Source organism: the organism of the source record quoted next, unplaced genomic scaffold (genome assembly GCF_019419815.1).
Source record: "Pyrus x bretschneideri cultivar Hongxiangsu unplaced genomic scaffold, Pyrus_bretschneideri_v1 Contig84, whole genome shotgun sequence".
Lineage (NCBI taxonomy): Eukaryota > Viridiplantae > Streptophyta > Magnoliopsida > Rosales > Rosaceae > Pyrus > Pyrus x bretschneideri.
In genome coordinates, this window is record NW_025999825.1 from 624773 (window position 1) to 768951 (window position 144179).

The window sequence follows — 144179 nt, forward strand, 5'->3', positions numbered from 1 at the left end:
TATTGAAGATGAAGGCTTTTCCATTCTCTTTGATGGATAAAGCCAAAGATTGGTTATATGAGTTAGCTCCCGGCACTATCACTTCTTGGGAGAGCATGAAGAGGGCTTTTCTGGAGAAGTTCTTCCCAACTTCTCGAATCATCCTTTTACGAAAAAGGATAAGTGGTATACAGCAAGAAGATGGTGAGTCTTTTCCTACGTATTACGAACGTTTTAAATCTCTTGTTGCTTCTTGTCCACAGCACCAGATGAAGGAGGAGTTGCTTCTGCAATACTTCTACGAGGGGCTCCTGCCAATTGAACGACAAATGCTTGACGCATCGGCGGGTGGAGCATTGGTGGACAAGACACCCATGGCGGCCAAGGTCTTGATTGCGAACCGAGCATTGAATGCTCAACAGTATGAGGGAGTAGGCCAAAGAGGACCCCCACGGCACCAAGTACATGAGGTAAGTTCAACGTCCGATCTTCATTCACAATTGGCTAATCTTACTTCTATTGTTTCACAGATGGCTGAGGGAATGAAGATGCAAGGACCTGTGGTATGTGGCGTATGTTCTATCCAAGGACATGCCTCTGAAAAGTGTCCTCAACTCATTGAGAATGGCGGATGGGAGAGTGCGAATGCCATTGGTTTTCAAAGCCAAAATCAGTCAAGACATGATCCGTACTCCAACACGTATAATCTGGTGTGGCGAGACCACCCAAATTTCAAGTGGAGGGATTCCCAGCAACCTCAGAACCAAGGAGGCTTTAGGCAACAACCCCCGGGGTTCTTTCCCAAACCCTACGGCCCACCCCAAAATCAAGCCCAATCCGGCCCAAGTGCCTCAGGTACGTCTCTTGACAATGATGCACTTCTTAAGATACTAACTAAGTTGTCTAATGGGCAGGAAGATCAAGCGAAGGCTATGCAAAATCAAGATAAGAGGGTGGATCAACTTGAGAAACAAATTGGGCAGATTGCCGAGTTTGTAGGTAAGTTTCGAGATCCCGGACAACTCCCTAGTTCCACCATTCCAAATCCGAAAGGAGGTTTCGAAAGCGCAAAGGCCATACTCTTGAGAAGTGGAAAAGAAGTCGGGGCAGGTCCTACACCATCACCATCAAGCCCCGAAGAGGATGAAAAACGAAGAATTGAAGAGGAGGAATTAAGGCAACCCACGGCAAAGGTGGACATACCTTTGCCGCAAGTCCCTATGGTCCCAAATCTGCCCAATTCGGCCAATAAAGGTAAAAATGTGTTAAATTCAGTTCCTACTAATGTTTTCCCTTCAAATGTTCCTTTTCCTAGTAGGTTCAGGCAAACGAAGAAAGAAGAAGCCGAAAAGGACATCCTTGAGACGTTTCGGAAAGTGCAAGTAAACATACCCCTTTTGGATGCAATAAAGCAAGTCCCGAGGTATGCTAAGTTCTTGAAGTAGTTGTGTACCACTAGGAAGAGGATGTCGAGTAAGGAAGTGGTAAAGGTAGGTGAGAATGTGTCTGCCATCTTGCAACGCAAACTACCTCCCAAATGCAAGGATCCAGGTAGCTTTACCATTCCTTGTGTCATTGGGAATACTAGATTTGAAACTGCCATGCTTGATTTAGGTGCTTCTATAAATGTTATGCCGTATTCCATTTATGCATCTATGAACTTAGGAGCATTGAAAAATGATGGGGTAATAATACAATTGGCCGATAGATCTAACGCCTATCCAAAGGGCGTTTTGGAAGATGTTCTTGTGTAGGTTAATCATTTGGTCTTCCCGGCGGATTTCTATGTCCTCGAAATGGATGAATCGGACCATGCTCCTTCGTTGCCCATTCTACTTGGAAGGCCATTCATGAAGACGGCCCGGACGAAGATTGATGTGTATAGTGGAACTTTGTCCATGGAATTCGATGGGGAAGTTGTTAATTTTAATCTTTCTGATTCCATTAAATACCCTAGTGAGGACCATTCATGCTTTTCTATTGATATAATTGATTCTTTGGCGCAGGGATATCTCGACGATTTGAATGACGATGCGCTTGAAAACGTCATTACAAGAAGCATGGAACTCAAAACCAATGGAGGGGGATTGTTGAAAACCCACGGCACACACTCTTTACTCCATGCCGTGCATCCTAGTGAGGAATGCATGGAGTTGGTTGCTGCCCTAGAGTCACTTCCTAGGAACGAGGGTAAGTTTTCTAAATTTGAGTCAATTCCCATTTCGACTAATAAATTGCTTCCATCCATAGTTCAGGCACCTACCCTTGATCTCAAACCATTACCGGGACATTTGAAGTACATTTTCTTGGGGGAAGAGGAGACATTACCGGCCATCATTTCTTCATCACTCACGGCACAAGAAGAGGAGAAACTAGTGCGTGTTTTGAAGGAGTTCAAATCTGCCTTAGGTTGGACGTTGGCCGATATTAAAGGTATTAGTCCCGCCACATGCATGCATCATATATTTCTTGAGGAGGGGGCCAGACCAACTAGAGAGGCTCAACGCCGTCTTAACCCTCCGATGATGGAAGTTGTGAAGAAGGAAATAATCAAGCTGTTAGATTGTGGAGTTATCTATCCTATCTCGGATAGTAAGTGGGTTTCGCCTATCCAATGCGTGCCGAAGAAATCTGGAGTGACGGTTGTGGAGAACGCAGAGAATGAACTAGTGCCCACTCGAGTCCAAACCGGTTGGCGTGTATGCACGGATTATAGGAAGATAAATGCCACCACGAGGAAAGACCACTTCCCATTGCTGTTCCTAGATCAAATGTTGGAAAGGTTAGCGGGTCATTCATTTTATTGTTTTCTTGATGGATATTCTGGGTATAATCAAATTGTTATTGCACCGGATGATCAAGAAAAGACTACCTTTACATGTCCCTTTGGTACATTTGCTTATCGTCGCATGCCATTTGGTTTATGTAATGCACCTGCTACATTTCAAAGATGCATGATGAGCATATTTTCAGATTATGTAGAGAAAATTATTGAGGTTTTTATGGATGATTTCAGTGTGTTTGGTAATTCATTTGATGGTTGTTTGAGTAACCTTAGTTTGATTTTGAATCGTTGTGTTGAAACAAATCTTGTGCTTAATTGGGAAAAATGTCACTTCATGGTTAAACAAGGTATTGTTTTAGGACATATTATTTCTGAAAAAGGCATTGAAGTAGATAAATCTAAGGTAGACCTTGTTCGTCACTTACCCTCTCCAACTTCGGTTAGAGAGGTTCGTTCGTTTCTTGGTTATGCAGGTTTTTATAGGCGGTTCATAAAGGAGTTCTCAAAGATTGCATAGCCACTATGCCGATTGCTGCAAAAAGAGGTGGCGTTTGAGTTTGATGATGCATGCTCCACGGCATTCAAGCACCTCAAGGAGGCTCTCACTTCGGCTCCCATTATCACACCTCTAGATTGGAGCCTTCCATTCGAGTTGATGTGCGATGCTTCGGACTATGCTATTGGTGCTGTTTTGGGGCAGCGAAAGGACAAACAACCTCATGTTATTTATTATGCGTCTAGAACATTAAATGATGCTCAATTAAATTACTCAACTACTGAAAAAGAATTACTTGCTGTGGTATTTGCATTAGATAAGTTTCGGTCATACTTACTTGGGACTAAAGTTATTATTTTTACTGATCATGCAGCTCTCAAGTATTTGGTCACGAAGAAGGAGGCCAAGCCTAGACTAATTCGATGGCTTTTGCTCTTACAAGAGTTTGACATTGAGATTCGGGATAAGAAGGGCGTGGAGAATGTGGTGGCTGACCACCTAAGTCGAATGGTACATGAGGAAGTAGCGCCAATTTCTGAAACCTTTCCCGATGAGCAATTAATGTCTATCCAGGTAAGTGAGCCTTGGTATGCTGATTTGGTTAATTTTCTGGTGTCTAAGCAAGTTCCTAACACTTTAAGCAAGGCTCAACGTGATAAATTAAAAAAGGATGCACGTTTTTATGTTTGGGACGACCCTTATTTGTGGAAAATATGCCCTGATCAGGTTGTGCGTCGTTGTGTCCATGAATCTGAATTTAATTCCATTTTGAGTTTTTGCCATACATATGCATGTGGTGGACACTTTGGCACACAACGCACAGCGTTTAAGGTTCTTGAGAGTGGTTTTTATTGGCCTACATTGTTTAGAGATGCTAGGGCTTTTTGCTTAACATGTGATAGATGTCAAAAGACCGGAAGTATAGGCCAAAGAAACCAAATGCCGTAAACCCCAATCCTTGTTGTTGAAATCTTTGATGTATGGGGTATTGATTTTATGGGTCCGTTCCCTATGTCTTTTGGTTTTACGTACATTTTACTTGCTGTTGATTATGTGTCGAAGTGGGTGGAAGCTAAAGCCACCCGAACTAACGATTCTAGAGTTGTTGCAGATTTCGTAAAATCTAACATTTTCTCTAGATTTGGGATGCCTCGAGTGCTCATAAGCGATGGTGGGTCACATTTTTGCAACCGCACCATTGCGACGTTGCTGAAGAAGTACAACGTGTTGCATAAGGTCTCCACACCTTATCACCCCCAAACCAGTGGCCAAGCAGAAGTTTCAAATCGAGAAATCAAGCAAATTCTGGAAAAGACCGTTGGGCCGAATAGAAAAGATTGGAGTTTGCGTTTGGAGGATGCACTGTGGGCCTATCGAACGGCTTACAAAACGCCCATTGGTATGTCCCCGTTTCGGTTAGTCTATGGCAAGCCGTGCCATCTACCTGTGGAGCTTGAGCATAAGGCACATTGGGCGGTCAAGACCTTCAATATGGATGTGGATGCGGCTGGAAATCATAGGAAGCTACAATTGAGCGAGCTTGAAGAGATTAGGCATGAGTCGTATGAGAATGCCCGGATTTACAAGGAGAAGACTAAGGCCGTTCATGACAAGATGATTAGAGGCAAAACCTTCTCAATCGGGCAGAAAGTGTTGCTATTCAATTCCCGTCTTCGATTATTCCCCGGTAAGTTACGTTCTAAGTGGGTTGGTCCATTTGTTATCACTAATGTTTTTGTGCATGGTGCAGTCCAAATACAAAGTTTGAAAACTGGACAAGAATTCAAGGTGAATGGCCATAGGTTGAAACCCTACTACAAGAACTTTGTCGAGCATGTTGTGGAGGAGATCCCATTGAATGCCGTGGGCTCCAATGGGGAATGAGCAGAACGTCGTCCGGCTGGAAGACGTTAAAGCAAGCGCTTCGTGGGAGGCAACCCATGCAATCAACAAAGGAAGAACTTGGGAATCGCTCCACACTCAGATTTGCGTCCCTAAACCCTTTCCTTTGTTGTTTACTTTATGTTTTGTGTAATGTTTTTTTTTATTGTGTCTAAAACAGTGAGGACAATGTTTAGTTTAAGTGTGGGGGGGTAACATTCTGTTTTGAGATATTTGTGCATGAAATTCGTAGGGAATTACCACCTAACATGTCTAAACTTGTTTCCCACTGTTTTTAAGTGTTTTTAAGCTATTTTAGAGTGTTTTAGAGTTTGTTGACTTAAAAATCCGAAAATATCATAAAAATTTGAAAAATTGCTTTGAAAAACCCAAAAAGAGTTGTTTTTGTGTGTTTGTTTGTGTCGTAGTTCACCTTCCAACGCAATGATGAGGATTTGGTTTTTAATTGCGTGATGGTTAAAGAAAGTTACAAACATGGTTGGACGTTTGATATACTTTTTGGTTTATGCTTGGTTGTAGTTATAGTTTACGAATTCACATGTAATCACAAAAGAAAAAAAATTAGTTTTTGTAACATTCTTGAAGGAAGGAACTTAAACAAACGCTACATCCCTGTGAGACTTGAGCCTAAACGTTATTTGGAGAGTTATAATTTATGCATCATTGCTTTCTAAGTCGTTGCATGATCTCATTATTCTTTGCTTGGTTACTACTTAGAAGGCGTTTCATCACTTAGTTCCAAATGCTAGAACTCATGCCCATTTCATTCAAAGCATGTCATTGATTTGCATACCACATATTCAAGATGAAGTTGTGTAGTGACCACCATCAAAGCCAAACAGCCATGTGCCCTTCACTCATTTTGTGTTTAAGTTTCACCCCATTGAGCCGTGTTAGCCCATATTCTTCGTTAACCCGCATTATCCTCACCTAGCCTAGATTAGGACCATCCTTACCCTTGTTCTTGAAGCATAGTAAGCAATGAATTCCTTTTGATTAATGTGTTGCAGAAAATAAGTCTGGGGGAAGGATTATGGATGTGAGTTTTTGTGCCATAGGCACGGTTAGAAAAAAAAAAAAAAAAAAAAAGAAAGAAAGAAAAGAAAAGAAAAAAAAAATGAAAGAAAAAAAAAAAAAATTTGAAAAGTATTGGTTGTTGAAGTAAGGGCCCAAAACAATGAATTAGGCCCTAAGAGTTGTTTGTGTTTCCCCTATTTGTCTAAAAGTTGATTTTTGCATTCTAAGGGAATTCTAGGTCTTAATTTCATTACTTTACTTTGCTTAAAGAACTTTTGTTTATCCCTACCTTTCCTTGTGAACCAAAACCCCAAGCCCCGTTACAACCCTTGACTTCTATCTTGAGTGTTGTGCATTTCAATTGTGGAGTTTGAATTTGGTATGAGCATATGGTGTCACTGGTTCTCGCATCTAAGTAGTAGCATTCCATTCATGAGATCATATCTAAACACGTTTAATTACTCCAGAAATTGCGTTCTTTGTTATAACCTATGTGAGTACTAGTCTTTCATGTTTACATCAATCTTCTCACATATAACTAGTGTAGGGTGTGTAGTCAGAAAATCTGAGTGAAAATTGAGTGCATAACTAGTGAGGAATTGAGGGAACTCTCTAAGGCATGTTACTACATTCAAAATGCGTTTTAATTGATTAAATGCGAACTAGTGAATGGTGACTATGATTAAGTATGTGCTTGAGGGAAAGGAAGACTAAAAGCTATGTGAGTAATGATCTTTGACATGTCATGTTTCATTGGAAATCCCTGAGGCAAACGTTGGAAGGTTTAGGTTATGTTTTGTTTGTTTTGTCGCGTTTTGTTTACTTTAGTTGTTTTGTTTTGCTCGAGGACTAGCAAAGGTTAAGTGTGGGGGAATTTGATAGGAGCATATTCATGCGACTTAATTAGCTTGTTCTCGTGCATTTACGTTGTGTTTACTTAGTTGTTTTAGTGTTTAAGGCCATTTTTGTGTATTTTCAGATTATAAGGCCAAAGTGTGCAAGAAGATGCAAATTGGAGCTTTTTGGGGCAAAAGAGGAATGAATGAGTTGAAGACGTGAAGAAACGACGAATTCCTACTCCAACGATGAATTCTTACCAAAACGAGGAATCCTACTCAAACAAGGTTTCCTATTTTAGGAAAGTTAACCCTAAGTTTCCCGTTTTGGTAACCTTTCCTAATCTTAAACGTCCGTATTTTCTAGCCACTTTGAAGTCCTTGTAGGCACTTTAGGACACAAAACGAAGGCCCTAGCCCAAATTCTAGCCTAAGCCGTGCCTTTCCCTTTCTTTCCTTCCCTTGCCGTGCAAGGGGGGGTACTTTGGTCTCATTTCATGCATTAAACCCTAAACCCTAATCACCCTAATTTCCTTGCAGCCACTTTCCCTTCTATTTCTGAGACTTAAACCTATTTCCCTCTCAAATCAACCCTAGCCGCACCTTTTAGTGAATTCCCTTTTTAATGTCTGTTTTAATTTTAGAATTTTGTGAGCCTTTGATTTAATTTTAAATAAGCTAGGGTTAGTTTTCTGAAATCATACATTGTCCTAACCCTAGCCGCACCCTTCCACAATTTCCCTTGAATCCGTGGCCTTTGATTCATCAAAAATCCATCTCAGCCATTCACCCAAATAAACCCTAGTTATACAACCTTGCAGCCGCACCTCTCCTTCAAAATTCATTCAAGCCGTGCATTCCATAACCTTAATTTCATTCAGCCATCATTCATTTTGCTCCATAACCCGTGCATCACACATCTTCCATACATTCAAGCCGCAGCCACCCACCCATTCTCAACCCTTCAATCCGTGACCCCCATTGATTCACCTAATTTTCCATTCATCTTAATTCCAATCAGCCACCTTCACACCCTAATCCCCTCTAATCCGTGCACTACCCTAACCCTAACACAGAATTTCATACAACAACCAGCCACCATTCCCTCCATTCTCTCCCATTCTATTCCAAAGCTGCAGCCACCTTCTCAGATTCTTTCCATTCCAGCCGCCTTCTCCACCATAGCACCACCATAAAACCCTTCCTCCATCACTCCACCACCTGGCCGCACCACCAAACAGCCCTAAACCTATCTATAACCCAGAAATTCACCCAAAATCATCCTAAAACCAATCTGCCGCAAAAGGAGAAGAGGAAAGAGGAGCTTCGACGCGCACCAATTCACGTGGATTCGTTGGGCGTTCTAGGTGTAATCATTCCTTTGTGCTTTATGTTTAAATTCAATTGTAATTCTCTTTTTGTGACCATGAGAGGCTAAATCCCCCTAGTTAGCTTGGGGGTGATTCGAAACCATGTTTATGCTTGCAATATGAATTGATTACTTTTGGTTGGAATTTCATGAATGATTGATTCAATTCGTTTAACTGTGTGATTGATAACTTGTTTGTGTATGTTTATTGAGAGTGCACGCTTAATGTTCATGCATGAATTTGACGCTAGAATATAAGTGAGTTTCACCTAATAGTTATGAACTTATATTCACAAGTAGTGGAGGTTGCTTATAAACAATCGCGTTAAATGAATTCTTGGCACTAGTTTCATGCTCATCATAGTAACGAATGCCTCGTCAACACTTATAGTTTTCATGATGTTTAATGATCTTTGATTGTATCTTTATTGTGCTTTTCACGTAAAGGACTCTTGGAGAATGTTTTGAATTGCGTTGCGCTAACCCATCCAATTCATTAACTTAAGGAGAACTTGACGGTTAATTTAAGCGGACCTAATTAACCCGGAGTGTTGAGTTTCATAATTTATCGAAAGACCAACTGAAAATCAAAGTGTATGCAAGTGTGACATGTGTGGAGAGAAGAACCTTCTAGCTAGCATTCATCCATAATTTCATCCAATTCATATTTAGAATCTGCCTAATTTACAATCTGTGCATTTTAATTATTTTCGTCAAAAACTCAATCCCCCTTTACTTTAGTGTCCAATTTAGTTAGAAAGTGTCTTAGTTTGTGTTTTTAAGCATTTTGATTCATTCTATTACCCAATTTCGTCCAAAGTTGTCAAAGTGCTCAAAACTGCCCAGAAAGTGATTTTAAGGCAGTTTTGAGTGTTTTGGGGCTGTTTTGAGTCTTTTGATTTGTTTGAGTGTTTTTATTGTTAGTTTTGCATACTTTGAGTCTAGTTTAGTGTTTCAAACTTCATTTTACATTTTTGAGTCAGTATTCAAGTGATTTTGCAATCCCTCCTAATCCCCGGTTAAGAACGATCCCTACTTATTCATATACTACAATTGTCACAAGAGGGTTTTAATTTGTGTGCTTACTTAGTTAGCATCAGAATTCCCTTAGAATGCAGAAATCAACTTTTAAACAATAGTGGAGATTCAAACAACTCTTAGGGCCTAATTCATTGTTTTGGGCCCTTACTTCAACAACCAATACATTTCAATTCTTATTTTTTTTTTTTATTGTTTTATCAATCGTGCCTATGGCACATAAACTCACATCCAACATTCTTCCCCCACACTTATTTCCTGCAACACATTAATCCAAAGGAATTCATTGCTTACTATGCTTCAAGAACAAGGGTAAGGATGGTCCTAATCTAGGCTAGGTGAGGATAATGCGGGTTAACAAAGAATATGGGCTAGCACGGCTCAATGGGGTTAAACTTAAACACAAAATGAGTGAAGGGCGCACGGCTATTTGGCTTTTGTGGTGGTCACTACACAACTTCATCTTGAATATGTGTTATGCAAATCAATAACATGCTTTGAATGAAATGGGCATGAGTTCTAGCATGTGGAACTAAGTGATGAAACGCCTTCTAAGTAGTAACCAGGCAAAGAGTAATGAGATCATGCAACGACTTTAGAAAACAATAATGCACAGATTTTAACTCTCCAAATAACGTTTAGGCTCAAGTCTCACCGGGATGTAGCGTTTGTTTAAGTTCCTTCCTTCAAGCATGTTACAAAAACTGATTTTTATCATTTGTGATTACATGTGAATTCGTAAACTATAACTACAATCAAGCATAAACCAAAGAGTATATCCAACGTCCATCCATGTTTGTAACTTTCTTTAACCATCATGCAATTAAAAACCAAATCCTCATCATTGCGTTGGAAGGTGACCTACGACACAAACAAACACACAAAAACAACTCTTTTTGGGTTTTTCAAAACAATTTTTCAAATTTTTATGGTATTTTCGGATTTTTAAGTCAACACACACTAAAACACTCTAAAATAGCTTAAAAACAATTAAAAACAGCGAAGAACAAGTTTAAACATGTTAGGTGGTAATACCCTACGAATTTCATGCACACAGTCTCAAAACAGAATGTTACCCCCCCACACTTAAACTAAACATTGTCCTCAATGTTTTAGACACAATTAAAAACATTACACAAAACATAAAGTAAGCAACAAAGGGAAGGGTTTAGGGACGCAAATCTGAGTGTGGAGCGATTCCCAAGTTCTTCCTTTGTTGATTGCATGGGTTGCCTCCCAAGTAGCGCTTGCTTTAACGTCTTCCAGGCGGACGAGATTCAGCTCATTCCCCATTGGAGCCCACGGCATGCAATGGGATCTCCTCCACAACATGCTCGACAAAGTTCTCGTAGTAGGGTTTCAACCTATGGCCATTCACCTTGAATTCTTGTCCAGTTTTCAAACTTTGTATTTGGACTGCACCATGCACAAAAACATTAGTGATAACAAATGGACCAACCCACTTAGAACGTAACTTATCGGGGAATAATCGAAGACGGGAATTGAATAGCAACACTTTCTGCCCGATTGAGAAGGTTTTGCCTCTAATCATCTTGTCATGAACGGCCTTAGTCTTCTCCTTGTAAATCCAAGCATTCTCATACGCCTCATGCCTAATCTCTTCAAGCTCGCTCAATTGTAGCTTCCTATGATTTCCAGCCGCGTCCACATCCATATTGAAAGTCTTGACCGCCCAATGTGCCTTATGCTCAAGCTCTACGGGTAAATGGCACGGCTTGCCATAGACTAACCGAAACGGGGACATACCAATGGGCGTTTTGTAAGCCGTTCGATAAGCCCACAGTGCATCTTCCAAACGCAAGCTCCAATCTTTTCTATTTGGCCCAACGGTCTTTTCCAGAATTTGCTTGATTTCTCGATTTAACACTTCGGCTTGGCCACTGGTTTGAGGGTGATAAGGTGTGGAAACCTTATGCAACACGTTGTACTTCTTCAGCAACGCCGCAATGGTGCGGTTGCAAAAATGTGACCCACCATCGCTTATGAGCACTCGAGGCATCCCAAATCTCGAGAAAATGTTAGATTTTACAAAATCTGCAACAACTCTAGAATCGTTAGTTCGGGTGGCTTTAGCTTCCACCCACTTCGACACATAATCAACGGCAAGTAAAATGTACGTAAAACCAAAAGACATAGGGAACGGACCCATAAAATCAATACCCCATACATCAAAGATTTCAACAACAAGGATTGGGGTTTGCGGCATTTGGTCTCTTTGGCCTATACTTCTGGTCTTTTGACATCTATCACATGTTAAGCAAAAAGCCCTAGCATCTCTAAACAACGTAGGCCAATAAAAACCACTCTCAAGAACCTTAAACGCTGTGCGTTGTGTGCCAAAGTGTCCACCACATGCATATGTATGGCAAAAACTCAAAATGGAATTAAATTCAGATTCATGAACACAACGACGCACAACTTGATCCGGGCATATTTTCCACAAATAAGGGTCGTCCCAAACATAAAAACGTGCATCCTTTTTTAATTTATCACGTTGAGCCTTGCTTAAGGTGTTAGGAACTTGCTTAGACACCAGAAAATTAACCAAATCAGCATACCAAGGCTCACTTACCTGGATAGACATTAATTGCTCATCGGGAAAGGTTTCAGAAATTGGCGTTGCTTCCTCATGTATCATCCGACTTAGGTGGTCAGCCACCACATTCTCCACGCCCTTCTTGTCCCGAATCTCAATGTCAAACTCTTGTAAGAGCAAAAGCCATCGAATTAGTCTAGGCTTGGCCTCCTTTTTCGTGAGCAAATACTTGAGAGCTGCATGATCAATAAAAATAATAACTTTAGTCCCAAGTAAGTATGACCGAAACTTATCTAATGCAAATACCACAGCAAGTAATTCTTTTTCAGTGGTTGAGTAATTTAATTGAGCATCATTTAATGTTCTAGATGCATAATAAATAACATGAGGTTGTTTGTCCTTTCGCTGCCCCAAAACAGCACCAATCGCATAGTCCGAAGCTTCGCACATCAACTCGAATGGAAGGCTACAATCTGGAGGTGTAATAATGGGAGCCGAAGTAAGAGCCTCCTTGAGGTGCTTGAATGCCGTGGAGCATGCATCATCAAACTCAAACGCCACCTCTTTTTGCAGCAATCGGCATAGTGGCTGTGCAATCTTTGAGAAATCCTTTATGAACCGCCTATAAAAACCTGCATGACCAAGAAACGAACGAACCTCTCTAACCGAAGTTGGAGAGGGTAAGTGACGAACAAGGTCTACCTTAGATTTATCTACTTCAATGCCTTTTTCAGAAATAATATGTCCTAGAACAATACCTTGTTTAACCATGAAGTGACATTTTTCCCAATTAAGCACAAGATTTGTTTCAACACAACGGTTCAAAATCAAACTAAGATTACTCAAACAACCATCAAATGAATTACCAAAAACACTGAAATCATCCATAAAAACCTCAATAATTTTCTCAACATAATCTGAAAATATGCTCATCATGCATCTTTGAAATGTAGTAGGTGCATTACATAAACCAAATGGCATGCGACGATAAGCAAATGTACCAAAGGGGCATGTAAAAGTAGTCTTTTCTTGATCATCCGGTGCAATAACAATTTGATTATACCCAGAGTATCCATCAAGAAAACAATAAAATGAATGACCCGCTAACCTTTCCAACATTTGATCTAGGAACGGCAATGGGAAGTTGATAGGAGCATATTCATGCGACTTAATTAGCTTGTTCTCATGCATTTATGTTGTGTTTACTTAGTTGTTTTAGTGTTTAAGGCCACTTTTGTGTATTTTCAGATTATAAGGCCAAAGTGTGCAAGAAGATGCAAATTGGAGTCTTTTGGAGCGAAAGAGGAATGAATGAGTTGAAGACTTGAAGAAACGACGAATTCCTACTCCAACGATGAATTCTTACCAAAACGAGGAATCCTACTCAAACAAGGTTTCCTATTTTAGGAAAGTTAACCCTAAGTTTCCTGTTTTGGTAACCTTTCCTAATCTTAAACGTCCATATTTTCTAGCCACTTTGAAGTCCTTGTAGGCACTTTAGGACACAAAATGAAGGCCCTAGCCCAAATTCTAGCCCTAAGCCGTGGGCCTTAGCCCAATTCCCTATCCTTGCCGTGCAAGGGGGGGCATTTAGGCCCAAATCCATGTTTCTAAACCCTAGCCCTCTAACCTTGCAGCCACCTTGCCCTTTCATTTCACCCTAGCCGTCACTTATCATTCTCCCATTCAGATTCTCATCCTAATTCTCTCCTAAACTAAACCTAGCCGCACCCTAGTGGTTCCAATTATTCAGCCACACAATTTCAGCCGCAAATCCCATCTAAAAAACCATTCACCCTAATTCATTCTTCCATCCGCAAGCTTCCCATTGATTTTCACACTAATAACCCAAGAATCCATCTCAGCCGTACCTTGTTCTTAACCCTAGAGCCTACACCATTCATTCATATTCTCATCAGCCACCTTAACACCCCAATTTCATTCATATTTTTCATCAGCCACCATTCTCTCCCATTACTCCCCAATCCGTGCATCATAGACCCCATTCCTCCTTAAGCCGTGACCCCCATTCATTCACCCTAATTCTCTCCCATTCATACATTAATCAGCCACCATAACCCTAAAATTCTCTCCAAAACCGTAGCCACCATCACAGAATCTCGCCCATTCAACCCAAAAACCCGTGCATCTCTCCCTCCATTCCAGCCACTTCCAAGCTTTGCCGCAGCCTCTCCACCACTCTCCACCACCTTACACACCTCCCTACATCTTCCACCACCATTGCCGCACCACAAAACCTCCCTAAATCCATTCCCAAACCAGAAACACATCCAAAAACCACCCACAACCAATCTGCCGCAGCAAGGAGAAGAGGAAAGAGGAGCTTCGACGCACACCAATTCACGTGGATTCGTTGGGCGTTCTAGGTGTAATCAATCCTTTGTGCTTTATGTTTAAATTCATTTGTAATTCTCTTTTTGTGAACATGAGAGGCTAAATCCCCCTAGTTAGCTAGGGGGTGATTCGAAACCATGTTTATGCTTGCAATATGAATTGATTACTTTTGGTTGGAATTCCATGAATATTGGATTCAATTCGTTTAACTGTTTGATTGATAACTTGTTTGTGTATGTTTATTGAGAGTGCACGCTTAATGTCCATGCATGAATTTGACGCTAGAATATAAGTGAGTTTCACCTAATAGTTATGAACTTATATTCACAAGTAGTGGAGGTTGCTTATAAACAATCGCGTTAAATGAATTCTTGGCACTAGTTTCATGCTCATCATAGTAACGAATGCCTCGTCAACACTTATAGTTTTCATGATGCTTAATGATCTTTGATTGTATCTTTATTGTGCTTTTCACGTAAAGGACTTTTGGAGAATGGTTTGAATTGCGTTGCGCTAACCCATCCAATTCATTAACTTAAGGAGAACTTGACGGTTAATTTAAGCGGACCTAATTAACCCGGAGTGTTGAGTTTCATAATTCATCGAAAGACCAACTGAAAATCAAAGTGTATGCAAGTGTGACATGTGTGGAGAAGAACCTTCTAGCTAGCATTCATCCATATTTTCATCACATTCATATTTAGAATCTGCCCTAATTTACAATCTGTGCATTTTAATTAATTTCGTCAAAAACTCAATCCCCCTTTACTTTAGTGTCCAATTTAGTTAGAAAGTATCTTAGTTTGTGTTTTTAAGCATTTTGATTCATTCTATCACCCAATTTCGTCCAAAGTTACCAAAGTGCTCAAAACTGCCCAGAAAGTGATTTTAAGGCAGTTTTGAGTGTTTTGGGGCTGTTTTGAGTCTTTTGATTTGTTTTAGTGTTTTATTGTTTAGTTTTGCATTCTTTGAGTCTAGTTTAGTGTGTTAAACTTTATTTTACGTTTTTGAGTCAGTTTCCAAGTGATTTTGCAATCCCTCCTAATCCCCGGTTAAGAACGATCCCTACTTATTCATATACTACAATTGTGACAAGAGGGTTTTAATTTGTGTGCTTACTTAGTTCGCATCAAATTTTTGGTGCCGTTGCCGGGGATTAGACTTTGCTAATCCCTTGGATTGTTTACTTTCTGTTTATTTAGTTATTTTGTTAAAGAATCTGACCTTGTTTTGTTTTTCTTGTTTTAGGTACTAGTGCATGACTCGGAGTTCTCAATCGATTCGTGAAGATATTTTGGACTTTGACAGCGATTTTGAGAGAACTTTGAGACGAAGGAAGAAGCATCACGAATCAAATCCGCCAAGCCCGGAACCTGAGATTGAAGAACAAGTCCTAGAAGAGGAGGAGGAACCCACGGCAGGGATATTTGAAGAACCACAAGTTATGGCCGTAGACAACCGGACACTTAAGGAACTTTCCGCTTCGGGATTGGCTAATGCAGCACCCTTGTGCATCCAATATCCCCCACCTGCTGAAGGGAAGACCGAGGAGTTCGAGTTGAAGTCAAGCTTGCTCCACCATATTCCGAAGTACCATGGGTTGTCCATGGAGGATCCGAACAAGCATCTAAAGGAATTTGAGGTGGTGTGCTCAAGCATGACTCCCGTCAACGTTGACGGAAGTATATTGAAGATGAAGGCTTTTCCATTTTCTTTGATGGACAAAGCCAAGGATTGGTTGTACGATTTAGCTCCCGGAACCGTCACATCGTGGGAGAGCATGAAGAGGGCCTTTCTGGAGAAGTTTTTCCCAACTTCTCGAATCATCCTTTTACGAAAAAGGATAAGTGGAATCCAGCAAGAAGATGGTGAGTCTTTTCCTACGTACTATGAACGTTTTAAATCTCTTGTTGCTTCTTGTCCACAGCATCAGATGAAGGAGGAGTTGCTTTTGCAATACTTCTACGAGGGGCTCCTACCAATTGAACGACAAATGCTCGACGCATCGGCGGGTGGAGCACTGGTGGACAAGACGCCCATGGCGGCCAAGGTCTTGATCGCGAACCGAGCGTTGAACGCTCAACAATATGAAGGAGTGGGACAAAGAGGACCCCCACGGCAGCAGGTTCATGAGGTAAGTTCCGCACCTGATATTCATTCACAGTTAGATAATCTTACCTCCATTGTGTCTCAGATGGCCGAAGGCATGAGGATGCAAGGACCGATTGTATGCGGGGTGTGTTCGATCCAAGGACATGCTTCTGAGAAGTGCCCACAGCTCATAGAAAATGGTGGATGGGAAAGCGCCAACGCCATTGGATTTCAGGGCCAGAACCAACCAAGGAACGACCCGTACTCGAACACTTACAATCCGGGTTGGAGAGACCACCCAAACTTCAAATGGAGAGAGCCCCAACAACCACCACAACAAGGGGGCTTTAGGCAACAACCTCCGGGCTTCTTCACCAAGCCATTCGCACCCACACAAGCATCTCCACAATCTGCCCAAACAAATTCAGGTAACACCTTAGATAATGATACACTTCTGAAGTTACTAACGAATTTGTCTCAGGGGCAAGAAAATCAAGCCAAAGCGATGCAGAATCAAGAAAAGAGGGTGGATCAATTGGAAAAACAAATTGGCCAAATTGCGAAGTTTGTAGGGCAATTTCGAGACCAAGGCAAGCTCCCTAGCTCAACCATTCCAAATCCAAAGGGAGGCTTTGAAACCGCCAACGCAATTACCTTGAGAAGTGGCAAGGAAGTTGGAACCACCCCACAACCACCAAAATCAAGCGAAGAAGAGGATGAAAAGCTGAAAAATGAAGAGGAGGATGCAAGCAAGCCCACGGCAAGGGTACAAACACCCTTGCCGCAACTATCTAGGGACATTAATGCACCCAACTCATCCCACTCGGCCACCAAAGGTAAGTTGGGGTCAAGATTGATTAATTCTAACTTTGTTCCACCCAATGTTCCTTTTCCTAGCAGATTTTTGCAAACAAAGAAGGAGGAGGATGAAAAAGACATCTTGGAGACGTTTAGGAAGGTGCATGTCAATATTCCGCTCCTTGATGCAATAAAACAAATTCCGAAGTATGCGAAGTTTTTGAAGAAGATTTGTACAACAAGGAAACGGATTCGGGAAAAAGAGGTGGTTCATGTAAGTGAGAATGTCTCTGCCATCTTGCAACGCAAACTACCTCCCAAATGCAAAGATCCAGGTAGTTTCACTATCCCTTGTGTAACTGGAAATACAAAGTTCGAACATGCTATGCTAGATTTAGGTGCATCAATTAATGTCATGCCATACTCTGTTTATGCATCTATGAATCTAGGAGAGCTTAAAAATGATGGTGTTGTTATACAATTAGCTGATTGATCTAATGCATACCCGAGAGGAGTCTTGGAAGATGTTTTGGTGCAGGTAGAACACTTGATTTTTCCTGCAGATTTCTATGTGCTTGACATGGAGGATTCAACCCACTCTCCACCATCGCCACTCTTACTTGGACGACCTTTCATGAAAACAGCCCACACCAAGATTGATGTGGCCAAGGGAGCCTTAACTATGGAGTTTGGTGGTGATACGATTAACTTTAAAGTTTCTGAATCCATTAAGAATACTAATGATGTTCATTCTTGTTGTGTTATAGATGTGCATAAGGACATAGAGCCGAAAGGATCCGCACCAATCAAGAAGGATGCATCTAGAAACACCACCATCGAGGAAGGAATTGGAGGGGAGCACAAGGAGCACGCCACTACCCTAAAAACACCCAATATGGCCGAAAGTAGCCATAGAAACATTGTTGATAAGGCTGCCACTTTTGAGCCCTCACCACACTATTTTTGTAAGTCTTCAATTCCAATCTCAATTCCTATTTCAACTAATAGGTTGTTACCTTCGTTGGTGCAGGAGCCCAATCGATATAAAGGTGGTGGGAGCATGTACATGGAGTGTCGGAACCGAAACACCACCATCAGGGAGGATCATTATCCCCTCCCATTCTTTGAGCCATACTACGAGAAATTTCAAGGAGTATACCGTGGAGGACATACCCTTCCATTCCGTGAGCCAGAGTGAAGAGTAAAAGAAGGTCTCGTCCGGCTGGAAGACGTTAAAACAAGCGCTTCGTGGGAGGCAACCCATGCAATCAACAAAGGAAGAACTTGGGAATCGTTCCACACTCAGATTTGCGTCCCTAAACCCTTCCCTTTGTTGCTTACTTTATGTTTTCTGTAATGTTCTTAATTGTGTCTAAAACATTGAGGACAATGTTTAGTTTAAGTGTGGGGGGGTAACATTCTGTTTTGAGATTGTGTGCATGAAATTCGTAGGGTATTACCACCTAACATGTTTTAACTTGTTCTTTGCTGTTTTTAAGTGTTTTTAAGCTATTTTAGAGTGTTTTAGTGTGTGTTGACTTAAAAATCCGAAAATCCCATAAAAATTTGAAAAATTGTTTTGAAAAACCCAAAAAGAGTTGTTTTTGTGTGTTTGTTTGTGTCGTAGGTCACCTTCCAAGGCAATGATGAGGATTTGGTTTTTAATTGCATGATGGTTAAAGAAAGTTACGAACATGGATGGACGTTTGATATACTCTTTGGTTTATGCTTGGTTGTAGTTATAGTTTACGAATTCACATGTAATCACAAATGATAAAAATCAGTTTTTGTAACATGCTTGAAGGAAGGAACTCAAACAAACGCTACATCCCTGTGACACTTGAGCCTAAATGTTATTTGGAGAGTTAAAATCTATGCATTAATGTTTTCTAAAGTCGTTGCATGATCTCATTATTCTTTGCTTGGTTACTACTTAGAAGGCGTTTCATCACTTAGTTCCAAATGCTAGAACTCAGGCCCATTTCATTCAAAGCATGTTATTGATTTGCATAACACATATTCAAGATGAAGTTGTGTAGTGAACACCATAGCCAAATTGCCATATTTCCCTTTTCATTTGTTTTGTAGGATTTAACCCCGTTGAGCCTTGTGTAGCCTATGTTCTTTGTTAACCCACATTATCCTCCCCTAGCCTAGAATAGGACCATCCTTACCCTTGTTCTTGAAGCATAGTAAGCAATGAATTCCTTTTGATTAATGTGTCGCAGAAAATAAGTGTGGGGGAAAGAGTATTTATGTGAGTTGTGATAGGAGCATATTCATGCGACTTAAATGGCTTGTTCTCGTGCATTTACGTTATGTTTCTTTAGTTATTTTAGTCCTTTATGCTTCTTTTGTGTGTTTTCAGGTTCTAAGGGCAAAGTATGTAAAATGGTGCATTTTGGAGTAGTTTGGGGCGTTAAATGGATTGCATATACTTGAAGCCAAGTAGATGGACGAAATTGAAGACCAAAGGAGGCCCTTTGTACCAGAAATTCACACCAACACATCCCATTTCAGATTGCATTCCAATCATTCCAGCCAAGCCACATGCACTCCCTTTAATTTATTCAACCTAGCTGTCAAAGCACATGCACATTCACCCTAATCATTCACATACACAATCTGCCATCATTCACACATTCATTCCACATGCATTCCCTTCACAAATCAGCCACATGCACCCATAATCATTCAACCAACTTTGCACATGCATTCATCATCATAACCTAGCTGTCATTACCCTTTAATCACATGCATAAATCAGCCACATGCATCTCCCATCACCATTCCAGATTTCCACCAAGTTCCTAGCTGTCATATTCCCTCCTTTTCACCTATAAATAAGCATCCATTGCAGCCACAATTCATTCACCATTCACGCCAGAAATTCATTCCCTCTCTATAACACATCCATACTTCACCATTCTTCATATTTTCTGCCCAAAAAGAAGCCTTGAGGTCCCCTACATCCATCCCTATCCTAAACACATCATTCTACACCATCCATAACTCCCCATCCCTCCAAACCTATCCTTAGACCTTGTGCTACAACGAAGAGGAGGAGAAGAGTGCCTAAACGTTCATACAATTCAAGTTTGAGTTGTTGGAATGTTTAGGTGTTTCTTTTCCTCGATTCCAATGTTTAATTTCAATTCTCTTTGTTTTGTACGTATGAGGAACTAAACCCCCCCTTGGCTAGGGGGGGATTCGAAATATATGTTTATGCTTGCATTTTGATTTGATTACTTCTAATTGCGTTTCATAAGTTGTGGATTCAATTTGTTTAACTGTTTGATTGATAACTTATTTATGTATGTTTATTGAGAGTACACGCTTAATTTTCATGCATGAATATGACGCTAGAATATAAGTGAGTTTCACCTAATAGTTACGAACTTATATTCACAAGTAGTGGAGGTTGCTTATAAACAATCGCGTTAAACGAATTCTTGGCATAAGTTTCATGCAATCATAGTAACGAATGCCTCGTCAACACTTATAATTTTCATAGAGCGTAATGATTCTTGCTTGTATCTCTATTATGCAATCATGTAGGGGACTTGTGGGGAATGTTTTGGGTTGTCGTATGCAATCATCCAATTCAATAACGTTAGGAAGATTTGAAGGTTAATTAGTGCATCACGGTTAACTTGGGGTGTTGAGAATTCATGGTTTATTGAAATGCAATTGGAAATCTTTTTATTATGCAAGTGTAACATGTGTGGAGATGAACCCCTTAGCTAGCCATCCCATCCATTCAATTCCATCACATTCATCTTTACAATCTGTTTTTAAATACAATCTGTGCATTTTAGTTAATTTCGTCAAAAACTCAATCCCCCTTTACTTTAATGTCCAAATTAGTTAGAAATCAATTTAGTTTGTGTTTTTAAGAGTCTTGAGTCAAGTTACAACTTAATTTCGTCCAAATTTGGGTTTAAGGTCAGAAACTGCCTAGTTAGTGTTTTTAGGCAGTTTTGAGTCTTTTGAACTTGTTTTGAGTCCTTTGAGTCTTTGTATTGTTCAAATTAGTTAGAAAGTGTTTTGGTTTGTGTTTATAAGTGTTTTGATTCAATTTGTTACCCAAATTCGTCCAAAGTACTCAAAGTGCTCAAAACTGCCCAGAAAGTGTTTTTAAGGCAGTTTGGAGTGTTTTGGTGCTGTTTTGAGTGTTTTGGTTTGTTTTAGTGTTTTAAAGTTTAGTTTTGCATTCTTTGAGTCTAGTAGAGTGTTTTATATTGTGTTTTCACGTTTTTGAGTGAAATCCAAGTGATTAACAATCCCTCCTAATCCCCGGTCCTGAACGATCCCTACTTACATTCTATACTACAATTGTCAAAAAGAGGGTTTAATTTGTGTGCGTATAATTTCTCGCATCAAATTTTGGCGCCGTTGCCGGGGATTAGCAACTTTGCTAATCTCTTGGATTGTTTTATTTTCGTTTGTGTGTATATATTTTTAGTTTTATTTTGTTGATTTTAGAAGCAAGACATGGCACTTGATAGTGCTTCTCTTTTGTCACAGCTTATGGAAGAGTACCAAACGCAGAGAGTTGGTACATTTGATCATAATCAATCAAGGAACGACGTGTTTTCCAATACTTACAATTCGGATTGGAGTGATCATTCAAACTCTATGTGGTGGGAACCTCAACATATTCAACAAGAAGGATATTGGCAGCCTTATGAGGAGTTCTATTCAACGTCTATGCATCCACCACAACCTGCCCAAACAAATTCAAGTTCGTCAATAGATTATAATCAGAAGCTTAATGAATTACTTTGTTTGGTGCAGGGCTCACAAAATCAAGACAATGAGGCTCAACAAGAAGGTTATTGGCAGCCATATGAGGAGTTCTATACAACACCTATGCAGCCACCACAACCTGCCCAAACAAATTCAAGTGAGTCTTTATATAATGATACGGTTAGTACGTTACTCACCAATTTGTCTCAGGGGCAAGAAGATCAAAACAAAGCAAGGCAAAATCAAGACAAAAGGTTGGACAACTTGGAGGAGCAAATTGGGCAGATTATGGAGTTCATGAAACAAATTCAAGAGCAAAGTGAACTCTCCAACTCAACTATTGAAAACTCGAAGGAAGATTTTGAAATCCATAATGCTATCACTTTGGGAAGTGCTATGGAGGTTGGAGCTGACCTAAAAATGTCCAAACATAGCCTAGAAGTGGATGAGGAGCTGCTAATTGAGGAAGAGGAAACACCTTTGCCGCAGGCACCTATTGCTCCTACGCCATCCAATTTAGGTAAGGTTGTTCCAAAGTTAATTATTTCTAACCCCGTTCCACTGAATGTCCCTATTCCTTGCAGGAGCATGCAATCCAAGGAAGAAGAGGGTGAGAAAGGCATCTTCGAATCCTTTCCAAAGAATCAAGAGCAAGATGTGACGGGGGAATATCAAGAATTCGTCAAAGAGGACATATTTGAAACCACAAAACCCAAAGAAGTTGAATTTGATGACATTGGACAAGTCATAACCATCACATGCAATCTGGCCAAGTCCAATATCCCTGAAACTTTCAAGGGAGTGGTGTTTGTCATTGAGTTCTTGTCGGAGCACACAGGTAAGCCACCTCCCCGAATTTCAATTTTGATTTATACTAATATGTTGTTAATGATTCAGGCACCCACTTTAGAATTTAAACCATTACCGGATCATTTCAAGTATCACCTTCCATTCAAAGATCAAGTCCATGCCGTTTGATTTAAACAAAAAAAAAATAAATAAATAAAAATAAAAATAAATAAAAGAATGTAGCCTTCACAAAGGTTGTGTACGTGAAGACCCACTACGTGGCGAAACTCTCGGAGCGGAAGGCATCGGAGCAGGAGGCATCGGAGCGGGAGGCATCGGAGCTAGAGCATTCCAGGCCTCAATACTGGGTGGAACGCTGGATGACCCAGGAAAAAGGTGCCTCTGGAAGAAAGACGCAAGCCTTTGACGGTCACTTTGCATTCGACCTTGAGATTCTTGCAGCTCATCAAGCTTCCTCTTCATGCCCGACGAAGAGTTATTTGCAAGCACGTGCAAACTTCTATTCTCGTACTTAAGCTGGTTGATCTCCTGCTTAAGATTTTCCACCTCTGCCATCAACGATTCCACTTGGCGGGACCGAGCAAGCAGGCGTTGGCCCATGTTGGACACAGAGCCCGCACACTGAACACTGAGAGCGAGGGACTCTTCAACGGCCAACTCATCGGACCGTCCTGAAAGCAGCTGACTATCTTTGGGAGTGAGGAGGTTCCTAGCTACTATTGTAGCTGTTGTTGCATCCTGCATCACTGAGTCTTCACTTGTAAGAGGACCGTTAGAAGATAAGAAAGAAGGGCGCCATACGTTACCTTGACGCGGCGCGCCCGTATCACTGCTGAGACTCAATTCTAAGCTAAGGTTCGATGGGTTTGCCATTTTTCAAAAGTGTTCAAAGAGAAGGGCTGGATGGAGTTAAATTTCAAAGGGCGGAGACAATTTTCGCAGATGGGCAGTCTTCAGAATGTGTATGTTGGTGGTGATCGATAGCTCTATAAAAAGCCAAGGCGACGCGTCCACCGAGTCAAAAAGCCGGAATTTCCTGCGTAAATTTGGGCGACGCTCTCTCGGCTTTTCAGAAAACGCGTTCAACTTTGTCAAAAGATCTCTGACAAAGTTGAAGACACGTGGAGGCCATCATCGCAACTACACATCTTTAGCCGACAAGCGCAAAGTTCGGCGACGCTTTCTCTGCTTTTCAGAAAACGCGTGCAGCTTTGTCAAAAGAGCCGCATCCGCACTACTACGTGTCGTTCAGAAAGCGAAGGGGCATCGTTCAGAAATCGAAGGGGCGCCTGCTCAGAAATCGAAGAGGCGTCGTTCAGAAAGCAAATAGGCGTATTCAAAGATCGAAGAGTCGTCACTATTTCAAAAAGACGGATTTGCGGGATCAAAACGTTTGTCGACAAGGGTAAAAGAACAACACTTGCTATTGGGAAATCCCTATATATGTCGACCTTCATCTTTTATGGCAAGGCAGACCTGAAGAAAATGCCCAACTCTTCCTCACCTCTGAGGGCGCACTCCCAGCAAAGCCTTTCGAAATACTCAATTTTTTCTTCTTCCCCAAAGATGATACCAGATGCCTGGAGTACAGATGACCCAGGAGGAAACGGTAGATGGAAGCATGTGCTGATTCATTCACCGCTTCTTCAAAAGCAAAGGTATCTCATATCATCAAGGTCAAAAGCAAAAGTATCTCATATCATGCTCTTTCCTTGTCCTTTTCTTTGTCCTTGTTCTTACTCGCATGGCAAAGTGAAAGAAGCAATCAGCCGGCACTTGGAGTCAATCTTCCGATCTGGAACCAACTGCCTGGAATCCCTTCCCTGATTGCTTACCTAGCGTTGCTCTCGAGTAGTCATCTTCAACGGTTGATACACTTCCAGAGAAGGGACCACTTCTGCAAAGGGGAGCAAGTAAGGCAAGTGAAAATGATACATTGAAGCATGTGGAGACAAGCTACAACTGCATATGCTGAGCTATCCTCTAACCCTCTTCAATACGAATTGGAGAGATTGAACAAAGAAACAGATAAAAGGAGGAAGCTCAGACCTTCGGGGGAGACCAAAAGAATCCTGCAGCTCAGTTCAAGAGTAGCACAAAGGAAAATCAACGAGTGGAGGAGACCAAAAAGAATCCTCCAGCCCAGTTCAAGAGTAAGCCTGTGGAATCACCAAGATCAACCCATGCATTCAACAAAGGAAGACCGAGAAAGCACTCCAATTCCAGATTTGCGTCCCTAAACTCTTCTCTTTGTTAGTTACATTCTGCCATGTTTAGTATGTATAAATGCTGTTTGTGTTTTTACTTATGTTTTATGTAAATCTATGCTTAAAACATTGAGGACAATGTGTGATTTAAGTGTGGAGGGGTAACTAAGTATATTTGATGCAAATTCGTGGGATTTTATCACCCATAACTTCAAATGTTGTTCCTTGCTGTTTTAAGGTATTTTTAAGTTGTTTTAGAGTGTTTTAGTATGTTTTGTTTTGATAACTCTGAAAATCACATAAAAATTTGAAAAACATGTTTTGAAAAGCCTAAAAAGAGTGTTTTGAGTCATTTTTGTGTGTTTGTGTCGTAGGTCACCTTCCAACACAATGATAAGGATTTGGTTTTTAATTGCATGACTGTTAAAAAGAGTTATAAACATGCTTGAAGGAAGGAACTCAAACAAACGCTACAACCCTGAGAGACTTGAGCCTATAACATTCTTTGGAGAGTATAATCTGTGATTTCTTGTTTTCTAAAGTTGTTGCATGATCTCATTATTCTTTGCTTGGTTACTACTTAGAAGGCGTTTCATCATATAGTTCCAAATGCTAGAACTCATGCCCATTTCATTCAAAGCATGTTATTGATTTGCATAACACATATTCAAGAAGAAGTTGTGTAGTGACCACCACCATAGCCAAATAGCCTTACTTCCCATATTTCGTATATGTTGTAAGTTATAACCCCGTTGAGCCTTGTTTAGCCTTTATTCTTTGTTTACCCACATTTTCCTCACCTAGCCTAGTTTAGGACAATCCCCACCCTTGTTCTTAAAAGATAGTGAGCATGACTTAATTGAATTCCTTTTGAGTTACATTATGAAAGAAAATAAGTGTGGGGGAGAGAATGTTTAAGTGTTTATGTATGTTTTGAGATTCAAAAGAAAAGAAAAAAAAAAAAAAAGAGTTTGAAAAAAATGAAAGAATGAGTGATTGAAGAAAGGGTCCAAAACACCAATTCTGGCCGTAAATTGTCTAAATTCTCCCTTTCTGTTCAAAAGTTGAGTTTTCATTCAAAAGTGAATTCTTAGTTGATTCAAGTAATTTGCTCACTATTTCTTTAAGAACCTTTGTTTTCCATATCCCTTCTTTGTTATCCATACGCCCCGAACCTCATTACAACCCGTGACTTCAATCTTGAGTGTTATGTGTTTCAATTTGTGGAGTTTGAACTTGGTATGAGCATATGGTGTCACTGGTTCTCGCGTCTAAGTAGTAGCATTCCATTCATGAGATCATATCTAAACATGCTTATTAACTCCAGAAATTGCTCTCTTTGTGATATATATATGTGAGTGTTCGTTTTCATTAATCTTCTCACAAGTGACTAGATTAGGGTGTGTAGTTAGAAAATCTGAATGAAAATCGAGTGCATATCTTGTAAGGAATTGAGCAAATTCTCTAAGGCATGTTACTACATTCAAAACATGGTTTTAAATGCTTAATTGTGAAATAGTATGTGGTGACTATGATTAAGAATGTACTTAAGTGTGAAGATGACTAAAATCTGTGAGAATGATGATTTTTAACATGTCATGTGCATTCGAAATCCCTAAGACGATTGTTGGAAGGTTTAGGTTGTGTTTTACTTGTTTTGTTTCGTTTCGTTTTGTTTTGTTTTTCTTTCTGTTTTGCTCGAGGACTAGCAAAAGATAAGTGTGGGGGTATTTGATAGGAGCATATTCATGCGACTTAAATGGCTTGTTCTCGTGCATTTACGTTATGTTTCTTTAGTTATTTTAGTCCTTTATGCTTCTTTTGTGTGTTTTCAGGTTCTAAGGGCAAAGTATGCAAAATGGTGCGTTTTGGTGCATTTTGGAGTAGTTTGGGGCGTTAAATGGATTGCATATACTTGAAGCCAAGTAGATGGACGAAATTGAAGACCAAAGGAGGCCCTTTGTACCAGAAATTCACACCAACACATCCCATTTCAGATTGCATTCCAATCATTCCAGCCAAGCCACATGCACTCCCTTTAATTTATTCAACCTAGCTGTCAAAGCACATGCACATTCACCCTAATCATTCACATACACAATCTGCCATCATTCACACATTCATTCCACATGCATTCCCTTCACAAATCAGCCACATGCACCCATAATCATTCAACCAACTTTGCACATGCATTCATCATCATAAACTAGCTGTCATTACCCTTTAATCACATGCATAAATCAGCCACATGCATCTCCCATCACCATTCCAGATTTCCACCAAGTTCCTAGCTGTCATATTCCCTCCTTTTCACCTATAAATAAGCATCCATTGCAGCCACAATTCATTCATTCCCATTCATACACAATTCATTCACCATTCACGCCAGAAATTCATCCCCTCTCTATAACACATCCATACTTCACCATTCTTCATATTTTCTGCCCAAAAAGAAGCCTTGAGGTCCCCTACATCCATCCCTATCCTAAACACATCATTCTACACCATCCATAACTCCCCATCCCTCCAAACCTATCCTTAGACCTTGTGCTACAACGAAGAGGAGGAGAAGAGTGCCTAAACGTTCATACAATTCAAGTTTGAGTTGTTGGAATGTTTAGGTGTTTCTTTTCCTCGATTCCAATGTTTAATTTCAATTCTCTTTGTTTTGTACGTATGAGGAACTAAACCCCCCCTTGGCTAGGGGGGGATTCGAAATATATGTTTATGCTTGCATTTTGATTTGATTACTTCTAATTGCGTTTCATAAGTTGTGGATTCAATTTGTTTAACTGTTTGATTGATAACTTATTTATGTATGTTTATTGAGAGTACACGCTTAATTTTCATGCATGAATATGACGCTAGAATATAAGTGAGTTTCACCTAATAGTTACGAACTTATATTCACAAGTAGTGGAGGTTGCTTATAAACAATCGCGTTAAACGAATTCTTGGCATAAGTTTCATGCAATCATAGTAACGAATGCCTCGTCAACACTTATAATTTTCATAGAGCGTAATAATTCTTGCTTGTATCTCTATTATGCAATCATGTAGGGGACTTGTGGGGAATGTTTTGGGTTGTCGTATGCAATCATCCAATTCAATAACGTTAGGAAGATTTGAAGGTTAATTAGTGCATCACGGTTAACTTGGGGTGTTGAGAATTCATGGTTTATTGAAATGCAATTGGAAATCTTTTTATTATGCAAGTGTAACATGTGTGGAGATGAACCCCTTAGCTAGCCATCCCATCCATTCAATTCCATCACATTCATCTTTACAATCTGTTTTTAATTACAATCTGTGCATTTTAGTTAATTTCGTCAAAAACTCAATCCCCCTTTACTTTATTGTCAAATTAGTTAGAAATCAATTTAGTTTGTGTTTTTAAGAGTCTTGAGTCAAGTTACAACTTAAATTCGTCCAAAATTGGGTTTAAGGTCAGAAACTGCCTAGTTAGTGTTTCTAGGCAGTTTTGAGTCCTTTGAGTCTTTGTATTGTCCAAATTAGTTAGAAAGTGTCTTAGTTTGTGTTTATAAGTGTTTTGATTCAATTTGTTACCCAAATTCGTCCAAAGTACTCAAAGTGCTCAAAACTGCCCAGAAAGTGTTTTTAAGGCAGTTTTGAGTGTTTTGGGTGCTGTTTGAGTCTTTTGGTTTGTTTTAGTGTTTTAAGTGTTTAGTTTTGCATTCTTTGAGTCTAGTTTAGTGTTAAAGTGTCTTAATTTGTGTTTTAAAGTGTTTTGAATCAACCTATAATCTTAAATTCGTCCAAATTTGTGTTTAAGGTCAGAAACTGCCTAGTTAGTGTTTTTAGGCAGTTTTGAGTCTTTTGAACCTGTTTTGAGTCCTTTGAGTCTTTGTGAACGTTTTTAACTTTGTTTTTACGTTTTTGAGTCAATTTAGAGGTTTTAGCAAGCCCTCCTAATCCCCGGTCTAGAACGATCCCTACTTGCATCCTTACTACAATTTGACAACAAGAGGGTTAATTTGTGTGCTTAACTATTTTCGCATCAAATTTTGGCGTTGTGTGCTTAACTATTTTCGCATCAAATTTTGGCGCCGTTGCCGGGGATTAGCAAATTTGCTAATCCCTTGGATTGTTCGTTTCTGTTATGTATTTTAGTTTTAGTTTTTAATTTGTGTTTTGTTTGTTGATTTCAAGTACTAGAGAAACACAACATGGCACTTGATAATGCTTCTCTTTTGTCACAGCTCATGGAAAGGTCCCAAATGCAAAGCGTTGATATATTCGATCTTCAATCAAGGAATAACGTGTTTTCCAATACTTACAATTCGGATTGGAGTGATCATTCAACTTCTATGTGGTGGGAACCTCAAAATGTTCAACAAGAAGGATATTGGCAGCCACCTCATATTCAATATGCCCAACCAAACTCAAGTTCGTCAATAGATTATAATGAAAAGCTTAATGAATTAATTTGTTTGGTGCAGGGCTCACAAAATCAACTCGAGGAGGCTCAACAAGGAGAATATTGGCAACCATATGAGGAGTTCTATACAACACCTATGCAGCCACCACAACCTACCCAAACAAATTCAAGTGAGTCTTTGTATAATGATACGGTTAGTAAGTTACTCACCAATTTGTCTCAGGGGCAAGAAGATCAAAACAAAGCAAGGCAAAATCAAGACAAAAGGTTGGACCACTTGGAAAAGCAAATTGGGCAGATAGCAGAGTTCATAGGACAATTTCAAGACCAAGGCAAACTCCCTATTTCAACCATGGCAAATCCGAAGGAGGATGAAGGACTGCAATTTCAGGAAGAGGAACACACCCAAGCCACAGCAAGGGAGGAAACACCTTTACCGCAGGCACCTATTGCACCTACGCCATCCAATTCAGGTATGGTTGTTCCAAAGTTAATTATTTCGAACCCCGTTCCACTGAATGTCCCTATTCCTTGCAGGCTCATGCAATCCAAGGAAGAAGAGGGTGAGAAAGGCATCTTCGAATCCTTTCCAAAGAATCAAGAGCAAGATGTGACTGGGGAATATCTAGAATTCATCAAAGAGGATATACTTGAGACAACAATTCGCAAGGAAATTGGATTTCATGACACAGGACAAGTCATAACGCTCAAAACACCAAATCTAGCTGAAATTGCTAGTCTTACAACTTTCGAAAGGGTGTTTATTCTGGAGTTTATGTCGGAGCACACAGGTAAGCCACCTCCCCGAATTTCAATTTTGATTTATACTAATATGTTGTTAATGATTCAGGCACCCACTTTAGAATTTAAACCATTACCGGATCATTTCAAGTATCACCTTCCATTCAAAGATCAAGTCCATGCCGTTTGATTTAAAAATAAAAATAAAAATAAAAATAAAAGAATGTAGCCTTCACAAAGGTTGTGTACGTGAAGACCCACTACGTGGCGAAACTCTCGGAGCGGAAGGCATCGGAGCAGGAGGCATCGGAGCGGGAGGCATCGGAGCTAGAGCATTCCAGGCCTCAATACTGGGTGGAACGCTGGATGACCCAGGAAAAAGGTGCCTCTGGAAGAAAGACGCAAGCCTTTGACGGTCACTTTGCATTCGACCTTGAGATTCTTGCAGCTCATCAAGCTTCCTCTTCATGCCCGACGAATAGTTATTTGCAAGCACGTGCAAACTTCTATTCTCGTACTTAAGCTGGTTGATCTCCTGCTTAAGATTTTCCACCTCTGCCATCAACGATTCCACTTGGCGGGACCGAGCAAGCAGGCGTTGGCCCATGTTGGACACAGAGCCCGCACACTGAACACTGAGAGCGAGGGACTCTTCAACGGCCAACTCATCGGACCGTCCTGAAAGCAGCTGACTATCTTTGGGAGTGAGGAGGTTCCTAGCTACTATTGTAGCTGTTGTTGCATCCTGCATCACTGAGTCTTCACCTGTAAGAGGACCGTTAGAAGATAAGAAAGAAGGGCGCCATACGTTACCTTGACGCGGCGCGCCCGTATCACTGCTGAGACTCAATTCTAAGCTAAGGTTCGATGGGTTTGCCATTTTTCAAAAGTGTTCAAAGAGAAGGGCTGGATGGAGTTAAATTTCAAAGGGCGGAGACAATTTTCGCAGATGGGCAGTCTTCAGAATGTGTATGTTGGTGGTGATCGATAGCTCTATAAAAAGCCAAGGCGACGCGTCCACCGAGTCAAAAAGCCGAAATTTCCTGCGTAAATTTCGGCGACGCTCTCTCGGCTTTTCAGAAAACGCGTTCAACTTTGTCAAAAGATCTCTGACAAAGTTGAAGACACGTGGAGGCCATCATCGCAACTACACATCTTTAGCCGACAAGCGCAAAGTTCGGCGACGCTTTCTCTGCTTTTCAGAAAACGCGTGCAGCTTTGTCAAAAGAGCCGCATCCGCACTACTACGTGTCGTTCAGAAAGCGAAGGGGCGTCGTTCAGAAATCGAAGGGGCGCCTGCTCAGAAATCGAAGAGGCGTCGTTCAGAAAGCAAATAGGCGTATTCAAAGATCGAATAGTCGTCACTATTTCAAAAAGCCGGATTTGCGGGATCAAAACGTTTGTCGACAAGGGTAAAAGAACAACACTTGCTATTGGGAAATCCCTATATATGTCGACCTTCATCTTTTATGGCAAGGCAGACCTGAAGAAAATGCCCAACTCTTCCTCACCTCTGAGGGCGCACTCCCAGCAAAGCCTTTCGAAATACTCAATTTTTTCTTCTTCCCCAAAGATGATACCAGATGCCTGGAGTACAGATGACCCAGGAGGAAACGGTAGATGGAAGCATGTGCTGATTCATTCACCGCTTCTTCAAAAGCAAAGGTATCTCATATCATCAAGGTCAAAAGCAAAAGTATCTCATATCATGCTCTTTCCCTGTCCTTTTCTTTGTCCTTGTTCTTACTCGCATGGCAAAGTGAAAGAAGCAATCAGCCGGCACTTGGAGTCAGTCTTCCGATCTGGAACCAACTGCCTGGAATCCCTTCCCTGATTGCTTACCTAGCGTTGCTCTCGAGTAGTCATCTTCAACAGTTGATACACTTCCAGAGAAGGGACCACTTCTGCAAAGGGGAGCAAGTAAGGCAAGTGAAAATGATACATTGAAGCATGTGGAGACAAGCTACAACTGCATATGCTGAGCTATCCTCTAACCCTCTTCAATACGAATTGGAGAGATTGAACAAAGAAACAGATAAAAGGAGGAAGCTCAGACCTTCGGGGGAGACCAAAAGAATCCTGCTGCTCAGTTCAAGAGTAGCACAAAGGAAAATCAACGAGTGGAGGAGACCAAAAAGAATCCTCCAGCCCAGTTCAAGAGTAAGCCTGTGGAATCACCAAGATCAATCCATGCATTCAACAAAGGAAGACCGAGAAAGCACTCCAATTCCAGATTTGCGTCCCTAAACTCTTCTCTTTGTTAGTTACATTCTGCCATGTTTAGTATATATAAATGTTGTTTGTGTTTTCACTTATGTTTTATGTAAATCTATGCTTAAAACATTGAGGACAATGTGTGATTTAAGTGTGGGGGGGTAACTAAGTATATTTGATGCAAATTCGTGGGATTTTATCACCCATAACTTCAAATGTTGTTCCTTGCTGTTTTAAGGTATTTTTAAGTTGTTTTAGAGTGTTTTAGTATGTTTTGTTTTGATAACTCTGAAAATCACATAAAAATTTGAAAAACATGTTTTGAAAAGCCTAAAAAGAGTGTTTTGAGTCATTTTTGTGTGTTTGTGTCGTAAGTCACCTTCCAACACAATGATAAGGATTTGGTTTTTAATTGCATGACTGTTAAAAAGAGTTAGAAACATGGAGAAAAGTTTGATTTACTCTTGGTATATGCTTGGTTATGGTTATAATGTATGACTTCACATGCAATCATAAAAGAAAAAATTAGTTATGTAACATGCTTGAAGGAAGGAACTCAAACAAACGCTACAACCCTGAGAGAGTTGAGCCTATAACGTTCTTTGGAGAGTATAATCTGTGATTTCTTGTTTTCTAAAGTCGTTGCATGATCTCATTATTCTTTGCTTGGTTACTACTTAGAAGGCGTTTCATCATATAGTTCCAAATGCTAGAACTCATGCCCATTTCATTCAAAGCATGTTATTGATTTGCATAACACATATTCAAGAAGAAGTTGTGTAGTGACCACCACCATAGCCAAATAGCCTTACTTCCCATATTTCGTATATGTTGTAAGTTTTAACCCCGTTGAGCCTTGTTTAGCCTTTATTCTGTGTTTACCCACATTTTCCTCACCTAGCCTAGTTTAGGACAATCCCCACCCTTGTTCTTAAAAGATAGTGAGCATGACTTAATTGAATTCCTTTTGAGTTACATTATGAAAGAAAATAAGTGTGGGGGAGAGAATGTTTAAGTGTTTATGTATGTTTTGAGATTCCAAAAAAAAAGAAAAAGAAAAAAAAAAAAAGAAAAGAAAAGAAAGAAAGAAAGAAAAAAAAAGAGTTTGAAAAAAATGAAAGAATGAGTGATTGAGGAAAGGGTCCAAAACACCAATTCTGGCCGTAAATTGTCTAAATTCTCCCTTTCTGTTCAAAAGTTGAGTTTTCATTCAAAAGTGAATTCTTAGTTGATTCAAGTGCTTTGCTCACTATTTCTTTAAGAACCTTTGTTTTCCATATCCCTTCTTTGTTATCCACACGCCCCGAACCCCATTACAACCCGTGACTTCAATCTTGAGTGTTATGTGTTTCAATTTGTGGAGTTTGAACTTGGTATGAGCATATGGTGTCACTGGTTCTCGCGTCTAAGTAGTAGCATTCCATTCATGAGATCATATCTAAACATGCTTATTAACTCCAGAAATTGCTCTCTTTGTGATATATATATGTGAGTGTTCGTTTTCATTAATCTTCTCACATATGACTAGATTAGGGTGTGTAGTTAGAAAATCTGAGTGAAAATCGAGTGCATATCTTGTAAGGAATTGAGCAAATTCTCTAAGGCATGTTACTACATTCAAAACATGGTTTTAAATGCTTAATTGTGAAATAGTATGTGGTGACTATGATTAAGAATGTACTTAAGTGTGAAGATGACTAAAATCTGTGAGAATGATGATTTTTAACATGTCATGTGCATTGGAAATCCCTAAGACGGTTGTTGGAAGGTTTAGGTTGTGTTTTACGTGTTTAGTGTCGTTTTGTTTATTTGTTTTTATTCTGTTTTGCTCGAGGACTAGCAAAAGATAAGTGTGGGGGTATTTGATAGGAGCATATTCATGCGACTTAAATGGCTTGTTCTCGTACATTTACGTTATGTTTCTTTAGTTATTTTAGTCTTTTATGCTTCTTTTGTGTGTTTTCAGGTTCTAAGGGCAAAGTATGCAAAAGGGTGCATTTTGGTGCGTTTTGGAGTAGTTTGGGGCGTTAAATGGATTGCATATACTTGAAGCCAAGTAGATGGACAAAATTGAAGACCAAAGGAGGCCCTTTGTACCAGAAATTCACATCAACACATCCCATTTCAGATTGCATTCCAATCATTCCAGCCAAGCCACATGCACTCCCTTTAATTTATTCAACCTAGCTGTCAAAGCACATGCACATTCACCCTAATCATTCACATACACAATCTGCCATCATTCACACATTCATTCCACATGCATTCCCTTCATATAAATCAGCCACATGCACCCATAATCATTCAACCAACTTTGCACATGCATTCATCATCATAACCTAGCTGTCATTCCACTTTAATCCACATGCATTCCCTTCACAAATCAGCCACATGCATCTCCCATCACCATTCCAGATTTCCACCAGTTCCTAGCTGTCATATTCCCTCCTTTTCACCTATAAATGAGCATCCATTGCAGCCACAATGGATTCATTCCCATTCATACACAATTCATTCACCATTCACGCCAGAAATTCATCCCCTCTCTATAACACATCCATACTTCACCATTCTTCATATTTTCTGCCCAAAAAGAAGCCTTGAGGTCCCCTACATCCATCCCTATCCTAAACACATCATTCTACACCATCCATAACTCCCCATCCCTCCAAACCTATCCTTAGACCTTGTGCTACAACGAAGAGGAGGAGAAGAGTGCCTAAACATTCATACAATTCAAGTTTGAGTTGTTGGAATGTTTAGGTGTTTCTTTTCCTCGATTCCAATGTTTAATTTCAATTCTCTTTGTTTTGTACGTATGAGGAACTAAACCCCCCCTTGGCTAGGGGGGGATTCGAAATATATGTTTATGCTTGCATTTTGATTTGATTACTTCAAATTGCGTTTCATAAGTTGTGGATTCAATTTGTTTAACTGTTTGATTGATAACTTATTTATGTATGTTTATTGAGAGTACACGCTTAATTTTCATGCATGAATATGACGCTAGAATATAAGTGAGTTTCACCTAATAGTTACGAACTTATATTCACAAGTAGTGGAGGTTGCTTATAAACAATCGCGTTAAACGAATTCTTGGCATAAGTTTCATGCAATCATAGTAACGAATGCCTCGTCAACACTTATAATTTTCATAGAGCGTAATGATTCTTGCTTGTATCTCTATTATGCAATCATGTAGGGGACTTGTGGGGAATGTTTTGGGTTGTCGTATGCAATCATCCAATTCAATAACGTTAGGAAGATTTGAAGGTTAATTAGTGCATCACGGTTAACTTGGGGTGTTGAGAATTCATGGTTTATTGAAATGCAATTGGAAATCTTTTTATTATGCAAGTGTAACATGTGTGGAGATGAACCCCTTAGCTAGCCATCCCATCCATTCAATTCCATCACATTCATCTTTACAATCTGTTTTTAATTACAATCTGTGCATTTTAGTTAATTTTGTCAAAAACTCAATCCCCCTTTACTTTATTGTCCAATTAGTTAGAAATCAATTTAGTTTGTGTTTTTAAGAGTCTTGAGTCAAGTTACAGCTTAAATTCGTCCAAAATTGGGTTTAAGGTCAGAAACTGCCTAGTTAGTGTTTTTAGGCAGTTTTGAGTCTTTTGAACTTGTTTTGAGTCCTTTGAGTCTTTGTATTGTCCAAATTAGTTAGAAAGTGCCTTAGTTTGTGTTTATAAGTGTTTTGATTCAATTTGTTACCCAAATTCGTCCAAAGTACTCAAAGTGCTCAAAACTGCCCAGAAAGTGTTTTTAAGGCAGTTTTGAGTGTTTTGGGTGCTGTTTGAGTCTTTTGGTTTGTTTTAGTGTTTTAAGTGTTTAGTTTTGCAGTCTTTGAGTCTAGTTTAGTGTTAAAGTGTCTTAATTTGTGTTTTAAAGTGTTTTGAATCAACCTATAATCTTAAATTCGTCCAAATTTGTGTTTAAGGTCAGAAACTGCCTAGTAAGTGTTTTTAGGCAGTTTTGAGTCTTTTGAACCTGTTTTGAGTCCTTTGAGTCTTTGTGAACGTTTTTAACTTTGTTTTTACGTTTTTGAGTCAATTTAGAGGTTTTAGCAAGCCCTCCTAATCCCCGGTCTAGAACGATCCCTACTTGCATCCTTACTACAATTTGACAACAAGAGGGTTAATTTGTGTGCTTAACTATTTTCGCATCAAATTTTGGCGTTGTGTGCTTAACTATTTTCGCATCAAAAGTGGTCCTTCCTCGTGGTGGCGTTTATCTTCCTATAATCCGTGCACACGCGCCAACCGGTTTGGATTCGGGTGGGCACTAGCTCATTCTCTGCGTTCTCCACAACCGTCACTCCCGATTTCTTCGGCACGCATTGGATAGGCGAAACCCACTTACTATCCGAGATAGGATAGATAACTCCGCAATCTAAAAGCTTGATTATCTCCTTCTTCACAACTTCCATCATCGGAGGGTTAAGACGGCGTTGAGCCTCTCTAGTTGGTTTGGCCCCCTCCTCAAGAAATATGTGATGCATGCATGTAGCGGGACTAATACCCTTGATATCGGCCAACGTCCAACCTATGGCAGATTTGAACTCCTTCAAAACACGCACTAGTTTCCCCTCTTCTTGTGCCGTGAGTGATGAAGAAATGATGGCCGGTAAAGTCTCCTCTTCTCCAAAGAAAATGTACTTCAAATAACCCGGTAGTGGTTTGAGATCAAGGGTGGGTGCCTGAACTATGGATGGCAACAACTTGTTAGTCGAAATGGGAATTGACTCAAATTTCGAAAACTTACCCTCGTGCCTAGGCAGTGACTCTAGGGCAGCAACCAACTCCATACATTCCTCACTAGGGTGCACGGCATGGAGTAGAGAGTGTGTGCCATGGGTTTTCAACAATCCCCCTCCATTGGTTTTGAGTTCCATGCTTCTTGTAATGACGTTTTCAAGTGCATCGTCGTTCAAATCTTCAAGGTATCCCTGCGCCAAAGAGTCAATTACATCAATGGAAAAACATGAGTGATCCTCACTAGGATACTTAATAGAATCTGAAAGACTAAAATTAACAACTTCCCCATCAAATTCCATGGACAAAGTTCCATTAAACACGTCAATCTTCGTCCGTGCCTGATAGGAGCATATTTAGGCGACTTAGTTGGCTTGTTCTTGTGCATTTACGTTGTTATTTCTTAGTTCTTTAAGTCTTTTAAGTCATTTTCGTGTGTTTTCAGGTTCTAAGGGCTAAAGGAGCAAAGAAGTGCATTTTGGAGCCTTTTGGAGCATTTTTGGGCTAGAGATGGATAGCTTATGCTTGGAGTCAAAGTGTTGGACGAAATTGAAGACCAAGTGAGCCTAGAATCGAAGGAAGAAGGGGGAATCAAGAATTGGAAACTAGTTTCCATTATTGGGAGTTTCCATTTGTGAAGGTTTCCAATTGTGCAAGTTTCCAAATAATGTGGTTGCCTAAATCACATGTTCTAGAAGTCCTAGACATGTCCTAAATTGTGCCTTGAGTTACCTTCCTTTTCTCTCCTAAAATCTGACCTAAAAACCTTTCCCCTTCTCCTTGCCGTGGGTTTAATGCTTTCTCACCCAAAATCTGCAAGTTTTGTATTTCCCCTTTCTTGTTTCCCTTGTGCCGCAAGACTTAGCCTTTTTCTCCCTAATTCCTGATTTCAATTACCTATTCTAGAGGGATTTAACTTAATTCCTGATTCTTAGAATTGATTTAGGAAATTAAACACTTACCTATTTCTGAAATTCCTTGCCGTGCACTCCCTTGGACCATTCCTCTTCCTTGCCGTGCAAGGGGGAGGATTCTTTCCTATTTTCTTGAGTCTTTGACTTAATTTCTGTTTACCTAAATAGTCTAGGGTTTTAATTCCTGAAATCATATTAATAAACCTCCTTGTTGCAGCCACAATTCATCCATTCATTCACCATTCACGCCAGAAATTCATCCTCTCCCTCTAAGACCTCCATACTTCACCATTCTTGGGATTTTCTGCCCAAAAACATCCCTTGCCGTCCCCTACATCCATTCCAACCTTAAACCTACCATTCAACACCATCCATATCCCCAAAAACTCACAAAAACCCTTGTGCCGCAGCACTTAGGAGAGGAAGGAAGCCTAGAACGGTTCATGCTTGCAGATTGGAGCGTTTTAGGTGTACTTCGTTCTTGTTTTCAATGTTTATTTTGTTATTGTCTTCTAAGGTTGCTGTAATCATGAGTGGCTAAACCCCTAATTAGTTAGGGGAAAGTTTGAAGCCATGAACATGTTTGAAATATAAATTGATTTCTTCCAATTGTGATTTGTTAAGTTGTGATTGCAATTCAATTATCTGTTTTATTCATAACTTGTTCTTGTATGTTGATTAAGGATGCATACTTAGTTTTCATGCATGAACTTGATGCTAGTTTATAAACGAGTTTCACCTAATCGTCACAAGTTTATAAACATGAGTAGTGAAGGTTGTTAGTCACAACCAAGTTAATTGAATTCTTGGCAAGAGTATCATGCATTCATAGTTACAATTGCCTCGTCAACACTTATAATTTTCATAGAGCATAATGATCTCTCACTGTATCTCTTCTATGCATTCATGTTGAGGACCGTTGGAGAATACTTTGAATTGTCGCATGCATCATCCAATTCATTAACATAAGGGAAATTTGAAGGTTAATTAGTGCATCACGGTTAACTTGGGGTGTTGAGCATCATAGTTAGTGAAAAGCAATTGGAGAATCGATTCATATATAAATGTGTCATGTGTGGAGAATGGACCTCTAACTAATCCATCCATCATCTTGTTTTTAACTCGTTTTACAATCTGCCTAGTTTGATTACTTGCTTTGTTATTTCAATTTTCGTCAAAACAAAACCCCCCCTTTACTTTCTTGTTCTAAAGTGTTTAGAATCTGTTTAGTTTGTGTTTTAAAGTGTTTTGAATCAATCTATAACCTTAAATTCGTCCAAAAGTGTGTTAAGGTCAGAAACTGCCTAGTTAGTGTTTTTAGGCAGTTTTGAGTCTTTTGAGTCTGTTTTGAGTCTTTTGAATCTGTTTTGAGTCTTTTGAGTATTTGTGAACGTTTTGAACTTTGTTTTTATGTTTTTGAGTTAGTTTAGAGGTTTTAGCAAGCCCTCCTAATCCCCGGTCTAGAACGATCCCTACTTGCATCCTTACTACAATTTGACAACAAGAGGGTTAATTTGTGTGCTTAACTATTTTCGCATCAAATTTTGGCGCCGTTGCCGGGGATTAGCAACTTTGCTAATCCCTCGTTATTTCTTTTTATTTATTTTCTTTTCCATATAATTTTGTTTTGGTTACTGACCCTATTCGTGTTCTTGTTTCTAGGGGTCCTAGTTTATGACTAGGAGTTCAAAACCTGTTCGTGAGCACATCCTTGACTTTGACGACGATTTTGAGCGGACGTTGAGGAAACAAAAGAATCAACAAAACCCTACCCCACCATCTTCTAGCTCTACATCCGAGTTTGTGGAGGAAGGAGGGGACACGGCAGAGTTTGTGGAGGAAAGAGAGCCCACGGCACAATTTGTGGAAGAAGTACCAACCATGGCCGTCGATAATCGAACCATCAAAGAGCTCTCTGCCTCAGGTATGGGCAATGCCGTTCCTTTATGCATACAATACCCTACGGCAGCTGAAGGTAAGACGGAAGAATTTGAACTTAAGTCTAGTTTATTACATCATATTCCTAAATTCCATGGGTTGTCCATGGAAGATCCTAACAAACATCTTAAGGAATTTGAAGTAGTTTGCTCAAGTATGACACCCATCAACGTGGATGGGAGTATTTTGAAGATGAAGGCCTTTCCATTCTCGCTCATGGACAAGGCCAAAGATTGGTTGTTTGAATTGTCCCCTGGAACTGTCAATTCTTGGGAAAGTATGAAACGTGCATTCTTAGAGAAATTCTTTCCCACTGCCAAGATCATTCTCTTGAGGAAACGAATTAGTGGCATCCAACAAAATCAAGGTGAGTCGTTTCCATCTTATTATGAACGTTTTAAATCACTTGTTGCTTCATGTCCACAGCACCAAATGAAGGAGGAGCTGCTCATTCAATATTTCTACGAGGGACTCCTTCCCATGGAACGTCAAATGCTAGATGCTTCGGCGGGTGGTGCATTAGTGGACAAGACTCTAGTGGATGCCAAAGCTCTAATTGCCAACCGAGCACACAATGCTCAACAATATGAAGGTGTTGGACAAAGAGAGGGGCCACGGCAACAAAGTGTGAATGAGGTAAGTGCAATTTCTGATATTCAATCACAATTGGCTAATCTTACTTCTCTTGTGTCTCAGGTTGTTAAGGGGTCAAAACCACAAGAAAACCAAGTGTGTGGCGTGTGTTCAATGCAAGGACATCCATCCGAAACATGTCCTCAGTTGATAGAGAATGGAGGATGGGAATCTGCCAACGCCATTGGTTTCCAAGGCCAAAACCAACCCAAACATGATCCATACTCTAACACCTACAACCCCGGATGGAGAGATCACCCCAATTTCAAGTGGAGGGAGTCCCAACAATCTGCACCACAAAGGGGATTTCAACAAAACCCCCCTGGGTTCCCACGGCCATACCAAGCAAACCCACCACCATCGTCCCAAAACAACTCAGGTTCGTCCTTTGATAATTCTCAAGTTATTCAATTACTAACTACATTGGCGCAGGGGCAAGAAAAACAAGCCAAAGATATGCAAAATTACGCCAATGAGGTACAAAATCAAGCTCGAGAGGTGACGGATTTGAAGAGACAAGTGGGACAAATGGCGGAATTCATGGGGCAATTTAGTAGAGAACAAGGTAAGTTACCAAGTTCAACGCAAGTGAATCCGAAAGGTGGGTTCGAATCTGCCAAAGCCATAGTGTTAAGAAGCGGAAAAGAAGTTGGGGCAGGTTCTTCATCAAAAACAGGTCATAAAGAGGATGAAAAACTACATTTTGAAGAGGGGGAAGCAACCAAACCCACGGCAAGGGTGGAACTCCCTTTGCCGCAAGCTCCTAATGACTCTAAACCACCCAATCTGTCCAATAAAGGTAAAAACGTGTTAAGTTCAGTTCCTACTAATATTTTTCCTTCGAATGTGCCTTTTCCTAGTAGGTTCATGCAAACAAAGAGAGAGGAAGCCGAAAAAGACATTCTCGAAACGTTTCGGAAAGTTCAAGTCAATATCCCTCTTTTGGATGCAATCAAGCAAGTCCCGAGGTACGCCAAGTTTTTGAAGGAGCTTTGCACGAATAAGAGGAAGATTTCGACCAAGGAGGTTGTCAAAGTGGGTGAAAATGTCTCCGCCATCTTACAAAGAAAACTGCCCCCTAAATGCAAGGATCCGGGTAGTTTTACAATTCCATGTGTCATTGGTAATACTCGTTTTGAATCTGCCATGTTAGATTTAGGTGCATCAATAAACGTCATGCCATATTCAATTTATGCATCTATGAATCTAGGAGCATTGAAAAATGATGGTGTTATTATACAATTGGCCGATAGATCTAACGCATATCCAAAGGGAGTGTTGGAAGATGTCTTAGTGCAGGTCAATCATTTAATCTTTCCGGCGGATTTCTATGTGCTTGAAATGGATGAATCCGACCATGCCCCTTCATTGCCCATCCTCCTTGGAAGGCCATTCATGAAAACTGCTCGTACAAAGATTGACGTATATAATGGCAATTTGACAATGGAATTTGATGGGGAAGTTATTAAGTTCAATCTTTCTGATTCTATGAAGTACCCTAGTGAGAATCATTCGTGTTTTGCTATTGATATAATTGATTCTCTGGCGCAGGACCATTTGGACAATTTGAAGGACGATGCACTTGAATTGGTCATTGCACAAGGAAGGGACGTGCAGAACATTGAGACAACCACCAAGGAACCCCACGGCATGCATGAGGAGTCCTTGGCCGTGCCCCCTAGTGAGGATATGATGGAGATGGTGGCTGCACTCGAGTCATTGCCATCCCATTCAGGTAAGTTTTTGGACCCTATTTTAAGTTCTGTTTCGACTAATAAAATGCTTCCTTCAGTTGTGCAGCCACCTATACTTGAACTTAAGCCGTTGCCGAGTCACTTGAAGTACGTGTTCTTGGGAGAGGAGGAGACATTACCCGTCATTATTTCATCCTCACTCACGGCACAAGAGGAGAGCAAGTTAGTGCGAGTGCTTAAAGAGTACAAGACGGCAATTGGATGGACTTTGGCCGACATAAAGGGAATTAGCCCTACTATGTGCATGCATCGTATTCTTCTAGAGGAGGGGTCCAAAACATCTCGGGAGGCTCAACGCCGTCTTAACCCTCCGATGATGGAAGTAGTGAAGAAAGAGGTAATCAAATTGCTTGATTGTGGAGTGATTTATCCTATTTCTGATAGCAGGTGGGTTTCGCCCGTGCAATGCGTTCCAAAGAAATCTGGAGTGACTGTGGTTGAAAACGCTGAGAATGAGCTTGTTCCTACGCGCATTCAAACTGGGTGGAGGGTGTGCATCAATTATAGGAAGCTAAACGCCACCACAAGGAAAGACCACTTTCCATTGCCATTCATTGACCAAATGCTCGAAAGGTTAGCGGGATATGCTTTCTATTGTTTTCTTGATGGGTACTCTGGTTATAATCAAATTGTCATAGCACCCGAGGACCAAGAAAAAACCACTTTCACATGCCCTTTTGGTACATTTGCATATCGTCGCATGCCTTTTGGTTTATGTAATGCACCTGCTACGTTTCAAAGATGCATGATGAGTATATTTTCTGATTATGTTGAGAAAATCATTGAAGTTTTTATGGATGATTTTAGCGTCTTTGGTAATTCTTTTGATGGTTGCTTGCATAATTTGAGTTTGATTCTAAAACGTTGTGTTGAAACTAACCTTGTTCTTAATTGGGAAAAGTGTCATTTCATGGTTAAACAAGGCATAGTTTTAGGGCACATCATCTCTGAAAACGGTATTGAAGTAGACAAATCTAAAATAGATCTTGTACGTCACTTACCCTCTCCAACTTCGGTTAGAGAGGTTCGTTCTTTTCTTGGCCATGCAGAATTCTATCGTAGGTTTATCAAGGACTTCTCAAAAGTTGCACAACCTCTTTGCCGTCTTCTACAAAAAGATGTGGCGTTTGAATTCACCAAGGAGTGCACGGCTTCATTCAATCAACTCAAGGAGTTGTTGACCACGGCACCAATCATTGCTCCCCCCAATTGGAGTCTCCCTTTTGAGTTGATGTGTGACGCCTCTGATTATGCTCTAGGGGCTGTTTTAGGGCAAAGGAAAGACAAGAGGCCGCATGTCATCTACTACGCCTCACGGACGTTGAATGATGCACAACTAAATTATTCTACAACCGAAAAAGAACTCTTGGCTATTGTATTTGCATTAGATAAGTTTAGATCATATCTTCTTGGTACTAAAGTCATTGTTTTCACTGACCATGCAGCTTTGAGGTATCTTTTCACCAAAAAGGAAGCCAAGCCAAGACTCATTCGTTGGATGCTCCTACTCCAAGAGTTCGATCTGGAAATTCGAGACAAGAAAGGATGTGAAAACGTGGTGGCTGACCACCTTAGCCGAATGGTAGGCAAAGAAGAGTCCATTCCCATCTTAGAAACATTTCCGGATGAGCAACTTCTGTCCATTGAGGTAAGAACCCCTTGGTATGCCGATTTGGTCAATTTCTTGGTATCTAAGCAAGTTCCTAGTACCCTAAACAAATTCCAACGTGATAAACTTGTTCATGATGCACGTTTTTATGTTTGGGATGATCCATATTTATGGAAATTCTGCCCAGATCAGATTGTGCGTAGATGTGTGCCCGAATCTGATTTTAATTCCATTCTTACATTCTGCCATACTTATGCATGTGGGGCACATTTTGGCACCCAAAGAACAGCCCTAAAGGTGTTACAATCTGGATTTTATTGGCCTAATCTCTTTAAAGATGCTAAAAGGTTTTGTTTAACATGTGATAAGTGTCAAAGAACGGGTAACATAGGGCCTAAAGACCAAATGCCGCAGCAATCTCTCTCATTTGTGGAAATTTTTGATGTTTGGGGTATTGATTTCATGGGTCCCTTTCCTCCCTCTTTTGGTTTCACTTACATCTTACTAGCTGTTGATTATGTTTCCAAATGGGTGGAAGCCAAAGCCACCCGTACTAACGATTCTAAGGTTGTTGCAGATTTTGTGAAATCTAATATTTTTGCTAGGTTTGGGATGCCACGAGTTTTAATAAGTGATGGGGGTTCTCACTTTTGTAACCGCACCATTGAAGCTTTGCTCAAGAAATACAACGTTACGCATAAGGTTTCAACACCTTATCACCCTCAAACCAATGGGCAAGCTGAGGTTTCAAATAGAGAGATCAAACAAGTCCTAGAGAAAACCGTGGGACCTTCAAGAAGAGATTGGAGTTTACGCTTGGACGATGCATTGTGGGCCTATCGCACGGCTTACAAAACACCCCTTGGAATGTCACCTTTTCGGCTTATATATGGTAAGCCATGTCATTTGCCCGTTGAGTTAGAGCACAAGGCACATTGGGCGGTGAAAACCTTCAATATGGACATCGACGCTGCTGGAGTTCATAGGAAGCTCCAATTAGATGAACTTGAGGAGATTAGGAACGAGGCTTACGAGAATGCTCGAATCTACAAGGACAAGACGAAGGCTTATCATGATAAGATGCTTCGTACCAAAACATTCTCCAAGGGGCAGAAAGTGTTGCTTTTTGATTCAAGACTTCGGTTATTCCCTGGTAAGTTACGTTCTAAGTGGATTGGACCTCTTGTTGTTACTAATGTTTTTCCTCATGGTGCAGTCCAAGTCCAAAGCTTAAAGAGTGGCCACGAGTTCAAGGTCAATGGGCATAGGTTGAAGCCGTATTACACTTTGTTTGAGGAGCATGTTGTGGAGGAAACACCCCTCCATGCCGTGGCCTCCCCTGAAGCTTGATGGAGGTGTTCGTCCAGCTGCACGACGTTAAAGCAAGCGCTATATGGGAGGCAACCCATCCATTCAACAAAGGAAGCTCAAGGAATCCCCCAAATTCCAGATTTGCGTTTCTAAAACCCTTCTCTTTGTTATTGTTCTAATCTGCCCTATTATGTTGTTTAGTTGCTGTTTGGGTGTTTAATTGTGTTTTGTGTGAATTTATGCGTAAAACATTGAGGACAATGTTTGATTTAAGTGTGGGGGGGTACCTAAGTATATTTGATGCAAATTCGTGGGATTTTATCACCCATAACTTCAAGTGTTGTTCCTTGCTGTTTTAAAGTGTTTTTAAGCTGTTTTAGAGTGTTTTAGAGTGTTTTGTTTCATAACTCCGAAAATCACATAAAAATTTGAAAAAGATGTTTTGAAAAGCCTAAAAAGAGTGTTTTGAGTCAGTTTTGTGTGTTTGTGTCTTAGGGTACCTTCCAACACAATGATGAGGATTTGGTTTGTAATTGCATGACTGTTAAAAAGAGTTATAAACATGGAGAAAAGTTTGAATTACTCTTGGTATATGCTTAGTTATGGTTATAATGTATGAATTCACATGCAATCAGAAAAGAAAAATTCGTTTTTGTAACATGCTTGAAGGAAGGAACTCAAACAAACGCTACAACCTTGTGAGACTTGAGCCTAAACGTTATTTGGAGAGTTAAAATCTGTGCATTATTGTTTTCTAAAGTCGTTGCATGATCTCATTATTCTTTGTTTGGTTACTACTTAGAAGGCGTTTCATCATATAGTTCCAAATGCTAGAACTCATGCCCATTTCATTCAAAGCATGTTATTGATTTGCATAACACATGTTCAAGAAGAAGTTATGTAGTGACCACCACCAAAGCCAAATTGCCGTGTATCCTACCTCATTTTGTGTTTAAGTTTAACCCCATTGAGCCATGTTAGCCTTTGTTCTTTGTTAACCCATATCATCCTCACCTAGCCTAGTTTAGGACAGTCCACACCCTTGTTCTTAAAAGATAGTGAGCATGACTTAAATGAATTCCTTTTGAGTTACATTATGCAAGAAAATGAGTGTGGGGGAAGGAATCTTTGTTCTTAAGTGTATATGTATGTTTTGAGATTCAAAAGAAAAGAAAAAAGTGTGAAAAACGTATGAAAAAGAAAAACAGAAAAGAAAAGAAAGAAAGAAAGGCAAAAGAGCTTGAAAAGATGAAAGAATAAGTGATTAAGTGTTGAATGTTGAAGAAATGGTCCAAAACACCAAATCTGGCCCTAAAATGTCTAAATTCTTCCCTTTTGTTCAAAAGTTGAGTTTGCATTCAAAAGTGAATTCTAAGTTGATTTAAATGCTTTGCTCACTATTTCTTTAAGAACCTTTGTTTTCCATATCTCTTCTTTGTTAGCCAAACACCCCAAGCCCCGTTACAACCCGTGACTTCAATCTTGAGTGTTATGTGTTTCAATTTGTGGAGTTTGAACTTGGTATGAGCATATGGTGTCACTGGTTCTCGCATCTAAGTAGTAGCATTCCATTCATGAGATCATATCTAAACATGCTTATTAACTCCAGAAATTGCTTTCTTTGTGATACATATATGTGAGTGTTCGTTTCCATGTTTACATCAATCTTCTCACATATAACTAGATAAGGGTGTGTAGTTAGAAAGTCTGAGTGAAAATTGAGTGCATATCTTGTAAGGAATTGGGCAAATTCTCTAAGGCATGTTACTACATTCAAAACATGATTTTAAATGCGTAATTGTGAACTAGTATGTGGTGACTATGATTAAGATTGTACTTAAGTGTAAGGATGACTAAAATCTATGGGAATGATGATTTTTAACATGTCATGTGCATTGGAAATCCCTGAGGCAAATGTTGGAAGGTGTAGGTTGTGTTTTGTTCATTTTGTCTCGTTTCGTGTTCTTTTGTTGTTTTGTTTTGCTCGAGGACTAGCAAAAGCTAAGTGTGGGGGAATTTGATAGGAGCATATTTAGGCGACTTAGTTGGCTTGTTCTTGTGCATTTACGTTGTTATTTCTTAGTTCTTTAAGTCTTTTAAGTCATTTTCGTGTGTTTTCAGGTTCTAAGGGCTAAAGGAGCAAAGAAGTGCATTTTGGAGCCTTTTGGAGCATTTTTGGGCTAGAGATGGATAGCTTATGCTTGGAGTCAAAGTGTTGGACGAAATTGAAGACCAAGTGAGCCTAGAATCGAAGGAAGAAGGAGGAATCAAGAATTGGAAACTAGTTTCCATTATTGGGAGTTTCCATTTGTGAAGGTTTCCAATTGTGCAAGTTTCCAAATAATGTGGTTGCCTAAATCACATGTTCTAGAAGTCCTAGACATGTCCTAAATTGTGCCTTGAGTTACCTTCCTTTTCTCTCCTAAAATCTGACCTAAAAACCTTTCCCCTTCTCCTTGCCGTGGGTTTAATGCTTTCTCACCCAAAATGTGCAAGTTTTGTATTTCCCCTTTCTTGTTTCCCTTGTGCCGCAAGACTTAGCCTTTTTCTCCCTAATTCCTGATTTCAATTACCTATTCTAGAGGGATTTAACTTAATTCCTGATTCTTAGAATTGATTTAGGAAATTAAACACTTACCTATTTCTGAAATTCCTTGCCGTGCACTCCCTTGGACCATTCCTCTTCCTTGCCGTGCAAGGGGGAGGATTCTTTCCTATTTTCTTGAGTCTTTGACTTAATTTCTGTTTACCTAAATAGTCTAGGGTTTTAATTCCTGAAATCATATTAATAAACCTCCTTGTTGCAGCCACAATTCATCCATTCATTCACCATTCACGCCAGAAATTCATCCTCTCCCTCTAAGACCTCCATACTTCACCATTCTTGGGATTTTCTGCCCAAAAACATCCCTTGCCGTCCCCTACATCCATTCCAACCTTAAACCTACCATTCAACACCATCCATATCCCCAAAAACTCACAAAAACCCTTGTGCCGCAGCACTTAGGAGAGGAAGGAAGCCTAGAACGGTTCATGCTTGCAGATTGGAGCGTTTTAGGTGTACTTCGTTCTTGTTTTCAATGTTTATTTTGTTATTGTCTTCTAAGGTTGCTGTAATCATGAGTGGCTAAACCCCTAATTAGTTAGGGGAAAGTTTGAAGCCATGAACATGTTTGAAATATAAATTGATTTCTTCCAATTGTGATTTGTTAAGTTGTGATTGCAATTCAATTATCTGTTTTATTCATAACTTGTTCTTGTATGTTGATTAAGGATGCATACTTAGTTTTCATGCATGAACTTGATGCTAGTTTATAAACGAGTTTCACCTAATCGTCACAAGTTTATAAACATGAGTAGTGAAGGTTGTTAGTCACAACCAAGTTAATTGAATTCTTGGCAAGAGTATCATGCATTCATAGTTACAATTGCCTCGTCAACACTTATAATTTTCATAGAGCATAATGATCTCTCACTGTATCTCTTCTATGCATTCATGTTGAGGACCGTTGGAGAATACTTTGAATTGTCGCATGCATCATCCAATTCATTAACATAAGGGAAATTTGAAGGTTAATTAGTGCATCACGGTTAACTTGGGGTGTTGAGCATCATAGTTAGTGAAAAGCAATTGGAGAATCGATTCATATATAAATGTGTCATGTGTGGAGAATGGACCTCTAACTAATCCATCCATCATCTTGTTTTTAACTCGTTTTACAATCTGCCTAGTTTGATTACTTGCTTTGTTATTTCAATTTTCGTCAAAACAAAACCCCCCCTTTACTTTCTTGTTCTAAAGTGTTTAGAATCTGTTTAGTTTGTGTTTTAAAGTGTTTTGAATCAATCTATAACCTTAAATTCGTCCAAAAGTGTGTTAAGGTCAGAAACTGCCTAGTTAGTGTTTTTAGGCAGTTTTGAGTCTTTTGAGTCTGTTTTGAGTCTTTTGAATCTGTTTTGAGTCTTTTGAGTATTTGTGAACGTTTTGAACTTTGTTTTTATGTTTTTGAGTTAGTTTAGAGGTTTTAGCAAGCCCTCCTAATCCCCGGTCTAGAACGATCCCTACTTGCATCCTTACTACAATTTGACAACAAGAGGGTTAATTTGTGTGCTTAACTATTTTCGCATCAGTGCCGTCTTCATGAATGGCCGGCCAAGTAGGATTGGCAACGAAGGGGCATGGTCAGATTCATCCATCTCGAGCACATAGAAGTCCGCTGGAAAGATTAAACCTTTTACCTGCACTAACACATCTTCCAAAACTCCCTTTGGATAAGCGTTAGATCTATCGGCCAATTGTATTATTACACCATCATTTTTCAATGCTCCTAAGTTCATAGATGCATAAATTGAATATGGCATAACATTTATAGAAGCACCTAAGTGCATCATTGTCAAGAGACGTACCTGAGGCACTTGGGCCGGATTGGGCTTGATTTTGGGGTGGGCCGTAGGTTTTGGGAAAGAACCCCGGGGGTTGTTGCCTAAAGCCTCCTTGGTTCTGAGGTTGCTGGGAATCCCTCCACTTGAAATTTGGGTGGTCTCGCCACCCCGGATTATACGTGTTGGAGTATGGATCATGTCTTGACTGATTTTGGCTTTGAAACCCAATGGCATTCGCACTCTCCCATCCGCCATTCTCGATGAGTTGAGGACACTTTTCGGAGGCATGTCCTTGGATAGAACATACGCCACATACCACAGGTCCTTGCATCCTCATTCCCTCGGCCATCTGTGAAACAATAGAAGTAAGATTAGCCAATTGTGAATGAAGATCGGACGTTGAACTTACCTCATGTACTTGGTGCCGTGGAGGTCCTCTTTGGCCTACTCCCTCATACTGTTGAGCGTTCAATGCTCGGTTAGCGATCAAGACCTTGGCATCCCTTGGCATTTTGTCCACCAATGCTCCACCCGCCGATGCGTCAAGCATTTGACGTTCTAGAGGTAGGAGACCCTCGTAGAAATATTGCAAGAGCAACTCCTCCTTCATCTGGTGCTGTGGACAAGAAGCAACAAGAGATTTAAAACGTTCATAGTACGTAGGAAAAGACTCACCATCTTCTTGTTGGATTCCACTTATCCTTTTTCGTAAAAGGATGATTCGAGAAGTTGGGAAAAACTTCTCCAGAAAGGCCCTCTTCATGCTCTCCCACGATGTAACGGTTCCGGGAGCTAAGTCGTATAACCAATCCTTGGCTTTGTCCATTAAAGAGAATGGAAAAGCCTTCATCTTCAATATACTTCCGTCGACATTTACGGGAGTCATACTTGAGCACACCACCTCAAATTCCTTCAGATGCTTGTTCGGATCCTCCATGGACAACCCATGGTACTTCGGAATGTGGTGAAGCAAGCTTGACTTCAACTCAAACTCCTCGGTCTTCCCTTTGGCCGGTGGGGGATATTGGATGCACAAGGGTGCTGCATTCGCCAATCCCGAAGGGGAAAGCTCCTTAAGTGTCCGGTTGTCTACGGCCATAACTTGTGGTTCTTCAACTACTCTTGCCGTGGGTTCCTCCTCCTCCTCTAGGACTTGTTCTTCGAGGTCAGATTCCGGGCTTGGTGGATTTGGTTCGTGTTGCTTCCTCGTTCGTCTCAAAGTCCTCTCAAAATCGCTGTCAAAGTCCGAGATATGCTCACGAATCGGTTGAGAACTCCGAGTCATACACTAGTACCTAAAACAAGGCAAACAAAACAAGGTCAGAATCTTTAACAAAAACTAAATTAAACAGAAAATAACAATCCAAGGGATTAGCAAAGTTGCTAATCCCCGGCAACGGCGCCAAAAATTTGATGCAAACTAAGTAAGCACACAAATTAAAACCCTCTTGTGACAATTGTAGTATATGAATAAGTAGGGATCGTTCTTAACCGGGGATTAGGAGGGATTGCAAAATCACTTGGAAACTGACTCAAAAACGTAAAATAAAGTTTAACACACTAAACTAGACTCAAAGAATGCAAAACTAAACAATAAAACACTAAAACAAATCAAAAGACTCAAAACTGCCTTAAAATCACTTTCTGGGCAGTTTTGAGCACTTTGGTAACTTTGGACGAAATTGGGTAATAGAATGAATCAAAATGCTTAAAAACACAAACTAAGATACTTTCTAACTAAATTGGACACTAAAGTAAAGGGGGATTGAGTTTTTGACGAAATTAATTAAAATGCACAAATTGTAAATTAGGGCAGATTCTAAATATGAATGTGATGAAAATATGGATGAATGCTAGCTAGAAGGTTCTTCTCCACACATGTCACACTTGCATACACTTTGATTTTCAGTTGGTCTTTCGATGAATTATGAAACTCAACACTCCGGGTTAATTAGGTCCGCTTAAATTAACCGTCAAGTTTTCCTTAAGTTAATGAATTGGATGGGTTAGCGCAACGCAATTCAAAACATTCTCCAAAAGTCCTTTACGTGAAAAGCACAATAAAGATACAATCACAGATCATTAAGCATCATGAAAACTATAAGTGTTGACGAGGCATTCGTTACTATGATGAGCATGAAACTAGTGCCAAGAATTCATTTAACGTGATTGTTTATAAGCAACCTCCACTACTTATGAATATAAGTTCATAACTATTAGGTGAAACTCACTTATATTCTAGCGTCAAATTCATGCATGAACATTAAGCGTGCACTCTCAATAAACATACACAAACAAGTTATCAATCAAACAGTTAAACGAATTGAATCCAACATTCATGAAATTCCAACCAAAAGTAATCAATTCATATTGCAAGCATAAACATGGTTTCGAATCACCCCCTAGCTAACTAGGGGGATTTAGCCTCTCATGTTCACAAAAAGAGAATTACAAATGAATTTAAACATAAAGCATAAAGGATTGATTACACCTAGAACGCCCAACGAATCCATGTGAATTGGTGCGCGTCGACGCTCCTCTTTCCTCTTCTCCTTGCTGCGGCAGTGAGGTTAAATGGTGTTTTTGGGTGATTTTCTGGTTTAGGGTTGGAGTTATGGTGATAAGGTGGTGCGGCAAGGTGGTAGAGTGATGGAGGAAGGTTTGTATGGTGGCTGGAATGGTGGAGATGGCTGCGGCAAGGCTTGGAAGTGGCTGGAATGGAAGGTGAAGATGGAGAGGTGGCTGCGGATTAGAGAGGATTTGTGATGGTGGCTGATTAGTGTTAAGGTGAATGTGTAGAATGATGAAGGGTGACGGCTAGAGAGGAATATGTGTGAGAATGGCTGAATTAGAATTAGGGTTAATGGAATGCACGGCTTAGGGTTGAATGAATGGGGGTCACGGCTTAAGGATGAATGGGGTGTGAAGGTGGCTGCGGATTAGTGTATGGAATGAGAGGTGTGTGATGCACGGGTTAGGGGATTAGGGTGTGTAAAATGGCTGAATCAATTAGGGTGCATGGTATGCACGGCTTAGGGGAAGGAATTGAGTGATGTGTGGCTGATTTAATTAGGGTGTGACGGCTAGTGAATAGAATAGGCTCTAGGGTTAAAAACAAGGTACGGCTGAGATTGGTTTTGGTTGAATCAAAGGCTATGGATTCAAGGGAGAGGGACGGCTGCATGAATTAGGATATTAGGGTTTAGGGTTAGAGTTTAATGGATTTGGGCCTAAAATGCCCCCCCCCTTGCATGGCAAGGGAAAGGACTTGGGCTAAAGCCCACGACATAGGGTGTTAAGGGCCCTAGGGCCTTCGTTTTGTGTCCTAAAGCGCCTACAAGGGCTTCAAAGTGGCTAGAAAATGCAGACGTTTAAGATTAGGAAAGGTTACCAAAACGGGAAACTTAGGGTCAACTTTCCTAAAATAGGAAGCCTTGTTTGAGTAGGATTCATCGTTTTGGTAAGAATTCATCGTTGGCGTAGGAATTCGTCGTTTCTTCAAGTCTTCAACTCATTCATTCCTCTTTCGCTCCAAAAGACTCCAATTTGCATCTTCTTACACACTTTGGCCTTATAATCTGAAAATACACAAAAATGGCCTTAAACACTAAAACAACTAAGTAAACACAACATAAATGCACGAGAACAAGCTAATTAAGTCGCATGAGTATGCTCCTATCATAGCATTATGGATTTCAAAATCTTCCTTCGAGTTTTCAATAGTTGAGTTAGAGAGTTCACTTTGCTCTTGAATTTGTTTCATGAACTCCATAATCTGCCCAATTTGCTCCTCCAATTTACCCAACTTCTTTTCTTGATTTTGTTCGTCCTTGTTTTGAGTTTGGACTTCCTGCGTCAAAGTAGTAAGTAATTGAAAAATCGTATCATTATCACTTGAATTACTTACATTGCTTTGGGCAGGTTGTGGTGGCTGCATAGGTGCTGTATAGAACTCCTCATATGGTTGCCAATATTCTCCTTGTTGAGCCTCCTCGACTTGGTTTTGTGAGCCCTGCACCGAAGAAATTAATTCATTAAGAGCTTGATTATAATCTATTGACAAACCTTGGTTTGGTTGGGCATATTGTTTATGAGGTTGCGGTGGATGCATAGACGTTGAATAGAACTCCTCATAGGGCTGCCAATATCCTTCTTGTTGAATATGTTGGGGTTCCCACCACGTAGAGTTTGCATGATCACTCCAATCCGAATTGTAATTATTGGAAAACACGTCGTTCCTTGATTGATTATGATCAAATGTACCAGCTCTTTGCAATTGGTACTCTTCCATAAGCTGTGACAAAAGGGAAGCATTATCAAGTGCCATGTCTTGCGTCTAAAATCAACAAAATAAAACTAAAAATATATACACACAAACGAAAATAAAACAATCCAAGAGATTAGCAAAGTTGCTAATCCCCGGCAACGGCGCCAAAATTTGATGCGAGAATTATACGCACACAAATTAAACCCTCTTTTTATCAATTGTAGTAAGTACGTAAGTAGGGATCGTTCTGGACCGGGGATTAGGAGGGATTGTTAATCACTTGGATTTGACTCAAAAACGTAATAACACAATATAAAACACTATACTAGACTCAAAGAATGCAAAACTAAACTTTAAAACACCAAAACAAACCAAAAGACTCAAAACAGCACCAAAACACTCAAAACTGCCTTAAAAACACTTTCTGGGCAGTTTTGAGCACTTTGAGTACTTTGGACGAATTTGGGTAATAACTTGAATCAAAACACTTAAAAACACAAACTAAGACACTTTCTAACTTATTTGGACAATACAAAGACTCAAAGGACTCGAAACAGGTTCAAAAGACTCAAAGGACTCAAAACAAGTTCAAAAGACTCAAAACTGCCTAAAAACACTAACTAGGCAGTTTCTGACCTTAAACCCAAATTTGGACGAAATTAAGTTGTAACTTGACTCAAGACTCTTAAAAACACAAACTAAATTGATTTCTAACTAATTTGACAATAAAGTAAAGGGGGATTTAGGGTTTGACGAACTTAAACTAAATGAACAAATTGCAATTAAAACAGAATGTAAATATGAAATTGATGAAATGGAATGTATGGATGCTAGCCAAGGGGTTCATCTCCACATATGTTACACTTGCATAATAAAAAGATTTCCAATTGCATTTCAATAAACCATGATGCTCAACGCCCCGGGTTAATTAGGTCCGCTTAAATTAACCGTCAAATTTTCCTTATGTTATTGAATTGGATGATGCATGCGACAATTCAAATCATTCTCCAATGGTTCTCAACATGAATGCATAGAAGAGATACAATGAGAGATCATTAGGTTCTATGAAAATTATAAGTGTTGACGAGGCAATTGTAACTATGAATGCATGATACTCTTGCCAAGAATTCATTTAACGCGATTGTTTATAAGCAACCTCCACTACTTGTGAATATAAGTTCGTAACTATTAGGTGAAACTTACTTATATTCTAGCGTCATATTCATGCATGAAAATTAAGTGTGCACTCTCAATAAACATACATAAATAAGTTATCAATCAAACAGTTAAACAAATTGAATCCACAACTTATGAAACGCAATTAGAAGTAATCAAATCAAAATGCAAGCATAAACATATATTTCGAATCCCCCCCTAGCCAAGGGGGGGTTTAGTTCCTCATGATACAAAACAAAGAGAATCAAAGAAACACCTAAACATTCCAACAACTCAAACTTGAATTGTATGAACGTTTAGGCCCTCTTCTCTTCCATTCCTCATTCGTACAAAACAAAGAGTATTGAAATTAAACATTGAAATCAAAGAAACACCTAAACATTCCAACAACTCAAACTTGAATTGTATGAACGTTTAGGCCCTCTTATCTTCCTCTTCGTTGTAGCACAAGGTCTAAGGATAGTTTGATGGTGTGAATGGTTTGGGGAGTGGTGAAAATGGAAGGATGGTGTTTGGATTAGTAGGGAATGCACGGCAATAAGGAAATGGTTGGTGTTTGTGGATGATTTTCTGAAAATGGAAGAGTGAATTGTGTATGAATGGGAATGTAGGTGTAATGGATGCTTATTTATAGGCGAAATGGGGGGAACATGACAGCTAGGAGGGAATGTGGCTGCATGTTTGAATGATTAAAGGATGCATGTGGGTTGGAAATGCATGTGCAATGGCTGGAAATGCAATGAGTAATGCACGGCAAGGATGGGCTGTTTTGTGTTGTTGGTGTGTGAATGGGAATGTAATCTGAAATGGGAGAGCATGTGGGTGGAAATGCATGTGGGTTAAAGTGGAATGATGATGGGAGATGCATGTGGCTGATTTATGCATGTGATTAAAGGGAGTGCATGTTTGAATGATTAAAGGGACATGTGGGGGTGGAAATGATGAATGAAATGCATGTGAATGACAACTAGATATGTTGATGAATGCATGTGACTTGTTTGTGGTGAGTGATTGTGCACGGCAAAGGGGGAGATTGAATGTGTGAATGATGGCAGATTGTGTGGGTGAGTGTGTGGTTGGAAATGCATGTGGAATGAATGATTTTGTTGGTTGAATTAAAGAATGGGAATGCAATCTGAAATGCATGTGAATTATGTTGGAAAGAAAGGGAAGTCACGGCACAAGGTAAGGGGGAGTGAATGTGGCTGAAATGCAAGGGGGAATGATGATGAATGCATGTGCAATGACAGCTAGGTTGGTTGTGGAAAGCTGGAATTGCACAAAGGGAATGCATGTGCACGGTTTTGGTGTGGAGAAAGGAATAATCTGGAAATGCAAGGTGAATGATTAAATGGCTGAATTGGATTAAAGAATGGGAGTGATGGGTTGGAAATGATGGTGGGTTATGCACGGCAATGATGAATGGGATGGGTGGATTTGTTGATGATTGTGTTGGTGATGAATGCATGTGGAATTGCAAGGAGGAAGGTATGGTTATGGTTATGATAAGTGATAAGTGAATGTTGATGATAAGTGATAAGTGAATGGTTTGATAAGTGATAAGTGGTGATGATAAGTAATGATATGTGATTATGATAAGTGATAAGTGGTGATGATAAGTAATGATATGTGATTATGATAAGTGATAAGTGGTGATGATAAGTAATGATATGTGGGAGTGTGGCTGAAATGAAGGAGTGGAATGTTGGAATGTTATGCACGGCTAAGGATATAGGAAAGGTTTAAATGTCCTAAAACTAAAGGGAACAAGGTTCCAACACTTTGGTCTTCAATTAGGTCTTCAATTTCGTCCAACACTTTGGCTCCAAGCATAAGCTATCCATCCTTAGCCCAAAAGTGCTCCAAAAGTCTCCAAAATGCATCTTTTTGCTCCTTTAGCCCTTTGGACCTACAAACACACGAAAATAGCTTAAAGTACTAAAATAACTAAAGAAACATAACGTAAATGCACGAGAACAAGCCATTTAAGTCGCATGAATATGCTCCTATCAACGACAACCCAAAACATTCCCTACAAGTTCCCTACATGAATTGCATAATAGAGATACAAGCAAGAATCATTAAGTTCTATGAAAAACATAAGCATTGACGAAGCATTCGTTACTATGAATTGCATGAAACTTATGCTAACAATTCATTCAACGCGATCGTTTTCAAGCGACCTTCACTACTTGTGATTATAAGATTGTAACTATTAGGTGAAACTCCCTCATAATCTAGCATCATATTCATGCATGAAAACTAAGCGTGCACTCTCAATCAACATACACAAATAAGTTATCAATCAAATAGATGAACGAATTGAATCCACAACTTATGAAATAACAACTGAATGTAATCTAATCATATTGCAAGCATGTACATGGTTTCGAAATCCCCCCTAACCAAGGGGGTTTAGTTCCTCATACTCACAACACAAAGAATATCAAAATTAAACATGGAATTCAACGGAAAGACAACACCTAAAACGTTCCAGCAATCCTCAATTGAATGGCATGAACGTCCCAAGCTTTTTCTCCTCCTCTTGTCTGCGGCACAAGAACTAGGACAGGTTCTAGGGGTTATTTAGATGGATGAGTATGTAAGGAATGATATGGTAGTGTTTAGGGGACATGGGGGTTGCGGCAAAGTGTGAAAATATGGCAGATTGGTGGAGGAAGGCTGCGGCAAGGGGGCTGAATATATTTTGACGAATTTCTGATTTGTGGAGAGGGTGATCTCTGCGGCATGGTGGTAAAACACATATATATAGGCAGCCAAACCCTAAAGAAATCAGGTTAGACAAATGGGCTAGGGTTTGGGTGCGGCAAGGGGTTGGAAATCGACCAGAAAATAGGGTTTCTAGAACATTAGGTGCGGCATGGGCTTAGGGTAGATGGATTAGGGTTTAACTTGGCAAAAATTAAATGATTAGGCCCTAGGGTGCGGCTGATTAAGTGGGCTAGGATTAGGGTTTAGGTGCGGCATAGGCTTAGGGTCCACAAGGAGTTAGGGTTTAGGTCATCTAAAAGCCCAAAGCCAAGAATAGAAACTCACGACAATGGAAACCTCCAAGAATAGAAACTTCCAACTTTAGAAACTTTGGTTGCCAATTCCGACTTCTTTGCTCTTCACTTTCATTTCTTCATTTCTTAAGCTCCTTTGACGTTCAACCTCGTCCATTCCTCGTGCTCCATTTGCATACACCACATTCCAGCTCAGTTTTGCTCCAAAAGCTCCAAATTGCATCATTTCATGTAATATGTCCTTTAAACCTGAAAACACATGAAAGTAGCTTAAAAGACTACTTTAACGAAGAAAACATAACAAAAATGCATAAGAACTAGCTAACTAAGGCGCATAAATATGCTCCTATCAAATTCCCCCACACTTGGCTTTTGCTAGTCCTCGAGCAAAACAAACAAAAGAAAGAAAACAAAACGAAACAAACTAACCAAAACAAAACCTAAACCTTCCAACGTTTGCCTCAGGGATTTCCAATGCACATGACATGTTAAAGATCGTTATCCCCACATATTTGAGTCCTCTTTACATAAGCACATACTTAATTAAAGCCACTACTCACTTGTTCACAAGTAATCAATTAAAACAATGCTTTGAATGTAGTAACATGCCTTAGAGAATTCCCTCAATTCCTTACAAGATATACACTCTATTTTCACTCAGATTTTCTAACTCCACACCCTATACTAGTCATATGTGAGAAGATTGATGTAGATATGAAAACGAATGCTCACATATATGTTTCACAACGAATGCAATTTCTAGAGTTAAGAAGCATGTTTAGATATGATCTCATGAATGGAATGTTACTACTTAGATGCGAGAACCAGTGACACCATATGCTCATACCAAATTCAAACTCCACAAATTGAAACACATAACACTCAAGATAGAAGTTAAGGGTTGTAATGGGGCTTGGGGTGTTGGTTAACAAGGAAATGATAGGGAAAACAAACGTTCTTCAAGCAATAGTAAGCAAAGCAATGAAATTGAGACTTAGAATTCACTTAGATTGCAGAAATTAACTTTAAAACACAAGGGAAAGATTTAGACAACTCCTTAGGGCCGAATTCATTGTTTTGGACCCTTACTTCAACAAACAATACTTTGGAACTCTTTTTCTCAACTTTTCAACTTTTTCTTCATTTTTTTTCTTTTTCCACGAATTTTTTTTTTCTTTTTTTTTTTTTTTTTTTTCTTTCTCCTTTTTTTTTTTTTTTTTTTTTTTTCTTGTGCCTATAGCACACAATTCCTCATGAAAAACACTTCCCCCACACTTATTTTCTGCCAACATAAATCAAAAGGACTTCAATTTGAATCATGCTTTGCTATGCTTCAAGAACAAGGGTATGGATAGTCCTAATCTAGGCTAGGTGAGGAAAACATGAGTTAACAAATAATGAAGGCTAACAAGGCTCAATGGTGTTAAAAACCTACAAAACATAATGACATAGGGCACACGGCTTTTTGGCTAAGGTGGTGGTCACTACACAACTTCATCTTGAATGTGTGTTATGCAAATCAATAACATGCTTTAAATGAAATGGGCATGAGTTCTAGCATTTGGAACTAAATGATGAAACGCCTTCTAAGTAGCAACCAAGCAAAGAATAATGAGATCATGCAACGACTTTAGAAAACAAAGAATGCACAGATTTTAGCTCTCCAAATAAACGTTTAGGCTCAAGTCTCACAAGGTTGTAGCGTTAGTTTGAGTTCCTTCCTTCAAGCATGTTACAAAAACTGATTTTTTTTTTTTTTATGATTGCATGTGAATTCATAAGTTATAACCACAACTAAGCATAAACAAAGAGTAGATCAAACTTTCATCCATGTTAATCACTCTATTTAACAGCCATGTAATTTCAAACCGAATCCTCATCATTGTGTTGGAAGGTACCCTAAGACACAAACAAATACACAAAAACAACTCTTTTTGGGTTTTTAAAACAAATTTTTCAAATTGTTATGTGATTTTCGGATTTTTGCATCAAAACACACTAAAACACCCCAAAACTGCTCAAAAACACTTAAAAACCGCAAGAAACAACATTTGAAATTATGGGTGACAAAACCCTACGAATTTGCAAGAAAACACTTTGGTTACCCCCACACTTAACTCAAACATTGTCCTCAATGTTTTAAGGCATAACTCACACAAATAACAAACAAACAAACAAACAGCAACTAACATACTAAACATGGCAGAAACGAAATACACAACAAAGAGAAGGGTTTAGGAACGCAAATCTGGAATTGGAGTGATTCCTTGGGCTTCCTTTGTTGAATTGCATGGGTTGCCTCCCAAGTAGCGCTTTCTTTAACGTCGTACAGCCGGACGAAAAACCCATTCACTCTCCATTTGTGCCCACGGCACCCAAAGAAATATCCTCCACGGTTTGTTCAACAAAGTTCTCATAATATGGCTTCAAACGGTGTCCGTTCACTTGGAATTCATGACCTGTTTTGAGACTTTGAATCTGGATGGCACCATAAGAAGATACGTTAGTAATAACAAACGGTCCAATCCACTTAGAACGTAACTTACCGGGAAACAAACGTAAACGGGAATTGAACAATAGCACTTTCTGCCCAATTGAGAATGATTTCCCACGGATCATGTTGTCATGGAAAGCTTTGGTCTTTTGCTTGTAAATGCTTGCATTATCGTACGCCTCATGCCGTATCTCATCAAGCTCATTCAATTGCAATCTCCTTTGACTTCCTGCTTCCTCGAGGTTCATGTTAAACTTCTTGATGGCCCAAAGTGCTTTGTGCTCCAATTCAACAGGAAGATGGCACGCCTTGCCATAGACAAGTCGGAAGGGGGACATCCCAATGGGGGTTTTGTATGCCGTACGATACGCCCAAAGTGCCTCATCTAACCGTAAGCTCCAATCCTTCCTTGTTGGCCCAACGGTCTTCTCTAGGACTTGCTTGATCTCTCGGTTGGAAACCTCGGCTTGGCCATTCGTTTGACGATGGTAAGGTGTAGAAACCTTATGGGTGACACTGTACTTCCTCAATAACGCTTCAATGGTCCGATTGCAAAAGTGTGACCCTCCGTCACTAATGATCACTCGTGGCATTCCGAATCTTGCAAAAATGTTAGTTCTAATAAAATCTGCAACCACTTTAGAATCATTAATCCGGGTGGCCTTTGCTTCCACCCACTTCGACACATAATCAACCGCAAGCAAAATATATGTAAAACCATACGAAGAAGGAAAAGGACCCATAAAATCAATACCCCAAACATCAAAAATTTCAACATTTAGGATAGAAACCTGCGGCATTTGGTCCTTTGCACTAATACCACCCATTCGTTGGCATTTATCACATGTAAAGCAAAAAGTTTTAGCATCTTTAAAAATACTAGGTGATGCGAGAATTATACGCACACAAATTAAACCCTCTTTTTATCAATTGTAGTATAAGTATAAGTAGGGATCGTTCAAGACCGGGGATTAGGAGGGATTGTTAATCACTTGGATTTCACTCAAAAAAGTAAAAACACAATATAAAACACTCTACTAGACTCAAAGAATGCAAAACTAAACATTAAAACACTAAAACAAACCAAAAGACTCAAAACAGCACCAAAACACTCAAAACTGCCTTAAAAACACTTTCTGGGCAGTTTTGAGCACTTCGAGTACTTTGGACGAATTTGGGTAACAAATTGAATCAAAACACTTATAAACACAAACCAAAACACTTTCTAACTAATTTGAACAATACAAAGACTCAAAGGACTCAAAACAAGTTCAAAAGACTCAAAACTGCCTAAAAACACTAACTAGGCAGTTTCTGACCTTAAACCCAAATTTGGACGAAATTAAGTTGTAACTTGACTCAAGACTCTTAAAAACACAAACTAAATTGATTTCTAACTAATTTGGACATTAAAGTAAGGGGGGATTGAGTTTTGGACGAAATTAACCTAATTGCACAGATTCTAATTAAAAACAGAATGTAAATATGAATGTGATGGATTTGAATGGATGGGATGACTAGCTAAGGGGTTCATCTCCACACATGTTACACTTGCATAATAAAAAGATTTCCAATTGCATTTCAATAAACCATGAATTCTCAACGCCCCAGGTTAATTAGGTCCGCTTAAATTAACCGTCAAGTTTTCCTTAAGTTAATGAATTGGATGATTGCATACGACAACCCAAAGCATTCCTCACAAGTTCCCTACATGAATTGCATAATAGAGATACAAGCAAGAATCATTAAGCAACATGAAAACTATAAGTGTTGACGAGGCATTCGTTACTATGATTGCATGAAACTTATGCCAAGAATATGTTTAACGCGATTGTTTATAAGCAACCTCCACTACTTGTGAATATAAGTTCGTAACTATTAGGTGAAACTCACTTATATTCTAGCGTCATATTCATGCATGAAAATTAAGCGTATACTCTCAATAAACATACATAAATAAGTTATCAATCAAACAGTTAAACAAATTGAATCCACAACTTATGAAACGCAATTAGAAGTAATCAAATCAAAATGCAAGCATAAACATATATTTCGAATCCCCCCCTAGCCAAGGGGGGGTTTAGTTCCTCATACGTACAAAACAAAGAGAATTGAAATTAAGCATTGGAATCGAGGAAAAGAAACACCTAAACATTCCAACAACTCATACTTGAATTGTATGAACGTTTAGGCACTCTTCTCCTCCTCTTCGTTGTAGCACAAGGTCTAAGGATAGGTTTGGAGGGATGGGGAGTTAAGGATGGTGTAGAATGATGTGTTTAGGATAGGGATGGATGTAGGGGACCTCAAGGCTTCTTTTTGGGCAGAAAATATGAAGAATGGTGAAGTATGGATGTGTTATAGAGAGGGGATGAATTTCTAGCGTGAATGGTGAATGAATTGTGTATGAATGGGAATGAGATGAATTGAATGAATGCAATGCATGGTTTTATAGGGAGAGAAGGGATGGGAGAACATGTGAATGGCAGCTAGGAATGATTAAAGAAGGGAATGCATGTGTAATGACAACTAGATTGGTTGGTGGAAATCTGAAAATGGATGGGAGAGGGAACATGACAGCTAGGTAAAGTGAATGTGGCTGCATGTTTGAATGATTAAATGATGCATGTGGGTTGGAAATGCATGTGCAATGATTCTTTGGTGCTGAAAATGCATGTGTAAGCATGTGTTGGCTGAATTAAAGAATGTGAGGGAATGATGAAAGGGGAAACATGACAGCTAGGTTGAATTATGAAGAGTGAATGCATGTGGCTGATTTATGTGAATGATTATGGGTGATTATGATAAGTGATAAGTGGTGATGATAAGTGTATGATATGTGATTATGATAAGTGATAAGTGGTGATGATAAGTAATGATTTATGATAAGTGATAAGTGGTGATGATAAGTAATGATATGTGATTATGATAAGTGATAAGTGGTGATGATAAGTAATGATATGTGGGAGTGTGGCTGAAATGAAGGAGTGGAATGTTGGAATGTTATGCACGGCTAAGGATATAGGAAAGGTTTAAATGTCCTAAAACTAAAGGGAACAAGGTTCCAACACTTTGGTCTTCAATTAGGTCTTCAATTTCGTCCAACACTTTGACTCCAAGCATAGGCTATCCATCCTTAGCCCAAAAGTGCTCCAAAAGTCTCCAAAATGCATCTTTTTGCTCCTTTAGCCCTTTGGACCTACAAACACACGAAAATAGCTTAAAGTACTAAAATAACTAAAGAAACATAACGTAAATGCACGAGAACAAGCCATTTAAGTCGCATGAATATGCTCCTATCAAATACCCCCACACTTAGCTTTTGCTAGTCCTCGAGCAAAACAAAACAAAAGAAACCAAAAACAAAACGACACTGAACAAGAAAAACACAACCTAAACCTTCCAACAATTGTCTCAGGGATTTCCAATGTACATGACAAGTTAAAAATCATTATTCCCACAGATTTTAGCCATCTTTACACTTAAGTACATTTTTAATCATAGTCACCACATACTAGTTCACAATTAAGCATTTAAAACCATGATTTGAATGTAGTAACATGCCTTAGAGAATTTCCTCAATGAAAACTATAAGTGTTGACGAGGCATTCGTTGCTATGATTGCATGAAACTTATGCCAAGAATTCATTTAACGCGATTGTTTATAAGCAACCTCCACCACTTGTGAATATAAGTTCATAACTATTAGGTGAAACTCACTTATATTCTAGCGTCAAATTCATGCATGAACATTAAGCGTGCACTCTCAATAAACATACACAAACAAGTTATCAATCACACAGTTAAACGAATTGAATCAATCATTCATGAAATTCCAACCAAAAGTAATCAATTCATATTGCAAGCATAAACATGGTTTCGAATCACCCTCTAGCTAACTAGGGGGATTTAGCCTCTCATGTTCACAAAAAGAGAATTACAAATGAATTTAAACATAAAGCACAAAGGATTGATTACACCTAGAACGCACGATGAATCCACTTGAATTTCCACGTGTCGAAGCTCCTCTTTCCTCTTCTCCTTGCTGCGGCAGATTGGGTTTATGGTGTGTTTTGGATGTTTTTCTGGTTTGGGAATGGGTTTAGGGTGGTAAATGTGTGCGGCAAGATTGGTGGAAGGTGGAGGAAGGCTGCGGCAATGGTTTTGGGTGTTGGTGGATGCACGGCTGATGGGAGAATGGGTGTTGGTGGCTGCGTGAAGATGGGGAAAGGGTTATGGAGGCTATGGCTCAATGGAGAGAATGTGAGATTTCTTGCAGCTTAGGGAGGAAAAATGATATGATGGTGGCTGATTAGTGTTAGGGTGAATGTGTAGAATGGGAGAGGGGGTGACGGCTATGGGAAGAGTATTAGGGTGTGAATGGCTGAATCCAAATGGGAGTGACGGCTAGGGTAGTTTTTGGTGTGAAAGTGGCTGAAAAATATGAATGAATGGATGAGATTCTAGGGTGAATTAAAGGGTGTGGCTGAGATGGATTTAGATTAAAATGGATGATGGATGGGAGATGCGGCTGCAAGGTTAAAGAATGAATAATAGAGCATAAAGGGTGCGGCTAGGGTTATAAAATATGTAGGGTTTCAGAAAATAAAACCTAATTTATGTTGGTTAATTAAAATTAAGTTAAAAGCTTCTAGAACTAGGAAATAAAATCAGAAAATAAAAGGGATGGCTGCAAGGTAATTAGCGTGATTAGGGTTTAGGGTTTAATGCATGGATTTGGGCCTAAAATGCCCCCCCCTTGCACGGCAAGGGAAAGGACTTGGGCTAAAGCCCACGGCATTGGGTGTTAAAGGCCCTAGGGCCTTCGTTTTGTGTCTTAAAGCGCCTACAAAGACATCGAAGTGGCTAGAAAATGCGGACGTTTAAGATTAGGAAAGGTTACCAAAACGGGAAACTTAGGGTCAACTTTCCTAAAATAGGAAGCCTTGTTTGAGTAGGATTCTTCGTTTTGGTAAGAATTCATCGTTGGCGTAGGAATTCGTCGTTTCTTCAAGTCTTCAACTCATTCATTCCTCTTTCGCTCCAAAAGACTCCAATTTGCATCTTCTTGCACACTTTGGCCTTATAATCTGAAAATACACAAAAGTGGCCTTAGACACTGAAATAGATAAGTAAACACAACATAAATGCACGAGAACAAGCTAATTAAGTCGCATGAATATGCTCCTATCATGAACTCACTTGGAATACATTTTGACCCCAAAAAATTAACTATATCGGCATACCAAGGTGTACTAACCTTTATGGACAGCAATTGTTCATCGGGAAATGTCTCTGCAATGGGTAGGGACTCCTCATTATGCACCATGCGGCTTAGGTGGTCAGCCACCACATTCTCCACGCCCTTCTTATCCCGAATCTCAATGTCAAACTCTTGTAGAAGCAACAGCCATCGAATTAGTCTAGGCTTGGCCTCTTTTTTTGTGAGCAAATACTTGAGAGCTGCATGATCAGTAAAAATAATAACTTTAGTCCCAAGTAAGTATGACCGAAACTTATCTAATGCAAATACCACATCAAGTAATTCTTTTTCAGTTGTTGAGTAATTTAATTGAGCATCATTCAATGTTCTAGAAGCATAATAAATAACATGAGGTTGTTTGTCCTTCCGCTGCCCCAAAACAGCACCAATCGCATAGTCCGAAGCATCGCACATCAACTCGAATGGAAGGCTCCAATCTGGAGGTGTGATAATGGGAGCCGAAGTGAGACCCTCCTTGAGGTGCTTGAATGCCGTGGAGCATGCATCATCAAACTCAAACGCCACCTCTTTTTGCAGCAATCGGCATAGTGGCTGTGCAATCTTCGAGAAATCCTTTATGAACCGCCTATAAAAACCTGCATGACTAAGAAACGAACGAACCTCTCTAACCGAAGTTGGAGCGGGTAAGTGACGAACAAGGTCTACCTTAGATTTATCTACTTCAATGCCTTTTTCAGAAATAATATGTCCTAAAACAATACCTTGTTTAACCATGAAGTGACATTTTTCCCAATTAAGCACAAGATTTGTTTCAACACAACGGTTCAAAATCAAACTAAGATTACTTAAACAACCATCAAATGATTTACCAAACACACTGAAATCATCCATAAAAACCTCAATAATTTTCTCAACATAATCTGAAAATATGCTCATCATGCATCTTTGAAATGTAGCAGGTCCGTTACATAACCCAAATAGCATGCGACGATAAGCAAATGTACCAAAGGGGCATGTAAAAGTAGTCTTTTCTTGATCATCCGGGGCAATAACAATTTGATTATAACCAGAATATCCATCAAGAAAACAATAAAATGAATGACCCGCTAACCTTTCCAACATTTGACCTAGGAACGGCAATGGGAAGTGGTCCTTCCTCGTGGTGGCGTTTATCTTCCTATAATCAGTGCATACGCGCCAACCGGTTTGGACTCGAGTGGACACTAGCTCATTCTCTGCGTTCCCCACAACCGTCACTCCAGATTTCTTCAGCACGCATTGGATAGGCGAAACCCACTTACTATCCGAGATAGGATAGATAACTCCACAATCTAACAGCTTGATTATCTCCTTCTTCACAACTTCCATCGTCGGAGGGTTAAGACGGCGTTGAGCCTCTCTAGTTGGTTTGGCCCCGTCCTCAAGAAATATATGATGCATGCATGTGGCGGGACTAATACCTTTGATATCGGCCAATGTCCAACCTAGGGCAGATTTGAATTCCTTCAAAACACGCACTAGTTTCTCCTCTTCTTGTGCCGTGAGTGATGAAGAAATGATGGCCGGTAATGTCTCCTCTTCCCCCAAGAAAATGTACTTCAAATGGCTCGGTAATGGTTTGAGATCAAGGGTAGGTGCCTGAACTATAGATGGAAGCAATTTGTTAGTCGAAATGGGAATGGACTCACGGTTAGTATACTTACCATCAAGCTTAGGTGAGGACTCAAGGCAGCCACAACTTCAAGTAATTCCTCACTAGGGGGCACGGCATGGGATGACTCTAGTATGCCGTGGGCATGCATGCAATCTGCCCCCTTTGTTTTGAGTTCCATGCCTCGTGTAATGACTTTTTCAAGCGCATCGTCATTCAAATCGTCGAGATATCCCTGCGCCAAAGAGTCAATTATATCAATAGAAAAGCATGAATGGTCCTCACTAGGGTATTTAATGGAATCAGAAAGATTAAACTTAAGCATGAATGGCCTTCCAAGTAGAATGGGCAGCGAAAGAGCATGGCCCGATTGCTCCATTTCGAGGACATAGAAATCCGCCGGGAAGACCAAATGATTAACCTGCACAAGAACATCTTCCAAAACTCCCTTTGGATAGGCGTTAGATCTATCGGCCAATTGTATTATTACCCCATCATTTTTCAATGCTCCTAAGTTCATAGATGCATAAATGGAATATGGCATAACATTTATAGAAGCACCTAAATCAAGCATGGCAGATTCAAATCTAGTATTCCCAATGACACAAGGAATGGTAAAGCTACCTGGATCCTTGCATTTGGGAGGTAGTTTGCGTTGCAAGATGGCGGACACATTCTCACCTACCTTTACCACTTCTTTAGTCGACATCCTCTTCCTAGTGGTACACAACTCCTTCAAGAACTTAGCATACCTCGGAACTTGCTTGATTGCATCTAACAAAGGTATGTTAACTTGAACTTTCCTAAAGGTTTCAAGGATATCCTTTTCTGCCTCTTCTTTCTTCGTTTGCATGAACCTACTAGGAAAAGGCACATTTGAAGGGAAAACATTAGTATGAACCGAATTTGACACATTCTTACCTTTGTGGGACAAATTTGGCAGATTTGGGACCATAGGGACTTGCGGCAAAGGTGGAATCACCTTTGCCGTGGGCAACCTTGTTTCCTCCTCTTCCATTTGCAAAATTTCATCCTCGTTATGACCTGTTTTTGATGTAGGACCTGCCCCAACTTCCTTACCACTTCTTAGGGTGATTGCTTTGGCTGATTCGAAACCTCCCTTCGGATCTGGAATGGTGGAACTAGGGAGTTGTCCGGGATCTCGAAACTTACCTACAAACTCGGCAATCTGCCCAATTTGTTTCTCAAGTTGATCCACCCTCTTATCTTGGTTTTGCATAGCCTTCGCTTGATCTTCCTGCCCATTAGACAACTTAGTTAGTATCTTAAGAAGTGCATCATTGTCAAGAGACGTACCTGAGGCACTTGGGCCGGATTGGGCTTGATTTTGGGGTGGGCCGTAGGTTTTGGGAAAGAACCCCGGGGGTTGTTGCCTAAAGCCTCCTTGGTTTTGAGGTTGCTGGGAATCCCTCCACTTGAAATTTGGGTGGTCTCGCCACCCCGGATTATACGTGTTGGAGCATGGATCATGTCTTGACTGATTTTGGCTTTGAAACCCAATGGCATTCGCACTCTCCCATCCACCATTCTCGATGAGTTGAGGACACTTTTCGGAGGCATGTCCTTGGATAGAACATACGCCACATACCACAGGTCCTTGCATCCTCATGCCTTCGGCCATCCGAGACACAATGGAAGTAAGATTAGCTAACTGGGAATGAATGTCAGGTGTGGAACTTACCTCATGAACCTGCTGCTGTGGGGGTCCTCTTTGGCCTACTCCCTCATACTGTTGAGCGTTCAATGCTCGGTTAGCGATCAAGACCTTGGCATCCCTGGGCGTCTTGTCCACCAATGCTCCACCCGCCGATGCGTCAAGCATTTGTCGTTCAATTGGCAGGAGCCCCTCGTAGAAGTATTGCAGAAGCAACTCCTCCTTCATCTGGTGCTGTGGACAAGAAGCAATAAGAGATTTAAAACATTCATAGTACGTAGGAAAAGACTCACCATCTTCTTGCTGGATTCCACTTATCCTTTTTCGTAAAAGGATGATTCGAGAAGTTGGGAAAAACTTCTCCAGAAAGGCTCTCTTCATGCTCTCCCACGATGTAACGGTTCCGGGAGCTAAGTCGTACAACCAATCCTTGGATTTGTCCATTAAAGAGAATGGAAAAGCCTTCTTCTTCAGAATACTTCCGTGTACGTTGACAGGAGTCATACTTGAGCACACCACCTCGAATTCCTTTAGATGCTTGTTCGGATCCTTGATAGGAGCATATTCATGCGACTTAAATGGCTTGTTCTCGGACATTTACGTTATGTTTCTTTAGTTATTTTAGTCCTTTATGCTTCTTTTGTGTGTTTTCAGGTTCTAAGGGCAAAGTATGCAAAAGGGTGCATTTTGGTGCATTTTGGAGTAGTTTGGGGCGTTAAATGGATTGCATATACTTGAAGCCAAGTAGATGGACGAAATTGAAGACCAAAGGAGGCCCTTTGTACCAGAAATTCACACCAACACATCCCATTTCAGATTGCATTCCAATCATTCCAGCCAAGCCACATGCACTCCCTTTAATTTATTCAACCTAGATGTCAAAGCACATGCACATTCACCCTAATCATTCACATACACAATCTGCCATCATTCACACATTCATTCCACATGCATTCCCTTCATATAAATCAGCCACATGCACCCATAATCATTCAACCAACTTTGCACATGCATTCATCATCATAACCTAGCTGTCATTCCACTTTAATCCACATGCATTCCCTTCACAAATCAGCCACATGCATCTCCCATCACCATTCCAGATTTCCACCAAGTTCCTAGCTGTCATATTCCCTCCTTTTCACCTATAAATAAGCATCCATTGCAGCCACAATGGATTCATTCCCATTCATACACAATTCATTCACCATTCACGCCAGAAATTCATCCCCTCTCTATAACACATCCATACTTCACCATTCTTCATATTTTCTGCCCAAAAAGAAGCCTTGAGGTCTCCTACATCCATCCCTATCCTAAACACATCATTCTACACCATCCATAACTCCCCATCCCTCCAAACCTATCCTTAGACCTTGTGCTACACCGAAGAGGAGGAGAAGAGTGCCTAAACGTTCATACAATTCAAGTTTGAGTTGTTCGAATGTTTAGGTGTTTCTTTTCCTCGATTCCAATGTTTAATTTCCATTCTCTTTGTTTTGTACGTATGAGGAACTAAACCCCCCCTTGGCTAGGGGGGGATTCGAAATATATGTTTATGCTTGCATTTTGATTTGATTACTTCTAATTGCGTTTCATAAGTTGTGGATTCAATTTGTTTAACTGTTTGATTGATAACTTATTTATGTATGTTTATTGAGAGTATACGCTTAATTTTCATGCATGAATATGACGCTAGAATATAAGTGAGTTTCACCTAATAGTTACGAACTTATATTCACAAGTAGTGGAGGTTGCTTATAAACAATCGCGTTAAACGAATTCTTGGCATAAGTTTCATGCAATCATAGTAACGAACGCCTCGTCAACACTTATAATTTTCATAGAGCGTAATGATTCTTGCTTGTATCTCTATTATGCAATCATGTAGGGGACTTGAGGGGAATGTTTTGGGTTGTCGTATGCAATCATCCAATTCAATAACGTTAGGAAGATTTGAAGGTTAATTAGTGCATCACGGTTAACTTGGGGTGTTGAGAATTCATGGTTTATTGAAATGCAATTGGAAATCTTTTTATTATGCAAGTGTAACATGTGTGGAGATGAACCCCTTAGCTAGCCATCCCATCCATTCAATTCCATCACATTCATCTTTACAATCTGTTTTTAAATACAATCTGTGCATTTTAGTTAATATCGTCAAAAACTAAATCCCCCTTTACTTTATTGTCAAATTAGTTAGAAATCAATTTAGTTTGTGTTTTTAAGAGTCTTGAGTCAAGTTACAACTTAATTTCGTCCAAATTTGGGTTTAAGGTCAGAAACTGCCTAGTTAGTGTTTTTAGGCAGTTTTGAGTCTTTTGAACTTGTTTTGAGTCCTTTGAGTCTTTTGAACCTGTTTTGAGTCCTTTGAGTCTTTGTATTGTCCAAATAAGTTAGAAAGTGTCTTAGTTTGTGTTTTTAAGTGTCTTGATTCAAGTTATTACCCAAATTCGTCCAAAGTACTCAAAGTGCTCAAAACTGCCCAGAAAGTGTTTTTAAGGCAGTTTTGAGTGTTTTGGGTGCTGTTTTGAGTCTTTTGGTTTGTTTTGGTGTTTGAAAGTTTAGTTTTGCATTCTTTGAGTCTAGTATAGTGTTTTATATTGTGTTTTTACGTTTTTGAGTCAAATCCAAGTGATTAACAATCCCTCCTAATCCCCGGTCCAGAACGATCCCTACTTACGTACTTACTACAATTGATAAAAAGAAGGTTTAATTTGTGTGCGTATATAATTCTCGCATCAAATTTTGGCGCCGTTGCCGGGGATTAGCAAATTTGCTAATCCCTTGGATTGTTCGTTTCTGTTATGTATTTTAGTTTTAGTTTTTTATTTGTGTTTTGTTTGTTGATTTCAAGTACTAGAGAAACACAACATGGCACTTGATAATGCTTCTCTTTTGTCACAGCTCATGGAAAGGTCCCAAATGCAAAGCGTTGATATATTTGTTGAGTATTTTTCCTTCTTAATGCTAGAATATGTTTAGTATAATGGCACAAGCAAGGGTGTCGAATCCACAGGGACTAATTGGACCTATGTAATTACTTGTTTTGCAAGAACTCTACGAAATGAATCAAACTAATCAACTTAGGCAGATTTGTTGTTGTAACTTGAAAGTATAAGAAAATGAAGTAAACACAAATAAATGAATCAACAACTAGTACAATGAGATAGTTCCAATGGAAATGAAGCTAGGGATTCGGTTTCACCATTGCTCAACTAAGTCCATGTTTGTTAAGTTAGTTGATACTCATTCATCTACCTATTTCTTAAGTTTGTTTCACTTGGATATGATCAACCATATGATGTGTGGATTTGATCAAATGTCTCTAATTATGAACCTAATTGTGATGTGCAACTTTGGTTCCTAATCAAAAGTATGTAGTGCACAAGAAACTTTCATAAAACCAAAGGGAACACTCGGCAGGATGTTTGCCAAACATTCCCTTCATTCATTCACAAATCCACCAAGATTAGACATGATGTATGCTTTAATCTTGGCTAAATAACCTGTGGTTAATTCAAATGGTGATCAAGCATACAAATCAACTCACAAATTCACAATTATATCAGAGAATGAAACAAGAATTAGATGGATAAACTGAGCATTCTAACTTGATTACATGGCAAACTTTGCAAGGCTACATCGAATCCCTAGGGGAAGATTAGTTACACTTCATGTTTACAAAGGTTTGACATAAAAATAAATAACATGAGTGAACATAGAATTAAGAAGAAGAAACCCTTGAAGCAAAACTGATGTTGAATTCCTTGAAGAGTGGCCTTCGGGGTTGGTTCTCCAAGTGTGATGCAAATGAACTAACTCGGCTTGGTATGTTTTCTGCAAATGGGAGAGCAAATGGGCAGAGAATGGACAGAGAATAGGGTGAAATGGAGCGGCTATGTGTGAATAAATGGAATGAATGCAGAACCCTTTAATGTGTGAAGTGTGCCTAGTTTTATAGGAAGGAATGTGGCTGCCAACATTCAGATTGGATCTCCTCTGCACAAGTGAGCTGGAAGAGCATAAAATTAGCTGGAATTGATGGGTTTCTGAGGTGGTGGACGCACGGCACTAGGGAAAGATGCATGAATGTTGTTTGTTTAATTGAGCTACATGTGCACTTGCTGCAACAAGTGAGTGGTAAATCTGGAAGTGGTTGTACAGGCTGGAAAGGGGAAGAAAGCACACGGCATGGACAAAGGGGGCGCTGGAATCACATGGAATGATGGGATGAATGGATTTCTGGAATGATGGATGCAAGGAATGGACATGATCTGCAGGTATGTGGTTTATTTAATCAAAATGCATGTGGATTTCTGCAAAGATGAAGTGGAGAAAGGTAAAGGAATGCACGGTCAGGTTGTGGACATGCATGTGAATGCATGTTTTGATGTTTAGAAGTGCATAATCTGACTTGGAACCACATGGGATTTGCATGACATGATTGTGTTTGTTGGTGGAAATATGGCTGAATGTTTTAGTTAATGGGAGTGGGTGTTTTTGGTGCAAAATGGAGCTGGACAAGGCAAGGGAATACACGGCACAAGTTATGTGGAATAACAAGGTGTCCGCATGTTTTTGCCTTGTTTAGAACTACCCAATGTGACTCCAATGCACCACTTTCCTAATCACATCTTCTCTTGAATTTCAGCAGCCACATTAGTCCTAGATTCCTCATATTTGGACTTCAAATTAATTCCCAAGAACCCTTTCCACGTTTGGAATAATGCTCAGCTACCAAAAGGAATGTTTTTACTTCATTTGCCTTCCCATTGATCCAAATTCACCCTTGGCTGCACACTAACACCAAATAATGTAAAATGCAACTAGTTTAATCCAAAACAATCACAAAGACGCCAAATAAGGAAGAAATAAATGAATGCAAAATGTGACTTATCAAATACCCCCAAACCTGGTTTTTGCTAGTCCTCGAGCAAACTTAAAACTAAAACACACAAAACACAAACATTTAACTAAACCACTTTCGCTGGCTAAACGATTGCACTGAGCATGTGCAACAAGCCTTTGAACCCCTAGGTGTCCCTAGTTGGAGGAGTTGTGTCTCCTGAGGGTTTACAGTGATGACACCCACAAACATTTACAAACACTGCAAACAATTTGGGTAATACATGCTTTAAACAAACTAATAAGAACCAATGAAGATTTTGTCATACATTCAACTCAAAAGTTTGCCACTTCAAAGAATCGTATCAATTGTAACGTATAAAGATATTTCTCCATATCTTACAACTTCAAAGTCACCATACCCAAATGCTTAAGATAGAATTCGCCTCAACTCTACTCCTCACAGCTTCCACTCAAGTTCTCACTCAGATCTTAAGGTTTAGTCTCTCAACAACATATATGAGTGAAATTATGTAAAGGGAATCAAAATTCTCACATATGAAATCTGAAATGGAAGCACAGTTTCTGAGTAGATCTCATGAAATGAATCAAATACTAAGAATATAGATAACACACACACTTACCATCACCCATGAATACATCCTCAATGATCAGTTAGGTCTTTCTCAAGATTGTAATGCAAGGCTTAGGGTATAGGTTATGAAAGACTTGATATGAAATACTAGAGTTTGGGGCATACCAAAGTATCCTTGAGGATCATGCTCTTCACTGGCCTTTGTCTTCTTTTGTTTTTGGCGTCCAGGCCCTATGCTTTATAATGAGGCGATTTGGAATTTGTATCCACTTTGATCCTCTTTTTTTTTTTTTTTTAGAAACATTTTCAACATAGGTGCCCTCGGTACACGCCACAATCTTGCTCTATAACTCAATCTGCCCTTAGTCTTCATCACATTGGTATTCCCCAAACTATAAGGTATGGCTTGAAATGGGCTATAATGGGTAGATTATGGTGTGGGTGATGAAAGAATTAGGCTAAAGTGTTTGGCTGCAACAAGGGTGAATGGAGCACACAAGTGGGTAGGATTTAAGCCTTTTAGTAGTTAAACATGCATAGCCTAACATCATCTCATTGAGTTCATTCATGAATGATACTAAACACATGGTATCTACAAAGGAGAGTGATTCTTAGTATTCAAACAAAATAGAAGTAATGAGATCATTTAGAGTGAAATTGAAAGAAAAAGATAGGAGTAGAAACACTTTAAACCCTCTCAAAGAAGCAATTAGGCTCAAAATAACTCACTAGGGTAGTCTCCACTATTCTTCTTTCAGAATTTGAGTATGGTACCTCCATGATCATAATTTCAAGAGTTAAAGCTTTATACATGACAACAAGATGCAACACTTTTTCATAGCAACCCAATCGTTTGTTTTCAAACATAGCCCTCATATACATTCATATTAGCAAGCAAAAACACACTTAACCAAAGAAAAACACAAAAACAAACAACCCAAACAAATTGAACAACCCAAACTGCCCTCATATACATTCATATTAGCAAGCAAAAACACACTTAACCAAACAAAAACACAAAAACAAACAACCCAAACAAATTGAACAAAATGAACTTCCCATCCCATACCCCCAAACCTAATCTAAACATTGTCCTCGATGTTTAAAATTTGTATGCAATGCAAGTAGGCAAAGAATATGGAATGGTAACAATATAAACACAACATAAAGAAAGAACACAAACCACACTAGGTTGCCTCCTAGCAAGCGCTTTATTTAATGTCTAGGCAAGACATGGTAGCTTGTTCATGGTGTTGTAAACTCAAGAAAATCTACAACTTGATACACTGGCTCTTCCTCCACTTTCTCCAAATATGGTTTCAATCGCTGCCCATTGACTTTAAAAGAGGTGCCATTCTTCATGTTCTCTATCTCCACAGCTCCATGGGGAAATGTTTGCAGCACTTTGAATGGTCCCACCCACCTAGACTTCAGTTTTCCTGGAAAAAGTCTCAAACGTGAGTCATACAAAAGTACTTTCATACCTTGGTGAAACTCCTTCCTTGTGATGGCTTTGTCATGATAGAGCTTAATTCGTTCTTTGTAGATTTTGGCATTCTCATATGCCTCATTTCTAAGTTCTTCCAACTCATTAAGTTGGAGCTTCCTTGCCATTCCAGCATCCTTGTAATCAAGGTTGAACTTCTTGATGGCCCAATATGCACAGTGTTCAAGCTCCATTGGCAAATGACAAGCTTTCCCAAACACAAGGCGATAAGGACTCATCCCAATGGGGGTCTTGTATGCCGTTCTATATGCCCAGAGTGCATCATTCAACCTCAATGACCAATCCTTCCTTGTAGGGCTCACAGTCTTCATCAAAATGTTCTTGATCTCCCTATTGCTAATCTCCACTTGTCCTGAGGTTTGAGGATGGTATGGGGTTGCCACTTTGTGGTTGATGTTGTACTTCTTCATCAAGGATTCAAAGGGCTTGTTGCAGAAATGGCTGCCACCATCACTAATAATAGCTCTTGGGGTTCCAAACCTACAAAAAATCACATCTTTAAGAAAATTCAAAACAACCTTATGATCATTAGTTCTTGTAGCAATGGCTTCAACCCATTTGGATACATAATCTACTGCCACTAATATGTATAAGTGGCCAAAAGAGGATGGAAATGGTCCCACGAAATCGATTCCCCAAACATCAAAGAGCTCCACCACCAAAATGTTGTTCAATGGCATCTCATTTCTTTGGCTAATGTTCCCCATTTTCTGGCACCTATCACACTTAGAACAAAAATCAAAAGCATCTTTGAATAAAGTAGGCCAAAAGAAACCAGATTGTAAAACCTTTAGAGATGTCTTTTTGGCACCAAAATGTCCTCCACATGCCAATGTATGGCTAAATGCTAGGATGCTTTGTTGCTCACTCTCTGGGACACATCTCCTAATGATTTGGTCAGGGCAATATTTGAACAAATATGGTTCGTCCCAAACGTAGTGCTTTACCATGGCAAGGAATTTCTTTCTTTCCTGAAAAGAAAGGTCATTTCTCATTATACCACAAGCAAGATAATTAACAAAATCTGCATACCATGGTTCTTTTTCTTGAACAACAAGGAGTTGTTCATCTGGAAATGATTCATTTAGGGGCAAAGTTTGCCCAACTCCATGGTTTTCATTAAGCCTGGACAAATGGTCAGCCACAACATTATCACTGCCCTTCTTATCTCGAATTTCCAAGTCAAACTCTTGTAGTAAGAGTATCCATCTAATCAAGCGTGGTTTAGCATCCTTCTTTGTCATCAAGTACCTAAGGGCTGCATGATCAGAAAACACAATAACTTTAGATCCCACAAGATATGACCTAAACTTTTCTAAGGCAAAAACAACAGCAAGCAACTCCTTTTCAGTTGTGGAATAGTTAAGTTGAGCATCATGCAGAGTCCGGCTTGCATAGTAGATCACATGTGGAAGCTTGTTCACCCTTTGCCCTAAAACTGCACCAATAGCATAGTCAGAGGCATCACACATTAATTCAAAAGGTAACGACCAATCTGGTGCCATAATAATAGGGGCCGAGGTTAGTTCATATTTCAAAGTATTGAATGCATCCATGCAAGCTTTATCAAAATGAAATACAACATCTTTAGCTAACAGATTGCATAATGGACGAGTGATCATTGAAAAGTTCTTAATGAAACGACGATAAAAACCCGCATGGCCCAAAAAACTTCTTACTCCCTTCACAGTGGTGGGGGCTACCATATTGGTGATGACGTCAATTTTGGCTTTGTCCACCTCCATTCCTTTGCTAGAGATTACATGTCCCAACACAATTCCTTGTTTCACCATAAATTGGCACTTTTCCCAATTGAGAACCAAATTTGTTTCATGACATCTTTGAAGTACTAAAGAAAGATGGTTAAGACATTCATCAAAAGAGGAACCAAACACTGAGAAGTCATCCATAAATACCTCAATGAATCTTTCTACCATGTCAGAAAAGATGGCCAACATGCATCTTTGGAATGTTGCTGGAGCATTGCAAAGTCCAAAAGGCATTCTCCTGTATGCAAATGTGCCAAAGGGGCAAGTAAAGGTTGTTTTCTCTTGATCCTCCGGAGCGATTGCAATTTGATTGTAACCTGAGTATCCATCTAGAAAACAATAATGTGAGTAACCTGCCAATCTCTCAAGCATTTGATCTATGAAAGGCATAGGAAAGTAATCTTTTCTAGTGCTAGAATTCAACTTCCTGTAATCGGTGCAAACACGCCAACTAGCCGTGGGCTTTGTGGGCACAAGCTCATTGTTTTCATTCTTCATCACTGTGATTCCCACCTTCTTAGGTACCACTTGAATAGCACTCACCCATTTGCTATCAGAAATGGGATATATGATCCCCATATCTAACAATTTCAACACCTCATTCCTAACAACTTCCTTCATGTGTGGGTTAAGCCTTCTTTGTGGTTCACGGGTTGACTTTGCTCCTTCCTCCAAAAGAATTCTATGCATGCACATGGTAGGGCTTATTCCCTTGATATCTGCAATAGACCAACCAAAAACTGATTTGAACTCTTTTAACACCCTAATTAGTTTATCTTCTTCATTTGGGGTGAGATCAGAAGCTATGATAATTGGAAGAGTTTCAAATTCAGCTAGATATGCATATTTTAGATGTGGTGGAAGTGGTTTAAGTTCAAGTTTTGGTGCCTTAACAGTGGAAGGAGTTAGGTGTGACATTGATGATTCTAAAGGCTCTAAAAGAGGTGAAACATTCAAAGGATACAATGCTAATGCATCTAAGGCAGCTACTTCTTCCATGAGTGCATCTTCTTCATCAAACTCATCTTGAGATTGACTCAAAACAGTTTGTAATGGTTCATTCGATTGTGCCTGCAAGAACTTAGAGTATACAAGTGAATCAAGCACATCAATGGCATAACAATCAAGAGATGAAGAAGGATGAGAAAGAGATTCAAACACTTTGAATTGAACTGTCTCTCCTAACACTGTCATAGTGAGGAGTCCATTTTGCACATCAATGATGGTCTTGGCCGTGGCCATGAAAGGTCTCCCAAGCAATATAGGCAACTCACGATCATGTATAGGAGCTTCTACCATGTCCAACACTACAAAATCTGCAGGCAAGATTAGTTTATCAACTTGAACTAGAATATCTTCTACTATACCTCTTGGATATTTCACGGATCTGTCTGCAAGTTGTAATGAAATGGTGGTGGCTTTCAAATCTCCCAAACCTAGTTGAAGGTACACTGAATAAGGCATTAAGTTGACGCTAGCACCCAAATCAAGCATTGCCTTCTCTACTTTCTTGTCCCCTATGGTGATGTTGATAGAGAAGCTTCCTGGATTCTTGAGCTTTGGTGGAAGTTTTCTTTGCAAAACTGCACTCACATTCTCAAACACCACTACCTTCTCATGTGGTCCATACTTCATTTTGTAGCTGTTTAACTCCTTGAAGAACTTCCCATATGCTGGCATGTTCCTAATGACATCAAGCAAAGGTAAGTTAACATTCACTTTGCTTAGTATATCAAAAATTTCCTTGAATGACTTATCCTGCTTGCTCTTGGCAAGTCTTCCAGGGAATGGTATTGGTGGAGTGTATGGTTTCTCGGCCTTGTGAAGATTTGGGGCTTCAAATGAGGAAGTAGCATGGCTTGGTTCCTCATTTGGTTTCTCATTGTCTCCTTGAGTAACATCTGCATTCACATGATCATATTCATTAGTAACTTCATTGCCAACTCTATTATCAATAACTTTACCACTTCTAAGTGTAGTGATTGCTTTGGCTTGCTCTTGGTTCCTTTGGAGTATCACGGGTTGGCTTGGGAACTTTCCAACTTCTCTTACCAAGAATTCAATTAACGCATGATACTCTTACCAAGAATTCAAACTACTTCCAAGTATGCACTAATTAACTATGAATGCATGATACTCTTACCAAGAATTCAATTAACGCGGTTGTGACTAGCAACTTCACTACTCATCCAATTCAATAACATAAGGAAAATTTGAGAGTTAATTAGTGCATCACGGTTAACTTGGGGTGTTGAGCATCATAGTTAATGAAAAGCAATTGGAGAATCGATTCATATACAAACGTTATTGAATTGGATGATTGCATACGACAACCCAAAACATTCCTCACAAGTCCCCTACATGATTGCATAATAGAGATACAAGCAAGAATCATTACGCTATATGAAAATTATAAGTGTTGACGAGGCATTCGTTACTATGATTGCATGAAACTTATGCCAAGAATTCATTTAACGCGATTGTTTATAAGCAACCTCCACTACTTGTGAATATAAGTTCGTAACTATTAGGTGAAACTCACTTATATTCTAGCGTCATATTCATGCATGAAAATTAAGCGTATACTCTCAATAAACATACATAAATAAGTTATCAATCAAACAGTTAAACAAATTGAATCCACAACTTATGAAACGCAATTAGAAGTAATCAAATCAAAATGCAAGCATAAACATATATTTCGAATCCCCCCTAGCCAAGGGGGGGGTTTAGTTCCTCATACGTACAAAAAAAAAAGAACTGAAATTAAACATTGGAATCGAGGAAAAGAAACACCTAAACATTCCAACAACTCAAACTTGAATTGTATGAACGTTTAGGCACTCTTCTCCTCCTCTTCGGTGTAGCACAAGGTCTAAGGATAGGTTTGGAGGGATGGGGAGTTATGGATGGTGTAGAATGATGTGTTTAGGATAGGGATTGATGTAGGAGACCTCAAGGCTTCTTTTTGTGCAGAAAATATGAAGAATGGTGAAGTATGGATGTGTTATAGAGAGGGGATGAATTTCTGGCGTGAATGGTGAATGAATTGTGTATGAATGGAATGAATCCATTGTGGCTGCAATGGATGCTTATTTATAGGTGAAAATGAGGGAATATGACAGCTAGGAACTTGGTGGAAATCTGGAATGGTGATGGGAGATGCATGTGGCTGATTTGTGAAGGGAATGCATGTGGATTAAAGTGGAATGACAGCTAGGTTATGATGATGAATGTATGTGCAAAGTTGGTTGAATGATTATGGGTGCATGTGGCTGATTTATATGAAGGGAATGCATGTGGAATGAATGTGTGAATGATGGCAGATTGTGTATGTGAATGATTAGGGTGAATGTGCATGTGCTTTGACAGCTAGGTTGAATAAATTAAAGGGAGTGCATGTGGCTTGGCTGGAATGATTGGAATGCAATCTGAAATGGGATGTGTTGGTGTGAATTTCTGGTACAAAGGGCCTCTTTTGGTCTTCAATTTCGTCCATCTACTTGGCTTCAAGTATATGCAATCCATTTAACGCCCCAAACTACTTCCAATTGAATGGATGGGATGGCTAGCTAAGGGGTTCATCTCCACACATGTTACACTTGCATAATAAAAAGATTTCCAATTGCATTTCAATAAACCATGAATTCTCAACACCCCAAGTTAACCGTGATGCACTAATTAACCTTCAAATCTTCCTAACGTTATTGAATTGGATGATTGCATACGACAACCCAAAACATTCCCCACAAGTCCCCTACATGATTGCATAATAGAGATACAAGCAAGAATCATTACGCTCTATGAAAATTATAAGTGTTGACGAGGCATTCGTTACTATGATTGCATGAAACTTATGCCAAGAATTCGTTTAACGCGATTGTTTATAAGCAACCTCCACTACTTGTGAATATAAGTTCGTAACTATTAGGTGAAACTCACTTATATTCTAGCGTCATATTCATCCATGAAAATTAAGCGTGTACTCTCAATAAACATACATAAATAAGTTATCAATCAAACAGTTAAACAAATTGAATCCACAACTTATGAAACGCAATTAGAAGTAATCAAATCAAAATGCAAGCATAAACATATATTTCGAATCCCCCCCTAGCCAAGGGGGGGTTTAGTTCCTCATACGTACAAAACAAAGAGAATTGAAATTAAACATTGTAATCGAGGAAAAGAAACACCTAAACATTCCAACAACTCAAACTTGAATTGTATGAACGTTTAGGCACTCTTCTCCTCCTCTTCGTTGTAGCACAAGGTCTAAGGATAGTTTGATGGTGTGGATGTGTGTTTGAATGAATGAATTTCTGAAATGGAAGAATGTATGAGAATGAATGGGAATGAATGAATTGTGGCTGCAATGGATGCTTATTTATAGGTGAAAAGGAGGGAATATGACAGCTAGGAACTTGGTGGAAATCTGGAATGGTGATGGGAGATGCATGTGGCTGATTTATGCATGTGATTAGAGGGTAATGACAGCTAGGTTATGATGATGAATGCATGTGCAAAGTTGGTTGAATGATTACGGGTGCATGTGGCTGATTTATGGTGCAATGATGAAAGGCAAAGTCCATGTGGCTGATTTGTGAAGGGAATGCATGTGGAATGAATGTGTGAATGATGGCAGATTGTGTATGTGAATGATTAGGGTGAATGTGCATGTGCTTTGACAGCTAGGTTGAATAAATTAAAGGGAGTGCATGTGGCTTGGCTGGAATGATTGGAATGCAATCTGAAATGGGATGTGTTGGTGTGAATTTCTGGTACAAAGGGCCTCCTTTGGTCTTCAATTTCGTCCATCTACTTCGCTTCAAGTATATGCAATCCATTTAACGCCCCAAAATGCACCAAAATGCACCATTTTGCATACTTTGCCCTTAGAACCTGAAAACACACAAAAGAAGCATAAAGGACTAAAATAACTAAAGAAACATAACGTAAATGCACGAGAACAAGCCATTTAAGTCGCATGAATATGCTCCTATCAGTAAGTTACCAAGTTCAACGCAAGTGAATTCGAAAGGTGGATTCGAATCTGCCAAAGCCATAGTGTTGAGAAGCGGAAAAGAAGTTGGGGCAGGTTCTTCATCAAAAACATGTCACAAAGAGGATGAAAAACTGCATTTTGAAGAGGGGGAAGTAACCAAACCCACGGCAAGGGTGGAACTCCCTTTGCCGCAAGCTTCTAATGGCTCTAAACCACCCAATCTGTCCAATAAAGGTAAAAACGTGTTAAGTTCAGTTCCTACTAATATTTTTCCTTCGAATGTGCCTTTTCCTAGTAGGTTCATGCAAACAAAGAGAGAGGAAGCCGAAAAAGACATTCTCGAAACGTTTCGGAAAGTTCAAGTCAATATCCCTCTTTTGGATGCAATCAAGCAAGTCCCGCGGTACGCCAAGTTTTTGAAGGAGCTTTGCACTAATAAAAGGAAGATTTCGACCAAGGAGGTTGTCAAAGTGGGTGAAAATGTCTCCGCCATCTTGCAAAGAAAACTGCCCCCTAAATGCAAGGATCCGGGTAGTTTTACAATTCCATGTGTTATTGGTAATACTCGTTTCGAATCTGCCATGTTAGATTTAGGTGCATCAATAAATGTCATGCCATATTCAATTTATGCATCTATGAATCTAGGAGCATTGAAAAATGATGGTGTTATTATACAATTGGCCGATAGATCTAATGCCTATCCAAAGGGAGTTTTGGAAGATGTTTTAGTACAGGTCAATCATTTAATCTTTCCGGCGGATTTCTATGTGCTTGAAATGGATGAGTCCGACCATGCCCCTTCATTGCCCGTCCTCCTTGGAAGGCCATTCATGAAAACTGCTCGTACAAAGATTGACGTATATAATGGCAATTTGACAATGGAATTTGATGGGGAAGTTATTAAGTTCAATCTTTCTGATTCTATGAAGTACCCTAGTGAGAATCATTCGTGTTTTGCTATTGATATAATTGATTCTCTGGCGCAGGACCATTTGGACAATTTGAAGGACGATGCACTTGAATTGGTCATTGCACAAGGAAGGGACGTGCAGAACATTGAGACAACCACCAAGGAACCCCACGGCATGCATGAGGAGTCCTTGGCCTTGCCCCCTAGTGAGGATATGATGGAGATGGTGGTTGCACTCGAGTCATTGCCATCCCATTCAGGTAAGTTTTTGGACCCTATTTTAAGTTCTGTTTCGACTAATAAAATGCTTCCCTCAGTTGTGCAGCCACCTACACTTGAACTTAAGCCGTTGCCGAGTCACTTGAAGTACGTGTTCTTGGGAGAGGATGAGACATTGCCTGTCATTATTTCATCCTCACTCACAGCACAAGAGGAGAGCAAATTAGTGCGAGTGCTTAAAGAGTACAAGACGGCAATTGGATGGACTTTGGCCGACATAAAGGGAATCAGCCCTACTATGTGCATGCATCGCATTCTTCTAGAGGAGGGGTCCAAAACATCTCGAGAGGCTCAACGCTGTCTTAACCCTCCGATGATGGAAGTAGTGAAGAAAGAGGTAATCAAATTGCTTGATTGTAGAGTGATTTATCCTATTTCTGATAGCAGGTGGGTTTCGCCCGTGCAATGCGTTCCAAAGAAATCCGGAGTAACTGTGGTTGAAAACGCCGAGAATGAGATTGTTCCTACGCGCATTCAAACTGGTTGGAGGGTGTGCATCGACTATAGGAAGTTAAACGCCACCACAAGGAAGGACCACTTCCCATTGCCGTTCATTGACCAAATGCTCGAAAGGTTAGCGGGATATGCTTTCTATTGTTTTCTTGATGGTTACTCTGGTTATAATCAAATTGTCATAGCACCCGAGGACCAAGAAAAAACCACTTTCACATGCCCTTTTGGTACATTTGCATATCGTCGCATGCCTTTTGGTTTATGTAATGCACCTGCTACGTTTCAAAGATGCATGATGAGTATATTTTCTGATTATGTTGAGAAAATCATTGAAGTTTTTATGGATGATTTTAGCGTCTTTGGTAATTCTTTTGATGGTTGCTTGCATAATCTGAGTTTGATTCTAAAACGTTGTGTTGAAACTAACCTTGTTCTTAATTGGGAAAAGTGTCATTTCATGGTTAAAAAAGGCATAGTTTTAGGGCACATTATCTCTGAAAACGGCATTGAAGTAGACAAATCTAAAATAGATCTTGTACGTCACTTACCCTCTCCAACTTCGGTTAGAGAGGTTCGTTCTTTTCTTGGCCATGTAGGATTCTATCGTAGGTTTATAAAGGACTTCTCAAAAGTTGCACAACCTCTTTGCCGTCTCCTACAAAAAGAAGTGGCGTTTGAATTCACCAAGGAGTGCACGGCTTCATTCAATCAACTCAAGGAGTTGTTGACCACGGCACCAATCATTGCTCCCCCTGATTGGAGTCTCCCTTTTGAATTGATGTGTGACGCCTCTGATTATGCTCTAGGGGCTGTTTTAGGGCAAAGGAAAGACAAAAGGCCGCATGTCATCTACTATGCTTCACGGACGTTGAATGATGCACAACTAAATTATTCTACAACCGAAAAAGAACTATTGGCTATTGTATTTGCATTAGATAAGTTTAGATCATATCTTCTTGGTACTAAAGTCATTGTTTTCACTGACCATGCAGCCTTGAGGTATCTTTTCACAAAAAAGGAGGCCAAGCCAAGACTCATTCGATGGATGCTCCTACTTCAAGAGTTCGATCTTGAAATTCGAGACAAGAGCCCATTCCCATTGTAGAGACATTCCCGGATGAACAACTTCTGTCCATTGAGGTAAGAACCCCTTGGTATGCCGATTTGGTCAATTTCTTGGTGTCTAAGCAAGTTCCTAGTACCCTAAACAAATTCCAACGTGATAAACTTGTTCATGATGCACGTTTTTATGTTTGGGATGATCCATATTTATGGAAATTCTGCCCAGATCAGATTGTGCGTAGATGTGTGCCTGAATCTGATTTTAATTCCATTTTTACATTCTGCCATACTTATGCATGTGGGGGACATTTTGGCACCCAAAGGACAGCCCTAAAGGTGTTACAATCTGGATTTTATTGGCCTAATCTCTTTAAAGATGCTAAAATGTTTTGTTTAACATGTGATAAGTGTCAAAGAACGGGTAACATAGGGCCTAAGGACCAAATGCCGCAGCAATCTCTCTCATTTGTGGAAATTTTTGATGTTTGGGGTATCGATTTCATGGGCCCCTTTCCTCCCTCTTTTGGTTTCACTTACATCTTGCTAGCTGTCGATTATGTTTCCAAATGGGTGGAGGCCAAAGCCACCCGTACTAACGATTCTAAGGTTGTTGCAGATTTTGTGAAATCTAATATTTTTGCTAGGTTTGGGATGCCACGAGTCTTAATCAGTGATGGGGGTTCTCACTTTTGCAATCGTACCATTGAAGCTTTGCTCAAGAAGTACAACGTTACGCATAAGGTTTCAACACCTTATCACCCTCAAACCAATGGGCAAGCGGAGGTTTCAAATAGGGAGATCAAACAAGTCCTAGAGAAAACCGTGGGACCTTCAAGAAGAGATTGGAGTTTGTGCTTAGACGATGCATTGTGGGCCTATCGTACGGCTTACAAAACTCCCCTTGGCATGTCACATTTTCGGCTTATATATGGTAAGCCATGTCATTTGCCCGTTGAGCCAGAGCACAAGGCGCATTGGGCTGTGAAAACCTTCAATATGGACATAGACGCTGCTGGAGTTCATAGGAAGCTCCAATTAGATGAACTTGAGGAGATTAGGAACGAGGCTTACGAGAATGCTCGAATCTACAAGGACAAGACAAAGGCTTATCATGATAAGATGCTTCGTACTGATAGGAGCATATTCATGCGACTTAAATGGCTTGTTCTCGTGCATTTACGTTATGTTTCTTTAGTTATTTTAGTACTTTAAGCTATTTTCGTGTGTTTGTAGGTCCAAAGGGCTAAAGGAGCAAAAAGATGCATTTTGGAGACTTTTGGAGCACTTTTGGGCTAAGGATGGATAGCCTATGCTTGGAGCCAAAGTGTTGGACGAAATTGAAGACCAAAGTGTTGGAACCTTGTTCCCTTTAGTTTTAGGACATTTAAACCTTTCCTATATCCTTAGCCGTGCATAACATTCCAACATTCCACTCCTTCATTTCAGCCACACTCCCACATATCATTACTTATCATCACCACTTATCACTTATCATAATCACATATCATTACTTATCATCACCACTTATCACTTATCATAAATCATTACTTATCATCACCACTTATCACTTATCATAATCACATATCATACACTTATCATCACCACTTATCACTTATCATAATCACCCATAATCATTCACATAAATCAGCCACATGCATTCACTCTTCATAATTCAACCTAGCTGTCATGTTTCCCCTTTCATCATTCCCTCACATTCTTTAATTCAGCCAACACATGCTTACACATGCATTTTCAGCACCAAAAAATCATTGCACATGCATTTCCAACCCACATGCATCATTTAATCATTCAAACATGCAGCCACATTCACTTTACCTAGCTGTCATGTTCCCTCTCCCATCCATTTTCAGATTTCCACCAACCAATCTAGTTGTCATTACACATGCATTCCCTTCTTTAATCATTCCTAGTTGCCATTCACATGTTCTCCCATCCCTTCTCTCCCTATAAAACCATGCATTGCATTCATTCAATTCATCTCATTCTTCCATTTCAGAAATTCATTCATTCAAACACACATCCACACCATCAAACTATCCTTAGACCTTGTGCTACAACAAAGAGGAGGAGAAGAGTGCCTAAACGTTCATACAATTCAAGTTTGAGTTGTTGGAATGTTTAGGTGTTTCTTTTCCTCGATTACAATGTTTAATTTCAATTCTCTTTGTTTTGTACGTATGAGGAACTAAACCCCCCTTTGGCTAGGGTGGGATTCGAAATATATGTTTATGCTTGCGTTTTGATTTGATTACTTCTAATTGCATTTCATAAGTCGTGGATTCAATTTGTTTAACTGTTTGATTGATAACTTATTTATGTATGTTTATTGAGAGTGCACGCTTAATTTTCATGCATGAATATGACGCTAGAATATAAGTGAGTTTCACCTAATAGTTACGAACTTATATTCACAAGTAGTGGAGGTTGCTTATAAACAATCGCGTTAAACGAATTCTTGGCATAAGTTTCATGCAATCATAGTAACGAATGCCTCGTCAACACTTACAATTTTCATAGAGCGTAATGATTCTTGCTTGTATCTCTATTATGCAATCATGTAGGGGACTTGTGGGAAATGTTTTGGGTTGTCGTATGCAATTATCCAATTCAATAACGTTAGGAAGATTTGAAGGTTAATTTAAGCGGACCTAATTAACCCGGGGTGATGAGTTTCATAATTTATTGAAATGCAATTGGAAATCTTTTTATTATGCAAGTGTAACATGTGTGGAGATGAACCCGTTGGCTAGCATCCATTCATTCCATTTCATCAATTTCATATTTACATTCTGTCTAGTTTATTAACTTGTTTCGTTATTTCAATTTTGCTCCAAAACAAATCCCCCTTTAATTTGAAGTCTTAGATTAGTTAGAAAGTGTTTTGATTTGTGTTTCTAAGTATTTTGATTCAAGTTTTCATCCAATTTCGTCCAAATTAGTGTAGGTGCTCAAAACTGCCCAGAAAGTGGTTTTTAGGCAGTTTTGAGTCTTCTAGTTGCTGTTTTGGGTTTTAGGTTTGTTTAAGTGTTTTAACTTTTAGTTTTGCATTCTTTGAGTCTAGTTTAGTGTTAAAGTGTCTTAATTTGTGTTTTAAAGTGTTTTGAATCAACCTTTAATCTTAAATTCGTCCAAATTTGTGTTTAAGGTCAGAAACTGCCTAGTTAGTGTTTTTAGGCAGTTTTGAGTCTTTTGAACCTGTTTTGAGTCCTTTGAGTCTTTGTGAACGTTTTTAACTTTGTTTTTTATGTTTTTGAGTCAATTTAGAGGTTTTAGCAAGCCCTCCTAATCCCCGGTCTAGAACGATCCCTACTTGCATCCTTACTACAATTTGACAACAAGAGGGTTAATTTGTGTGCGTATAAATCTCGCATCAAATTTTGGCGCCGTTGCCGGGGATTAGCAACTTTGCTAATCTCTTGGATTGTTTTATTATCATTTGTGTGTACATATTTTTAGTTTTATTTTGTTGATTTTAGAAGCAAGACATGGCACTTGCTAGTGCTTCTTTTTTGTCACAGCTTATGGAAGAGTACCAAACGCAAAGAGTTGGTACATTTGATCATAATCAATCAAGAAACGACGTGTTTTCCAATACTTACAATTTGGATTGGAGTGATCATTCAAACTCTATGTGGTGGGAACCTCAACATATTCAACAAGAAGGATATTGGCAATCATATGAGGAGTTCTATACAACACCTATGCAGCCACCACAACCTGCCCAAACAAATTCAAGTGAGTCTTTGTATAATGATACGGTTAGTAAGTTACTCACCAATTTGTCTCAAGGGCAAGAAGATCTAAACAAAGCAAGGCAAAATCAAGACAAAAGGTTGGACTACTTGGAAAAGCAAATTGGGCAGATCGCGGAGTTCGTAGGACAATTTCAAGACCAAGGCAAACTCCTTATTTCAACCCTTGCAAATCCGAAGGAAGGATTTGAAACTGCCTTGAGAAGTAGCAAGGAGGTTGGAACGGACCCTCAACCATTAAAATCAAATCACAAGGAAGAGGAATACACCCAACCCACGGCAAGAGTGGAAACACCTTTGCCGAAGGCACCTATTGCTCCTACGCCATCTAATTCAAGTAAGGTTGTTCCAAATTTAATTAGTTCTAACCCCATTCCACCTAATATCCCTATTCTTCATGAATTCCAAGGAAGAAGAAAGTGAAAAAGACACCTTGGAAGCCCTTCCAAAGGTGAAAAGTAGGGAATATGACAGCTAGGAACTTGGTGGAAATCTGGAATGGTGATGGGAGATGCATGTGGCTGATTTATGCATGTGATTAAAGGGTAATGACAGCTAGGTTATGATGATGAATGCATGTGCAAAGTTGGTTGAATGATTATGGGTGCATGTGGCTGATTTATGGTGCAATGATGAAAGGCAAAGTGCATGTGGCTGATTTGTGAAGGGAATGCATGTGGAATGAATGTGTGAATGATGGCAGATTGTGTATGTGAATGATTAGGGTGAATGTGCATGTGCTTTGACAGCTAGGTTGAATAAATTAAAGGGAGTGCATGTGGCTTGGCTGGAATGATTGGAATGCAATCTGAAATGGGATGTGTTGGTGTGAATTTCTGGTACAAAGGGCCTCCTTTGGTCTTCAATTTCGTCCATCTACTTCGCTTCAAGTATATGCAATCCATTTAACGCCCCAAACTACTCCAAAATGCACCATTTTGCATACTTTGCCCTTAGAACCTGAAAACACACAAAAGAAGCATAAAGGACTAAAATAACTAAAGAAACATAACGTAAATGCACGAGAACAAGCCATTTAAGTCGCATGAATATGCTCCTATCAAATACCCCCACACTTATCTTTTGCTAGTCCTCGAGCAAAACAGAAAGAAAAACAAAACAAAACGAAACGAAACAAAACAAGTAAAACACAACCTAAACCTTCCAACGATCGTCTTAGGGATTTCCAATGCACATGACATGTTAAAAATCATCATTCCCACAGATTTTAGTCATCTTCACACTTAATTACATTCTTAATCACAGTCACCACATACTATTTCACAATTAAGCATTTAAAACCATGTTTTGAATGTAGTAACATGCCTTAGAGAATTTGCTCAATTCCTCACAAGATATGCACTCAATTTTTACTCAGATTTTCTGACTACACACCCTACACTAAGTATATGTGAGAAGATTGATGTAAACATGAAACCGAACACTCACATATATGTATCACAAAGAACGCAATTTCTGGAGTTAATAAGCATGTTTAGATATGATCTCATGAATGGCATGCTACTACTTAGATGATGCGAACTAAGTAAGCACACAAATTAAAACCCTCTTGTGACAATTGTAGTATATAAATAAGTAGGGATCGTTCTTAACCGGGGATTAGGAGGGATTGCAAAATCACTTGGAAACTGACTCAAAAACGTAAAATAAAGTTTGAAACACTAAACTAGACTCAAAAAATGCAAAACTAACAATAAAAACACTCAAACAAATCACAAGACTCAAAACAGCCCCAAAACACTCAAAACTGCCTTAAAATCACTTTCTGGGCAGTTTTGAGCACTTTGGTAATTTTGGACGAAATTGGGTAATAGAATGAATCAAAATGCTTAAAAACACAAACTAAGATACTTTCTAACTAAATTGGACACAAAAGTAAGGGGGGATTGAATTTTTGACGAAAATAACTAAAATGCACAGATTGTAAATTAAGGCAGATTCTAAAGATGAATGTAATGAAAATATGGATGAATGCTAGCTAGAAGGTTCTTCTCCACACATGTCACACTTGCATACACTTTGATTTTCAGTTGGTCTTTCGATAAATTATGAAACTCAACACTCCGGGTTAATTAGGTCCGCTTAAATTAACCGTCAAGTTCTCCTTAAGTTAATGAATTGGATGGGTTAGCGCAACGCAATTCAAAACATTCTCCAAAAGTCCTTTACGTGAAAAGCACAATAAAGATACAATCAAAGATCATTAAACATCATGAAAACTATAAGTGTTGACGAGGCATTCGTTACTATGATGAGCATGAAACTAGTGCCAAGAATTCATTTAACGCGATTGTTTATAAGCAACCTCCACTACTTGTGAATATAAATTGATAACTATTAGGTGAAACTCACTTATATTCTAGCGTCAAATTCATGCATGAACATTAAGCGTGCACTCTCAATAAACATACACAAACAAGTTATCAATCACACAGTTAAACGAATTGAATCAATCATTCATGAAATTCCAACCAAAAGTAATCAATTCATATTGCAAGCATAAACATGGTTTCGAATCACCCCCTAGCTAACTAGGGGGATTTAGCCTCTCATGGTCACAAAAAGAGAATTACAATTGAATTTAAACATAAAGCACAAAGGAATGATTACACCTAGAACGCCCAACGAATCCACGTGAATTGGTGCGCGTCGAAGCTCCTCTTTCCTCTTCTCCTTTTGCGGCAGATTGGTTTTAGGATGATTTTGGGTGAATTTCTGGGTTATAGATAGGTTTAGGGCTGTTTGGTGGTGCGGCAAGGTGGTGGAGTGGTGTAGGGTGGTTTGTAAGGTGGTGGAATGGTAGAGATGGTGGCTGGAATGGAAGGGGAAGATGGAGAGGTGGCTGCGGCAATGGGAGAAATTGGGAGAGAATGGAGGGAATGGTGGCTGGTTGTTGTTAGGGTGAAAAGTGTAGAATGAATGAGAGGGGGGTGCGGCTAGAGAGGAAAATGTGTGAAAATGGCTGAATTAGAATCTAGGGTTAGTGGAATGCACGGATTGAAGGAATGGGGAGTGAAATTGTGTGACGGCTTGGGGAGAAATTTTGGGTTTTTGGTGGCTGATTAGTGTGAATGAGAGTTCTCTAGGGTTAACTAAAGGGTACGGCTGAGATGGGATGATGAATGAATCAATGGGGAAAGGAAAGTGACGGCTACAAAGTTGTAATTTAGGGTTTATGAGTGAATGGTTGAGATGATTTTGAATGAATGAATCAGATGCTAAGAGTGAATTAAAGGGTGCGGCTAGGTTGAAATAAAAGGGCTAAAATCTGAATGATCTAGGGTGAAAAGAGAATAGGTGCGGCTGCAAGGTAATTAGGGTGATTAGGGTTTAGGGTTTAATGCATGAAATGGGACAAAACTACCCCCCCTTGCACGGCAAGGGAAGGGAAATGGGCTAGAGGCACGGCATAGGAAGGGAATTAGGGCTAGGGCCTTGGTTTTGTGTCCTAAAGTACCTACAAGGTCTTCAAAGTGGCTAGAAAATACGAACGTTTAAGTTTAGGAAAGGTTACCAAAACGGGAAACTTAGGGTTAACTTTCCTAAAATAGGAAACCTTGTTTGAGTAGGATTCCTCGTTTTGGTAAGAATTCATCGTTGGAGTAGGATTTCGTCGTTTCTTCAAGTCTTCAACTCATTCGTTCCTCTTTCGCTCCAAAAGACTCCAATTTGCATCTTCTTGCACACTTTGGCCTTATAATCTGAAAATACACAAGAGTGGCCTTAAACACTAAAACAACTAAGTAAACACAACATAAATGCATGAGAACAAGCTAATTAAGTCGCATGAATATGCTCCTATCAAATTCCCCCACACTTAACTTTTGCTAGTCCTCGAGCAAAACAAAACAACTAAAATAAACAAAACGAAACAAAACAAACAAAACATAACCTAAACCTTCCAACGTTTGCCTCAGGGATTTCCAATGAAACATGACATGTCAAAAATCATTACGCACATAACTTTTAGTCTTACTTCCCCTTAAGCACATACTTAATCATAGTCACCATTCACTAGTTCGCATTTAATCAATTAAAACACATTTTGAATGTAGTAACATGCCTTAGAGAATTCCCTCAATTCCTCACTAGTTATGCACTCAATTTTCACTCAGATTTTCTGACTACACACCCTACACTAGTTATATGTGAGCAGATTGATATAACATGAAAGACTAGGACTCACATATGTTATAACAAAGAAAGCAATTTCTAGAGTAATTAAACGTGTTTGGATATGATCTCGTGAATGGAATGCTACTACTTAGATGCGAGAACCAGTGACACCATATGCTCATACCAAATTCAAACTCCACAATTGAAATGCACAACACTCAAGATAGAAGTCAAGGGTTGTAACGGGGCTTGGGGTATTGGCTCACAAGGAAAGGTAGGGATAAACAAAAGTTCTTTAAGCAATAGTAAGTAAAGTAATGAAATTAAGACCTAGAATTCCCTTAGAATGCAGAAATCAACTTTTAAACAAATAGGGGAGATTCAAACAACTCTTAGGGCCTAATTCATTGTTTTGGGCCCTTACTCAACACCCAATACTTTTCAACTTTTTTTTTTTTTTTTTTTTTTTTTTTTTTTTTTCATTTTTCTCTTTTCTTTTCTTTCTTTTTTTTTTTTTTTTTTTTTTTTCTAACCATGCCTATGGCACATAAACTCACATCAATAATCCTTCCCCCACACTTATTTTCTGCAACACATTAATCAAAGGGAATTCATTCATGCTTACTATGCTTCAAGAACAAGGGTAAGGATGGTCCTAATCTAGGCTAGGCGAGGATAATATGGGTTAACAAAGAACATAGGCTACACAAGGCTCAACGGGGTTAAATCCTACAAAACAAATGAAAAGGGAAATATGGCAATTTGGCTATGGTGTTCACTACACAACTTCATCTTGAATATGTGTTATGCAAATCAATAACATGCTTTGAATGAAATGGGCATGAGTTCTAGCATTTGGAACAAAGTGATGAAACGCCTTCTAATTAGTAACCAAGCAATGAATAATGAGATCATGCAACGACTTAGAAAACAATGATGAACAGATTACAACTCTCCAAATAACGTTTAGGCTCAAGTCTCACAGGGATGTAGCGTTTGTTTAAGTTCCTTCCTTCAAGCATGTTACAAAAACTGATTTTTTCTTTTGTGATTACATGTGAATTCGTAAACTATAACTACAACCAAGCATAAACCAAAGAGTATATCAAACGTCCATCTATGTTTGTAACTTTCTTTAACCATCATGCAATTAAAAACCAAATCCTCATCATTGTGTTGGAAGGTGACCTACGACACAAACAAACACACAAAAACAACTCTTTTTGGGTTTTTCAAAACAATTTTTCAAATTTTTATGGTATTTTCGGATTTTTAAGTCAACACACACTAAAACACTCTAAAATGGCTTAAAAACACTTAAAAACAGCAAAGAACAAGTTTAGACATGTTAGGTGGTAAAACCCTCCGAATTTCATGCACAAATATCTCAAAACAGAATGTTACCCCCCCACACTTAAACTAAACATTGTCCTCAATGTTTTAGACACAAATAAAAACATAATACACATAACATAAAATAAACAACAAAGGAAAGGGTTTAGGGACGCAAATCTGAGTGTGGAGCGATTCCCGAGTTCTTCCTTTGTTGATTGCATGGGTTGCCTCCCACGAAGCGCTTGCTTTAACGTCTTCCAGCCGGACGACATTCTGCTCATTCCCCATTGGAGCCCACGGCATTCAATGGGATCTCCTCCACAACATGCTCGACAAAGTTCTCATAGTAGGGTTTCAACCTATGGCCATTCACCTTGAATTCTTGTCCAGTTTTCAAACTTTGTATTTGGACTGCACCATGCACAAAAACATTAGTGATAACAAATGGACCAACCCACTTAGAACGTAACTTACCGGGGAATAATCGAAGACGGGAATTGAATAGCAACACTTTCTGCCCGATTGAAAAGGTTTTGCCTCTAACCATCTTGTCATGAACGGCCTTAGTCTTCTCCTTGTAAATTCGGGCATTCTCATACACCTCATGCCTAATCTCTTCAAGCTCGCTCAATTGTAGCTTCCTATGATTTCCAGCCGCGTCCACATCCATATTGAAGGTCTTGACCGCCCAATGTGCCTTATGCTCAAGCTCTACGGGTAAATGGCACGGCTTGCCATAGACTAACCGAAACGGGGACATACCAATGGGCGTTTTGTAAGCCGTTCGATAAGCCCACAGTGCATCCTCCAAACGCAAGCTCCAATCTTTTCTATTCGGCCCAACAGTCTTTTCCAGAATTTGCTTGATTTCTCGATTTGAAACTTCTGCTTGGCCACTTGTTTGGGGGTGATAAGGTGTAGAAACCTTATGCACCACGTTGTACTTCTTGAGCAACGCCGCAATGGTGCGGTTGCAAAAATGTGACCCACCATCGCTTATGAGCACTCGAGGCATCCCAAATCTAGAGAAAATGTTAGATTTTACAAAATTTGCAACAACTCTAGAATCGTTAGTTCGGGTGGCTTTAGCTTCCACCCACTTCGACACATAATCAACGGCAAGTAAAATGTACGTAAAACCAAAAGACATAGGGAACGGACCCATAAAATCAATACCCCATACATCAAAGATTTCAACAACAAGTATTGGGGTTTGCGGCATTTGGTCTCTTTGGCCTATACTTCCGGTCTTTTGACATCTATCACATGTTAAGCAAAAAGCCCTAGCATCTCTAAACAACGTAGGCCAATAAAAACCACTCTCAAGAACCTTAAACGCTGTGCGTTGTGTGCCAAAGTGTCCACCACATGCATATGTATGGCAAAAACTCAAAATGGAATTAAATTCAGATTTATGAACACAACGACGCACAATCTGATCAGGGCATATTTTCCACAAATAAGGATCGTCCCAAACATAAAAACGTGCATCCTTTTTTAATTTATCACGTTGAGCTTTGCTTAAGGTGTTGGGGACTTGCTTAGACACCAGAAAATTAACCAAATCAGCATACCAAGGCTCACTTACCTGGATAGACATTAATTGCTCATCGGGAAAGGTTTCAGAAATTGGCGTTGCTTCCTCATGTATCATCCGACTTAGGTGGTCAGCCACCACATTCTCCACACCCTTCTTATCCCGAATCTCAATGTCAAACTCTTGTAAGAGCAAAAGCCATCGAATTAGTCTAGGCTTGGCCTCCTTCTTCGTGAGCAAATACTTGAGAGCTGCATGATCAGTAAAAATAATAATTTTAGTCCCAAGTAAGTATGACCGAAACTTACCTAATGCAAATACCACAGCAAGTAATTCTTTCTCAGTGGTTGAGTAATTTAATTGAGCATCATTTAATGTTCTAGATGCATAATAAATAACATAAGGTTGTTTGTCCTTTCGCTGCCCCAAAACAGCACCAATCGCATAATCCGAAGCATCGCACATCAACTCGAATGGAAGGCTCCAATCTGGAGGTGTGATAATGGAAGCCGAAGTGAGAGCCTCCTTGAGGTGCTTGAAAGCCGTGGAGCATGCATCATCAAACTCGAACGCCACCTCTTTTTGCAGCAATCGGCATAGTGGCTGTGAAATCTTTGAGAAATCCTTTATGAACCGCCTATAAAAACCTGCATGACCAAGAAACGAACGAACCTCTCTAACCGAAGTTGGAGCGGGTAAGTGACGAACAAGGTCTACCTTAGATTTATCTACTTCAATGCCTTTTTCAGAAATAATATGTCCTAAAACAATACCTTGTTTAACCATGAAGTGACATTTTTCCCAATTAAGCACAAGATTTGTTTCAACACAACGGTTCAAAATCAAACTAAGATTACTCAAACAACCATCAAATGAATTACCAAACACACTGAAATCATCCATAAAAACCTCAATAATTTTCTCAACATAATCTGAAAATATGCTCATCATGCATCTTTGAAATGTAGCAGGTGCATTGCATAAACCAAATGGCATACGACGATAAGCAAATGTACCAAAGGGACATGTAAAGGTAGTCTTTTCTTGATCATCCGGTGCAATAACAATTTGATTATACCCAGAATATCCATCAAGAAAACAATAAAATGAATGACCCGCTAACCTTTCCAACATTTGATCTAGGAATGGCAATGGGAAGTGGTCCTTCCTCGTGGTGGCATTTATCTTCCTATAATCCGTGCATACACGCCAACCGGTTTGGACTCGAGTGGGCACTAGTTCATTGTCTGCGTTCTCCACAACCGTCACTCCAGATTTCTTCGGCACGCATTGGATAGGCGAAACCCACTTACTATCCGAGATAGGATAGATAACTCCACAATCTAACAGCTTGATTATTTCCTTCTTCACAACTTCCATCATCGGAGGGTTAAGACGGCGTTGAGCCTCTCTAGTTGGTTTGCCCCCCTCCTCAAGAAATATATGATGCATGCATGTGGCGGGACTAATACCTTTAATATCGGCCAACGTCCAACCTAAGGCAGATTTGAACTCCTTCAACACACGCACTAGTTTCTCCTCTTCTTGTGCCGTGAGTGATGAAGAAATGATGGCCGGTAATGTCTCCTCTTCCCCCAAGAAAATGTACTTCAAATGTCCCGGTAATGGTTTGAGATCAAGAGTAGGTGCCTGAACTATGGATGGAAGCAATTTATTAGTCGAAATGGGAATTGACTCAAATTTAGAAAACTTACCCTCGTTCCTAGGAAGTGACTCTAGGGCAGCAACCAACTCCATGCATTCCTCACTAGGATGCACGGCATGGAGTAAAGAGTGTGTGCCGTGGGTTTTCAACAATCCCCCTCCATTGGTTTTGAGTTCCATGCTTCTTGTAATGACATTTTCCAGCGCATCGTCATTCAAATCGTCGAGAAATCCCTGCGCCAAAGAATCAATTATATCAATAGAAAAGCATGAATGGTCATCACTAGGGTATTTAATGGAATCAGAAAGATTAAAATTAACAACTTCCCCATCGAATTCCATGGACAAAGTTCCACTATACACATCAATCTTCGTCCGGGCCGTCTTCATGAATGGCCTTCCAAGTAGAATGGGCAACGAAGGAGCATGGTCTGATTCATCCATTTCGAGGACATAGAAATCCGCCGGGAAGACCAAATGATTAACCTGCACAAGAACATCTTCCAAAACTCCCTTTGGATAGGCGTTAGATCTATCGGCCAATTGTATTATTACCCCATCATTTTTCAATGCTCCTAAGTTCATAGATGCATAAATGGAATATGGCATAACATTTATAGAAGCACCTAAATCAAGCATGGCAGATTCAAATCTAGTATTCCCAATGACACAAGGAATGGTAAAGCTACCTGGATCCTTGCATTTGGGCGGTAGTTTGCGTTGCAAGATGGCGGACACATTCTCACCTACCTTTACCACTTCCTTAGTCGACATCCTCTTCCTAGTGGTGCAAAGCTCCTTTAAAAACTTGGCATATCTCGGGACTTGCTTTATTGCATCCAACAGGGGTATATTCACTTGAACTTTACGAAACGTCTCCAGGATGTCCTTTTCAGCTTCTTCTTTCTTTGTTTGCCTGAACCTACTAGGAAAAGGGACATTCGAAGGGAAAACATTAGTAGGAACTGAATTTAACACATTTTTACCTTTATTGGCCGAATTGGGCAGATTTGGGACCATAGAGACTTGCGGCAAAGGTATGTCCACTTTTGCCGTGGGTTGCCTTGATTCCTCCTCTTCGATTCTTCGTTTTTCATCCTCTTTGGGGCTTGATGGTGGTGGTGTAGGACCTGCCCCGACTTCTTTTCCACTTCTCAAAAGTATGGCCTTTGCGCTTTCGAAACCTCCCTTCGGATTTGGAATGGTGGAACTAGGGAGTTGTCTGGGATCTCGAAACTTTCCTACAAACTCGGCAATCTGCCCAATTTGTTTCTCAAGTTGATCCACCCTCTTATCTTGGTTTTGCATAGCCTTCGCTTGATCTTCCTGCCCATTAGACAACTTAGTTAGTATTTTAAGAAGTGCATCATTGTCAAGAGACGTACCTGAGGCACTTGGGCCGAATTGGGCTTGATTTTGGGGTGGGCCATAGGGTTTGGGAAAGAACCCCGGGGGTTGTTGCCTAAAGCCTCCTTGGTTCTGAGGTTGCTGGGAATCCCTCCACTTGAAATTTGGGTGGTCTCGCCACCCCGGATTATACGTGTTGGAGTACGGATCATGTCTTGACTGATTTTGGCTTTGAAAACCAATGGCATTCGCACTCTCCCATCCGCCATTCTCAATGAGTTGAGGACACTTTTCAGAGGCATGTCCTTGGATAGAACATACGCCACATACCACAGGTCCTTGCATCTTCATTCCCTCAGCCATCTGTGAAACAATAAAAGTAAGGTTAGCCAATTGTGAATGAAGATCGGACGTTGAACTTACCTCATGTACTTGGTGCCGTGGGGGTCCTCTTTGGCCTACTCCCTCATATTGTTGAGCATTCAATGCTCGGTTCGCAATCAAGACCTTGGCCGCCATGGGTGTCTTGTCCACCAATGCTCCACCCGCCGATGCGTCAAGCATTTGTCGTTCAATTGGCAGGAGCCCCTTGCAGAAGCAACTCCTCCTTCATCTGGTGCTGTGGACAAGAAGCAACAAGAGATTTAAAACGTTCGTAATACGTAGGAAAAGACTCACCATCTTCTTGCTGTATACCACTTATCCTTTTTCGTAAAAGGATGATTCGAGAAGTTGGGAAGAACTTCTCCAGAAAAGCCCTCTTCATGCTCTCCCAAGAAGTGACAGTGCCGGGAGCTAACTCATATAACCAATCTTTGGCTTTATCCATCAAAGAGAATGGAAAAGCCTTCATCTTCAATATGCTTCCATCGACGTTGACGGGAGTCATACTAGAGCAAACTACTTCAAATTCTTTCAAATGTTTGTTAGGATCTTCCATGGACAAGCCATGGTATTTAGGAATATGATGAAGTAAACTTGACTTTAATTCAAACTCATCCGTCTTACCTTGGGCAGGTGGGGGGTATTGAATGCACAAGGGTGTGGCATTATCCAAACCTGAGGCAGAAAGCTCCTTAAGTGTCCGGGTGTCTACGGCCATGTCTTGTGGCGCTTCAAATACCCTTGCCGTGGGTTCCTCAAAGATCCCTGCCGTGGCCTCTTCTTCCTCTTCTAGGCCTTGTTCGTCAAGTTCAGGTTCCGGGCTTGGCGGATTTGATTCGTGATGCTTCTTCCTTCGTCTCAAAGTTCTCTCAAAGTCACTGTCAAAGTCCAAGATGTCCTCACGAATCGGTTGAGAACTCCGAGTCATGCACTAGTACCTAAAACAAGAAGAACAAAATTAGGTCAGAAACTTAACAAAAATAAAATAAACAGAAAATACAATCCAAGGGATTAGCAAAGTTGCTAATCCCCGGCAACGGCGCCAAAAATTTGATGCGAACTAAGTAAGCACACAAATTAAAACCCTCTTGTGACAATTGTAGTATATAAATAAGTAGGGATCGTTCTTAACCGGGGATTAGGAGGGATTGCAAAATCACTTGGAAACTGACTCAAAAACGTAAAATAAAGTTTGAAACACTAAACTAGACTCAAAGAATGCAAAACTAACAATAAAAACACTCAAACAAATCACAAGACTCAAAACAGCCCCAAAACACTCAAAACTGCCTTAAAATCACTTTCTGGGTAGTTTTGAGCACTTTGGTAACTTTGGACGAAATTGGGTAATAGAATGAATCAAAATGCTTAAAACACAAACTAAGATACTTTCTAACTAAATTGGACACAAAAGTAAGGGGGGATTGAATTTTTGACGAAAATAACTAAAATGCACAGATTGTAAATTAAGGCAGATTCTAAAGATGAATGTAATGAAAATATGGATGAATGCTAGCTAGAAGGTTCTTCTCCACACATGTCACACTTGCATACACTTTGATTTTCAGTTGGTCTTTCGATAAATTATGAAACTCAACACTCCGGGTTAATTAGGTCCGCTTAAATTAACCGTCAAGTTCTCCTTAAGTTAATGAATTGGATGGGTTAGCGCAACGCAATTCAAAACATTCTCCAAAAGTCCTTTACGTGAAAAGCACAATAAAGATACAATCAAAGATCATTAAACATCATGAAAACTATAAGTGTTGACGAGGCATTCGTTACTATGATGAGCATGAAACTAGTGCCAAGAATTCATTTAACGCGATTGTTTATAAGCAACCTCCACTACTTGTGAATATAAGTTGATAACTATTAGGTGAAACTCACTTATATTCTAGCGTCAAATTCATGCATGAACATTAAGCGTGCACTCTCAATAAACATACACAAACAAGTTATCAATCACACAGTTAAACGAATTGAATCAATCATTCATGAAATTCCAACCAAAAGTAATCAATTCATATTGCAAGCATAAACATGGTTTCGAATCACCCCCTAGCTAACTAGGGGGATTTAGCCTCTCATGGTCACAAAAAGAGAATTACAATTGAATTTAAACATAAAGCACAAAGGAATGATTACACCTAGAACGCCCAACGAATCCACGTGAATTGGTGCGCGTCGAAGCTCCTCTTTCCTCTTCTCCTTTTGCGGCAGATTGGTTTTAGGATGATTTTGGGTGAATTTCTGGGTTATAGATAGGTTTAGGGCTGTTTGGTGGTGCGGCAAGGTGGTGGAGTGGTGTAGGGTGGTTTGTAAGGTGGTGGAATGGTAGAGATAGTGGCTGGAATGGAAGGGGAAGATGGAGAGGTGGCTGCGGCAATGGGAGAAATTGGGAGAGAATGGAGGGAATGGTGGCTGGTTGTTGTTAGGGTGAAAAGTGTAGAATGAATGAGAGGGGGGTGCGGCTAGAGAGGAAAATGTGTGAAAATGGCTGAATTAGAATCTAGGGTTAGTGGAATGCACGGATTGAAGGAATGGGGAGTGAAATTGTGTGACGGCTTGGGGAGAAATTTTGGGTTTTTGGTGGCTGATTAGTGTGAATGAGAGTTCTCTAGGGTTAACTAAAGGGTACGGCTGAGATGGGATGATGAATGAATCAATGGGGAAAGGAAAGTGACGGCTACAAAGTTGTAATTTAGGGTTTATGAGTGAATGGTTGAGATGATTTTGAATGAATGAATCAGATGCTAAGAGTGAATTAAAGGGTGCGGCTAGGTTGAAATAAAAGGGCTAAAATCTGAATGATCTAGGGTGAAAAGAGAATAGGTGCGGTTGCAAGGTAATTAGGGTGATTAGGGTTTAGGGTTTAATGCATGAAATGGGACAAAACTACCCCCCCTTGCACGGCAAGGGAAGGGAAATGGGCTAGAGGCACGGCATAGGAAGGGAAATAGGGCTAGGGCCTTGGTTTTGTGTCCTAAAGTACCTACAAGGTCTTGAAAGTGGCTAGAAAATACGAACGTTTAAGTTTAGGAAAGGTTACCAAAACGGGAAACTTAGGGTTAACTTTCCTAAAATAGGAAACCTTGTTTGAGTAGGATTCCTCGTTTTGGTAAGAATTCATCGTTGGAGTAGGATTTCGTCGTTTCTTCAAGTCTTCAACTCATTCGTTCCTCTTTCGCTCCAAAAGACTCCAATTTGCATCTTCTTGCACATTTTGGCCTTATAATCTGAAAATACACAAGAGTGGCCTTAAACACTAAAAATCGTCTTAGGGATTTCCAATGCACATGACATGTTAAAAATCATCATTCCCACAGATTTTAGTCATCTTCACACTTAATTACATTCTTAATCACAGTCACCACATACTATTTCACAATTAAGCATTTAAAACCATGTTTTGAATGTAGTAACATGCCTTAGAGAATTTGCTCAATTCCTCACAAGATATGCACTCAATTTTTACTCAGATTTTCTGACTACACACCCTACACTAAGTATATGTGAGAAGATTGATGTAAACATGAAACCGAACACTCACATATATGTATCACAAAGAACGCAATTTCTGGAGTTAATAAGCATGTTTAGATATGATCTCATGAATGGCATGCTACTACTTAGACGCGAGAACCAGTGACACCATATGCTCATACCAAGTTCAAACTCCACAAATTGAAACACATAACACTCAAGATTGAAGTCACGGGTTGTAATGGGGTTCGGGGCGTGTGGATAACAAAGAAGGGATATGGAAAACAAAGGTTCTTAAAGAAATAGTGAGCAAAGCACTTGAATCAACTTAGAATTCACTTTTGAATGAAAACTCAACTTTTGAACAAAAAGGGAGAATTTAGACAATTTACGGCCAGAATTGGTGTTTTGGACCCTTTCTTCAATCACTCATTCTTTCATTTTTTTCAAGTTTTTTTTTTTTTTTCTCTTTGTTTCTTTCTTTTCTTTCTTTTTTTTTCTTTTCTTTTGAATCTCAAAACATACATAAACACTTAAACATTCTCTCCCCCACACTCATTTTTTTTCATAATGTAACTCAAAAGGAATTCAATTAAGTCATGCTCACTATCTTTTAAGAACAAGGGTGGGGATTGTCCTAAACTAGGCTAGGTGAAGAAAATGTGGGTAAACAAAGAATAAAGGCTAAACAAGGCTCAACGGGGTTAAAACTTACAACATATATGAAATATGGGAAGTAAGGCTATTTGGCTATGGTGGTTACACAACTTCATCTTGATATGTGTTATGCAATTCAATGTCATGCTTTGAATGAAACGGATATAAGTTCTAGCATTTAGTTCTATCATGATATAATTGCATTCTAAGTAGCAACCAAGCAAGGAATAATGAGATCATGCAACAACTTTAGAAAACAAAGAATCACAGATTATAACTCTCCAAAGAAGGTAATGGCTCGAGTCTCACAGGGTTGTAGCGTTTTTTTGAGTTCCTTCCTTCAAGCATGTTACAAAAACGAATTTTTCTTTTATGATTGCATGTGAAGTCATACATTATAACCATAACCAAGCATATACCAAGAGTAAATCAAACTTTTCTCTATGTTTATAACTCTTTTTAACAGTCATGCAATTACAAACCAAATCCTTATCATTGTGTTGGAAGGTATCCTAAGACACAAACACACAAAAACGACTTAAAACACTCTTTTTAGGCTTTTCAAAACATGTTTTTCAAATTTTTATGTGATTGTCGGAGTTATAAAACAAAACATACTAAAACACTCTAAAACATCTTAAAAACACCTTAAAACAGCAAGGAACAACATTTGAAGTTATGGGTGATAAAATCCCACGAATTTGCATCAAATATACTTAGTTACCCCCCCCCACACTTAAATCAAACATTGTCCTCAATGTTTTAAGCATAGATTCACACAAAACATAAGTAAACACACAAAAAGCGACTAAACATACTAAACACGGCAGAATGTACTTTTCACCTTTGGAAGGGCATCCAAGGTGTCTTTTTCACTTTCTTCTTCCTTGGAATTCATGAATCTGCAAGGAATAGGGATATTAGGTGGAATGGGGTTAGAACTAATTAAATTTGGAACAACCTTACTTGAATTAGATGGCGTAGGAGCAATAGGTGCCTCCGGCAAAGGTGTTTCCACTCTTGCCATGGGTTGGGTGTATTCCTCTTCCTTGTGATTTGATTTTGATGGTTGAGGGTCCGTTCCAACCTCCTTGTCACTTCTCAAGGCAGTTTCAAATCCTTCCTTCGGATTTGCAATGGTTGAAATAAGGAGTTTGCCTTGGTCTTGAAATTGTCCTACGAACTCCGCGATCTGCCCAATTTGCTTTTCCAAGTAGTCCAACCTTTTGTCTTGATTTTGCCTTGCTTTGTTTAGATCTTCTTGCCCCTGAGACAAATTGGTGAGTAACTTACTAACCGTATCATTATACAAAGACTCACTTGAATTTGTTTGGGCAGGTTGTGGTGGCTGCATAGGTGTTGTATAGAACTCCTCATATGGTTGCCAATATCCTTCTTGTTGAATATGTTGAGGTTCCCACCACATAGAGTTTGAATGATCACTCCAATCCGAATTGTAAGTATTGGAAAACACGTCGTTCCTTGATTGATTATGATCAAATGTACCAACTCTTTGCGTTTGGTACTCTTCCATAAGCTGTGACAAAAGAGAAGCACTATCAAGTGCCATGTCTTGCTTCTAAAATCAACAAAATAAAACTAAAAATATATACACACAAACGAAAATAAAACAATCCAAGAGATTAGCAAAGTTGCTAATCCCCGGCAACGGCGCCAAAATTTGATGCGTGAATTATACGCACACAAATTAAACCCTCTTTTTATCAATTGTAGTATAAGTACAAGTAGGGATCGTTCTTAACCGGGGATTAGGAGGGATTGCAAAATCACTTGGAAACTGACTCAAAAACGTAAAATAAAGTTTAAAACACTAAACTAGACTCAAAGAATGCTCTTTAAACATTTAAAACACTAAAACAAACCAAAAGACTCAAACAGCACCCAAAACACTCAAAACTGCCTTAAAAACACTTTCTGGGCAGTTTTGAGCACTTTGACTACTTTGGACGAAATTGGGTAATAAAATGAATCAAAACACTTAGAAACTCAAACTAAGACACTTTCTAACTAAATCGGACACTAAAGTAAAGGGGGATTGAGTTTTTGACGAAATTAACTAAAATGCACAGATTGTAATTAAAAACAGATTGTAAAGATGAATGTGATGGAATTGAATGGATGGGATGGCTAGCTAAGGGGTTCATCTCCACACATGTTACACTTGCATAATAAAAAGATTTCCAATTGCATTTCAATAAATTATGAAACTCATCACCCCGGGTTAATTAGGTCCGCTTAAATGAACCTTCAAATCTTCCTAACATTATTGAATTGGATGATTGCATACGACAACCCAAAACATTCCCCACAAGTCCCCTACATGATTGCATAATAGAGATACAAGCAAGAATCATTACGCTCTATGAAAATTATAAGTGTTGACGAGGCATTCGTTACTATGATTGCAGGAAACTTATGCCAAGAATTCGTTTAACGCGATTGTTTATAAGCAACCTCCACTACTTGTGAATATAAGTTCGTAACTATTAGGTGAAACTCACTTATATTCTAGCGTCATATTCATGCATGAAAATTAAGCGTGCACTCTCAATAAACATACATAAATAAGTTATCAATCAAAATGTTAAACAAATTGAATTCACAACTTATGAAACGCAATTAGAAGTAATCAAATCAAAATGCAAGCATAAACATATATTTCAAATCCCCCCCTAACCAGGGGGGGTTTAGTTCCTCATGATACAAAACAAAGAGAATCAAAGAAACACCTAAACATTCCAACAACTCAAACTTGAATTGTATGAACGGTTAGGCACTCTTCTCCTCCTCTTCGTTGTAGCACAAGGTCTAAGGATAGGTTTGGAGGGATGGGGAGTTACGGATGGTGTAGAATGATGTGTTTAGGATAGGGATGGATGTAGGGGACCTCAAAGCTTCTTTTTGGGCAGAAAATATGAAGAATGGTGAAATATGGATGTGTTATAGAGAGGGGATGAATTTCTGGCGTGAATGGTGAATGAATTGTGGCTGCAATGGATGCTTATTTATAGGTGAAAAGGAGGGAATATGACAGCTAGGAACTTGGTGGAAATCTGGAATGGTGATGGGAGATGCATGTGGCTGATTTATGCATGTGATTAAAGGGTAATGACAGCTAGGTTATGATGATGAATGCATGTGCAAAGTTGGTTGAATGATTATGGGTGCATGTGGCTGATTTATGGTGCAATGATGAAAGGCAAAGTGCATGTGGCTGATTTGTGAAGGGAATGCATGTGGAATGAATGTGTGAATGATGGCAGATTGTGTATGTGAATGATTAGGGTGAATGTGCATGTGCTTTGACAGCTAGGTTGAATAAATTAAAGGGAGTGCATGTGGCTTGGCTGGAATGATTGGAATGCAATCTGAAATGGGATGTGTTGGTGTGAATTTCTGGTACAAAGGGCCTCCTTTGGACTTCAATTTCGTCCATCTACTTGGCTTCAAGTATATGCAATCCATTTAACGCCCCAAACTACTCCAAAATGCACCAAAATGCACCATTTTGCATACTTTGCCCTTAGAACCTGAAAACACACAAAAGAAGCATAAAGGACTAAAATAACTAAAGAAACATAACGTAAATGCACGAGAACAAGCCATTTAAGTCGCATGAATATGCTCCTATCATTACTACATTCAAATCATGGTTTTAAATGCTTAATTGTGAACTAGTATGTGGTGACTATGATTAAAAATGTACTTAAGTGTAAAGATGGCTAAAATCTGTGGGAATAATGACTTTTAACTTGTCATGTACATTGGAAATCCCTGAGACGATTGTTGGAAGGTTTAGGTTGTGTTTTTCTTGTTCAGTGTCGTTTTGTTTTTGGTTTCTTTTGTTTTGTTTTGCTCGAGGACTAGCAAAAGCTAAGTGTGGGGGTATATGATAGGAGCATATTCATGCGACTTAAATGGCTTGTTCTCGTGCATTTACGTTATGTTTCTTTAGTTATTTTAGTACTTTAAGCTATTTTCGTGTGTTTGTAGGTCCAAAGGGCTGAAGGAGCAAAAAGATGCATTTTGGAGGCTTTTGGAGCACTTTTGGGCTAAGGATGGATAGCCTATGCTTGGAGCCAAAGTGTTGGACGAAAATGAAGACCTAATTGAAGACCAAAGTGTTGGAACCTTGTTCCCCTTAGTTTTAGGACATTTAAACCTTTCCTATATCCTTAGCCGTGCATAACATTCCAACATTCCACTCCTTCATTTCAGCCACACTCCCACATATCATTACTTATCATCACCACTTATCACTTATCATAATCACATATCATTACTTATCATCACCACTTATCACTTATCATAATCACATATCATACACTTATCATCACCACTTATCACTTATCATAATCACCCATAATCATTCACATAAATCAGCCACATGCATTCACTCTTCATAATTCAACCTAGCTGTCATGTTTCCCCTTTCATCATTCCCTCACATTCTTTAATTCAGCCAACACATGCTTACACATGCATCTTCAGCACCAAAGAATCATTGCACATGCATTTCCAACCCACATGCATCATTTAATCATTCAAACATGCAGCCACATTCACTTTACCTAGCTGTCATGTTCCCTCTCCCATCCATTTTCAGATTTCCACCAACCAATCTAGTTGTCATTACACATGCATTCCCTTCTTTAATCATTCCTAGCTGCCATTCACATGTTCTCCCATCCCTTCTCTCCCTATAAAACCATGGATTGCATTCATTCAATTCATCTCATTCTTCCATTTCAGAAATTCATTCATTCAAACACACATCCACACCATCAAACTATCCTTAGACCTTGTGCTACAACGAAGAGGAGGAGAAGAGTGCCTAAACGTTCATACAATTCAAGTTTGAGTTGTTGGAATGTTTAGGTGTTTCTTTTCCTCGATTACAATGTTTAATTTCAATTCTCTTTGTTTTGTACGTATGAGGAACTAAACCCCCCTTTGGCTAGGGGGGGATTCGAAATATATGTTTATGCTTGCGTTTTGATTTGATTACTTCTAATTGCATTTCATAAGTCGTGGATTCAATTTGTTTAACTGTTTGATTGATAACTTATTTATGTATGTTTATTGAGAGTGCACGCTTAATTTTCATGCATGAATATGACGCTAGAATATAAGTGAGTTTCACCTAATAGTTACGAACTTATATTCACAAGTAGTGGAGGTTGCTTATAAACAATCGCGTTAAACGAATTCTTGGCATAAGTTTCATGCAATCATAGTAACGAATGCCTCGTCAACACTTACAATTTTCATAGAGTGTAATGATTCTTGCTTGTATCTCTATTATGCAATCATCATGTAGGGGACTTGTGGGAAATGTTTTGGGTTGTCGTATGCAATCATCCAATTCAATAACGTTAGGAAGATTTGAAGGTTAATTTAAGCGGACCTAATTAACCCGGGGTGATGAGTTTCATAATTTATTGAAATGCAATTGGAAATCTTTTTATTATGCAAGTGTAACATGTGTGGAGATGAACCCCTTGGCTAGCATCCATTCATTCCATTTCATCAATTTCATATTTACATTCTGTCTAGTTTATTAACTTGTTTCGTTATTTCAATTTTGCTCCAAAACAAATCCCCCTTTAATTTGAAGTCTTAGATTAGTTAGAAAGTGTTTTGATTTGTGTTTCTAAGTATTTTGATTCAAGTTTTCATCCAATTTCGTCCAAATTAGTGTAGGTGCTCAAAACTGCCCAGAAAGTGGTTTTTAGGCAGTTTTGAGTCTTCTAGTTGCTGTTTTGGGTTTTAGGTTTGTTTAAGTGTTTTAACTTTTAGTTTTGTATTCTTTGAGTCTAGTTTAGTGTTAAAGTGTCTTAATTTGTGTTTTAAAGTGTTTTGAATCAACCTTTAATCTTAAATTCGTCCAAATTTGTGTTTAAGGTCAGAAACTGCCTAGTTAGTGTTTTTAGGCAGTTTTGAGTCTTTTGAACCTGTTTTGAGTCCTTTGAGTCTTTGTGAACGTTTTTAACTTTGTTTTTTATGTTTTTGAGTCAATTTAGAGGTTTTAGCAAGCCCTCCTAATCCCCGGTCTAGAACGATCCCTACTTGCATCCTTACTACAATTTGACAACAAGAGGGTTAATTTGTGTGCGTATAATTCTCGCATCACGTACCAAAACATTCTCCAAGGGGCAGAAAGTGTTGCTTTTTGATTCAAGACTTCGGTTATTCCCTGGTAAGTTACGTTCTAAGTGGATTGGACCTCTTGTTGTTACTAATGTTTTTCCTCATGGTGCAGTCCAAGTCCAAAGCTTAAAGAGTGGCCAAGAGTTCAAGGTCAATGGGCATAGGTTGAAGCCGTATTACACTTTTTTTGAGGAGCAAGTTGTGGAGGAAACACCCCTCCATGCAGTGGCCTCCCCTGAAGCCTGATGGAGGTGTTCGTCCGGCTGCACGACGTTAAAGCAAGCGCTATATGGGAGGCAACCCATCCATTCAACAAAGGAAGCTCAAGGAATCCCCCAAATTCCAGATTTGCGTTTCTAAAACCCGTCTCTTTGTTATTGTTTCTCATCTGCCCTATTATGTTGTTTAGTTGCTGTTTGTGTGTTTAATTGCGTTTTGTGTGAAGTTATGTTTAAAACATTGAGGACAATGTTTCATTTAAGTGTGGGGGGGTAACTAAGGATATTTGATGCAAATTCGTGGGATTTTATCACCCATAACTTCAAGTGTTGTTCCTTGCTGTTTTAAAGTGTTTTTAAGCTGTTTTAGAGTGTTTTAGTGTGTTTTGTCTCATAACTCCGAAAATCACATAAAAATTTGAAAAAGATGTTTTGAAAAGCCTAAAAAGAGTGTTTTGAGTCGTTTTTGTGTGTTTGTGTCTTAGGGTACCTTCCAACACAATGATGAGGATTTGGTTTGTAATTGCATGACTGTTAAAAACAGTTATAAACATGGAGAAAAGTTTGATTTACTCTTGGTATATGCTTGGTTATGGTTATAATGTATGACTTCACATGCAATCATAAAAGAAAAAAATTCGTTTTTGTAACATGCTTGAAGGAAGGAACTCAAACAAACGCTACAACCTTGTGAGACTTGAGCCTAAACGTTATTTGGAGAGTTAAAATCTGTGCATTATTGTTTTCTAAAGTCGTTGCATGGTCTCATTATTCTTTGCTTGGTTGCTACTTAGAAGGCGTTTCATCATATAGTTCCAAATGCTAGAACTCATGCCCATTTCATTCAAAGCATGTTATTGATTTGCATAATACATATTCAAGAATAAGTTGTGTAGTGACCACCACCAAAGCCAAATTGCCGTGTAGCCTACTTCATTACATGTCTAAGTTAACCCCGTTGAGCCTTGTTTAGCCTTTATTCTTTGTTAACCCACATTATCCTCACCTAGCCTAGTTTAGGACAGTCCACACCCTTGTTCTTAAAAGATAGTGAGCATGACTTAAATGAATTCCTTTTGAGTTACATTATGCAAGAAAATGAGTGTGGGGGAAGGAATGTTTGTTCATAAGTTAATATGTATGTTTTGAGATTCAAAACAAAAGAAAAAAGTGTGAAAAACGTATGAAAAAGAAAAACAGAAAAGAAAAGAAAGAAAGAAAGGAAAAAGAGATTGAAAAGATGAAAGAATAAGTGATTAAGTGTTGAATGTTGAAGAAAGGGTCCAAAACACCAAATCTGGCCCTAAAATGTCTAAATTCTCCCCTTTTGTTCAAAAGTTGAGTGTGCATTCAAAAGTGAATTCTAAGTTGATTTAAATGCTTTGCTCACTATTTCTTTAAGAACCTTTGTTTTCCATATCACTTCTTTGTTAGCCAAACACCCCAAGCCCCGCTACAACCCGTGACTTCAATCTTGAGTGTTATGTGTTTCAATTTGTGGAGTTTGAACTTGGTATAAGCATATGGTATCACTGGTTCTCGCATCTAAGTAGTAGCATTCCATTCATGAGATCATATCTAAACATGCTTATTAACTCCAGAAATTGCTTCCTTTGTGATACATATATGTGAGTATTCGTTTCCATGTTTACATCAATCTTCTCACATATAACTAGATTAGGGTGTGTAGTTAGAAAATCTGAGTGAAAATTGAGTGCATATCTTGTAAGGAATTGAGCAAATTCTCTAAAAGCATGTTACTACATTCAAAACATGGTTTTAAATGCCTAATTGTGAACTAGTATGTGGTGACTATGAGTAAGAATGTACTTAAGTGTGAAGATGACTAAAATCTGTGGAGATAACGAATTTTAACATGTCATGTGCATTGGAAATCCCGAAGGCAACATTCAAAGGTTTAGATTGTCTTTTGTTTGTTTTGTTTCATTTCGTTATGTTTTGTTTGTTTTGTTTTCCTCGAGGACTAGCAAAAGCTAAGTGTGGGGGAATTTGATAGGAGCATATTTATACGACTTAGTTAGCTTGTTTTCTTGCATTTAATTAGCTAAACTATGTTAATTATAGTGTTTAAAGTTATTTTCGTGCAATTTCAGGTTTTAGAGTCAAAGTATGCAAAAAGAAGCAATTTGGAGCATTCTAGAGCATTTTTGGGCCAAGATTGGAAAGTGCAAGCATGGAGGCATGAGGATGGACGAATTTGAAAGGCTTGAATTCAGTTAGGGAGTTGCAAGGGGGCCTAAAAACCTGATTTCTAGAAGGCTACATTGCAGCCACATGCACTTCCATCCTTTAATCCATTGCAGCCACATGCACTTTGCCTTTCATCATTGCACCACAAATCAGCCACATGCACTTTGCCTTTAATCATTCACCCTAGCTGTCACTCCCATGCTCTCCCATTAATTAATTCAAGTCCATATCTGATTTCCCTAGGGTCCTAAGTGCCTATATATACTCATATTAACCCCTAGATCAGATCACCACCTCTCATACACATTCATTCACGCCAGAAATTCATTCCCTCTCTCTAACACAGCCATACTTCACCATTCTTCATATTTTCTGCCCAAAAACACTCCTTGCCTTCCCCTACATCCATCCCTACCCTAAACACATCTTTCTACATCATCCATAACCCCCAAAACTCACCAAAACCCCTTGTGCCGCAGCAACTAGAGGAGAAGAGGCTTAAACGTTCATACAATTCAAGATTGAGTTGTTGGAATTTTTAGGTGTACTTTGATTCTTGTTTTCAATGTTTACTTTGTTATTACTCTCTAAGTTTGTTGTAATCATGAGTGGCTAAACCCCTAATTAGTTAGGGGAAAGTTTGAAGCCATGAACATGTTTGAAATATGAATTGATTTCTCCAATTGTGATTTGTTAAGTTGTGATTGCAATTCAATTATCTGTTTATTAAAAACTTGTTTTTGTATGTTGATTAGGGATGCATACTTAGTCTTCATGCATAAACTCGATGCTAGTTTATAAATGAGTTTCACCTAATCGTCACAAGTTTATAAACATGAGTAGTGAAGGTTGCTAGTCACAACCGCGTTAATTGAATTCTTGGCAAGAGTATCATGCATTCATAGTTACAATTACCTCGTCAACACTTATAATTTTCATAGAGCATAATGATCTCTCATTGTATCTCTTCTATGCATTCATGTTGAGAACCATTGGAGAATGATTTGAATTGTCGCATGCATCATCCAATTCAATAACATAAGGAAAATTTGAGAGTTAATTAGTGCATGACGGTTAACTTGGGGTGTTGAGCATCATAGTTAATGAAAAGCAATGGGAGAATCGATTCATACACAAATGTGTCTTGTGTGGAGAATGGACCTCTAACTAATCCATCCATTATCTTGTTTTCAAGGAATTCGTTTTACAATTCTGCCTAGTTTATTAACTTGTTTTGTTATTTCAATTTTCGTCAAATCAAAACCCCCCCTTTACTTTCTTGTTCTTTAGTGCTTAGAATCTGTTTAGTTTATGTTTTAAAATGTTTTGAATCAAGCCATAATCTTAAATTCGTCCAAAATTGGGTTTAAGGTCAGAAACTGCCTAGTTAGTGTTTTTAGGCAGTTTTGAGTCCTTTGAGTCTTTGTATTGTTCAAATTAGTTAGAAAGTGTCTTAGTTTGTGTTTATAAGTGTTTTGATTCAATTTGTTGCACAAATTCGTCCAAATTCACCAAGGTGCTCAAAACTGCCCAGAAAGTGTTTTTAAGGCAGTTTTGAGTGTTTTGGGTGATGTTTGAGTCTTTTGGTTTGTTTTAGTGTTTTAAGCGTTTAGTCTCGCATTCTTTGAGTCTAGTTTAGTGTTTTAAACTTTATTTTATGTTTTTGAGTCAGTTTCCAAGTGATTTGCAATCCCTCCTAATCCCCGGTTAAGAACGATCCCTACTTACATACTTACTACAATTGATAAAAAGAGGGTTTAATTTGTGTGCGTATAATTCTCGCATCACTAAACTCTTCTCTTTGTTAGTTACATTCTGCCATGTTTAGTATGTATAAATGCTGTTTGTGTTTTTACTTATGTTTTATGTAAATCTATGCTTAAAACATTGAGGACAATGTGTGATTTAAGTGTGGGGGGGTAACTAAGTATATTTGATGCAAATTCGTGGGATTTTATCACCCATAACTTCAAATGTTGTTCCTTGCTGTTTTAAGGTATTTTTAAGTTGTTTTAGAGTGTTTTAGTATGTTTTGTTTTGATAACTCTGAAAATCACATAAAAATTTGAAAAACATGTTTTGAAAAGCCTAAAAAGAGTGTTTTGAGTCATTTTTGTGTGTTTGTGTCGTAGGTCACCTTCCAACACAATGATAAGGATTTGGTTTTTAATTGCATGACTGTTAAAAAGAGTTATAAACATGGAGAAAAGTTTGATTTACTCTTGGTATATGCTTGGTTATGGTTATAATGTATGACTTCACATGCAATCATAAAAGAAAAAATTAGTTATGTAACATGCTTGAAGGAAGGAACTCAAACAAACGCTACAACCCTGAGAGACTTGAGCCTATAACGTTCTTTGGAGAGTATAATCTGTGATTTCTTGTTTTCTAAAGTCGTTGCATGATCTCATTATTCTTTGCTTGGTTACTACTTAGAAGGCGTTTCATCATATAGTTCCAAATGCTAGAACTCATGCCCATTTCATTCAAAGCATGTTATTGATTTGCATAACACATATTCAAGAAGAAGTTGTGTAGTGACCACCACCATAGCCAAATAGCCTTACTTCCTATATTTCGTATATGTTGTAAGTTTTAACCCCGTTGAGCCTTGTTTAGCCTTTATTCTGCGTTTACCCACATTTTCCTCACCTAGCCTAGTTTAGGACAATCCCCACCCTTGTTCTTAAAAGATAGTGAGCATGACTTAATTGAATTCCTTTTGAGTTACATTATGAAAGAAAATAAGTGTGGGGGAGAGAATGTTTAAGTGTTTATGTATGTTTTGAGATTCAAAAAAAAAAAAAAAAAAACAAAGAAAAGAAAGAAAAAAAAAAAGAGTTTGAAAAAAAATGAAAGAATGAGTGATTGAAGAAAGGGTCCAAAACACCAATTCTGGCCGTAAATTGTCTAAATTCTCCCTTTTTGTTCAAAAGTTGAGTTTTCATTCAAAAGTGAATTCTAAGTTGATTCAAGTGCTTTGCTCACTATTTCTTTAAGAACCTTTGTTTTCCATATCCCTTCTTTGTTATCCACACGCCCCGAACCCCATTACAACCCGTGACTTCAATCTTGAGTGTTATGTGTTTCAATTTGTGGAGTTTGAACTTGGTATGAGCATATGGTGTCACTGGTTCTCGCGTCTAAGTAGTAGCATTCCATTCATGAGATCATATCTAAACATGCTTATTAACTCCAGAAATTGCGTTCTTTGTGATACATATATGTGAGTGTTCGGTTTCATGTTTACATCAATCTTCTCACATATACTTAGTGTAGGGTGTGTAGTCAGAAAATCTGAGTAAAAATTGAGTGCAAATCTTGTGAGGAATTGAGCAAATTCTCTAAGGCATGTTACTACATTCAAAACATGGTTTTAAATGCTTAATTGTGAAATAGTATGTGGTGACTGTGATTAAGAATGTAATTAAGTGTGAAGATGACTAAAATCTGTGGGACTGATGATTTTTAACATGTCATGTGCATTGGAAATCCCTAAGACGATTGTTGGAAGGTTTAGGTTGTGTTTTACTTGTTTTGTTTCGTTTCGTTTTGTTTTGTTTTTCTTTCTGTTTTGCTCGAGGACTAGCAAAAGATAAGTGTGGGGGTATTTGATAGGAGCATATTCATGCGACTTAAATGGCTTGTTCTCGTACATTTACGTTATGTTTCTTTAGTTATTTTAGTCCTTTATGCTTCTTTTGTGTGTTTTTAGGTTCTAAGGGCAAAGTATGCAAAAGGGTGCATTTTGGTGCATTTTGGAGTAGTTTGGGGCGTTAAATGGATTGCATATACTTGAAGCCAAGTAGATGGACGAAATTGAAGTCCAAAGGAGGCCCTTTGTACCAGAAATTCACACCAACACATCCCCTTTCAGATTGCATTCCAATCATTCCAGCCAAACCACATACACTCCCTTTAATTTATTCAACCTAGCTGTCAAAGCACATGCACATTCACCCTAATCATTCACATACACAATCTGCCATCATTCACACATTCATTCCACATGCATTCCCTTCATATAAATCAGCCACATGCACCCATAATCATTCAACCAACTTTGCACATGCATTCATCATCATAACCTAGCTGTCATTCCAGTTTAATCCACATGCATTCCCTTCACAAATCAGCCACATGCATCTCCCATCACCATTCCAGATTTCCACGAAGTTCCTAGCTGTCATATTCCCTCCTTTTCCCTATAAATAAGCATCCATTGCAGCCACAATGGATTCATTCCCATTCATACACAATTCATTCACCATTCACGCCAGAAATTCATCCCCTCTCTATAACAGATCCATACTTCACCATTCTTCATATTTTCTGCCCAAAAAGAAGCCTTGAGGTCTCCTACATCCATCCCTATCCTAAACACATCATTCTACACCATCCATAACTCCCCATCCCTCCAAACCTATCCTTAGACCTTGTGCTACACCGAAGAGGAGGAGAAGAGTGCCTAAACGTTCATACTATTCAAGTTTGAGTTGTTGGAATGTTTAGGTGTTTCTTTTCCTCGATTCCAATGTTTAATTTCAATTCTCTTTGTTTTGTACGTATGAGGAACTAAACCCCCCCCCCCCCTTGGCTAGGGGGGGATTCGAAATATATGTTTATGCTTGCATTTTGATTTGATTACTTCTAATTGCGTTTCATAAGTTGTGGATTCAATTTGTTTAACTGTTTGATTGATAACTTATTTATGTATGTTTATTGAGAGTATACGCTTAATTTTCATGCATGAATATGACGCTAGAATATAAGTGAGTTTCACCTAATAATTACGAACTTATATTCACAAGTAGTGGAGGTTGCTTATAAACAATCGCGTTAAACGAATTCTTGGCATAAGTTTCATGCAATCATAGTAACGAATGCCTCGTCAACACTTATAATTTTCATAGAGCGTAATGATTCTTGCTTGTATCTCTATTATGCAATCATGTAGGGGACTTGTGGGGAATGTTTTGGGTTGTCGTATGCAATCATCCAATTCAACAACGTTAGGAAGATTTGAAGGTTAATTAGTGCATCACGGTTAACTTGGGGTGTTGAGAATTCATGGTTTATTGAAATCCAATTGGAAATCTTTTTATTATGCAAGTGTAACATGTGTGGAGATGAACCCCTTAGCTAGCCATCCCATCCATTCAATTCCATCACATTCATCTTTACAATCTGTTTTTAAATACAATTTGTGCATTTTAGTTAATTTCGTCAAAAACTAAATCCCCCTTTACTTTATTGTCAAATTAGTTAGAAATCAATTTAGTTTGTGTTTTTGGGAGAGAAAGTGTGTTGGATGATTTATGGAGATGCATGTGGATTAAAGGAATGCATGTGCAATGGATATAGGAAAGGTTTAAATGTCTTAGAACTAAAGGGAACAAGGTTCCAACACTTTGGTCTTCAATTAGGTCTTCAATTTCGTCCAACACTTTGGCTCCAAGCATAAGCTATTCATCCTTAGAATCAAAGAAACACCTAAACATTCCAACAACTCAAACTTGAATTGTATGAACGTTTAGGCCCTCTTCTCTTCCATTCCTCATTCGTACAAAACAAAGAGTATTGAAATTAAACATTGAAATCAAAGAAACACCTAAACATTCCAACAACTCAAACTTGAATTGTATGAACGTTTAGGCCCTCTTATCTTCCTCTTCGTTGTAGCACAAGGTCTAAGGATAGTTTGATGGTGTGAATGGTTTGGGGAGTGGTGAAAATGGAAGGAGGAGGCCACGGCACAAGGGAATGGTTGGTGTTTGTGACTGAAATGTGTATGGAAGAATGAGTTGAATTGAATGAATGCAATGCATGGTTTTATAGGGAGAGAAGGGATGGGAGAACATGTGAATGGCAGCTAGGAATGATTAAAGAAGGGAATGCATGTGTAATGACAACTAGATTGGTTGGTGGAAATCTGAAAATGGATGGGAGAGGGAACATGACAGCTAGGTAAAGTGAATGTGGCTGCATGTTTGAATGATTAAATGATGCATGTGGGTTGGAAATGCATGTGCAATGATTCTTTGGTGCTGAAGATGCATGTGTAAGCATGTGTTGGCTGAATTAAAGAATGTGAGGGAATGATGAAAGGGGAAACATGATAGCTAGGTTGAATTATGAAGAGTGAATGCATGTGGCTGATTTATGTGAATGATTATGGGTGATTATGATAAGTGATAAGTGGTGATGATAAGTGTATGATATGTGATTATGATAAGTGATAAGTGGTGATGATAAGTAATGATTTATGATAAGTGATAAGTGGTGATGATAAGTAATGATATGTGGGAGTGTGGCTGAAATGAAGGAGTGGAATGTTGGAATGTTATGCACGGCTAAGGATATAGGAAAGGTTTAAATGTCCTAAAACTAAAGGGAACAAGGTTCCAACACTTTGGTCTTCAATTAGGTCTTCAATTTTGTCCAACACTTTGGCTCCAAGCATAGGCTATCCATCCTTAGCCCAAAAGTGCTCCAAAAGTCTCCAAAATGCATCTTTTTGCTCCTTTAGCCCTTTGGACCTACAAACACATGAAAATAGCTTAAAGTACTAAATAACTAAAGAAACATAATGTAAATGCACGAGAACAAGCCATTTAAGTCGCATGAATATGCTCCTATCAAATACCCCCACACTTAGCTTTTGCTAGTCCTCGAGCAAAACAAAACAAAAGAAACCAAAAACAAAACGACACTGAACAAGAAAAACACAACCTAAACCTTCCAACAATCGTCTCAGGGATTTCCAATGTACATGACAAGTTAAAAATCATTATTCCCACAGATTTTAGCCATCTTTACACTTAAGAACATTTTTAATCATAGTCACCACATACTAGTTCACAATTAAGCATTTAAAACCATGATTTGAATGTAGTAACATGCCTTAGAGAATTTCCTCAATTCCTTACTAGAATGCACTCTATTTTCACACAGATTTTCTGACTACACACCCTACACTAGTTATATGTGAGAGATTGATGTAAACATGAAACATGATCTCATGAATGTGATCTCATGAATGGAATGCTACTACTTAGAATGAGAACCAGTGATTCCATAAGCTCATATCAATTCCAAACTCCACATTTTGAAACACATAACACTTAAGATAGAAGTCAAAGGGTTGTAACAGGGCTAGGGTATTGGCTAACAATGAAAGGTGAAGGATAAACAAACATTCTTAAAGCAATAGTGAGCAAAGTATTGAATTATGCACTTAGAATTCCCTTAAGAACGCAGAAGTCAACTTTGAACACCCAAGGGAAAGTCACACAAAACTTAGGGCCATATTCAACTTTTTGGACCCTTTCTTCAACCATCAACGCTCGTGAGTTCATTCTTACTTATTTTCACTCTTTTTTTTTTTTTTTTTTTTTTTTTCTTTTCTTCATCTTTTCTTTTTTGAATCTCAAAACATACATATAAACGTAAGAACAAACTTTTACTCCCCCACACTCATTTTCTTGCATAATGTAACTCAAAAGGAATTCATTTAAGTCATGCTCACTATACTTTAAGAACAAGGGTATAGGAAAGTCCTACTCTAGGCTAGGTGAGGAAAATGTGGGTAAACAAAGAATAAAGGCTAAACAAGGCTCAACGGGGTTAAAACTTACAACATATACGAAATATGGGAAGTAAGGCTATTTGGCTATGGTGGTGGTTACACAACTTCATCTTGATATATGTTATGCAATTCAATGTCATGCTTTGAATGAAACGGATATAAGTTCTAGCATTTAGTTCTATCATGATATAATTGCATTCTAAGTAGCAACCAAGCAAGGAATAATGAGATCATGCAACAACTTTAGAAAACAAAGAATCACAGATTATAACTCTCCAAAGAAGGTAATGGCTCGAGTCTCACAGGGTTGTAGCGTTTGTTTGAGTTCCTTCCTTCAAGCATGTTACAAAAACGAATTTTTCTTTTATGATTGCATGTGAAGTCATACATTATAACCATAACCAAGCATATAGCAAGAGTAAATCAAACTTTTCTCTATGTTTATAACTCTTTTTAACAGTCATGCAATTACAAACCAAATCCTTATCATCGTGTTGGAAGGTATCCTAAGACACAAACACACAAAAACCACTCAAAACACTCTTTTTAAGCTTTTCAAAACATGTTTTTCAAATTTTTATGTGATTTTCGGAGTTATAAAACAAAACATACTAAAACACTCTAAAACATCTTAAAAACACCTTAAAACAGCAAGGAACAACATTTGAAGTTATGGGTGATAAAATCCCACGAATTTGCATCAAATATACTTAGTTACCCCCCCCCCCCCCAACACTTAAATCACACATTGTCCTCAATGTTTTAAGCATAGATTTACATAAAACATAAGTAAACACACAAACAGCATTTATACATACTAAACATGACAGAATGTAACTAACAAAGAGATGAGTTTAGGGACGCAAATCTGGAATTGGAGTGCTTTCTCGGTCTTCCTTTGTTGAATGGATGGGTTGATCTTTGGTGATTCCATAGGCTTACTCTTGAACTGGGCTGGAGGATTCTTTTTGGTCTCCTCCACTCGTTGATTTTCCTTTGTGCTACTCTTGAACTGAGCAGCAGGATTCTTTTGGTCTCCCCCGAAGGTCTGAGTTTCCTCCCTTTTTTCTGTTTCTTTGTTCAATCTCTCCAATTCGTATTGAAGAGGGTTAGAGGATAGCTCAGCATACGCAGTTGTAGCTTGTCTCCACATGCTTCAATGTATCATTTTCACTTGCCTTACTTGCTCCCCTTTGCAGAAGTGGTCCCTTCTCTGGAAGTGTATCAACCGTTGAAGATGACTACTCGAGAGCAACGCTAGGTAAGCAATCAGGGAAGGGATTCCAGGCAGTTGGTTCCAGATCGGAAGACTGACTCCAAGTGCCGGCTGATTGCTTCTTTCACTTTGCCATGCGAGTAAGAACAAGGACAAAGAAAAGGACAGGGAAAAAGCATGATATGAGATACTTTTGCTTTTGACCTTGATGATATGAGATACCTTTGCTTTTGAAGAAGCGGTGAATGAATCAGCACATGCTTCCATATACCATTTCCTCCTGGGTCATCTGTACTCCAGGCATCTAGTATCATCTTTGGGGAAAAAGAAAAAATTGAGTATTTCGAAAGGCTTTGCTGGGAGTGCGCCCTCAAAAGTGAGGAAGAGTTGGGCATTTTCTTCAGGTTTGCCTTGCCATAAAAGATGAAGGTCGACATATATAGGGATTTCCCAATAGCAAGTGGTGGTATTGTTCTTTTACCCTTGTCGACAAACGTTTTGATCCCGCAAATCCGACTTTTTGAAATAGTGACGCCTCTTCGATTTCTGAACAGCGCCTCTTCGATTTCTGAACGACGCCTCTTCGATTTCTGAACGACGCCTCTTCGATTTCTGAGCAGGCGCCCCTTCGATTTCTGAGCGACGCCCCTTCGCTTTCTGAACGACACATAGTAGTGCGGATGCGGCTCTTTTGACAAAGCTGCATGCGTTTTCTGAAAAGTAGAGAAAGCGTCGTCGAACTTTGCGTTTGTCGGCTAAAGATGTGTAGTTGCGATGATGGCCTCCACGTGTTTTCACTTTGTCAGAGATCTTTTGACAAAGTGAACGCGTTTTCTAAAAAGCCGAGAGATCGTCGCCGAACTTTGCGCAGGAAATTCCGGCTTTTTGAATTGGTGGTCGCGTCGCCTTGGCTTTTTATGGAGCTACCGATCACCTCAAACATACACACTCTGAAGACTGCCCATTTTTAAAAATTGTCTCCGGCCCTTTGAAATTTAACTCCATCCACCCCTTCTCTTGAACACCTTTGAAAAATGGCAAACCCATCGAACCTTAGCTTGTAATTGAGTCTCAGCAGTGATACGGGCGCGCCGCGTCGAGGTAACGTATGGCGCCCTTCTTTCTTATCTTCTAATGGTCCTCTTACAGGCGAAGACTCCGTGATGCAGGATGCCACAACAGCTACAATAGTAGCTAGGAACCTCCTCACTCCCAAAGATAGTCAGCTGCTTTAAGGACGGTCCGATAAGTTGGCCGCTCAAGAATCCCTCGCACTTAGTGTTCAGTGTGTGAGCTCTGTGTCCAACATGGGCTAACGCCTGCTTGCTCGGTCCCGTCAAGTGGAATCATTGATGGCAGAGGTGGAAAATCTTAAGCAGGAGATCAAACAGCTTAAGTACGAGAATAGAAGTTTGCATGTGCTTGCAAATAACTATTCGTCGGGCATGAAGAGGAAGCTTGATGAGCTGCAAGAATCTCAAGGTCGCGTTCAAAGTGACCGTCAAAGGCTTGCGTCTTTCTTCCAGAGGCACCTCTTTCCTGGGTCATCCAGCGTTCCACCCAGGTTTGGGGCCTTGAATGATCTATCTTCGGTGCCTCCCGCTCCTATGCCTTCTGCTCTGATGCCTTCTGCTCCGATGCCTCCTGCTCTGATGCCTTCCGCTCCGATGCCTTCCGCTCCGAGAGTTTCGCAACGTAGTGGGTCTTCACGTAAACTACCTTTGTGAAGGCTGTATTCTTTTATTTTTCTTTCTTTTTTTTTTTTTTTTTTTTTTTTCTATTTGAATCAAACGGCATGGAATTGATCTTTGAATGGAAGGTGATACTTGAAATGATCCGGTAATGGTTTAAATTCAAGATTGGATGCCTGAATCATTAACAACATGTTAGTATAAAAGAAAATTGAAATTGGAGGAGGTGGCTTACTTATGTGATCCAATAAGAACTCAAGAATAAACACCCCTTCTTTGAACGTTTCAGGGACTTTGCACTTGGTTAGATTTGATGTGAGGATTGGTCCTTGTCTTGTGTCATAAAATTCAACTTCTTTGGGGTTGTTTATCTCAAGAACGTCCTCTTTGATGAATTCATGATATTCCCTACTTTTCACCTTTGGAAGGGCTTCCAAGGTGTCTTTTTTACTTTCTTCTTCCTTGGACTTCATGAACCTGCAAGGAATAGGGATATTAGGTGGAATAGGGTTAGAACTAATTAAATTTGGAACAACCTTACTTGAATTAGATGGCGTAGGAGCAATAGGTGCCTCCAGCAAAGTTGTTTCCACTCTTGCCGTGGGTTGGGTGTATTCCTCTTCCTTGTGATTTGATTTTGATGGTTGAGGGTCCGTTCCAACCTCCTTGCTACTTCTCAAGGCAGTTTCAAATCCTTCCTTCGGATTTGCAAGGGTTGAAATAAGGAGTTTGCCTTGGTCTTTAAATTGTCCTACGAACTCCGCGATCTGCCCAATTTGCTTTTCCAAGTAGTCCAACCTTTTGTCTTGATTTTGCCTTGCTTTGTTTAGATCTTCTTGCCCCTGAGACAAATTGGTGAGTAACTTACTAACCGTATCATCATACAAAGACTCACTTGAATTTGTTTGGGCAGGTTGTGGTGGCTGCATAGGTGTTGTATAGAACTCCTCATATGGTTGCCAATATCCTTCTTGTTGAATATGTTGAGGTTCCCACCACATAGAGTTTGAATGATCACTCCAATCCGAATTGTAAGTATTGGAAAACACGTCGTTCCTTGATTGATTATGATCACATGTACCAACTCTTTGCGTTTGGTACTCTTCCATAAGCTGTGACAAAAGAGAAGCACTATCAAGTGCCATGTCTTGCTTCTAAAATCAACAAAATAAAACTAAAAATATATACACACAAACGATAATAAAACAATCCAAGAGATTAGCAAAGTTGCTAATCCCCGGCAACGACGCCAAAATTTGATGCGTGAATTTATACGCACACAAATTAAACCCTCTTTTTGACAATTGTAGTATAGATAGAAGTAGGGATCGTTCTTAACCGGGGATTAGGAGGGATTGCAAATCACTTGGAAACTGACTCAAAAACGTAAAATAAAGTTTAAAACACTAAACTAAACTCAAAGAATGCGAAACTAAACGCTTAAAACACTAAAACAAACCAAAAGACTCAAACATCACCCAAAACACTCAAAACTGCCTTAAAATCACTTTCTGGGCAGTTTTGAGCACTTTGGTGAATTTGGACGAATTTGTGTAACAAATTGAATCAAAACACTTATAAACACAAACTAAGACACTTTCTAACTAATTTGGACAATACAAAGACTCAAAGGACTCAAAACAAGTTCAAAAGACTCAAAACTGCCTAAAAACACTAACTAGGCAGTTTCTGACCTTAAACACAAATTTGGACGAATTTAAGATTATAGGTTGATTCAAAACACTTTAAAACACAAATTAAACAGATTCTAAACACTATAGAACAAAAAAGTAAAGGGGGGTTTTGTTTTGACGAAAATTGAAATAACAAAACAAAGTAACAAACTAGGCAGATTGTAAAACGAATTCCTTGAAAACAAGATGATGGATGGATTAGCTAAGGGGTTCATCTCCACACATGTTACACTTGCATAATAAAAAGATTTCCAATTGCATTTCAATAAACCATGAATTCTCAACGCCCCGGGTTAATTAGGTCCGCTTAAATTAACCGTCAAGTTTTCCTTAAGTTAATGAATTGGATGATTGCATACGACAACCCAAAGCATTCCTCACAAGTTCCCTACATGAATTGCATAATAGAGATACAAGCAAGAATCATTAAGCATCATGAAAACTATAAGTGTTGACGAGGCATTCGTTACTATGATTGCATGAAACTTATGCCAAGAATTTGTTTAACGTGATTGTTTATAAGCAACCTCCACTACTTGTGAATATAAGTTCATAACTATTACGTGAAACTCACTTATATTCTAGCGTCATATTCATGCATGAAAATTAAGTGTGCACTCTCAATAAACATACATAAATAAGTTATCAATCAAATAGTTAAACAAATTGAATCCACAACTTATGAAACGCAATTAGAAGTAATCAAATCAAAATGCAAGCTTAAACATATATTTCGAATCCCCCCCTAGCCAAGGGGAGGTTTAGTTCCTCATGATACAAAACAAAGAGAATCAAAGAAACACCTAAACATTCCAACAACTCAAACTTGAATTGTATGAACGTTTAGGCACTCTTCTCTTCCATTCCTCATTCGTACAAAACAAAGAGTATTGAAATTAAACATTGAAATCAAAGAAACACCTAAACATTCCAACAACTCAAACTTGAATTGTATGAACGTTTAGGCCCTCTTACCTTCCTCTTCGTTGTAGCACAAGGTCTAAGGACAGTTTGATGGTGTGAATGGTTTGGGGAGTGGTGAAAATGGAAGGAGGAGGCCACGGCACAAGGGAATGGTTGGTGTTTGTGACTGAAATGTGTATGGAAGAATGAGTTGAATTGAATGAATGCAATGCATGGTTTTATAGGGAGAGAAGGGATGGGAGAACATGTGAATGGCAGCTAGGAATGATTAAAGAAGGGAATGCATGTGTAATGACAACTAGATTGGTTGGTGGAAATCTGAAAATGGATGGGAGAGGGAACATGATAGCTAGGTAAAGTGAATGTGGCTGCATGTTTGAATGATTAAATGATGCATGTGGGTTGGAAATGCATGTGCAATGATTCTTTGGTGCTGAAGATGCATGTGTAAGCATGTGTTGGCTGAATTAAAGAATGTGAGGGAATGATGAAAGGGGAAACATGACAGCTAGGTTGAATTATGAAGAGTGAATGCATGTGGCTGATTTATGTGAATGATTATGGGTGATTATGATAAGTGATAAGTGGTGATGATAAGTGTATGATATGTGATTATGATAAGTGATAAGTGGTGATGATAAGTAATGATTTATGATAAGTGATAAGTGGTGATGATAATTAATGATTTATGATAAGTGATAAGTGGTGATGATTAGTAATGATATGTGATTATGATAAGTGATAAGTGGTGATGATAAGTAATGATATGTGGGAGTGTGGCTGAAATGAAGGAGTGGAATGTTGGAATGTTATGCACGGCTAAGGATATAGGAAAGGTTTAAATGTCCTAAAACTAAAGGGAACAAGGTTCCAACACTTTGGTCTTCAATTAGGTCTTCAATTTCGTCCAACACTTTGGCTCCAAGCATAGGCTATCCATCCTTAGCCCAAAAGTGCTCCAAAAGTCTCCAAAATGCATCTTTTTGCTCCTTTAGCCCTTTGGACCTACAAACACACGAAAATAGCTTAAAGTACTAAAATAACTAAAGAAACATAACGTAAATGCACGAGAACAAGCCATTTAAGTCGCATGAATGTGCTCCTATCATAGGTCACCTTCCAACACAATGATAAGGATTTGGTTTTTAATTGCATGACTGTTAAAAAGAGTTATAAACATGGAGAAAAGTTTGATTTACTCTTGGTATATGCTTGGTTATGGTTATAATGTATGACTTCACATGCAATCATAAAAGAAAAAATTAGTTATGTAACATGCTTGAAGGAAGGAACTCAAACAAACGCTACAACCCTGAGAGACTTGAGCCTATAACGTTCTTTGGAGAGTATAATCTGTGATTTCTTGTTTTCTAAAGTCGTTGCATGATCTCATTATTCTTTGCTTGGGTACTACTTAGAAGGCGTTTCATCATATAGTTCCAAATACTAGAACTCATGCCAATTTCATTCAAAACATGTTATTGAATTGCATAACACATATTCAAGATGAAGTTAGTAGTTACCACCATATCCAAAAAGCCATCATTCCATGCATGTGTTTTTGTAGGTTTAACCCCGTTGAGCCTCGTTAAGCCTATTTTCGTTGTTAGCCACATTATCCTCACCTAGCCTAGATTAGGACTTTCCATACCTTTGTTCTTAAAGGATAGTAAAGCACGACTTAGGGTGAACTCCTTTGGTCAATATATGGCAGGAAACAAGTGTGGGGGAGATGATAGGGCACGAAAAAAAAAAAAAAAAAAGAAAAAAAAAAAAAAAAAAAAAAGAAGAAAAGAAGATAAATTCGTAGAAAAATCAAAAGAAAATAGAAAAGTGTTGAAAAGAAAGAAAAAGAGTTGAAAAATAAGTGAGAATGAACTCACAAGTGTTGGTTGTTGAAGGAAGGGTCCAAAAGAGTGAATTTGACCCTAAATGTTGCATGAATGTTCCCTTGTGTGTACTAATTGATTTCGGCCATTTGGAGAGAGTTTAAGTGTCAAATTCATTACTTTGCTTACTATTGCTTTAAAGAACTTTTGTTTATCCTTTACCTTTCTTTGTTAGCCAATATCCCTAGCCCCGTTTCAACCCTTGACTTTAATCTTGAGTGTTATGTGTTTCAATTTGTGGAGTTTAAAATTGGTACGAGCATATGGTGTCACTGGTTCTCGCATCTAAGTAGTAGCATTCCATTCATGAGATCATATTGATAAACATGCTATTTAACTCCGAAAAGTGCTTTCTTTGTCATACATATATGTGAGCATTCGTTTTCATATTTACATCTATCTTCTCACATATAACTAGTATAGGGTGTGTAGTCAGAAAATCTGTGTGAAAATTCAGTGCATATCTAGTAAGGAATTGAGGAAATTCTCTAAGGCATGTTACTACATTCAAAATCATGTTTTAATTGGTTATTTGTGAACTAGTGAGTAGTGACTATGATTAAGTAAATGCTTAAGCGTAAAGATGGCAAAAATCTGTGGGAATGATGATTTTTAACATGTCATGTGCATTGGAAATCCTTGAGGCGATTGTTGGAAGGTGTAGATTGTGTTTTACTCGGTTTACTTCGTTATTTACTTTGTTTCATTTCGTTTTGCTCGAGGACTAGCAAAAGCTAAGTGTGGGGGAATTTGATAGGAGCATATTTATACACCTTAGTTTAGCTTGTTCTTGTGCATTTATAGTGTTTTTCCTTAGTAAAGTAGTCTTTTAAGCTAGTTTTATGTATTTTCAGGTTTTAAGGGCAAAGTATGCAAAAGGATGCATTTTGGAGCCTTTTGGAGCAAATTAGAGCTTGGAATGGACATCATATGCTTGGAGCCAAGAGGATGGACGAAATTGAACACTTGAAGATGATGATTCCTACTTGAGCAAGGTTTCCTAGTTGAAGTAGGAAAGCCCCTAATGGAAATGGGTTTCCTAGTTGAATTAGGATTCCTAGAAGAACAAAGTTTCCTACTCAAACAAGGTTTCCTACTTGAAGTAGGAAAGTCAAAATCCAAATGGTCTCAAGTGAAGCAACAAAGAAGTTTTCCAAGTCCAAGAAGGAAAAGGAGTCCAAGATGAAGAAGGAATGATGAAGACAAGGTTTCCTAATCCTAATAGGCAAAGTTTCCAAGGGCAATGAGGAGACCTTATCCATTTAGGGCACCTTATCCATTTAGGGCACCTTATCCATTTAGGACACCTTATCCTAATCCTATAGGGATGCCATGCACTTTACCTTATCTTGGAGGGTTTCTAGAAGCCTTAGATACCCTATCCTATCCTTGCCGTGGGTTTTATCCAATTCCCCTTAGTTTTAGGCTTTCTAGAAGCCCTAAACATTATCCCTAAGCTTTGCCGCACCCTTATCCCTTTTTCCCTACAAATTTGGCACTTAAAGCATGATTCTAGGAACCTTATCTTACCTCCTACAAAGGTGGCGCCCAAACCCTTCTAGAAATCTGATTTCCCTTGCCTTGCAAGGCATTCTAGAAACCTTATCACCTTATCCCATACCTGCCGCACCTAGGAAGCATTATCCCTCTCTATTTCTGATTTCTAAGCCTATTTCCTAGTTGATTTGGGTTATTCAAGTCCATATCTGATTACCCTAGGGTTTTTAGTGCCTATATATACTCATGTTAACCCCTAGGTCAGAGCACCACCTCTCATACACCTTCATTCACTCCAGAAATTCGTCCAACCCTCCTCACACCCTTGCCGCAGCCACCAAACAACCCTTGCCCTAGTTTTAGACCTTTGCCGCACCATCCCCTTCCCCTAAACACTACTACATCCCTCCATAACCATACATTCATACACCTAAGGCCCTAAAACCTGTCCCTAGACCCTTGCCGCACCAAGGAGGACGAGAAGGAAGCTCGGAAGTTCATGCAATTCGAGTTCGCGTCGCTGGAATTTCTAGGTGTTTCTTTTCCTTTGATTTCAATGTTTAATTTCAATTCTCTTTGTTTTGTGCGTATGAGGAACTAAACCCCCCCTTGGCTAGGGGGGGATTCGAAACACATGTTTATGCTTGCAATATGATTTGATTACTTCTAATTGCGTTTCATAAGTTGTGAATTCAATTTACTTATCTATGTGAATTACATTGATTTGTGTGTGTTGGTTGAGAGTGCACGCTTAATTTTCATGCATAAATTGGATGCTAGGATATAAGGAAATTTCACCTAATCGTTATGGAATTATATTCATAAGTAGTAAAGGTTGATGATCTCAATCGCGTTAAGTAAATTCTTGGCATAAGTTTCATGCAATCATAGTAACGAGTGCTTCGTCAATGCTTATGGTTTTCATAGAACTTAATGATTCTTGCTTGTATCTCTATTATGCAATCATGTAGGGGACTTGTGGGGAATGTTTTGGGTTGTCGTATGCAATCATCCAATTCAATAACGTTAGGAAAATCTGAGGGTTAATTAGTGCAATTCACGGTTATTCTGGGGCGTTGAGAATTCATGGTTTATTGAAAAGCAATTAGAAATCGTTTTGTGTGCAAGTATAACATGTGTGGAGATGAACCCCTTAGCTAGCTTTCCATCCATTCATTAAATCCAAATTCGTTTGAAATCTGCTCGTTTTACAAAGTTTTAAGTTTTGTTTTCAAATTCGTCAAAATCAAAATCCCCCTTTACCTAGAGTGTCAAATTAGTTAGAAATCAATTTAGTTTGTGTTTTTAAGTGTCTTAGGTCAAGTTAAAACCAATTTTCGTCCAAAGTTGTGTCTAGTGCTCAAAACTGCCCAGATTGTGTTTTTAAGGCAGTTTTGAGTGTTTTGGGGCTGTTTTGAGTCTTTTGGTTTGTTTTTGTGTTTTAAAGTTTAGTTTTGCATTCTTTGAGTCTAGTATAGTGTTTTATATTGTGTTTCTACGTTTTTGAGTCAAATCCAAGTGATTAACAATCCCTCCTAATCCCCGGTCCAGAACGATCCCTACTTACATTCTTCACTACAATTGATAAAAAGAGGGTTTAATTTGTGTGCGTATAATTCTCACATCACCCTTCGGATTTGGAATGGTGGAACTAGGGAGTAGTCCGGGATCTCGAAACTTACCTACAAACTCGGCAATCTGCCCAATTTGTTTCTCAAGTTGATCCACCCTCTTATCTTGGTTTTGCATAGCCTTCGCTTGATCTTCCTGCCCATTAGACAACTTAGTTAGTATCTTAAGAAGTGCATCATTGTCAAGAGACGTACCTGAGGCACTTGGGCCGGATTGGGCTTGATTTTGGGGTGGGCCGTAGGTTTTGGGAAAGAACCCCGGGGGTCGTTGCCTAAAGCCTCCTTGGTTCTGAGGTTGCTGGGAATCCCTCCACTTGAAATTTGGGTGGTCTCGCCACCCCGGATTATACGTGTTGGAGTATGGATCATGTCTTGACTGATTTTGGCTTTGAAACCCAATGGCATTCGCACTCTCCCATCCGCCATTCTCGATGAGTTGAGGACACTTTTCGGAGGCATGTCCTTGGATAGAACATACGCCACATACCACAGGTCCTTGCATCCTCATGCCTTCGGCCATCTGAGACACAATGGAAGTAAGATTAGCTAACTGGGAATGAATGTCAGGTGTGGAACTTACCTCATGAACCTGCTGCTGTGGGGGTCCTCTTTGGCCTACTCCCTCATACTGTTGAGCGTTCAATGCTCGGTTGCGATCAAGACCTTGGCATCCCTGGGCGTCTTGTCCACCAATGCTCCACCCGCCAATGCATCAAGCATTTGTCGTTCAATTGGCAGGAGCCCCTCGTAGAAGTATTGCAGAAGCAACTCCTCCTTCATCTGGTGCTGTGGACAAGAAGCAACAAGAGATTTAAAACGTTCATAGTACGTAGGAAAAGACTCACCATCTTCTTGCTGGATTCCACTTATCCTTTTTCGTAAAAGGATGATTCGAGAAGTTGGGAAAAACTTCTCCAGAAAGGCTCTCTTCATGCTCTCCCACGATGTAACGGTTCCGGGAGCTAAGTCGTACAACCAATCCTTGGCTTTGTCCATTAAAGAGAATGGAAAAGCCTTCATCTTCAGAATACTTCCGTCTACGTTGACAGGAGTCATACTTGAGCACACCACCTCGAATTCCTTTAGATGCTTGTTCGGATCCTCCATGGACATCCCATGGTACTTCGGAATGTGGTGGAGCAAGCTTGACTTCAACTCAAACTCCTCGGTCTTCCCTTCGGCCGGTGGGGGATATTGGATGCACAAGGGTGCTGCATTAGCCAATCCCGAAGCGGAAAGCTCCTTAAGTGTCCGGTTGTCTACGGCCATAACTTGTGGTTCTTCAACTACTCTTGCCGTGGGTTCCTCAAAGATCCCTGCCGTGGGTTCCTCCTCCTCTTCTAGGACTTGTTCTTCAAGCTCAAGTTCCGGGCTTGGCGGATTTGATTCGTGATGCTTCTTCCTTCGTCTCAAAGTCCTCTCAAAGTCATTGTCAAAATCTAAGATGTCCTCACGAATTGGTTGAGAACTCCGAGTCATGCACTAGTACCTAAAACAAGGAAAACAAAATAAGGTCAGAAACTTAACAAAAATAAAGTAAACAGAAAATACAATCCAAGGGATTAGCAAAGTTGCTAATCCCCGGCAACGGCGCCAAAAATTTGATGCGAAATAGATAAGCACACAAATTAAACCCTCTTTTTGTCAAATTGTAGTAAAGATGTAAGTAGGGATCGTTCTAGACCGGGGATTAGGAGGGATTGCTAAACACTTGGAAACTGACTTAAAAACTCAAAAACAAAGTTTAAAACACTAAACTCGACTCAAAGAATGCAAAACTAAAAGTTAAAACACTTAAACAAACCTAAAACCCAAAACAGCAACTAGAAGACTCAAAACTGCCTAAAAACCACTTTCTGGGCAGTTTTGAGCACCTACACTAATTTGGACGAAATTGGATGAAAACTTGAATCAAAATACTTAGAAACACAAATCAAAACACTTTCTAACTAATCTAAGACTTCAAATTAAAGGGGGATTTGTTTTGGACGAAAATTTAACATAAAACAGAAACTTTAAACTAAACAGATTGTAGAATGTTTTTGGATAAAAAGGATGGATAAAAGGCTAGTTAGGAGGTTCTTCTCCACACATGTCACACTTGCAAACAAAACGATTTTCAATTGTTCTTCCAATAAATTATAAATACTCAACGCCCCAAATTAACCGTGAATTGCACTAATTAACCCTCAGTTTTTCCACATGTTATTAAGTTGGATGATTGCATACGACAACCCAAAACATTCCCTACAAGTTCCCTACATGAATTGCATAATAGAGATACAAGCAAGAATCATTAAGTTCTATGAAAAACATAAGCATTGACAAAGCATTCGTTACTATGAATTGCATGAAACTTATGCTAAGAATTCATTCAACGCGATCGTTTTCAAGCGACCTTCACTACTTGTGATTATAAGATTGTAACTATTAGGTGAAACTCCCTCATAATCTAGCATCATATTCATGCATGAAAACTAAGCGTGCACTCTCAATCAACATACACAAATAAGTTATCAATCAAATAGATGAACGAATTGTATCCACAACTTATGAAATAACAACTGAATGTAATCAAATCATATTGCAAGCATGTACATGGTTTCGAAATCCCCCCTAACCAAGGGGGTTTAGTTCCTCATACTCACAACACAAAGAATATCAAAATTAAACATGGAATTCAATGGAAAGACAACACCTAAAACGTTCCAGCAATCCTCAATTGAATGGCATGAACGTCCCAAGCTTTTTCTCCTCCTCTTGTCTGCGGCACAAGAACTAGTACAGGTTCTAGGGGTTATTTAGATGGATGAGTAGGTAAGGAATGATATGGTAGTGTTTAGGGGACATGGGGGTTGCGGCAAAGTGTGAAAATATGGCAGATTGGTGGAGGAAGGCTGCGGCAAGGGGGCTGAATATATTTTGACGAATTTCTGATTTGTGGAGAGAGTGATCTCTGTGGCATGGTGGTAAAACACATATATATAGGCAGCCAAACCCTAAAGAAATCAGGTTAGACAAATGGGCTAGGGTTTGGGTGCGGCAAGGGGTTGGAAATCCACCAGAAAATAGGGTTTCTAGAACATTAGGTGCGGCATGGGCTTAGGGTAGATGGATTAGGGTTTAACTTGGCAGAAATTAAATGATTAGGCCCTAGGGTGCAGCTGATTAAGTGGGCTAGGATTAGGGTTTAGGTGCGGCATAGGCTTAGGGTCCACAAGGAGTTAGGGTTTAGGTCATCTAAAAGCCCAAAGCCAAGAATAGAAACTCACGACAATGGAAACCTCCAAGAATAGAAACTTCCAACTTTAGAAACTTTGGTTGCCAATTCCGACTTCTTTGCTCTTCACTTTCATTTCTTCATTTCTTAAGCTCCTTTGACGTTCAACCTCGTCCATTCCTCGTGCTCCATTTGCATACACCACATTCCAGCTCAGTTTTGCTCCAAAAGCTCCAAATTGCATCATTTCATGTAATATGTCCTTTAAACCTGAAAACACATGAAAGTAGCTTAAAAGACTACTTTAACAAAGAAAACATAACAAAAATGCATAAGAACTAGCTAACTAAGGCGCATAAATATGCTCCTATCAAGGATGTTCTTGAGGCAAACAACCCCAAAGAAGTTGAATTTTGTGACATAGGACAAGGACCAATCTTCACACCACATCTGGCCGAGTGCAAAGTCCCTGAAACGTTCAAAGAAGATGTGTTTATCCTTGAGTTCTTATTGGAGCACATAGGTAAGCCACTTCCCCGAAATTCAATTTTGTTTTATACTAATATGTTGTTAATGATTCAGGAACCCACTCTAGAATTTAAACCATTATGGGATCATCTCAAGTATCACCCCCCATTCAAAGATCAATTCCATGCGGTGGGTTCCAATTGAGCCTAAGAAGGTCTCGTCCGGCTGTACGACGTTAAAGCAAGCGCTACTTGGGAGGCAACCCAATGCACTGAATAAAACAAAGCATGTTCATTAATTTTCGAGAATTACAAGTGGGGAAAAAAAAAAAAAAAAAAAAAAAAAAAGTTTGTATCTAAAGAAAGAGAAAGATGGAGCCTTCACAAAGGTTGTTTTTGTTTACGTGAAGCCCCACTACGTGGCAAAACTCTAGGAGCAGGAGGCATCGGAGCGAGAGGCATAGGAGCGGGAGGCACCAAAGATAGATCATTCGAGGCCCCAATACTTGGTGGAACGCTAGATGACGCAGGAAAAAGGTACCTCTGGAAGAAAGACGCAAGCCTTTGACGGTCACTTTGCATTCGACCTTGAGATTCTTGCATCTCATCAAGCTTCCTCTTCATGCCTGTCGAATAATTATTTGCAAGCACGTGCAAACTTCTATTCTCGTGCTTAAGCTGTTTGATCTCTTGCTTGAGATTTTCCACCTCTACCATCAATGATTCAACCTGACGGGAGCGAGCAAGTAGGCGTTGGCCCATGTTGGACACAGAGCCCGCGCACTGAACACTGAGAGCCAGGGACTCTTGAACGGCCAACTCATCGGACCGTCCTGAAAGCAGCTGACTATCTTTGGGAGTGAGGAGGTTCCGAGCTACTATCGTAGCTGTTGTTGCATCCATCATCACAGAGTCTTCACCTGTAAGAGGGTCATGAGAAGATAAGAAAGACGGGCACCATACCTTACCCTGACGAGGCGCAACCGGATCACTGTTGAGACTCAAATCTAAGCAAATGTTAGATGGGTTAGAAGAGTTAGCCATTTTTCAAGAAGTTAAAAGAGAAGGGTTGGATGGAGTAAAATCTCAACGGGCCGGAGACGATTTTTGGGCAATCTTCAAAGTGTGCATGTTAGAGGTGATCGATCACCTCTATTAAAGGAGAGGCGACACAATCACCAATTCAGAAATGAAGAGGTGTCTCTTCAAAGCCGGATTTTCCAGCGTAAAGTTCGCCAGCTCTTCAGACGCAATCCCGGCTTTTCAGATAAAGCGTGCAACTTTGTCAAAAGCTCTCTGACAAAGTTGAAGACGCGTGGAGGCCGAGAAAGCAGCTACACACTTTTGCCGACAAGCGTGGGTGACAAAGCCGAAAGCCCGGCTTTTCAGAAAACGCGTGCCACTTTGTCAAAAGCTCTCTGACAAAGCTGAAGACGCGTGGAGGACATTGCCGCATCCGCACTGCCATTTGCCATTACAATTCCTATATACATCAACATTCATGGCAAGGCATACACCCAAAAACGCATGACTTTCCTTCTCGGCCGAGAATGTAGTTGCAACCACACCTCTCAACATGCTTTCTTCTTCTCTTGAGAACACCTATTCAACCATTGATGTACCCCCAAAGAAGATACCAGATGCCTGGAGTACAGATGAGGCAAGAGGAAACAGTGGATCGAAGCATGTGGAGACAAGCGCAACAAATATATGTGCTGATTCATTCGCTGCTTCTTCAAAAGCAAAGGTATCTCATATCATCAAGGGCGAAAGCAAAGGTATCTCATATCATGATCTTTCCCTGTCTTTTCCTTTGTCTTTGTTATTACTTGCATGGCAAAGTGAAAAGAGCAATCAGCCGGCACTTTGAGTCAGTCTTTCAATCTTCCCTCTTCAGTACGAATTAGAGAGATTGAACAAAGAAACAGGTCATCACCTCCACCTCGTGCTTGCATGCCATGTGTCAGAATCCTCCAGCCCTGTTCAAGATTAGCCTGTGGAAAAACTCAAGATCAAGCCTCAATGCAATTGATAGGAGCATATTCATGCGACTTAATTAGCTTGTTCTCGTGCATTTATGTTGTGTTTACTTATCTATTTTAGTGTTTAAGGCCACTTTTGTGTATTTTCAGATTATAAGGCCAAAGTGTGCAAGAAGATGCAAATTGGAGTCTTTTGGAGCGAAAGAGGAATGAATGAGTTGAAGACTTGAAGAAACGACGAATTCCTACTCCAACGATGAATTCTTACCAAAACGAGGAATCCTACTCAAACAAGGTTTCCTATTTTAGGAAAGTTAACCCTAAGTTTCCCGTTTTGGTAACCTTTCCTAATCTTAAACGTCCGTATTTTCTAGCCACTTTGAAGTCCTTGTATGCGCTTTAGGACACAAAACGAAGGCCCTAGCCCAAATTCTAGCCCTAAGCCGTGCCTTTCCCCTTCTTTCCTTCCCTTGCCGTGCAAGGGAGGGCACTTTGGTCCCATTTTATGCACAAAAACCCTAACCCTAAACCCTAGCCGCACCTATTAAGCCATTCCCTTTAATTTATGATTCTATTTCCTAAATTCTAGCAGCCTTTAGGTGAATTTTAGTTAATAAAAATGAATTAGGTTTTAAATTTCAGAAAACCCTAGGTCTTACAACCTAGCCACACCCTACTCTTTGCATTCTTCACATTTTTCAGCCACACACTTCCATACTCCCCATTCAATCCGTAGCCTTCCATTCATTCAACAAAACCATCTCAGCCATTCACCCTAATAACCCTAGAACTATACAACCTTGCAGCCGCACCCTCTCACTTCTCATTCTCTCATCAGCCACATTCTATCATTGACTCAAATCCCCCCCAAAACCGTGCATTCATTCAGCCACAAAACCTAATTCTCACTCTAAGCCGTAGCTTCCCATTGATTTTCACCCTAAGAACCCAAAAATCCATCTCAGCCGCACCTAATATTCACCCTAGCTCTCTCTTCTCTCATTCACTAGCCGTCACACCCCATTCATTCACAATCCGTGCACTCCCATTCCCCTCTCATTCATTCATACACTAATCAGCCACCATAACCCAAAATACACAAAACCGTAGCCACCATCACATACTCTCCCATTGCCGTGCCCTCCCCCTTCCATTCCAGCCAATTTCCACACACTTCCCACCATTGCCGCAGCCTCTCCACCACTTCCCACACCATTCCACACCATCCTACACCACCCCATAACCTTGCCGCACCACTAAACCACCCTAAACCCATCTATAACCCAGAAATTCACCCAAAATCATCCAAAACCATCTCTGCCGCAGCAAGGAGAAGAGGAAAGAGGAGCTTGGATGCGCCGAAATTCAAGTGGATTCGTTGGGCGTTTTAGGTGTAATCCATCCTTGTGCTTTATGTTTAAATTCAATTGTATTTCTCTTTCTGTGAACATGAGAGGCTAAAGCCCTAATTAGCTAGGGGGTGATTTGAAACCATGTTATTGCTTGCAATATGAATTGATTACATTTGGTTGGAATTTCATAAGTTGTGGATTCAATTTGTTTAACTGTTTGATTGATAACCTATTTATGTATGTTTATTGAGAGTGCACGCTTAATTTTCATGCATGAATATGACGCTAGAATATAAGTGAGTTTCACCTAATAGTTATGAACTTATATTCACAAGTAGTGGAGGTTGCTTATAATCAATCGCGTTAAATGAATTCTTGGCACTAGTTTCATGCTCATCATAGTAATGAATGCCTCGTCAACACTTATAGTTTTCATGATGCTTAATGATCTTTGATTGTATCTTTATTGTGCTTTTCACGTAAAGGACTTTTGGAGAAAGTTTGGAATTGCGTTGCGCTAACCCATCCAATTCATTAACTTAAGGAGAACTTGACGGTTAATTTAAGCGGACCTAATTAACCCAGAGTGTTGAGTTTCATAATTTATCGGAAGGCCAACTGAAAATCAAAGTGTATGCAAGTGTGACATGTGTGGAGAAGAACCTTCTAGCTAGCATTCATCCATAGTTTCATCACATTCATATTTACATTTTGCCTTAAATTACAATCTGTGCATTTATTTTAATTCCGTCAAAACCTCAATCCCCCTTTACTTTAGTGTCCAATTTAATTAGAAAGTGTCTTAGTTTGTGTTTATAAGTGTTTTGATTCATTTGATTACATAAATTCGTCCAAATTCACCAAAGTGCTCAAAACTGCCCAGAAAATGTTTTTAAGGCAGTTTTGAGTGTTTTGGGGCTGTTTTGAGTCTTTTGATTTATTTTAGTGTTTTAAGTGTGTAGTTTTGCATTCTTTGAGTCTAGTTTAGTGTTTCAAACTTTATTTTACATTTTTGAGTCAGTTTCCAAGTGATTTTGCAATCCCTCCTAATCCCCAGTTAAGAACGATCCCTACTTATACATATACTACAATTGTCACAAGAGGGTTTTAATTTGTGTGCTTACTTAGTTCGCATCAAATTTTTGGCGCCGTTGCCAGGGATTAGCAACTTTGCTAATCCCTTGGATTGTATTTTCTGTTTATTTTATTTTTGTTAAAGAATCTGACCTCATTTTGTTTTTTTTTTTTTAGGTACTAGTGCATGACTCGGAGTTCTCAACCGATTCGTGAGGACATCTTGGACTTTGACAGTGACTTTGAGAGAACTTTGAGACGAAGGAAGAAGCATCACGAATCAAATCCGCCAAGCCCGGAACCTGAGCTTGAAGAACAAGTCCTAGAAGAGGAGGAGGAAACCACGGCAGGGATCTTTGAGGAACCCACGGCAAGGGTTGTTGAAAAACCACAAGGCATGGCCGTAGACACTCGGACACTCAAGGAGCTTTCCGCTTCGGGATTGGCTAATGCAGCACCCCTGTGTCTCCAATATCCCCCACCGGCCGAAGGCAAGACCGAGGAGTTCGAGTTAAAGTCAAGCTTGCTTCACCACATTCCGAAGTACCATGGGTTGTCCATGGAGGATCCGAACAAGCATCTGAAGGAATTCGAGGTGGTGTGTTCAAGCATGACTCCCGTCAACGTCGACGGAAGTATTCTGAAGATGAAGGCTTTTCCATTCTCTTTAATGGACAAAGCGAAGGATTGGTTGTACGACTTAGCTCCCGGAACCGTTACATCGTGGGAGAGCATGAAAAGGGCTTTTCTGGAGAAGTTTTTCCCAACTTCTCGAATCATCCTTTTACGTAAAAGGATAAGTGGCATTCAACAAGATGAGGGTGAGTCTTTTCCTACGTACTATGAACATTTTAAATCTCTTGTTGCTTCTTGTCCACAGCATCAGATGAAGGAGGAGTTGCTTTTGCAATACTTCTACGAGGGGCTCCTGCCAATTGAACGACAAATGCTCGACGCATCAGCGGGTGGAGCATTGGTGGACAAGACGCCCATGGAAGCCAAGGTCTTGATCGCGAACCGAGCGTTAAACGCTCAACAATATGAGGGAGTAGGACAAAGAGGACCCCCACGGCAGCAGGTTCATGAGGTAAGTTCCACACCTGATATTCATTCACAGTTAGCTAATCTTACTTCCATTGTGTCTCAGATGGCCGAAGGAATGAGGATGCAAGGACCGATTGTATGCGGGGTGTGTTCTATCCAAGGAAATGCTTCTGAGAAGTGCCCGCAACTCATAGAAAATGGTGGATGGGAAAGCACCAACGCGATTGGATTTTGATGCGAGAATTATACGCACACAAATTAAACCCTCTTTTTATCAATTGTAGTAAGTATGTAAGTAGGGATCGTTCTTAACCGGGGATTAGGAGGGATTGCAAATCACTTGGAAACTGACTCAAAAACGTAAAATAAAGTTTAAAACACTAAACTAGACTCAAAGAATGCGAGACTAAACGCTTAAAACACTAAAACAAACCAAAAGACTCAAACATCACCCAAAACACTCAAAACTGCCTTAAAAACACTTTCTGGGCAGTTTTGAGCACCTTGGTGAATTTGGACGAATTTGTGCAACAAATTGAATCAAAACACTTATAAACACAAACTAAGACACTTTCTAACTAATTTGGACAATACAAAGACTCAAAGGACTCAAAACAAGTTCAAAAGACTCAAAACTGCCTAAAAACACTAACTAGGCAGTTTCTGACCTTAAACCCAATTTTGGACGAATTTAAGATTATGGCTTGATTCAAAACATTTTAAAACATAAACTAAACAGATTCTAAGCACTAAAGAACAAGAAAGTAAAGGGGGGGTTTTGATTTGACGAAAATTGAAATAACAAAACAAGTTAATAAACTAGGCAGAATTGTCAAACGAATTCCTTGAAAACAAGATAATGGATGGATTAGTTAGAGGTCCATTCTCCACACAAGACACATTTGTATATGAATCGATTCTCCAATTGCTTTTCATTAACTATGATGCTCAACACCCCAAGTTAACCGTGATGCACTAATTAACTCTCAAATTTTCCTTATGTTATTGAATTGGATGATGCATGCAACAATTCAAATCATTCTCCAATGGTTCTCAACATGAATGCATAGAAGAGATACAATGAGAGATCATTATGCTCTATGAAAATTATAAGTGTTGACGAGGCAATTGTAACTATGAATGCATGATACTCTTGCCAAGAATTCAATTAACACGGTTGTGACTAGCAACCTTCACTACTCATGTTTATAAACTTGTGACGATTAGGTGAAACTCGTTTATAAACTAGCATCGAGTTTAAGCATGAAGACTAAGTATGCATCCCTAATCAACATACAAAAACAAGTTTTTAATGAACAGATAATTGAATTGCAATCACAACTTAACAAATCACAATTGGAAGAAATCAATTCATATTTCAAACATGTTCATGGCTTCAAACTTTCCCCTAACTAATTAGGGGTTTAGCCACTCATGATTACAACAAACTTAGAGAGTAATAACAAAGTAAACATTGAAAACAAGAATCGAAGTACACCTAAAAATTCCAACAACTCAATCTTGAATTGTATGAACGTTTAAGCCTCTTCTCCTCTAGTTGCTGCGGCACAAGGGGTTTTGGTGAGTTTTGGGGGTTATGGATGATGTAGAATGATGTGTTTAGGGTAGGGATGGATGTAGGGGAAGGCAAGGAGTGTTTTTGGGCAGAAAATATGAAGAATGGTGAAGTATGGCTGTGTTAGAGAGAGGGAATGAATTTCTGGCGTGAATGAATGTGTATGAGAGGTGGTTTGATGGTCTACATTCTGAATATGGAAGAGTGAATTGTGTATGAATGGGAATGCATGAATTGTGGCTGCAATGGATGCTTATTTATAGGTGAAAAGGAGGGAATATGACAGCTAGGAACTTGGCGGAAATCTGGAATGGTGATGGGAGATGCATGTGGCTGATTTATGCATGTGATTAAAGGGTAATGACAGCTAGGTTATGATGATGAATGCATGTGCAAAGTTGGTTGAATGATTATGGGTGCATGTGGCTGATTTATATGAAGGGAATGCATATGAGTGACAGCTAGATATGTTGATGAATGCATGTGGAATGAATGTGTGAATGATGGCAGATTGTGTATGTGAATGATTAGGGTGAATGTGCATGTGCTTTGACAGCTAGGTTGAATAAATTAAAGGGAGTGCATGTGGCTTGGCTGGAATGATTGGAATGCAATCTGAAATGGGATGTGTTGGTGTGAGTTTCTGGTACAAAGGGCCTCCTTTGGTCTTCAATTTCATCCATCTACTTGGCTTCAAGTATATGCAATCCATTTAACGCCCCAAACTACTCCAAAATGCACCAAAATGCACCCTTTTGCATACTTTGCCCTTAGAACTTGAAAACACACAAAAGAAGCATAAAGGACTAAAATAACTAAAGAAACATAACGTAAATGCACGAGAACAAGCCATTTAAGTCGCATGAATATGCTCCTATCAAATTCCCCCACACTTAGCTTTTGCTAGTCCTCGAGCAAAACAAAGCAAAAGAAACCAAAAACAAAACAAAACGAACAAAACACAACCTACACCTTCCAACAATCGTCTCAGGGATTTCCAATGCACATGACAAGTTAAAACTCATTATTCCCACAGATTTTAGCCATCTTTACACTTAAGTACATTCTTACTCATAGTCACCACATACTAGTTCACAATTAAGCATTTAAAACCATGTTTTGAATGTAGTAACATGCCTTAGAGAATTTGCTCAATTCCTCACTAGAATGCACTCTATTTTCACACAGATTTTCTGACTTCACAGATGTTATATCAAAGAAAGCATTTTCTGGATTTACGACAATAATATGAATATGATCTCATGAATGGAATGCTACTACTTAGAACGAAAACCCAGTGATTCTATAAGCTCATACCAAGTTCAAACTCCACAAATTGAAACACATAACACTCAAGATAGAAGCATAAGGGTTGTAATGGGGCTTGGGGTGTTTGGCTAACAAAAAAAGGATAAGGAAAACAAAGGTTCTTAAAGAAACAGCGAGCAAAGCATTTGAATAAACTTAGAATTCACTTTTGAATGAAAACTCAACTTTTGAACAAACAGGGGGAACAAGCTCTTTTTCCTTTCTTTCTTTCTTTTCTTTTCTGTTTTTCTTTTTCATATGTTTTTCACAATTTCTTTTCTTTTCTTTTGACTCTCCAAACATACATAAACACTTAAGAACAAAACATTCTCTCCCCCACACTCATTTTTTTTCATAATGTACTCAAAAGGAATTCATTTAAGTCATGCTCACTATCTTTTAAGAACAAGGGTGTGGACTGTCCTACACTAGGCTAGGTGAGGATAATGTGGGTAAACAAAGAATAAAGGCTAAAGAAGGCTCAACGAGGTTAAAACTTACAACAAATACGAAATATGGGAAGTAAGGCTATTTGGCTATGGTGGCAACTACACAACTTCATCTTGATATATGTTATGCAATTCAATGTTATGCTTTGAATGAAACGGATATAAGTTCTAGCATTTAGTTCTATCATGATACAATTGCATTCTAAGTAGCAACCAAGCAAGGAATAATGAGATCATGCAACAACTTTTAGAAAACAAAGAATCACAGATTATAACTCTCCAAAGAAGGTAATGGTTCGAGTCTCACAGGGTTGTAGCGTTTGTTTGAGTTCCTTCCTTCAAGCATGTTACAAAAACGAATTTTTCTTTTATGATTGCATGTGAAGTCATACATTATAACCATAACCAAGCATATACCAAGAGTAAATCAAACTTTTCTCTATGTTCATAACTCTTTTTAACAGTCATGCAATTACAAATCAAATCCTTATCATTGTGTTGGAAGGTACCCTAAGACACAAACACACAAAAACGACTCAAAACACTCTTTTTAGGCTTTTCAAAACATGTTTTTCAAATTTTTATGTGATTTTCGGAGTTATAAAAACAAAACATACTAAAACACTCTAAAACATCTTAAAAACACCTTAAAACAACAAAGAACAACATTTGAAGTTATGGGTGATAAAATCCCACGAATTTGCATTAAATATACTTAGTTACCCCCCCCCCCACACTTAAATCAAACATTGTCCTCAATGTTTTAAGCATAGATTCACACAAAACATAAGTAAACACACAAAAAGCACTTAAACATACTAAACATGGCAGAATGTAACTAACAAAGAGAAGAGTTTAGGGACGCAAATTTGGTTATGGAGTGTAAATTCCCTCTTCTCCTTGGTGATTGCATTGAGGCTTTGATTTTTGTGATTCCACAGGTTTACACTTGAATTGGGCTGGAGGATTCTTTTGGTCTCCTCCACTCGTTGATTTTCCTTTGTGCTACTCTTGAACTGGGCAGCAGGATTCTTTTGGTCTTCCCCGAAGGTCTGAGC

At 39.3% G+C, this 144179-nt stretch overlaps 2 protein-coding genes across 2 annotated transcripts; one reads left to right on the forward strand and one right to left on the reverse strand.

Annotated features, from left to right (window-relative positions):
- Nucleotides 1–12180: 12180 nt before the first annotated feature.
- Nucleotides 12181–82952, reverse strand: LOC125473373 (the record flags this gene model as incomplete). The annotated part of the gene is made up of 5 exons (XM_048576102.1): nucleotides 82944–82952; nucleotides 76986–77349; nucleotides 76095–76865; nucleotides 66215–66947; nucleotides 12181–13057 (listed from the first exon to the last, which is right to left on the reverse strand). Coding segments are annotated over exons 1-5 (2754 nt in total), but the record flags the coding sequence as incomplete, so codon positions are not given.
- Nucleotides 82953–83667: 715 nt separating this feature from the next.
- On the forward strand, nucleotides 83668–89115 carry LOC103936742. The gene is given in 9 exon segments (XM_048576103.1): nucleotides 83668–83748; nucleotides 83878–84061; nucleotides 84119–84320; nucleotides 84468–84570; nucleotides 84769–85008; nucleotides 85105–85621; nucleotides 85624–85772; nucleotides 86070–86721; nucleotides 89093–89115. Coding segments are annotated over 9 exon segments (2151 nt in total).
- The last annotated feature ends 55064 nt before the right edge of the window (nucleotides 89116–144179 follow it).